A 144,179-nucleotide genomic window follows, 5' to 3' on the forward strand; every position below is an offset into this window, starting at 1 on the left:
TGGCATAGCTACCATCACCACCATCACCAGTAACATAGCTACCATCACCATCACCACAAACATAGCTGCTCTACCGCTCCCTACACACAATGGTACACACCCGCTGTGCACACACCAGCACACAGACAAAGGTCCCCCGTGTAGCCTCTACAGACTGCAGGGGCAAGTGCTGTTAGTAGCGAGTAGCAGCACCTATGAAGGTAGACACAGACAAAGATCCCCCGTGTAGCCTCTACAGACTGTAGGGGCAAGTGCTGTTAGTAGCGAGTAGCAGCAGCACCTGTGAAGGTAGACACAGACAAAGATCCCCCGTGTAGCCTCTACAGACCGCAGGGACAAGTGCTGTTAGTAGTGAGTAGCAGCACCTATGAAGTCTACCGGCGCTGTGGCACACGATGGGGTGGGTGGCCACCAGCACCACGCCCGGCCGCCTTTGTCTCCCCCAGTGGCGATGTTTACTGCACCGATACACCAGGTATTCATTTGAGGCTGAGTCGACCTAGGGGAGACCCAGGTCCATGTTCAAATAATGGTCATTGGGTGTTGGTGGCCGTGAGCGGGAAGCAATCTCGGGTTGCCGGGATCGTAGGGCAGCGTAGTGCGACGCAATACAAAATCAGTAACATAGCTACCATCACCAGTCACCACCACCATCACCACTAACATAGCTACCATCACCAGTCACCACCACCATCACCACTAACATAGCTACCATCACCACCAGTAACATAGCTACCATCACCAGTCACCACCACCATCACCATCAGTGACACAGCTACCATCACCACCACTAACACAGCTCCCATCACCACCATCACCACTAACATGGCTACCATCACCAGTCACCACCACCATCACCACTAACATAGCTACCATCACCACCACTAACACAGCTACCATCACCAGTCACCACCACCATCACCACTAACATAGCTACCATCACCACCAGTAACATAGCTACCATCACCACCAGTAACATAGCTACCATCACCAGTCACCACCACCATCACCACTAACATAGCTACCATCACCACCACTAACATAGCTACCATCACCAGTCACAACCACCATCACCACTAACATAGCTACCATCACCACCACTAACATAGCTACCATCACCAGTCACCACCACCATCACCACTAACATAGCTACCATCACCACCAGTAACATAGCTACCATCACCACCACTAACATAGCTACCATCACCACCACTAACACAGCTACCATCACCAGTCACCACCACCATCACCACTAACATAGCTACCATCACCACCACTAACACAGCTATTATCACCAGTCACCACCACCATCACCACTAACATAGCTACCATCACCAGTCACCACCACCATCACCACTAACATAGCTACCATCACCAGTCACCACCACCATCACCACTAACATAGCTACCATCACCACCACTAACACAGCTACCATCACCAGTCACCACCACCATCACCACTAACATAGCTACCATCACCACCAGTAACATAGCTACCATCACCACCAGTAACATAGCTACCATCACCAGTCACCACCACCATCACCACTAACAGAGCTACCATCACCACCACTAACATAGCTACCATCACCGGTCACAACCACCATCACCACTAACATAGCTACCATCACCACCACTAACATAGCTACCATCACCAGTCACCACCACCATCACCACTAACATAGCTACCATCACCACCAGTAACATAGCTACCATCACCACCACTAACATAGCTACCATCACCACCACTAACACAGCTACCATCACCAGTCACCACCACCATCACCATTAACATAGCTACCATCACCACCACTAACACAGCTACCATCACCAGTCACCACCACCATCACCATTAACATAGCTACCATCACCACCACTAACACAGCTATTATCACCAGTCACCACCACCATCACCACTAACATAGCTACCATCACCAGTCACCACCACCATCATCACTAACATAGCTACCATCACCACCACTAACATAGCTACCATCACCAGTCACCACCACCATCACCACTAACATAGCTACCATCACCACCAGTAACATAGCTACCATCACCACCACTAACATAGCTACCATCACCACCACTAACACAGCTACCATCACCAGTCACCACCACCATCACCATTAACATAGCTACCATCACCACCACTAACACAGCTACCATCACCAGTCACCACCACCATCACCATTAACATAGCTACCATCACCACCACTAACACAGCTATTATCACCAGTCACCACCACCATCACCACTAACATAGCTACCATCACCAGTCACCACCACCATCATCACTAACATAGCTACCATCACCACCACTAACATAGCTACCATCACCACCAGTAAATATAGCTACCATCACCAGTCACCACCACCATCACCACCAGTAACATAGCTACCATCACCAGTCACCACCACCATCACCACTAACATAGCTACCATCACCACCAATAACATAGCTACCATCACCACCAATAACATAGCTACCATCACCACCACTAACATAGCTACCATCACCAGTCACCACCACCATCATCACTAACATAGCTACCATCACCACCACTAACATAGCTACCACCATCACCACTAACACAGCTCCCATCACCACCATCACCACTAACATAGCAACCATCACCACCACTAACATAGCTACCATCACCACCATGACCACTAACACAGCTCCCATCACCACCATCACCACTAACATAGCTACCATCACCAACATCACCACTAGCATAGCTACCATCAACAACATCAACACTAACATAGGTACCATCACCAACATCACCACTAACATAGCTAACATCACCAACATCACCACTAACATAGCTACCATCACCAACATCACCACTAACATAGCTAACATCACCAACATCACTACTAACATAGGTACCATCACCACCATCACCACTAACATAGCTACCATCACCAACATCACCACTAGCATAGCTACCATCACCATCATCACCACTAACATAGCTACCATCACCACCATCACCACTAACATAGATACCATCACCACCATCACCACTAACAGAGCTACCATCACCGCAATCACCACTAACATAGCTACCATCACCACCATCACCACTAACATAGCTACCATCACCACTATCACCACTAACATAGCTACCATCACCACCATCAGCACTAACATAGCTACCATCATCACCATCACCATTAACATAGCTACCATCACCACCATCACCACTAAAATAGCTACCATCACCACCACCACCACCTCCACTCACATAGCTACCATCACCACCATCACCAGTAACTTAGCTACCATCACGACCATTACCACCAACATAGCTACCATCACCACCACCACAAGCATAGCTACCATCAGCATCATCACTATTAAAATAGCTAACACCACCACCATCACCACTAACATAGCTACCATCACCACCAACATAGCTACCATCACCAACATCACCACTAACATAGCTACCATCACCAACATCACCACCAACATAGCTATCATCACCACCATCACCACTAACATAGCTACCATCACAACCATCACCAGTAACATAGCTACCATCACCACAAACATAGCTACCATCACGCTCCCTACACACAATGGTACAGACCCGCTGGGCACACACCAGCACACAGACAAAGGTCCCCCGTGTAGCCTCTACAGACTGCTGGGGCAAGTGCTGTTAGTAACGAGTAGCAGCACCTATGAAGGTAGACACAGACAAAGATCCCCCGTGTAGCCTCTACAGACTGCTGGGGCAAGTGCTGTTAGTAGCGAGTAGCAGCAGCACCTATGAAGGCTACTGGCACTGTGGCACACGAGAGGGTGGGTGTCCAGCACCACGCCCGGCCGCCTTTGTCTCCCCAATGGCGATGTTTACTGCACCGCTACACCAGGTATTCATTTGAGGCTGAGTCGACCTAGGGGAGACCCAGGACCATGTTCAAATAATGGTCATTGGGTGTTGGTGGCCGTGAGCGGGAAGCAATCTCGGGTTGCCGGGATCGTAGGGCAGCGTAGTGCGAAGGACTACACCATCAGTAACATAGCTACCATCACCAGTCACCACCACCATCACCACTAACATAGCTACCATCACTACCACTAACATAGCTACCATCACCAGTCACCACCACCATCACCACTAACATAGCTACCATCACCACCACTAACACAGCTACCATCACCAGTCACCACCACCATCACCACTAACATAGCTACCATCACCACCAGTAACATAGCTACCATCAACAGTCACCACCACCATCACCAGTCACCACCACCATCACCACTAACATAGCTACCATCACCATCATTAACACAGCTACCATCACCAGTCACCACCACCAACACTACCATAGCTACCATCAGCACCACTAACATAGCTACCGTCACCACCACTAACATAGCTACCATCACCAGTCACCACCATTATCACCACTAACATAGCTACCATGACCAGTCACCACCACCATCACCAACACTACCATAGCTACCATCACCACCACTAACATAGCTACCATCACCACCACTAACATAGCTACCATCACCACCAGTAATATAGCTACCATCACCAGTCACCACCACCATCACCACCAGTAACATAGCTACCATCACCAGTCACCACCACCATCACCACTAACATAGCTACCATCACCACCAATAACATAGCTACCATCACCACCACTAACATAGCTACCATCACCACCACTAACATAGCTACCATCACCAGTCACCACCACCATCACCACTAACATAGCTACCATCACCACCACTAACATAGCTACCACCATCACCACTAACACAGCTCCCATCACCACCATCACCACTAACATAGCTACCATCACCAACATCACCACTAGCATAGCTACCATCAACAACATCACCACTAACATAGTTACCATCACCAACATCACCACTAACATAGCTAACATCACCAACATCACCGCTAACATAGCTACCATCACCAACATCACCACTAACATAGCTAACATCACCAACATCACTACTAACATAGGTACCATCACCACCATCACCACTAACATAGCTACCATCACCAACATCACCACTAGCATAGCTACCATCACCATCATCACCACTAACATAGCTACCATCACCACCATCACCACTAACATAGTTACCATCACCACTAACAGAGCTACCATCACCGCAATCACCACTAACATAGCTACCATCACCACCATCACCACTAACATAGCTACCATCACCACTATCACCACTAACATAGCTACCATCACCACCATCAGCACTAACATAGCTACCACCATCACCATTAACATAGCTACCATCACCACCATCACCACTAATATAGCTACCATCACCACCACCACCACCTCCACTCACATAGCTACCATCACCACCATCACCAGTAACTTAGCTACCATCACGACCATTACCACCAACATAGCTACCATCACCACCACCACAAGCATAGCTACCATCAGCATGATCACTATTAAAATAGCTAACACCACCACCATCACCACTAACATAGCTACCATCACCACCAACATAGCTACCATCACCAACATCACCACTAACATAGCTCCCATCACCAACATCACCACCAACATAGCTATCATCACCACCATCACCACTAACATAGCTACCATCACAACCATCACCAGTAACATAGCTACCATCTCCATCACCACAAACATAGCTACCATCACGCTCCCTACACACAATGGTACACCCCGCTGGGCACACACCAGCACACAGACAAAGGCCCCCCGTGTAGCCTCTACAGACTGCTGGGGCAAGTGCTGTTAGTAACGAGTAGCAGCACCTATGAAGGTAGACACAGACAAAGATCCCCCGTGTAGCCTCTACAGACTGCTGGGGCAAGTGCTGTTAGTAGCGAGTAGCAGCAGCACCTATGAAGGCTACTGGCACTGTGGCACACGAGGGGGTGGGTGTCCAGCACCACGCCCGGCCGCCTTTGTCTCCCCAATGGCGATGTTTACGGCACCGCTACACCAGGTATTCATTTGAGGCTGAGTCGACCTAGGGGAGACCCAGGACTATGTTCAAATAATGGTCATTGGGTGTTGGTGGCCGTGAGCGGGAAGCAATCTCGGGTTGCCGGGATCGTAGGGCAGCGTAGTGCGAAGCACTACACTTCAGTAACATAGCTACCATCACCAGTCACCACCACCATCACCACTAACATAGCTACCATCACTACCACTAACATAGCTACCATCACCAGTCACCACCACCATCACCACTAACATAGCTACCATCACCACCACTAACACAGCTACCATCACCAGTCACCACCACCATCACCACTAACATAGCTACCATCACCACCAGTAACATAGCTACCATCAACAGTCACGACCACCATCACCAGTCACCACCACCATCACCACTAACATAGCTACCATCACCATCATTAACACAGCTACCATCACCAGTCACCACCACCAACACTACCATAGCTACCATCAGCACCACTAACATAGCTACCGTCACCACCACTAACATAGCTACCATCACCAGTCACCACCATTATCACCACTAACATAGCTACCATCACCAGTCACCACCACCATCACCAACACTACCATAGCTACCATCACCACCACTAACATAGCTACCATCACCACCACTAACATAGCTACCATCACCACCATTAATATAGCTACCATCACCAGTCACCACCACCATCACCACCAGTAACATAGCTACCATCACCAGTCACCACCACCATCACCACTAACATAGCTACCATCACCACCAATAACATAGCTACCATCACCACCACTAACATAGCTACCATCACCACCACTAACATAGCTACCATCACCAGTCACCACCACCATCACCACTAACATAGCTACCATCACCACCACTAACATAGCTACCACCATCACCACTAACACAGCTCCCATCACCACCATCACCACTAACATAGCAACCATCACCACCACTAACATAGCTACCATCACCACCATGACCACTAACACAGCTCCCATCACCACCATCACCACTAACATAGCTACCATCACCAACATCACTACTAGCATAGCTACCATCAACAACATCACCACTAACATAGTTACCATCACCAACATCACCACTAACATAGCTAACATCACCAACATCACCGCTAACATAGCTACCATCACCAACATCACCACTAACATAGCTAACATCACCAACATCACTACTAACATAGGTACCATCACCACCATCACCACTAACATAGCTACCATCACCAACATCACCACTAGCATAGCTACCATCACCATCATCACCACTAACATAGCTACCATCACCACCAACATAGCTACCATCACCAACATCACCACTAACATAGCTACCATCACCAACATCACCACCAACATAGCTATCATCACCACCATCACCACTAACATAGCTACCATCACAACCATCACCAGTAACATAGCTACCATCACCACAAGCATAGCTACCATCACCATCATCACTATTAAAATAGCTAACACCACCACCATCACCACTAACATAGCTACCATCACCACCAACATAGCTACCATCACCAACATCACCACTAACATAGCTACCATCACCAACATCACCACCAACATAGCTATCATCACCACCATCACCACTAACATAGCTACCATCACAACCATCACCAGTAACATAGCTACCATCACCACAAACATAGCTACCATCACGCTCCCTACACACAATGGTACACACCCGCTGGGCACACACCAGCACACAGACAAAGGTCCCCCGTGCAGCCTCTACAGACTGCTGGGGCAAGTGCTGTTAGTAACGAGTAGCAGCACCTATGAAGGTAGACACAGACAAAGATCCCCCGTGTAGCCTCTACAGACTGCTGGGGCAAGTGCTGTTAGTAGCGAGTAGCAGCAGCACCTATGAAGGATACTGGCACTGTGGCACACGAGGGGGTGGGTGTCCAGCACCACGCCCGGCCACCTTTGTCTCCCCAATGGCGATGTTTACTGCACCGCTACACCAGGTATTCATTTGAGGCTGAGTCGACCTAGGGGAGACCCAGGACCATGTTCAAATAATGGTCATTGGGTGTTGGTGGCCGTGAGCGGGAAGCAATCTCGGGTTGCCGGGATCGTAGGGCAGCGTAGTGCGAAGCACTACACCATCAGTAACATAGCTACCATCACCAGTCACCACCACCATCACCACTAACATAGCTACCATCACTACCACTAACATAGCTACCATCACCAGTCACCACCACCATCACCACTAACATAGCTACCATCACCACCACTAACACAGCTACCATCACCAGTCACCACCACCATCACCACTAACATAGCTACCATCACCACCAGTAACATAGCTACCATCACCAGTCACCACCACCATCACCAGTCACCACCACCATCACCACTAACATAGCTACCATCACCATCATTAACACAGCTACCATCACCAGTCACCACCACCAACACTACCATAGCTACCATCAGCACCACTAACATAGCTACCGTCACCACCACTAACATAGCTACCATCACCAGTCACCACCATTATCACCACTAACATAGCTACCATCACCAGTCACCACCACCATCACCAACACTACCATAGCTACCATCACCACCACTAACATAGCTACCATCACCACCACTAACATAGCTACCATCACCACCAGTAATATAGCTACCATCACAAGTCACCACCACCATCACCACCAGTAACATAGCTACCATCACCAGTCACCACCACCATCACCACTAACATAGCTACCATCACCACCAATAACATAGCTACCATCACCACCACTAACATAGCTACCATCACCACCACTAACATAGCTACCATCACCAGTCACCACCACCATCACCACTAACATAGCTACCATCACCACCACTAACATAGCTACCACCATCACCACTAACACAGCTCCCATCACCACTATCACCACTAACATAGCAACCATCACCACGACTAACATAGCTACCATCACCACCATGACCACTAACACAGCTCCCATCACCACCATCACCACTAACATAGCTACCATCACCAACATCACCACTAGCATAGCTTCCATCACCACCATCACCACTAACATAGTTACCATCACCAACATCACCACTAACATAGCTAACATCACCAACATCACCGCTAACATAGCTACCATCACCAACATCACCACTAACATAGCTAACATCACCAACATCACTACTAACATAGGTACCATCACCACTAACATAGCTACCATCACCAACATCACCACTAGCATAGCTACCATCACCATCATCACCACTAACATAGCTACCATCACCACCATCACCACTAACATAGATACCATCACCACCATCACCACTAACAGAGCTACCATCACCGCAATCACCACTAACATAGCTACCATCACCACCATCACCACTAACATAGCTACCATCACCACTATCACCACTAACATAGCTACCATCACCACTATCACCACTAACATAGCTACCATCACCACCATCAGCACTAACATAGCTACCATCACCACCATCACCATTAACATAGCTACCATCACCACCATCACCACTAATATAGCTACCATCACCACCACCACCACCTCCACTCACATAGCTACCATCACCACCATCACCAGTAACTTAGCTACCATCACCACCATTACCACCAACATAGCTACCATCACCGCCACCACCAACAACATAGCTACCATCAGCATCATCACTATTAAAATAGCTAACACCACCACCATCACCACTAACATAGCTACCATCACCACCAACATAGCTACCATCACCAACATCACCACTAACATAGCTCCCATCACCAACATCACCACCAACATAGCTATCATCACCACCATCACCACTAACATAGCTACCATCACAACCATCACCAGTAACATAGCTACCATCACCATCACCACAAACATAGCTACCATCACGCTCCCTACACACAATGGTACACACCCGCTGGGCACACACCAGCACACAGACAAAGGCCCCCCGTGTAGCCTCTACAGACTGCTGGGGCAAGTGCTGTTAGTAACGAGTAGCAGCACCTATGAAGGTAGACACAGACAAAGATCCCCCGTGTAGCCTCTACAGACTGCTGGGGCAAGTGCTGTTAGTAGCGAGTAGCAGCAGCACCTATGAAGGCTACTGGCACTGTGGCACACGAGGGGGTGGGTGTCCAGCACCACGCCCGGCCGCCTTTGTCTCCCCAATGGCGATCTTTACTGCACCGCTACACCAGGTATTCATTTGAGGCTGAGTCGACCTAGGGGAGACCCAGGACCATGTTCAAATAATGGTCATTGGGTGTTGGTGGCCGTGAGCGGGAAGCAATCTCGGGTTGCCGGGATCGTAGGGCAGCGTAGTGCGAAGCACTACACTTCAGTAACATAGCTACCATCACCAGTCACCACCACCATCACCACTAACATAGCTACCATCACCACCACTAACATAGCTACCATCACCAGTCACCACCACCATCACCACTAACATAGCTACCATCACCACCACTAACATAGCTACCATCACCAGTCACCACCACCATCACTAACATAGCTACCATCACCACCACTAACACAGCTACCATCACCAGTCACCACCACCATCACCACTAACATAGCTACCATCACCACCAGTAACATAGCTACCATCACCAGTCACCACCACCATCACCAGTCACCACCACCATCACCACTAACATAGCTACCATCACCATCATTAACACAGCTACCATCACCAGTCACCACCACCAACACTACCATAGCTACCATCAGCACCACTAACATAGCTACCGTCACCACCACTAACATAGCTACCATCACCAGTCACCACCATTATCACCACTAACATAGCTACCATCACCAGTCACCACCACCATCACCAACACTACCATAGCTACCATCACCACCAATAACATAGCTACCATCACCACCACTAACATAGCTACCATCACCACCACTAACATAGCTACCATCACCAGTCACCACCACCATCACCACTAACATAGCTACCATCACCACCACTAACATAGCTACCACCATCACCACTAACACAGCTCCCATCACCACCATCACCACTAACATAGCAACCATCACCACCACTAACATAGCTACCATCACCACCATGACCACTAACACAGCTCCCATCACCACCATCACCACTAACATAGCTACCATCACCAACATCACCACTAGCATAGCTACCATCAACAACATCACCACTAACATAGGTACCATCACCAACATCACCACTAACATAGCTAACATCACCAACATCACCACTAACATAGCTACCATCACAACCATCACCACGAACATAGCTACCATCACCACCATCACCACTAGCATAGCTACCATCACCACCATCACCACTAACATAGCTACCATCACCACCATCACCACTAACATAGCTCCCATCACCAACATCACCACCAACATAGCTATCATCACCACCATCACCACTAACATAGCTACCATCACAACCATCACCAGTAACATAGCTACCATCACCACCATCACCACTAACATAACTACCATCACCAACATCACCACTAACATAGCTACCATCACCACCAACATAACTACCATCACCGCAATCACCACTAACATAGCTTCCATCACCACCATCACCACTAACATAGCTACCATCACCACTATCACCACTAACATAGCTACCATCACCACCATCGCCACTAACATAGCTTCCATCACCACCATCACCACTAACATAGCTACCATCACCACCATCACCACTAGCATAGCCACCATCATCACCATCATCACTAACATAGCTACCATCACCACCATCACCACCATCACTGCTAGCATAGCTACCATCACCACCATCACCACTAACATAGCTACCATCACCACCATCACCACCACCACTAACATAGCTACCATCACCACCATCACCACTCACATAGCTACCATCACCACCATCACCACCATCACCACTAGCATAGCTACCATCACCACCATCACCACTAACATAGCTACCATTACCACCACTAACATAGCTACCATCACCACCACTAACATAGCTACCATAACCACCATCACCACTAACATAGCTACCATCACCACCACTAACATAGCTACCATCACCACCACTAACATAGCTACCATCACCAGTCACCACCATCATCACCACCAGTAACACAGCTACCATCACCAGTCACCACCACCATCACCAGTAACATAGCTACCATCACCAGTCACCACCACCATCACCACCAGTAACATAGGTACCATCACCACCACTAACATAGCTACCATCACCACCATCACCACTTACATAGCTACCATCACCACCACTAACATAGCTACCATCACCACCACTAACATAGCTACCATCACCACCATCACCACTAACATAGGTACCATCACCACCACTAACATAGCTACCATCACCACCACTAACATAGCTACCATCACCACCATCACCACTAACATAGCTACCATCACCACCACTAACATAGCTACCATCACCACCACTAACATAGCTACCATCACCACCATCACCACTAACATAGCTACCATCACCACCACTAACGTAGCTACCATCACCACCACTAACATAGCTACCATCACCAGTCACCACCATCATCACCACCAGTAACACAGCTACCATCACCAGTCACCACCACCATCACCAGTAACATAGCTACCATCACCAGTCACCACCACCATAACCACCAGTAACATAGCTACCATCACCGCCACTAACATAGCTACCATCACCACCACTAACATAACAACCATCACCAGTCACCACCACCATCACCAGTAACATAGCTACCATCACCAGTCACCACCACCATAACCACCAGTAACATAGCTACCATCACCGCCACTAACATAGCTACCATCACCACCACTAACATAACAACCATCACCAGTCACCACCACCATCACCAGTAACATAGCTACCATCACCAGTCACCACCATCACCACCACTAACAAAGCTACCATCACCAACATCACTACTAACATAGCTACCATCACAACCATCACCACGAACATAGCTACCATCACCACTAGCATAGCTACCATCACCACCATCACCACTAACATAGCTACCATCACCACCATCACCACTAACATAGCTACCATCACCACCATCACCACTAACATAGCTACCATCACCACCATCACCACTAACATAGCTACCATCACCACCATCACCACTAACATAGCTACCATCACCACAAACACAGCTACCATCACCCCCATCACCTCAAACACAGCTACCAGCACCACCATCACCACTAACACAGCTACCATCACCACCATCACCACTAACATACCTACAATCACCACCATCACTACCATAGCTACCACCACCACTAACACAGCTCCCACAATCGAACACACGCACGCACGCACCTTGTCACATCGAGATTATTAACGACCCAGGCTGATAAGGGTTGTTGACATTTTAAATTCTGCGGCTGATTTCCTTTCGACACCGCGAGTAGGCGGTGACCAGGCAGCCCAGACAAGTCAGTCAGTGAACCCAGCCAGGCCAGACAAGTCAGTCAGTGAGCCCAGCCAGGCCAGACAAGTCAGTCAGTGAACCCAGCCTAGCCAGGCCCAACAAGTCAGTCAGTGAACCCAGCCTAGCCAGGCCAGACAAGTCAGTCAGTGAACTCAGCCACCCAGCCCAGACATGTCAGTCAGTGATCTCAGCCCAGCCAGGCCAGACAAGTCAGTCAGTGAATCCAGCCAGGCCAGACAAGTCAGTCAGTGATCTCAGCCCAGCCAGGCCAGACAAGTCAGTCAGTGAATCCAGCCAGGCCAGACAAGTCAGTCAGTGATCTCAGCCCAGCCAGGCCAGACAAGTCAGTCAGTGATCTCAGCCCAGCCAGGCCAGACAAGTCAGTCAGTGAATCCAGCCAGGCCAGACAAATCAGTCAGTGAACCCAGCCAGGCCAGACTAGTCAGTCAATGAACCCAGCCAGCCCAGACAAGTCAGTCAGTGAGCCCAGCCAGGCCAGACAAGTCAGTCAGTGAATTCAGCCAGGCCAGACAAGTCAGTCAGTGAACTCAGCCAGGCCAGACAAGTCAGTCAGTGAACTCAGCCAGGCCAGACAAGTCAGTCAGTGAACCCAGCCTAGCCAGGCCAGACAAGTCAGTCAGTGAACCCAGCCTAGCCAGGCCAGACAAGTCAGTCAGTGAATCCAGCCAGGCCAGACAAGTCAGTCAGTGATCTCAGCCCAGCCAGGCCAGACAAGTCAGTCAGTGAATCCAGCCAGGCCAGACATGTCAGTCAGTGAATCCAGCCAGGCCAGACAAGTCAGTCAGTGATCTCATCCCAGCCAGGCCAGACAAGTCAGTCAGTGATCTCAGCCCAGCCAGGCCAGACAAGTCAGTCAGTGAACCCAGCCAGGCCAGACATGTCAGTCAGTGAACCCAGCCAGGCCAGACAAGTCAGTCAGTGAACTCAGCCACCCAGCCCAGACATGTCAGTCAGTGATCTCAGCCCAGCCAGGCCAGACAAGTCAGTCAGTGAACTCAGCCACCCAGCCCAGACATGTCAGTCAGTAATCTCAGCCCAGCCAGGCCAGACAAGTCAGTCAGTGAACCCGGCCAGGCCAGACAAGTCAGTCAGTGAACTCAGCCAGGCCAGACAAGTCAGTCAGTGAACCCAGCCAGGCCAGACATGTCAGTCAGTGAACCCAGCCTAGCCAGGCCCAACAAGTCAGTCAGTGAACCCAGCCTAGCCAGGCCAGACAAGTCAGTCAGTGAACTCAGCCACCCAGCCCAGACATGTCAGTCAGTGATCTCAGCCCAGCCAGGCCAGACAAGTCAGTCAGTGAATCCAGCCAGGCCAGACAAGTCAGTCAGTGATCTCAGCCCAGCCAGGCCAGACAAGTCAGTCAGTGAATCCAGCCAGGCCAGACAAGTCAGTCAGTGATCTCAGCCCAGCCAGGCCAGACAAGTCAGTCAGTGATCTCAGCCCAGCCAGGCCAGACAAGTCAGTCAGTGAATCCAGCCAGGCCAGACAAATCAGTCAGTGAACCCAGCCAGGCCAGACTAGTCAGTCAATGAACCCAGCCAGCCCAGACAAGTCAGTCAGTGAGCCCAGCCAGGCCAGACAAGTCAGTCAGTGAATTCAGCCAGGCCAGACAAGTCAGTCAGTGAACTCAGCCAGGCCAGACAAGTCAGTCAGTGAACTCAGCCAGGCCAGACAAGTCAGTCAGTGAACCCAGCCTAGCCAGGCCAGACAAGTCAGTCAGTGAACCCAGCCTAGCCAGGCCAGACAAGTCAGTCAGTGAATCCAGCCAGGCCAGACAAGTCAGTCAGTGATCTCAGCCCAGCCAGGCCAGACAAGTCAGTCAGTGAATCCAGCCAGGCCAGACATGTCAGTCAGTGAATCCAGCCAGGCCAGACAAGTCAGTCAGTGATCTCAGCCCAGCCAGGCCAGACAAGTCAGTCAGTGATCTCAGCCCAGCCAGGCCAGACAAGTCAGTCAGTGAACCCAGCCAGGCCAGACATGTCAGTCAATGAACCCAGCCAGGCCAGACAAGTCAGTCAGTGAACTCAGCCACCCAGCCCAGACATGTCAGTCAGTGATCTCGGCCCAGCCAGGCCAGACAAGTCAGTCAGTGAACTCAGCCACCCAGCCCAGACATGTCAGTCAGTGATCTCAGCCCAGCCAGGCCAGACAAGTCAGTCAGTGAACCCGGCCAGGCCAGACAAGTCAGTCAGTGAACTCAGCCAGGCCAGACAAGTCAGTCAGTGAACCCAGCCAGGCCAGACAAGTCAGTCAGTGATCTCAGCCCAGCCAGGCCAGACAAGTCAGTCAGTAAACTCAGCCAGGCCAGACAAGTCAGTCAGTGAACTCAGCCACCCAGCCCAGACATGTCAGTCAGTGAACTCAGCCAGGCCAGACAAGTCAGTCAGTGAACTCAGTCCAGCCAGGCCAGACAAGTCAGTCAGTGATCTCAGCCCAGCCAGCCCAGACAAGTCAGTCAGTGATCTCAGCCCAGCCAGGCCAGACAAGTCAGTCAGTGAATCCAGCCAGGCCAGACAAGTCAGGCAGTGATCTCAGCCCAGCCAGGCCAGACAAGTCAGTCAGTGAACCCAGCCAGGCCAGACAAGTCAGTCAGTGAACTCAGCCCAGCCAGGCCAGAGAAGTCAGTCAGTGAACCCGGCCAGGCCAGACAAGTCAGTCAGTGAACTCAGCCCGGCCTGACAAGTCAGTCAGTGAACTCAGCCCAGCCAGGCCAGACAAGTCAGGCAGTGATCTCAGCCCAGCCAGGCCAGACAAGTCAGTCAGTGAACCCAGCCAGGCCAGACAAGTCAGTCAGTGAACTCAGCCCAGCCAGGCCAGAGAAGTCACATGTGTATGTATGTATGTGTAGTAGCTACTACATGTGTAGTAGCTACTACATGTGTACTACATGTGTACTACATGTGTAGTAGCTACTACATGTGTAGTAGCTACATGTGTAGCTACATGTGTAGTAGCTACATGTGTAGTAGCTACACGTGTAGTAGTAGCTACGTGTGTAGTAGCTACATGTGTAGTAGCTACATGTCTAGTAGCTACATGTGTAGTAGCTACTACATGTGTAGTAGTAGCTACATGTGTAGTAGTAGCTACATGTGTAGTAGCTACATGTGTAGTAGCTACTACATGTGTAGTAGCTACTACATGTGTAGTAGCTACATGTGTAGTAGTAGCTACATGTGCAGTAGCTACTACATGTGTAGTAGCTACATGTGTAGTAGCTACATGTGTAGTAGTAGCTGCATGTGTAGTAGTAGCTACATGTGTAGTAGCTACATGTGTAGTAGTAGCTACATGTGTAGTAGTAGCTACATGTATAGTAGCTACATGTGTAGTAGTAGCTACATGTGTAGTAGCTACATGTGTAGTAGCTACTACATGTGTAGTAGTAGCTACATGTGTAGTAGTAGCTACATGTGTAGTAGCTACTACATGTGTAGTAGCTACTACATGTGTAGTAGCTGCTACATGTGTAGTAGTAGCTACATGTGTAGTAGCAACATGTGTACTAGCTACATACGTAGTAGCTACATGTGTAGTAGTAGCTACATGTGTAGTAGCTACATGTGTAGTAGCTACATGTGTAGTAGCTACATGTGTACTACATGTGTAGTAGCTACATGTGTAGTAGTAGCTACATGTGTAGTAGCTACATCACATGTAGCTACATGTGTAGTAGCTACATGCGTAGTAGCTACCGCGTACAGTGAGGGAAAAAAGTATTTGATCCCCTGCTGATCCACGATGGGTATTTCAGCATGACAATGACCCAAACCACATGGTCAAGGCAACAAAGGAGTGGCTCAAGAAGAAGCACATTAAGGTCCTGGAGTGGCCTAGCCAGTCTCCAGACCTTAATCCCATAGAAAATCTGTGGAGGGAGCTGAAGGTTCGAGTTGCCAAACGTCAGCCACGAAACCTTAATGACTTGGAGAAGATCTGCAAAGAGGAGTGGGACAAAATCCCTCCTGAGATGTGTGCAAACCTGGTGGCCAGCTACAAGAAACGGCTGACCTCTGTGATTGCCAACAAGGGTTTTGCCACCAAGTACAAAGTCATGTTTTGTAGAGGGGTCAAATACCTATTTCCCTCATTAAAATGCAAATCAATTTATAACATTTTTGACATGCATTTTTCTGGATTTTTTGGTTGTTATTCTGTCTCTCACAAAATAAACCTACCATTAAAATTATAGACTGATAATTTCTTTGTCAGTGGGCAAACGTACAAAATCAGCAGGGGATCAAATACTTTTTTTCCCTCACTGTTTGTAGCTACTACACGTACGTTTGTGTGTACGTGGAACATCTTTGCCGGTTAAAAACATTTAGGCCAGCCTGCCTACGATCCATCCTGGATTTAACCAGGCTGGATTGTGTGAGGAGCTCACAAATCCTTGAAAGATCTGGGCAAGGTCCCATCGGTGAGCTCCTCCGGCGGGCAAGGCTGCGTTGGCTGGGTCATGTAGCCCGCATGCCCAGCCACCGCATGCCGAAACAGCTTTTGTTCGGCCGGATCGAGGGGGCTAAACGGGCGCGGCACGGGCTAGAGAAGAGATGGAGTGATGTGGTACAGGAGGACGTGGAGCTGAGTGGACTTGCCGATAACCGTTACCAGCGGTGTCAAGATCGGCCTCTGTGGAGGAGGCTCGTGAAGGACGCTGCTACTGGGCAGTTGGAGGCAGTCGCCCTCCAACAACAACGGAGGAGCGACGCTCACAACAACGAGCGGAGCGCCGGGTGGCTAAAGCACAGCAAGTTGGCACAGTAGGGGGCACAGGTGGTGAATCAGCACACTCATCTCAGTCAGTCGACCCGTGGCACCTGGGTCTGCCCTGTGACCTCCTGCCAGCGGGCGTTCGACACTCCACGTGGTAGCCTCAAGGTGCACGTGGCCTGGCACAAGCGTCGTGGTGACGTCACCGCCACTTAGTGGCGAATGGCGGCGGTTGTGGTTGTTGTTGCTACTGGGATCATCCGGCACCTCCCCCGGAATCCACCCCCACCCCCCTCAAGCGAGGGGGGCGGGGGGCGGATGGGGGACAGTCTTGGGCATCTTTTGAGGCCGAGTGGACCTAGAAGACGACTGGTGGGGAAGGGGCAGCCGCTACGGATCGCGGCGGCTGCGGCAGCAAACAGCAAAGGGATGGTTGGAGGTTAAATTTAGGTTGGAATGCGTGGGGGTGTGTACGTGTGTGGGGGTATGTACGTGTGTGTGTGTGTACACGTGTGTGTATGTGTCTGTGTGTGTACGTGTCTGTGTGTGTACGTGTGTGTGTGTGTACACGTGTGTGTGTGTCTGTGTGTGTACGTGTGTGTGTACGTGTGTGTGTGTACACGTGTGTGTGTACGTGTTTGTGTGAACACGTGTGTGTGTGTGTGTCTGTGTGTACACGTGTGTGTGTGTGTGTACACGTGTGTGTGTACACGTGTGTGTGTGTGTACACGTGTGTGTGTGTACGTGTGTGTGTACGTGTCTGTGTGTACACGTGTGTGTACACGTGTGTGTGTACGTGTGTGTACACGTGTTATTGTGTGTACGTGTGTGTGTACGTGTGTGTGTACGTGTGTGTGTGTACACGTGTGTGTACATGTCTGTGTGTGTCTGTGTGTACGCGTGTCTGTGTGTGTACGTGTGTGTACGTGTGTGTGTGTACGTGTCTGTGTGTACACGTGTGTGTACGTGTGTGTGTGTACACGTGTGTGTACATGTCTGTGTGTGTCTGTACGTTTGTACGTGTACGTGTGTGTGTTGGATGAGCGGTAGTGGTTAGCGCGCTGTGTGTAGTGGGTGGGGAGTGGTGGTGCAGCGGTTAGCGCGCTGTGTGTGTGTGGGGAGTGGTGGTGCAGTGGTTAGCACACTGTGTGTAGTGTGTGGGGAGTGGTGGTGCAGTGGTTAGCGCGCTGTGTGTGAGTGGGGAGTGGTGGTGTAGTGGTTAGCGCGCTGTGTGTGTGTGGGGAGTGGTGGTGTAGTGATTAGCGCAGTGTGTGTGTGGGGAGTGGTGGCGTAGTGGTTAGCGCGCTGTGTGTGTGTGTGAGTGGGGAGCGGTGGTGCAGTGGTTAGCGCGCTGTGTGTGAGTGGGGGAGTGGTGGCGCAGTGGTTAGCGCACTGTGTGTGTGTGGGGGGAGCGGTGGCGCAGTGGTTAGCGCGCTGTGTGTGTGAGTGGGGAGCGGTGGCGCAGTGGTTAACGCACTGTGTGTGTGTGTGGGGGAGTGGTGGCGCAGTGGTTAGCGCGCTGTGTGTGTGTATGTGTGAGTGGGGAGCGGTGGTGCAGTGGTTAGCGCGTTGTGTGTATGTGTGAGTGGGGAGCGGTGGCGCAGTGGTTAGCGCGCTGTGTGTGTGTGAGTGGGGAGCGGTGGTGCAGTGGTTAGCGCGCTGTGTGTGTGTTAGTGGGCCCCCACGTAACGGCCAGACGGAGGGAAACCGGTTCGAATCGGTTCTTTGTCTTTTTAAAATGAGAATTTCCCAGAGAGGGAGGGAGAGGGGGGATGGTTAGTTTAATGGCGAGTCGGATTCAGGAAACACGGAGTTTGGGGGGGGAATCTGTGGAATCCCCTCCTGCGGTTTTAATGACTTCGCCTAACCCTGCACCCATCCTGCATCCACGCCGCGACTCCCACAGCCATTCCCAGCAGCCATTCCCTGTACTCAAAGTAAAGTGGAGGGCGGAGGAGGAAGCGGAGAGAGAGAGAGAGAGGGGGGCAGGAGAGAGAGAGAGGGGGGGGGGAGGAGGAGAGAGAGGGGGGCAGGAGAGAGAGGGGGGCAGGAGAGAGAGGGGGGCAGGAGGAGAGAGAGGGGGGCAGGAGAGAGAGAGGGGGGCAGGAGAGAGAGAGAGGGGGGGCAGGAGAGAGAGAGGGGGGCAGGAGAGAGAGAGAGGGGGCAGGAGAGAGAGGGGGGCAGGAGAGAGAGAGAGGGAGGCAGGAGAGAGTGGGGGGCAGGAGAGAGAGTGGGGGGCAGGAGAGAGAGAGGCAGGCAGGAGAGAGAGAGGCAGGAGAGAGAGTGGGGGGCAGGAGAGAGAGTGGGGAGCAGTAGAGAGAGTGGGGGCAGGAGAGAGAGTGGGGGGCAGGAGAGAGAGTGGGGGGCAGGAGAGAGAGTGGGGGCAGGAGAGAGAGTGGGGGGCAGGAGAGAGAGTGGGGGGCAGGAGAGAGAGGGGGGCAGGAGAGAGAGAGGGGGGCAGGAGAGTGGGGGGCACCAGGAGAGAGAGTGGGGGGGGGCAGGAGAGAGAGATAGAGAGGGGGCAGGAGAGAGAGGGGGGGCAGGAGAGAGAGGGGGCAGGAGAGAGAGGTGGGGGGCGCAGGAGAGAGAGGGGGGCAGGAGAGAGAGGGGGGCAGGAGAGAGTGAGGTGGGGGGAGCAGGAGAGAGAGAGGGGGGCAGGAGAGAGTGAGGTGGGGGGGGCAGGAGAGGGGGGGAGCAGGAGAGAGAGGGGGGCAGGAGAGAGGGAGGGGGCAGAGAGGGGGGCAGAGGGAGAGGGGGGAGGGGAGAGAGTTGGGGGAGAGAGAGAGGGGGGCAGGAGAGAGAGTGGGGGGAGAGAGAGTGGAGAGAGAGAGAGAGTGGGGGGAGAGAGAGAGTGGGGGGGAGAGAGAGTGGGGGGAGAGAGAGAGTGGGGGGAGAGTGGGGGGAGAGAGAGTGGGGGGAGAGAGAGTGGGGGGAGAGAGAGTGGGGGGAGAGAGAGTGGGGGGAGAGAGAGAGTGGGGGGCAGGAGAGAGAGAGTGGGGGGAGAGAGAGAGTGGGGGGAGAGAGAGTGGGGAGAGAGAGAGAGTGGGGGGAGAGAGAGAGAGAGTGGGGGGAGAGAGAGTGGGGGGAGAGAGAGTGGGGGGAGAGAGAGTGGCGGGAGAGTGGGGGGAGAGAGAGTGGGGGGAGAGTGGGGGGAGAGAGAGTGGGGGGAGAGAGAGTGGGGGGAGAGAGAGTGGGGGGAGAGAGAGTGGGGGGAGAGAGAGTGGGGGGAGAGAGAGTGGGGGGAGAGAGAGTGGGGGGAGAGAGAGTGGGGGGAGAGAGAGTGGGGGGAGAGAGCGTGCGGGGAGAGAGAGAGTGGGGGAGGGAGAGTGGGGGGAGAGTGGGGGGAGAGAGAGTGGGGGGAGAGAGAGTGGGGGGAAAGAGAGTGGGGGGAGAGAGAGAGAGAGTGGGGGGAGAGAGTGGAGAGAGAGAGTGGGGGGAGAGAGCGTGGGGAGAGAAGTGGGAGAGAGAGAGAGAGTGGGGGAAAAGAGAGTGGGGGGAAAGAGAGTGGGGGAGAGAGAGTGGGGGGAGAGAGTGGGGAGAGTGGGGGGAGAGAGAGTGGGGGGAGAGTGGGGGGGAGAGAGAGTGGGGGGAGAGAGATGGGGGGAGAGAGAGGGGGGGAGAGAGAGTGGGGGGAGAGAGAGGGGGAGAGAGTGGTGGGGAGAGAGTGGGGAGAGAGTGGGGGGAGAGAGAGTGGGGGGGAGAGAGAGTGGGGGGAGAGGAGAGAGTGGGGGGAGAGAGAGTGGGGGGAGAGTGGGGGGAGGTGGGGGGAGAGAGGTGCGGGGAGAGAGAGAGTGGGGGGAGAGAGAGTGGGGGAGAGAGAGTGGGGGGAGAGAGAGTGGGGGAAAAGAGAGTGGGGAAAGAGAGTGGGGGGAGAGAGAGAGAGAGAGGGGGAGAGAGAGTGGGGAGAGAGAGTGGGGAGAGAGAGAGTGGGGAGAGAGAGAGAGAGAGTGGGGGGAAAGAGAGTTGGAGGGAAAGAGAGTGGGGGGAGAGAGAGTGGGGGGAGAGAGAGAGAGAGAGAGTGGGGGAGAGAGAGAGAGAGTGGGGAGAGAGTGGGGGGAGAGTGGGGGGAAAGAGAGTGGGGGGAGAGAGAGAGTGGGAGAGAGAGAGAGAGTGGGGAGAGAGAGAGAGAGAGTGGGGGGAGAGAGAGAGAGTGGGGGGGAGAGAGAGAGTGGGAGAGAGAGAGTGGGGGGAGAGAGAGTGGCGGGAGAGTGGGGGGAGAGAGAGTGGGGGAGAGAGAGTGGGGGGAGAGAGAGGGGGGAGAGAGAGTGGGGGGAGAGTGGGGGGAGAGAGAGAGTGGGGGGAGAGAGTGGGGGGAGAGGAGTGGGGGGAGAGTGGGGGGAGAGAGAGTGGGGGAGAGTGGGGGAGAGAGAGTGGGGGGAGAGAGAGTGGGGGGAGAGAGAGTGGGGGGAGAGAGTGGGGGGAGAGAGTGGGGGAGAGAGAGTCGGGGGAGAGGTCGCGGGAGAGAGAGTGGGGGGAGAGAGAGTGGGGGGAGAGAGAGTGGGGGGAGAGAGAGTGGGGGGAGAGAGGGGGGAGAGAGCGTTCGGGGAGAGAGAGAGTGGGGGGGAGAGAGAGTGGGGGGAGAGAGAGTGGGGGGAGAGAGAGTGGGGGGAGAGAGAGTGGGGGGAGAGAGAGTGGGGGGAAAGAGAGTGGGGGGAGAGAGAGTGGGGGGAGAGTGAGTGGAAGAGAGAGAGTGGGGGGAGAGAGTGTGTGGAGAGAGAGTGGGGAGAGAGAGAGAGAGAGAGTGGGGGAGAGAGAGAGAGAGAGAGGGGGGAAAGAGAGATGGGGGGAAAGGAGGTGGGGGGAGAGAGAGTGGGGGAGAGGAGAGTGGGAGAGAGAGAGAGAAAGTGGGGGGAGCGAGAGAGAGAGTGGGGGGAGAGAGAGTGGGGGGAGAGTGGGGGGAAAGAGAGTGGGGGGAGAGGAGAGTGGGGAGAGAGAGTGGGGAGAGAGAGAGAGTGGGGGGAGAGAGAGTGGGGGGGAGAGTGGGGGGAGAGAGAGTGGGGGGGAGAGAGAGTGGAGAGAGAGAGAGTGGGGGGCAGGAGAGAGAGTGGGGGGAGAGAGAGTGGAGAGAGAGAGAGAGTGGGGGGCAGGAGAGAGAGTGGGGAGAGAGAGAGAGTGGGGGGAGAGAGTGGGGGAAGAGTGGGGGGAGAGAGAGTGGGGGGGAGAGAGAGTGGAGAGAGAGAGAGAGTGGGGGGCAGGAGAGAGAGTGGGGGGAGAGAGAGTGAAGAGAGAGAGAGTGGGGGGCAGGAGAGAGAGTGGGGGGAGAGTGGGGGGAGAGAGAGTGGGGGAGAGAGAGAGTGGAGAGAGAGAGAGAGAGTGGGGGGCAGGAGAGAGAGAGAGGTGGGGGAGAGAGAGTGGGGGAGAGAGGTGGGGAGAGAGAAGAGAGTGGGGGAGAGAGAGAGAGAGTGGGGGGAGAGAGAGAGAGAGTGGGGGGAGAGAGAGAGAGAGTGGGGGGAGAGAGAGAGAGAGTGGGGGAGAGAGAGTGGGGGGAGAGAGAGTGGGGGAGAGAGAGTGGGGGAGAGATAGTGGGGGGAGAGAGAGTGGGGGGAGAGAGAGTGGGGGGAGAGAGAGTGGGGGGAGAGAGTGGGGGGAGAGAGAGTGGGGGGAGAGAGAGTGGGGGAGAGAGAGTGGGGGGAGAGAGAGTGGGGGGAGAGAGAGTGGGGGAGAGAGAGTGGGGGGAGAGAGAGTGGGGGGAGAGAGTGGGGGGAGAGAGAGAGTGGGGGGAGAGAGAGTGGGGGGAGAGAGAGTGGGGGGAGAGAGAGTGGGGGGAGGAGAGAGTGGGGGAGAGAGATGGGGGGAGAGAGAGTGGGGGGAGAGAGAGTGGGGGGAGAGAGAGTGGGGGGAGAGAGAGTCGAGCATTAGCATCCATACGCAGCAGGGGCAGGAGCATCGCGAGACGCGAGCGAGTGAGGGAGTGAGGGCGTGAGGGACAAAGAGCGGAAACCCAGAGAGAGAGAGACGCACACGAGGGAGGGGAAGAGACACACACAGGAGTGGCAGAGACACACACAGAGACACCACACAGAGAGTGGCAGAGACACACACAGAGACACACACACACAGACACACACAGAGACACACACACACAGAGAGGCAGAGACACACACAGAGACACACAGAGAGACACACACAGACACACACACACAGAGAGACAGAGACACAGACACACACAGAGAGAGGCAGAGACACACAGAGAGACACACACAGACACACACACACAGAGACAGAGACACACAGAGAGACACACACAGAGAGAGGCAGAGACACACAGAGAGACACACACAGAGACACACAGGGACACACACAAAGGGACACACACAGGGACACACACACAGAGACACACACACAGAGACACACAGAGAGAGACACACAGAGACACACACACAGAGAGACACACAGAGACTTTAAAGTCAACGAGAGACACAGAGAGAGACAGACACACACACACAGAGAGACTTTAAAGTCAACGAGAGACACAGAGACACACAGAGAGACACACAGAGAGACACAGAGAGACACACAGAGACAACACAGAGACACACAGAGAGACACACACAGAGACACACACAGGGACACACACACAGAGACACACACACAGAGACACACACACAGAGACACACAGAGAGACACACACAGAGACACACAGAGACACACACACAGAGAGACACACAGAGACTTTAAAGTCAACGAGAGACACAGAGACACACAGAGAGACACACAGAGACAACACAGAGACACAGAGAGACACAGAGAGAGAGAGAGAGGAGGAGGAGGAGCGAGCAAGGGGAGGAGGGAGAAAATTACAAACCGGACTGCGGTCATTTTCAGTTTGGTTACCGAGGAGCGAGGTGAGTGACTGTGTGTGTGTAGGTGTGCGTGTGTAGGTGTGCGTGTGTAGGTGTGCGTGTGTAGTGACTGTGTGTGTAGGTGTGTGTGTCTGTGTGTAGGTGTGTGTGTCTGTGTAGGTGTGTGTGTCTGTGTGTAGGTGTGTGTGTCTGTGTGTAGGTGTGTGTGTCTGTGTGTGTGTAGTGACTGTGTGTGTGTCTGTGTGTGTGTCTGTGTGTGTGTAGTGACTGTGTGTGTGTAGGTGTGTGTGTGTAGTGACTGTGTGTGTAGGTGTGTGTGTCTGTGTGTAGGTGTGTGTGTCTGTGTGTCTGTGTGTAGGTGTGTGTGTCTGTGTGTGTGTCTGTGTGTGTGTAGTGACTGTGTGTGTGTAGGTGTGTGTGTCTGTGTGTGTGTAGGTGTGTGTGTGTCTGTGTGTAGGTGTGTGTGTCTGTGTGTAGGTGTGTGTGTCTGTGTGTGTGTAGTGACTGTGGACCCCCCTAATGGAACATCTTCGCAGGTTAGAAACATTTAGGCCGGCCTGCCTACGATCCATCCTGGGTTTAACCAGACTGGATTGTGTGAGGAGCTCACAAATCCTTGAAAGATCTGGGCAGGGTCCCATCGGTGAGCTCCTCCGGCAGGCAAGGCTGCGATGGCTGGGTCATGTAGCCCGCATGCCCAGCCACCGCATGCCGAAACAGCTTTTGTTTGGCCGGATTGAGGGGGCTAAGCGGGCGCGGCACGGGCTAGAGAAGAGATGGAGTGATGTGGTACAGGAGGACGTGGAGCTGAGTGGACTTGCCGATGACTGGTACCAGCGGTGTCAAGATCGGCCTCTGTGGAGGAGGCTCGTGAAGGATGCTACTGGGCAGTTGGAGGCAGTCGCCCTCCAACAACAACGGAGGGCGGAGGAGCGACGCTCACAACAACGAGCGGAGCGCCGGGTGGCTAAAGCACAGCAGGTTGGCACAGTAGGGGGCACAGGTGGTGCATCAGCCAGTCATCTCAGTCAGTCGACCCGTGGCACCTGGGTCTGCCCAGTGACCTCCTGCCAGCGGGCGTTCGACACTTCACGTGGCCTCACGGTGCACATAGCCTGGCACAACCGTCGTGGTGACGTCACCGCTACTTAGTGGCGAATGGCGGTTGTTGTTGTAGTGACTGTGTGTGTGTCTGTGTGTGTGTCTGTGTGTGTGTAGGTGTGGAGTGACTGTGTGTGTAGGTGTGGAGTGACTGTGTGTGTGTAGGTGTGTGTGTCTGTGTGTGTGTAGGTGTGGAGTGACTGTGTGTATGTAGGTGTGTGTGTCTGTGTGTGTAGGTGTGGAGTGACTGTGTGTGTGTAGGTGTGTGTGTCTGTGTGTGTAGGTGTGTGTGTCTGTGTGTGTAGGTGTGGAGTGACTGTGTGTGTGTAGGTGTGTGTGTCTGTGTGTGTGTAGTGACTGTGTGTGTGTCTGTGTGTGTGTCTGTGTGTGTGGAGTGACTGTGTGTGTGTAGGTGTGGAGTGACTGTGTGTGTGTAGGTGTGGAGTGACTGTGTGTGTGTAGGTGTGTGTGTCTGTGTGTGTGTAGTGTCTGTGTGTGTGTCTGTGTGTGTGTCTGTGTGTGTGGAGTGACTGTGTGTGTGTAGGTGTGGAGTGACTGTGTGTGTAGGTGTGGAGTGACTGTGTGTGTGTAGGTGTGCGGAGTGACTGTGTGTCTGTGTGTGTGTGTAGTGACTGTGTGTGTGTCTGTGTGTGTGTGTCTGTGTGTGTGGAGTGACTGTGTGTGTGTAGGTGTGGAGTGACTGTGTGTGTAGGTGTGCGGAGTGACTGTGTGTCTATGTGTGTGTAGTGACTGTGTGTAGAGTGACTTGTGTGTGTAGTGACTGTGTGTGTCTGTGTGTGTGGAGTGACTTGTGTGTGTAGTGACTGTGTGTGTCTGTGTGTGTGGAGTGACTGTGTGTGTGTAGTGAGTGTGTGTGTGTAGGTGTGCGGAGTGACTGTGTCTGTGTGTGAGTAGTGACTGTGTGTGTGTAGTGACTGTGTGTGTGTAGTGACTGTGTGTGTCTGTGTGTGTGTCTGTGTGTGTGGAGTGACTGTGTGTGTGTGTAGTGACTGTGTGTGTGTAGGTGTGCGGAGTGACTGTGTCTGTGTGTGTGAGTAGTGACTGTGTGTGTGGAGTGACTTGTGTGCGGAGTGACTGTGTGTGTGTGCGGAGTGACTGTGTTTGTGCGGAGTGACTGTGTGTGCGGAGTGACTGTGTGTCTGTGTGTGTGTGTAGTGACTGTGTTTGTGCGGAGTGACTGTGTGTGTGTGCGGAGTGACTGTGTGTGTGTGTGTGCGGAGTGACTGTGTGTGTGCGATGTGTGTGTGCGGAGTGACTGTGTGTGTGTGCGATGTGTGTGAATGCGGAGTGACTGTGTGTGTGCGATGTGTGTGAGTGCGGAGTGACTGTGTGTGCGATGTGTGTGTGTGTGCGGCGTGACTCTGTGTGTGTGATGTGTGTGTGCGGTGTGTGTGTGCGGAGTGACTGAGTGACTGTGTGTGTGTGTGCAGAGTGACTGAGTGTGTGTGCGGTGTGTGCGGGGTGTGTGCGGTGTGTGTGGGGTGTGTGTGTGCAGAGTGTGTGTGTTGAGTGACTGTGTGTGTGTGTGCGGAGTAACTGAGTGTGTGTGTGTGCAGAGTGTGTGTGTTGAGTGACTGTGTGTGTGTGTGTGCGGAGTGACTGAGTGTGTGTGTGTGTGCTGAGTGTGTGTGTGCGGTGTGTGTGTGTGTGTGCGGTGTGTGTGTGTGCGGTGTGTGTGCGGAGTGACTGTGTGTATGCGTGCTGATTGACTGTGTGAGTGTGTGTGTGCGGTGTGTGTGTCTGTGCGGAGTGACTGAGTGACTGTGTGTGTGTGTACGGAGTGACTGAGTGTGTGTGTACTGAGTGTGTGTGTGCGGTGTGTGTGTGTGTGCAGAGTGACTGTGTGTGTGTGTGCGGTATGTGCGGTGTGTGTGTGCGGTGTGTGTGTGCGGTGTGTGTGTGCGGTGTGTGTGTGCGGTGTGTGTGTATGTGTGCAGAGTGACTGTGTGCGTGTGTGCGGAGTGACTGTGTGTGCGGTGTGTGCGGAGTGACTGTGTGTGCTGAGTGAGTGTGTGTGTGCTGAGTGAGTGTGACTGTGTGTGTGTGACTGTGTGTGTGTGACTGTGTGTGTGTGTGACTGTGAGTGTGACTGTGTATGTGTGTGACTGTGAGTGTGACTGTGTGTGTGTGTGACTGTGTGTGTGTGTGACTGTCTGTGTGTGTGTCACTGTGTGTGAGTGTGTGTGAGTGTGTGTGAGAGTGTATGAGAGTGTGTGTGACTGTGTGTGACTGTGTGTGACTGTGTGTGTGTGACTGTGTGTGTGTGACTGTGACTGTGTGAGTGTGTGTGAGTGTGTGTGTGTCTGTGTGTGTGTGAGTGTGTGTGAGTGTGTGTGTGAGTGTGTGTGTGACTGTGTGTGTGACTGTGTGTGTGTGTGACTGTGTGTGTGTGACTGTGTGACTGTGTGAGTGTGACTGTGTGTGTGTGTGACTGTGTGTGTGTGACTGTGTATGTGTATGTGTGTGAGCTGCTGGGTTCGATTCCCGCTCACGGCCAACATCAGTGACGATTATCTGAACCGGTCCTGGGCCTCTCCTAGGTCGACTCAGCCTCAAATGAGTACCTGGTGCGGTGGATAAAAATATCGCCACTGGGGAGACAAAGGCGGTCGGGCGTGGTGCTGACCACCCACCCCCTCGTGTACCGTTCCGGCCTTCATAGGTGCTCGTTAACAGCACTTGCCCCTACAGTCTGTTAAGGCTACACGGGGGATCTTTGTCTTTGTGTGTGAGCTGCACGTGTCTCGCTGTGCAGTCGACGTCGCACTCAGGGGAGACAAAGGCGGCCGCGCTTGGCGCTGGTCACCCAATCACCCCCTGGTCGCCGTTCGACTTGCCGATCTTCGTAGGCGCTGCTGCTACTTGCAGGCTACACGGGGGATCTTTGTCACGTGACCGTACACAATGGGAATCGCGGATTCACTCCGTGACCTTAAACAATGGGAATCGCGGATTCACTCCGTGACCTTAAACAATGGGAATCGCGGATTCACTCCGTGACCTTAAACAATGGGAATTGCGGATTCACTCCGTGACCTTAAACAATGGGAATCGCGGATTCGCTCCGTGAACTTAAACAATGGGAATCGCGGATTCACTCCGTGACCTTAAACAATGGGAATCGCGGATTCACTCCGTGACCTTAAACAATGGGAATCGCGGATTCGCTCCGTGACCTTAAACAATGGGAATCGCGGATTCACTCCGTGACCTTAAACAATGGGAATTGCGGATTCACTCCGTGACCTTAAAAAATGGGAATCGCGGATTCGCTCCGTGAACTTAAACAATGGGAATCGCGGATTCACTCCGTGACCTTAAACAGTGGGAATCGCGGATTCACTCCGTGACCTTAAACAATGGGAATCGCGGATTCGCTCCGTGACCTTCAACAATGGGAATCGCGGATTCACTCCGTGACGTTAAACAATGGGAATCGCGGATTAACTCCGTGACCTTAAACAATGGGAATTGCGGATTCGCTCCGTGACCTTCAACAATGGGAATCGCGGATTCGCTCCGTGAACTTAAACAATGGGAATCGCGGATTCACTCCCTGACCTTAAACAATGGGAATCGCGGATTCACTCCCTGACCTTAAACAATGGGAATCGCGTTTACGATGTCGGTAAGGCGCACAGCCGTTTCAATGCGCGCACATTTAAAACAAATCTAAGTGTTTGTGTTTCTCCCTTGTGATGGGACTTTGTAGGATGAACTTTGAGAGATTTATAATTGGCACGGGGTAACCAATACGGTCTGAGTTGGTCTGTAACAATGTCGCAGTGTAGTGTATAGTAGTGGTGTATAATAGTGTAGTGTATAGTGTAGTGTATAGTAGTGTGGTGTCTAGTAGTGTAGTGTATAGTAGTGTATAGTGTAGTGTATAGTAGTGTAGTGTATAGGAGTGTAGTGTATAGTGTAGTGTATAGTAGTGTAGTGTATAGTGTAGTGTAGTGTATAGTAGTGTAGTGTATAGTAGTGCATAGTAACTTTGTAGGATGAACTTTGAGATGTATAAGGGGCACGGTGGTGACTAATAAGTTCTTAATTGGTCTGTAACAAGGTAGTAGTGTCGTGTATAGTAGTGTATAGTGTAGTGTTTAGTGGCTTTGTAGGATGAACTTTGAGATGTATAAGGGGCACGGTGGTGACTAATAAGTTCTTAATTGGTCTGTAACAAGGTAGTAGTGTCGTGTATAGTAGTGTATAGTGTAGTGTTTAGTGGCTTTGTAGGATGAACGTTGATGTTTATAATGGGCACGTGGTGTCCAGTAAGTTCTGAATTGGTCTGTAACACGGTAGTATTGAAGTGTATAGTGTTTAGTGGCTTTGTAGGATGAACGTTGAGGTCAATAATGGGCACGTGGTGACAATAAATTATGAATTGGTCTGTAACAAGGTAGTATTGAAGTGTATAGTGTTTAGTGGCTTTTTTAGGATGAACGTTGAGGTTTATAATGGGCACGTGGTGTATCAATAAGTGCTTAATTGGTCTGTAACAAGGCTGGGCACTGATGACGCCTCGTCAGGCCTTGCGAATGGGTAACCTCGTGCGGGCGAATGGTGATGAACGTCGCCACCTGCGGAGAGACAAAGGCGGCTGGGGGCGTGCGTGCGTGCTTGCCCGCCACCGCCATCACCAGCCACGTGTTTCGTTTCCGCTTAGCAACAAGCCTCCCCCGGCTGTCCGGATAGGGGCAACATGGAGCGGATGAAGGCACCCACTTCGTGAATGGGCGCGTGTTGTTATCGTGGCGCGCGCGGGCGCGCGCGTGCGTGTGGTGAGCTCAAGGTGGCTTTCGTGAGCTACCCAATCGATGATCGGGATGTGTGCTGGGTTGTGTCGCGTGAACGTCAACGCGTCGATGAGCCCGCCCGCCTGGTGATGCCGCTCGTTGCGACTGGCGAGACGTCGTGCTCAAATTGTCAATGTGGTGGTGGTGGTGGTGTTGGTGGGGTTTCTCTCGAACACACAACCGGTGTAGTGCTGTATTTGTGTGCTACACTATACACTACGCTATACACTACGCTATACACTACGCTATACACTACACTAAACACTACACTAAACACTATACACGATACACTATACACGATACACTACACTATACACTACACTATACACTGCACTATACACTACACTAAACAATAGTACACTACATTATACACTACACTATAGACTAGTACACTACACTATACTATACACTACACTATACACTATACTATGCGCTAAAACACTACACTATACACTACACTATGCACTACACTATACACTACACTACACACTGTAACTATACACTACACTATAGACTACACTATACACTATACTATACACTGTACACTACACTATGCACTAGTACACTACACTATACACTACACACAAAACTACACTATACGCTACACACGACACTACACTATACACTACACTATACACTGCACACTACACTATACACTGCACACTACACTATACACTGCACACTACAGTATACACTAGTACACTACACTATACACTACACTATACACTACACTATACACAATACTATACACTAGTACACTACACTATACACTAGTACACTACACTATACACTACACTATACACTACACTATACACTACACTATACACTACACTATACACAATACTATACACTAATACACTACACTATACACAACACTATGAACTATACTATATGCTACACTATGCTTTACACTAGTACACTAGACTATTCACTAGACTATACACTACACTATACACTAGTACACTACACTATACACTACACTATACACTAGTACACTAGACTATACACTACACTATACACTAGTGCTGTACTAATATATTACACTAGTACACTACACTATACTCTACACTATACACTACACTATACACTATACTACACTACAATATACACTACACTATACACTAGTACACTACACTATACACTAGTACACTACACTATACACTACACTATACACTCGTGATGTACTAGTAACGAATTGGCCAAGGTTCTGTCTACGAGACGCAAAGCCTCTTACTGACTGGCTGGTGCAGGTGGTGGCGAGAATTCACCACTCAACATTTACACTTTCACGCTAACCTCCACATGGTGACCTTAGCCTCTCGGAGTTCACGACGCCACCGTCTTCCGTTGCTGAAGTGGTGCCGGCCACATCAACCCCAGTCAGCCACATCAACCCCAGCCACATCAACCACAGCCAGCCACATCAACCCCAGCCAGCCACATCAACCCCAGCCAGCCACATCAACCCCAGCCAGTCACATCAACCCCAGCCAGTCACATCAACCCCAGCCACATCAATCCCAGCCACATCAACCCCAGCCAGCCACATCAACCCCAGCCAGCCACATCAACCCCAGCCACATCAACCACAGCCACATCAACCACAGCCACATCAACCACAGCCACATCAACCACAGCCACATCAACCACAGCCACATCAACCACAGCCACATCAACCACAGCCACATCAACCACAGCCAGCCACATCAACCCCAGCCAGCCACATCAACCCCAGCCAGCCACATCAACCACAGCCAGCCACATCAACCCCAGCCAGTCACATCAACCCCAGCCAGCCACATCAACCCCAGCCAGTCACATCAACCCCAGCCAGTCACATCAACCCCAGCCAGTCACATCAACCCCAGCAAGTCACATCAACCCCAGCCACATCAACCCCAGCCAGTCACATCAACCCCAGCCAGACTGTAGGGGCAAGTGCTGTTAGCGAGCACCTATGAAGGCCGGAACGGTACACGAGGGGGTGGGTGGCCAGCACCACGCCCGACCGCCTTTGTCTCCGTAGTGGCAATGTTTACACACCGCACCGGGTACTCATTTGAGGCTGAATCGACCTAGGGGAGGCCCGGGACCGGTTCAGATAATCGTCACTGGTGTTGGTGGCCGTGAGCGGGAATCGAACCATGGTCGCCAGGTTCATAGCGCAGCGCGCTAACCGCTACACTATCGCTCCCTTGAAATGAGTTACCTGGGTGAGGCGCGTAAACATCGTCACTGGGGAGACAAAGGCGGCCGGGCGTGGTGCTGGTAGCCACCCACCCCCTCGTGTGCCACAGCGCCGGTAGCCCTCATAGGTGCTGCCCGCTAACAGCACTTGCCCCTGCAGTCTATTAGAGGCTACACGGGGGATCTTTGTCTGTGTCTACCTTCATAGGTTGCTGCTACTCGCTACTAACAGCACTTGCCCCAGCAGTCTGTAGAGGCTACACGGGGGACCTTTGTCTGTGTCTGCCTTCATTAGATAGTCGCTACGAACAGCACTTGCCCCAGCAGTCTGTAGAGGCTATCACGGGGGACCTTTGTCTGTGTCTACCTTCATAGCTGCTGCTGCTACTGGCTACTAACAGCACTTGCCCCAGCAGTCTGTAGAGGCTATCACGGGGGACCTTTGTCTGTGTCTACCTTCATAGCTGCTGCTGCTGCTGCTACTGGCTACTAACAGCACTTGCCCCTACAACCTGTAGAGGCTACACGGGGGGTCTTTGTGTCTCTCGATGCTGGTGTTGGAGGCGAGGGCGTGGCTCCGTTCCTGTGACGTCAGCACTCTCTTCAGTGAGTGTGGGTGATGGGCAAGTCGGGGTGGAGGTGTTGTGTGTGGAGTGTGTTGTGTGTGGGGTGTTCTTCGACTGTGTGTGTGTGTATCTTGGGGAGCGGTGGTGCAGCGGTTAGCGCTACGCTTGCGCTATGAACCTGGCGACCACACCCGGGTTCGATTCCCGCTCACGGCCAATACCGCCAGTGACGATTATCTGAACCGGTCCCGGGCCTCCCCTAGGTCGACTCAGCCTCAAATGAGTAGTACCTGGTGTAGCGGTGTGTAGTAAGCATCGTCACTAGGGAGACAAAGGCGGCCGGGCGTGGTGTTGGCACGCCCCTCGTGTGCATTGCCGGCCTTAATAGGTGCTCGCTAACAGCACTTGCCCCTACAGTCTGTTAAGGCTACACGGGGGGTCTTTGTCTTTGTGTCTTGGGTATGCGTGCACCAACTCACTTGGGTGGTTTTCACTGTGGTGCCTGGTCGAATATTTTTCATTTATTTTATTTATTTTCACCAGCAGGCCGGGTTGAAGGATCTGGACACAGTCCCATCGGTGAGCTCCTCCGGCTGACCGAGGCTGCGTTGATCGCAGAGGACTCACTCCGAATCAGTCGAGCGGCATTATATTTTCATCGGCTGCGTAACGCTGTGTTGAAGCTACCCGGTTTGTCGCTCCGCACGAAGCTTCGGGTCTTCTCGGCCACGGTCATTCCATCCCCTCTCTACGCTTGCGAAACGTGGACCCCCCCCCCCCTAATGGAACATCGTCGCCGGTTAGAAACATTTAGGCTAGCCTGCCTACGATCCATCCTGGGTTTAACCTGCAGGCTGGATTGTGTGAGGAGCTCACAAATCCTTGAAAGATCTGGGCAAGGTCCCATCGGTGAGCTACTCCGGCGGGCAAGGCTGCGATGGCTGGGTCATGTAGCCCGCGTGCCCAGCCACCGCATGCCGAAACAGCTTTTGTTCGGCCGGATCGAGGGGGCTAAACGGGCGCGTCACGGGCTAGAGAAGAGATGGAGTGACGTGGTACAGGAGGACGTGGAGCTGAGTGGACTTGCCGATGACTGGTACCAGCGGTCTCAAGATCGGCCTCTGTGGAGGAGGAGGCTCGTGAAGGATATTACTGGGCAGTTGGAGGCAGTCGCCCTCCAACAACAACGGAGGGCGGAGGAGCGACGCTCACAACAACGAGCGGAGCGCCAGGCGTCTAAAGCGCAGCATGTTGGCACAGTAGGGGGCACAGGTGGTGGTGCAGTGTTGAGTTTACGGGCAGTGTTGAGTCTATGGGGCAGTGTTGAGTCTATGGGGCAGTGTTGAGTCGATTGTGCAGTGTTGAGTCTACGGTGCAGTGTTGAGTCTATGGTGCAGTGTTGAGTCTATGGTGCAGTGTTGAGTCTATGGGCATTGTTGAGTCTATGGTGCAGTGTTGAGTCTATGGGGCAGTGCTGAGTCTATGGGCAGTGTTGAGTCTATGGGCAGTGTTGAGTCTATGGTGCAGTGTTGAGTCTATGGGGCAGTGTTGAGTCTATGGTGCAGTGTTGAGTCTATGGTGCAGTGTTGAGTCTATGGTACAGTGTTGAGTCTATGGGCAGTGTTGAGTCTATGGGCAGTGCTGAGTCTATGGGCAGTGTTGAGTCTAAGGGTAGTGTTGAGTCAATGGTGCAGTGTTGAGTCTATGGTGCAGTGTTGAGTCTATGGTGCAGTGTTGAGTCTATGGTGCAGTGTTGAGTCTATGGTGCAGTGTTGAGTCTATGGGCAGTGTTGAGTCTATGGTGCAGTGTTGAGTCTATGGGCAGTGCTGAGTCTATGGTGCAGTGTTGAGTCTATGGGCAGTGTTGAGTCTATTGTGCAGTGCTGAGTCTATGGTGCAGTGTTGAGTCTATGGTGCAGTGCTGAGTCTATGGTGCAGTGCTGAGTCTATGGTGCAGTGTTGAGTCTATGGGGCAGTGCTGAGTCTATGGGCAGTGTTGAGTCTATGGGCAGTGTTGAGTCTATGGTACAGTGTTGAGTCTATGGTGCAGTGTTGAGTCTATGGTGCAGTGCTGAGTCTATGGTGCAGTGTTGAGTCTATGGTGCAGTGTTGAGTCTATGGGCAGTGCTGAGTCTATTGTGCAGTGTTGAGTCTATGGGGCAGTGCTGAGTCTATGGTGCAGTGCTGAGTCTATGGTGCAGTGTTGAGTCTATGGTGCAGTGTTGAGTCTATGGTGCAGTGTTGAGTCTATGGTGCAGTGCTGAGTCTATGGGCAGTGCTGAGTCTGTACGTTGAACTTCCTTCACGCCGTACGTAGCCAACCGCGCCAATCTGCGGGCGCGCGTGGTCGTGGATGGGTGTAAAGACAATGGGGGGAGGGGAGGGTGGGAGGGTGGCTGATCGATAACCGGGTGCGGTCGAGAGAGTGTGGGTGGCAGGGGGCGATGGTCCTCCACCTATCGATCAGCGGCGTTCGGCATCACAGCAGTGTTGATGGTCAGCGGCAGTGACCCTTCCCTAGCGCAGCGAGCTGACCCTTTCCCGGTGATCGCCGCTCGCTCCCGACCATAAATGACGTCACGCGATTTTGGACGATTTTTGACCCCCCCCTCAAATATGACGTCACAAAGCTCTGCCCCCTCCGCCCCCCCCACACACAAAATAAAACCTGCTTCAAATCGCTTTAAACTATTGTTGTCATTCATATTCTTAGTTTTTTTCGGTAAAGTCACGTTGAAGGGAAACAACAAAATAATAAAAAATATATATAAAACAATAAAAAATTCTCACGACGTTTCGACCATAACACAAACGGTCATCTTCAGGTGTGTCGACCGTTTGAGTTATGGTCGAAACGTCGTGAGAATTTTTTTATTGTTTTATATATATTTTATTATTTTGTTGTTTCCCTTCAACGTGGTGACTTTACCGAAAAAACTAGGAAATATGAATTGCTGCAGTCACGAAAGCTTTAAATCAAAATTTATTGTTGTCATTGTTAGCGCGTATTTATTTGTGATGTTGCAGGAGAAAACATTTATTTTAAAAAAAAGTCTGTTTAATTAAGTAGGCTGTAGGTATTTGTTTATAAAGTTGCGCATTTTGACGTGACGTCACATTTCTCAAATTCCGCCCCGCCTCGCCCTCGTCACGTGACGTCACGCATCGTCACAAATGTCTGACCCCCAGGTGCGTGACGTCATTTACGGAAGACCCCCCCCCTTAGCCGGAGGCTTGCGAAAGGATTTTTGCCTGCCTGGGTTAGGCGGTGGAATGTTGAATGGGGAATGGGGGTGGGTCGTGGTTGGGGTTACGTTTTTGTGGTTGTTGGTAGTAGGAGTCGCTTCGAAGCCGCTTAGCAGCGGCTTCCGTCATCCGACAGGCCCGGAGGGAGTCGAGCGGAAGTCTTTGTTGTTGGTGAATGTTTATGTTGCATCATCATCATCATCACGGTGGCTAGGAGATGTTGACTACCTCGCCAGGCACGCAGGAGGTTCGTGGGTTCAATCCCGACCCCAAAGCCTGAATATTTGGAGTTTGCGCGTCTCTCTCATCATCATCATCATCACGGTGGCTAGGAGATGTTGACTACCTCGCCTCGTTTACAGGAGGCCGTGGGTTCAATCCGACCCCAACGCCTGACTATTTGGAGTCTGTGTGTCTCTCTCTCATCATCATCACGGTGGCTAGGAGATGTTGACTACCTCGCCTGGCACGCAGGAGGTTCGTAGGTTCAATCCCGACCGCAAAGCCTGAATATTTGGAGTCTGCGCGTCTCTCATCATCATCATCATCACGGTGGCTAGGAGATGTTGACTACCTCGCCTGGCACGCAGGAGGTTCGTGGGTTCAATCCCGATCCCAAAGCCTGAATATTTGGAGTCTGCACGTCTCTCATCATCATCATCACGGTGGCTAGGAAATGTTGACTACCTCGCCTCGTTTACAGGAGGCCGTGGGTTCAATCCGACCCCAACGGCTGACTATTTGGAGTCTGTGTGTCTCTCTCTGATCATCATCATCACGGTAGCTAGGAGATGTTGACTACCTCGCCTGGTATACAGGAGGCCGTGGGTTCAATCCCGACCCCAAAGCCTGAATATTTGGAGTCTGCACGTCTCTCATCATCATCATCACGGTGGCTAGGAGATGTTGACTACCTCGCCTCGTTTACAGGAGGCCGTGGGTTCAATCCTGACCCCAACGTCTGAATATTTGGAGTCTGCGTCTCTCTCTCATCATCATCACGGTGGCTAGGAGAATGTTGACTACCTCGCCTGGTCTACAGGAGGCCGTGGGTTCAATCCCGAGGTCAAAGCCTGAATATTTGGAGTCTGCGTGTCTCTCATCATCATCATCATCACAGTGGCTAGGAGATGTTGACTACCTCGCCTGGTCTACAGGAGGCCGTGGGTTCAATCCCGACCCCAGTGCCTGAATATTTGGAGTCTGCGCGTCTCTCATCATCATCATCACGGTGGCTAGGAGATGTTGACTACCTCGCCTGGTCTACAGGAGGCCGTGGGTTCAATCCCGACCCCAACGCCTGAATATTTGGAGTCTGCGTGTCTCTCATCATCATCACGGTGGCTAGGAGATGTTGACTGCCTCGCCTGGTCTACAGGAGGCCGTGGGTTCAATCCCGAGCCCAGTGCCTGAATATTTGGAGTCTGCGTGTCTCTATCTCCCCCCAGCCCATAGTCGTGTCTCGTTGCCTGCGAAAAAAAAACAAAAAAACGAACGAAAATCTGTTTGCCTATTAAGTTGTAAAGCCATACGCAATGTTGCCGTGCCACAAGCAACTCCTAGCCCCCCATTCCCCTTCCCCCCCCCCCGTCTCCTACCCCCCCATTCCCCTTCCCCCCCCCCCGTCTCCTACCCCCCCCCCATTCCCCTACCCCCCCCCCCGTCTCCTACCCCCCCCGTCTCCTGCCCCCCATTCCCCTACCTCCCTACCCCCCCCTCCATTCCCCTACCCCCCCCGGTCTCCCCCCCCCCCCCCCCGGTTCCCTACCCCCACCCCCTCTCTGTTAGGCCCCAACCTGTCGTGCCCAGTCACAGCGACGTCTCGTTCCCGTTCCTCCTCGTGCCGGTTCCCTACCACAACCCCTACCACTACCACAACCCCTACCACTACCACAACCCCTACCACTACCCCTACCACTGTCACTACCACTGTCACTACCCCTACCACTACCCCTACCACTGTCACTACCTTAACCCCTACCACTACCACTACCCCTATCACTGTCACTACCCCTACCACTGTCACTACCCCTACCACTGTCACTAACCCTACCACTACCCCTACCACTGTCACTACCCCTACCACTACTCCTACCACTACCACTGTCACTACCCCAACCCCTACCACTGTCACTACCCCTACCACTACCCCTACCACTACCACTGTCACTACCACAACCCCTACCACTACCCCTATCACTACCCCTATCACTACCCCTACCACTACCACTGTCACTACCCCAACCCCTACCACTGTCACTACCCCTACCACTACCCCTACCACTACCCCTATCACTACCCCTACCACTACCACTGTCACTACCCCAACCCCTACCACTGTCACTACCTCTACCACTGTCACTACCCCTACCACTGTCACTACCCCAACCCCTACCAAGGTCACTACCCCTACCACTACCCCTATCACTCACCCAACTCCTACCACTGTCACTACCACTGTCACTACCCCTACCACTACCGCTGTCACTACCCCTACCACTGTCACTACCCCTACCACTACCCCTACCACTGTCACTACCACTACCCCGATCACTCACCCAACTCCTACCACTACCCCAACCCCTACCACTGTCACTACCCCAACCCCTACCACTGTCACTACCCCTACCACTACCCCTATCACTCACCCAACTCCTACCACTGTCACTACCACTGTCACTACCCCTACCACTGTCACTACCACTACCCCTATCACTCACCCGACTCCTACCACTGTCACTACCCCTACCACTACCACTGTCACTACCCCAACCCCTACCACTGTCACTACCCCAACCCCTACCACTACCCCTACCATTACCACAACCACTACCCCAACCCCTACCACTACCACAACCCCTACCACTACCCTAACCCCTACCACTGTCACTACCCCTACCACTACCACTACCTCGACCCCTACCACTACCCCAACCCCTACCACTACCACAACCCCTACCACTACCACAACCCTTACCACTACCCCAACCCCTACCAATACTCCAACCCCTACCACTACCACAACCCCTACCACTTACCCAACTCCTAGCCATAACCCAACCACTACCACAACCTCTACCACTGTCACTACCCCAACCCCTACCACTACCCCTACCACTACCCCAACCCCTACCACTACCCCAACCCCTACCACTACCATTACCACAACCACTACCACAACCCCTACCACTACCACAACCCCTACCACTACCCCAACCCCTACCACTACCACAACCCCTACCACTACCACAACCCCTACCACTACCCCAACCCCTACTAATACCCCAACCCCTACCAATACCGCAACCGCTACTCCTACCACAACCGCCACCCCAACCCCTACCACTACCCCAACCCCTACCACTACCACAACCCCTACCACAACCCCTACCAATACCCCAACCCCTACCACTACCACAACTCCTACTACTACCCCAACCCCTACCAATACCCCAACCGTTACTCCTACCACTACCCCTACCACTACCACAACCCCTACCACTACCCCAACCGTTACTCCTACCACTACCCCTACCACTACCACAACCCCTACCACTACCCCAACCGTTACTCCTACCACTACCACTACGCCTATCGCAATCCCTACTCAACCACTCCGGCCAGCCATCCTGTCACCACAACTGCACCACCACCCCACTGCTCAGAGTTACCTTCATCCACATCACCTTCTGTGCAATTGTCTCATTGTTGCGTAACGCGCTTAGGGATTAAGGCGCTGTTAAAATACACACACAGACACACCCACACACGTCTATGGAAGATAACCTCCTGATCTTCTCGGCCACAGGTGTTTCCCTCCCTTCGCTACACTTGCGAAACGTGGACCCCTCCCCCCACCATTCCCCCTCCTCCCCTCCACTCCACCTCCTCCCCTCCACTCCCCCTTCCTGCCCCAAATCCCCTCTTCATAAAGAGGAACATCTGCACGGGTTCGAAATATCCGGGACTGCCCTGCCGACAAGATCCCCCACCCCCTGGGTTTAAACTGTGGGATGGGTCACAGTGCAAAGGGCACGAGGGTCGTTGAACGATCGAATGCGCGAGTTGGTGTGTCTGTGTGTGTGGCTGTGTGTGTGTGTCTGTGTGTGTGTATCTGTGTGTGTGTGTCTGTGTGTGTGTGTCTGTTTTGTGTGTCTGTGTGTGTGTGTCTGTGTGTGTGTCTGTGTGTGTGTGTCTGTGTGTGTGTCTGTGTGTGTGTGTCTGTGTGTGTGTATCTGTGTGTGTGTATCTGTGTGTGTGTCTGTGTGTGTGTGTTTGTGTGTATCTGTGTGTGTGTATCTGTGTGTGTGTCTGTGTGTGTGTGTCTGTGTGTGTGTCTGTGTGTGTGTATCTGTGTGTGTGTCTGTGTGTGTGTCTGAATCCCACATCAGAGAATGAGGAGGCTTACCGCAGCCTTCGCTCGGAGGTTCGGAGAGCCGTGAGGCGCTGCAAGGATGGGTGGTGGTCGCGGGTTGCTGAGGAGATGGAGTCTGCCTCATTGGCCCGCGATCACAAATCTCTATTTAACTCCATCAAAAAAGTAACCTGCAGCGCCACACCTATTACCATCATTAGGGGAAAAACGGTGATCCAATCTCCGACCCCCAGGAACAGGTTTGCAGATTTGCTGAGCATTTCTGTGAGGTTCTGGGGGAGGGAAAATCCCTCAGCCAGGAAAACATCGTGGCACAAAGTGAGGATGACCCTGCTGAGGCTGCGGTGCCTCAAATCTTGGAAGAAGTCACCCCCTGTGCGTGGCCGGCTGAGGTGCCATCTGTTGAGGAAGTACTGAAGGCGATCTGGAGTCTGAGACCAGGAAAGGCAGCGGGCAGAGATGATCTCCCAAGCGAATTGCTGAGGGAGGGTGGCGTTTGTGCACAGACTGCCCTATATGACATCATAACAACAGTCTGGACCACTGGACGGGTTCAGTATTGGAAGGATGCCCTGGTGGTCCCCCACTTTAAGAAGGGGGACCGCACAGACTGTTACAACTACAGGTGCATCTCACTCCTCAGTATGCCGGGAAAGGTCCTGGCAAGGATAATTCAACATCGCCTTGCCAGGCACGCTGAGGAGAGGCTTGCGGAGCCCCAATGCGGTTTCAGGAAAGGGCGATCCTGCACAGATGCCATATTTTCTGTCCGTCTGCTACAGCAGAGGTGTAGGGAATTCCAACAAGACCTACATCTCTGCTTTATTGACCTGGTCAAGACCTATGATATCATCAGTAGGCCTGGGCTCTGGGTTGTTCTTCGTGCTTTTGGAGTCCCTGATCCTCTGCTCATGATCATTAAGGACCTTCATGATGGTGAGCGGGCCCGGGTAAAACTACGTGGCTGGGAGTCAGAGCCATTCCCTGTACACCTTGGGGTGCGACAGGGATGTCCTCTGGCTCCCACATTATTTAACATCTATTTTGACCACGTAGTTCGTGAAGCCTTCAATAGCTGTACCGGGGGAATCTCCATTTGGTACAGATATAATGGGAGACTGATCGATGCCCGGGTGCGGTCAAGGGATGGCTCCCTATTACTCAACCACGTTATGTATGCCGATTATTTGGCAATAGCTGCTCATTCAGAGGAGTTGGAGACGCTGCTGCTGAGACTGGAGCACGCCACCAAGAGATGGGGCCTTACCATTAGCCCCACCAAAACTAAGCACCTGCCTGGGTATTTTGTACCATCGGACACTCAACCCCCACAACTCCCAATCGGTGATGGGGCAGTTGTGGAGAAAGTGGAGAGTTTCCCATACCTGGGCAGTGTGCTTATGACTGGCTCCAGTTTAACAGCAGAGGTCTCACTCCGAATCAGTCGAGCGGCAATATCTTTTCATCGGTTGCGTAACGCTGTGTGGAAGCTACCTGGTCTGTCGCTCCACACTAAGCTTCAGGTCTTCTCGGCCACGGTCATTCCCTCCCTTCTCTACGCTTGCGAAACGTGGACCCCCCTCTTCGCCGGTTAGAAACATTTAGGCTGGCCTGCCTACGATCCATCCTGGGTTTCACCAGGCTGGATTGTGTGAGGAGCTCACAAATCCTTGAAAGATCTGGGCAAGGTCCCATTGGTGAGCTCTTCCGGCAGGCAAGGCTGCGTTGGCTGGGTCATGTAGCCCGCATGCCCAGCCACCGCATGCCGAAACAGCTTTTGTTCGGCCGGATCGAGGGGGCTAAACGGGCGTGGCACTGGTTAGAGAAGAGATGGAGTGACGTGGTAAAGGAGGATGTGGAGCTGAGTTGACTTGCCGAAGACTGGTACCAGCGGTGTCAAGATCGGCCTCTGTGGAGGAGGCTCGTGAAGGACGCTACTGGGCAGTTGGAGGCAGTCGCCTTCCAACAACAACGGAGGGTGGAGGAGCGACGCTCACAACAACGAGCGGAGCACCGGGTGGCTAAAGCACAGCAAGTTGGCACTAGTAGGGGGCACAGATGGTGCATCAGCCAGTCATCTCAGTCAGTCGACCCGTGGCACCTGCTGGGTCTGCCCCGTGACCTCCTGCCAGCGAGCGTTCGACACGTCACGTGGCCTCAATGTGCACATGGCCTGGCACAAGCGTCGTGGTGACGTCACCGCCACTTAGTGGCGAATGGCGGTTGTTGTTGTTGTGTGTGTGTGTCTGTGATGTGAGTGGATATGAGTGTGTGATGCGAGTGAGTGGATGAGTGTGAGTGAGTGAATGAATCTTGATTTGAAGTTTCTGTGACTGCAGGGATCCCACATTCTTTGGTTCTTTCAGTAAAGTCATCACTTGGGCATAAAATGAAATAAATTAAATCACGACGTTTCGGGCGCAACACAAGCGTCCGTCATCAGGTGGGACAACCGCATCAAGAAACAATGGCTATTGTTTCTTGACGTGGTTGTGTTTTGCGCGAGCATGAGTGAATATATATTTGGAGTTTGCGTTTCTCTCTCTCTCTCTCCCTAACTTGACCACTGCGATACATTTCCACGTGACGATGATGAATCTGCCGCTTCGTGTTCGCCTCCGCGACAAAGAAACTAAAAGATTGCTGCGGAGCAGCTGAGTGGAATGTGTGTGTGTCTGTCTGTGTGTGTCTGTGTGTGTGTGTCTGTGTGTGTGTCTGTGTGTGAGGTGTGGTGGGGAGCGATAGTGTAGCGGTTAGCGCTACGCTGCGCTATGAACCTGGCGACCCGGGTTCGATTCCCGCTCACGGCCAACACCAGTGACGATTATCTCAACCGGTCCCGGGCCTCCCCTAGGTCGACTCAGCCTCAAATGAGTACCTGGTGCGGAGTGTAAACATCGCCACTGTGGAGACAAAGGCGGTCGGGCGTGGTGCTGGCCACCCACCCCCTCGTGTGCCATTCCAGCCTTCATAGGTGCTCGCTAACAGCACTTGCCCCGACAGTCTGTTAAGGCTATACGGGGGATCTTTGTATTTGTCTTTGTGTGTGTGTGTGAGTGGATATGAGTAATCCGGCAAAACAACTTCCTGCCTTCTCGGTGGTGCCGGATGGTAACGCTGTGTGGTGAGGAGTGCCATGGGGAGGGGGGGGGGAGAGGCCATTCCCTTCATGGCGTTTTTAGCCACCACAGCGGACAAAGAGGGCCCTTGATGGATGCGAGGGACTGGTCACCCATCAATCTACGTACCACTAAACCACGTGGAAAGGAAAATCAAACTAAGCTTGTGCGGGAGGCCCCAGGGGTACAGGCGTCCATGACGTCTCATGCCCAAACCCCATTTGGCGGAGCCAGGAGACTGAATCCAGAAACAACGAAAAGCCACTGCGGATGGCCACGTGGAATGTTCGAACGCTCACTGCGGAGGAGAGGCTGCCACTCCTCTGTCGGGAGCTGGACCGGTACCGCCTGGAACTCTGTGGTATTCAGGAAGTCCAGTGGACCGGCTCTGGCTCCTGCCACTCTGAGGGGTGGACAGTCCTCTGTTCGGGCCAGGAGACTGCCAAACAACAGGGAGTGGCTCTTCTTCTGAACAAAAGAATGAAGGGGGCGTGGGAGCGTGGCGGTGAGGTGTGGGAAGCTGTAAGCCCCAGGCTACTTTGGGCTCGCCTTCCCATCAACCGGAGGTGAGGAGTGGTGGTCGTGGTTACCTATGCCCCCACTAAAGATGAACATCAGTGGAGGGATGCAGGCAAAGCCAATGAGTCAGATACCTTCTATAAACCTCCTGTCACAGGTGCTGGCTAAAGTGGCCCCTCGGGATAGAGTCATCATGTTGGGTGACTTCAATGCCCGAGTTGGTCATGATGCTGGCACTTGGTCTGGAGTGATTGGAGGGCATGGGCCAGATCAGCTCAATAACAACGTTAGGAGGCTGCTAGATTTTTGTGCAACCCATGGGCTTGTAATTACCAACACGCTGTTCCGGTATCTGCGCATCCACACAACATCATGGATGCATGCCGGGTCCAAGCAAGAACATCTGCTGGACTACATAGTGACGGAACAGCGGATGCGGGCCCATATCCTTGACACCAGGACCTACCGTGGAGCTGATCTGCCCACTGACCATCGGCTTGTCATCAGTAAGATGCGCCTGCCATTCTTCCACTCCGATGGTGGGTGTGCACCCAGGACCCCATTCAGACTAACAGTGGCCTGGTTTCGGCTAGCTGATTAAATTTGCAAGCGAAAATTTAATCATCGCGTGCGGCTGAGGCTGGCATCATCCCCCCTCCTCCTGATGTCGAGGGGAAATGGACGAGGTTTAGGACTTTGGAACATGCAGCTGCAATGACTGCTTTGAGTACACGGTCCAAAGCTCACCAGAGACCTTGGCTGATGGAGGAGCTGTTCCAGCTGGCTGAGAAAAAGCGACAGGCCCACTCCCACCGTCTCCAGCATCCCATGTCGGAGAATGAGGAGGCTTACCGCAGCCTGTTCTCACAGAGGTTCGGAGAGCCGTGCAACGCTGCAAGGATAGGCGGTGGTCGCGGGTTACTGAGGAGATGGAGTCTGCCTCAGTAGCCCGCAATCACAAATCGCTCTTTAACTTCATTAAACACATTCCTGCGGAGGGAGCTGGTAGGAATGTTGGGTGGCTCGGTCAATGGCCAGGGTCAACGGGCGGCACCACGTGGTGTATTTAGCACAATATGCCCGACTGTGAGGGCGGGCACAAGCCGGCGTGAGTAGGTTAAACGTTGAGTTTTATAAGGGGGGCACCACGGGGTGAGCAGCCCCTCCCCACCCAGCCCCACCCCACCCCCCCACCCAGCCCCACCCTCCCCACCCCCCACCCAGCCCCTCCCCACCCTCCCCTCTCCACCCAGCCCCACCCCTCCCATTTTATCCGGGTGTCCGGATACACGTGGACAGACATCCACAGACATACACAATGAAACCCCTGCCTCCTGTGAATTAATCCCGGTTGGGCTTCCAGTCCCACTGCGTTTCCTACCAGTAAAAGTAACTTGCAGCGCCACACCTATCACCATCATTAGGGGAAAGAAAGGTGATCCCATCTCCGACCTCCAGAAACAGGTTTTGCAGATGTGTTGAGCATTCCTGTGAGGTCTTGGGATAAGGGAATTCCCTGATCCTGGGGAACATCGTGGGACAAAGTGGGGATGACCCTGCTGACGCTGCGTTGCCTCAAATATTGGAAGAAGCAGTCACCTCCTGTGAATGGCTGGCTGAGGTGCCATCTGTTGAAGAAGTACAGAAGGTGATAGAGACCAGGAAAAGCGCTAGGCAGAGATTATTTGCCAAGCAAAATGCTGAGGGGGAGTGGCGTTTGTGTGAGGGATGAGTGTGTGAGTGAGTTGATGAGTTGGTGAGTGAGTGGATGAATTGATGAGTGGGTGAGTGGATGAGTGAGTGTGTGAGTGGATGAGTGTGTGAGTGAGTGAGTTGGTGTATGAGTGGGTGAGTTGATGAGTGAGTGGATGAGTGAGTGTGTGAGTGAGTGTGTGTGTGAGTGAGTGGATGAGTGTGTGAGTGAGTGGATGAGTGTGTGAGTAAGTGGATGAGTGAGTGGGTGAGTTGGTGTATGAGTGAGTGAGTGGATGAGTGAGTGGATGAGTGATTGTGTGAGTGAGTGTGTGAGTGAGTGGATGAGTGTGTGAGTGAGTGGATGAGTGTGTGAGTGAGTGTATGAGTGAGTGGGTGAGTTGGTGTATGAGTGGGTGAGTGGATGAGTGAGTGTGTGAGTGGGTAAGTTGATGTGTGAGTGTGTGAGTGAGTGGATGAGTGAGTGAGTTGATGAGTGAGTGAGTGGATGAGTGAGAGAGTGGATGAGTGAGTGTGTGAGTGAGTGAGTGTGTGAGTGAGTGGATGAGTGAGTGGATGAGTGAGTGTGTGAGTGAGTGAGTGTGTGAGTGAGTGGATGAGTGAGTGGATGAGTGAGTGTGTGAGTGAGTGAGTTGATGAGTGAGTGTGTGAGTGAGTGTGAGTGGATGAGTGAGTGGATGAGTGAGTGTGTGAGTGAGTGGATGAGTGTATGAGTGTGTGAGTGAGTGGATGAGTGTGTGAGTGAGTGATTGGGTGAGTTGGTGTATGAGTGGGTGAGTTGGTGAGTGAGTGGATGAGTGCGTGGATGAGTGGGTGAGTGGATGAGTGAGTGAGTGGATGAGTGAGTGTGTGAGTGGGTGAGTTGATGAGTGAGTGTGTGAGTTGATGAGTGAGTGTGTGAGTGGATGAGTGGATGAGTGAGTGGGTGAGTTGATGAGTGAGTGTGTGAGTTGATGAGTGAGTGAGTTAATGAGTGGATGAGTGTGTGAGTGAGTGGATGGGTCACTGAGTGGCATGGGCTCGAGAAGAGGGAGAGAATCGGCAGTCTCTTGAAGAAGATGATGATGGGGGGTGGGAGGGTAGTAATTGTTTCCAGAACGGGGCCGGACTGGGTTGCACTTCCTCCCTGCGAATGCGAGAACCACTTGAGCCACTTTCTGGCATCATCTCTTGCTTGTGTGCACGCTGAACTCCATTGTCGCCGTATCTCTCACGCATCTCTCTGGCAGTACATGCATCTCTGAGCCTCTAATTTAGAATCAGCGCTATGCCGTGGCCTTTCTGGTTTTCGGTTTTCGGTTTTTGCCCGAGCCCGGTGAGGTTCACCCCCCACCCCCCACCCATCGGAAGACGCTCAGAGGCCTCCGATTCGCGTGTGGTTGGCTTCGTGCAGCGCAGTAGAAGCTAGACAAACAACGCCTGATGAAGGCCGCTTGCGTTGCGACCGAAACGTCGTGGGTTTTTCGCTTTTATTATTTTCAATTTAGTATTTGTATTTTATTATTTTTAATTTTATTTTCTTGTTATTTTTTTTATTTTATTTTATGTTCTACCCACGTGACTTTACCGAACGGATCAAGAATATGAATTCCTGCAGTCGCGAAAGCTTCAAGTCAACATTTAAGACAAAGATCCCCCGTATAGCCCACAACAGACCGTAGGGGCAAGTGCTGTTAGTAGCGAGTAGCAGCGCCTATGAAGGTAGACACAGATAAAGATCCCCCGTGTAGCCTACAACAGACCGTAGGGGCAAGTGCTGTTAGTAGCGAGTAGCAGCACCTATGAAGGTAGACACAGATAAAGATCCCCCATGTAGCCTCTACAGACTGCTGGGACAAGTGCTGTTAGTAGCGAGCAGCACCTATGAAGGTAGACACAGACAAAGGTCCCCGTACAGCCTACAACAGACCGTAGGGGCAAGTGCTGATAGTAGCAAGTAGCAGCACCTATGAAGGTAGACACAGACAAAGGTCCCCCGTACAGCCTACAACAGACCGTAGGGGCAAGTGCTGTTAGTAACGAGTAGCAGCACCTACGAAGGCTACCGGCACTGTGGCACACGAGGGGGTGGGGTGGCTACCAGCACCACGCCCGGCCGCCTTTGTCTCCCCCAGTGGCGACGTTTACGCATCGCACCGGGTACTCATTTGAGGCTGAGCCGACCTAGCGGAGGCCCAGAACCGGTGCAGACAATCGTCACCTCGTGTTGGTGGCCGCGAGCGGGAATCGAACCCGGGTCGCGAGGTTCGTAGCGCAGCGTAGCGCTAACCACCACACCCACCGCTCCCGATAGAAGCTCAACATACACACACAGGGACCCGTAGAGATTCATAGACTTCCGGAGACGCACAGAGATGCGTAGGATTGCCGTCGTTAAAAAGGGGAACTCTTTATTTATTTGTTTCAGGGGTATGCCATGATGGTGTGGTGTCGTATCCCTCGCCTGGTATGGAGGAGGTCGTGGGTTCGATCCCGACCCTGACCTCCTGCTCTTTATTTAGAGTCTGCGTCTCTCTCTCTCTCTCATCATCATCACGGTGGCGAGGAGATGTTGACTACCTCGCCTGGTATACAGGAGGTCGTAGGTTCTACCCCGACCCTGACGATGCTTGCTGCTGTATATTTGGAGTCTGCGTCTCTCTCTCTTTCATCATCATCATCATCACGGTGGCTAGGAGATGTTGACTACCTCGCCTGGTCTACAGGAGGTCGTGGGTTCGATGCCGACCCCTGACGATGCCTGCTGCTGTAGATTTGGAGTCTGCGTCTCTCTCCCATCATCATCATCACGGTGGTTATGAGATGTTAACTACCTCGCCTGGTCTACAGGAGGTAGTGGGTTCTACCCCGACCCTGACGATGCCTGCCGCTGCTGCTGTATTTTTGGAGTCTGCGTCTCTCTCTCTCTCTCATCATCATCATCACGGTGGCTAGGAGATGTTAACTACCTCGCCTGGTGTACAGGAGGAGGTCGTGAGTTCGATCTGCGTGTCTCTCTCTCTCTGTCTCTCTCCCCGTGGTGGTGGCGTGGATTTGTCTCCCCGGGTCCTCCCGCGTTTACCTCCCTCCACATTCAGAATCGACGTCACCCACGGCGTTTACTGAGTATTTTAGCTCCCGCTATACATTTCCACGTGAGGACGACGACGATGATGATGATGATGACGATGAAAATCCCTCGCTTGGTGTGATCTATCGTTTGCGGTGGCGAGCAGAGAGCTCCATCCCTGCTCAGGGCGGCCTTACCGGGCAAAACAAACAAAAAATAGTTTAGTTTTATATTCTTGGTTCTTTCGGTAAAGTCACGTTGAAGGGAAACAATAAAATAATAAAATAAAATAATGATAAAATAAAAATTTATTGCTTTATTATTAAAATAATAATAAAATATCTTGTTTTATATATGTTATTATTTTATTGTTTCCCTTCAACGTGGTGGTGACTTTACCGAAAGAACCAAGAATATGAATCACTGCAGTCACGAAAGCTTTAAATCACAAGTTTAGTTTCAGTGCAGGGCGAGAAGTGGGCCAACCCAGTCATCGCTTATTTTTAAAACGTAAGTAAATATCGCTCGCTATTATCACGTCTTTTTTGTTTTTATTATTTTCCCGGGTAAGGGCCACTTAGCTACGTAGCTAAAAACAAAAATTCAGATGCGACCCTGGAGATCACAAATCATCAAGTGGAAATGTAGAGCAGCAGCATCAGTCAAACACTCTAAACGCTGTGACGTTGATTCCTTCATGTGGAACGATTTGAAATCCGCGCGACCGTGGGGAGAGCACGAGAGAGAGACACACACAAACTCCAGACACACAGCAGCAGGCGACGTCAGGGGTCGTGATCGAACCCACGACCTCCTGTAGACCTTGCGAGGTAGTCAACATCTCCTAGCCACCTTGATGATGATGAGAGACACACACACAAACTCCAGACACACAGCAGCAGACGTCAGGGGTCGGGATCGAACCCACGACCTCCTGTAGACCTTGCGAGGTAGTTAACATCTCCTAGCCACCGTGATGATGATGATGAGAGACACAGACTCCAAATATACAGCAGCAGATGTCAGGGTCGGGATCGAACCCACGGCCTCCTGTAGGCCTTGCGAGGTAGTCAACATCTCCTAGCCACCCTGATGATGAAGATGATGAGAGAAAGACGCAGACTTCAAATATACAGCAGGCGTCAGGGGTCGGGATCGAACCCACGACCTCCTGTAGACGAGTAGAGGTAGTCAACATCTCCTAGCCACCGTGATGATGAGAGAGAGAGACGCAGACTCCAAATCAACAGCAGCAGGCATCAGGGTCGGGATCGAACCCACGGCCTCCTGTAGACCTTGCGAGGTAGTCAACATCTTATAGCCACCGTGATGATGATGATGAGAGACACAGACTCCAAATATACAGCAGCAGGCGTCAGGGTCGGGATCGAACCCACGACCTCCTGTATACCAGTAGAGGTAGTCAACATCTCCTAGCCACCGTGATGATGATGATGACACGCAGACTCCAAATATGCAGCAGCAGCAGGCATCATCAGGGTCGCGATCGAACCCACGACCTCCTATAGACCTGGCGAGGTAGTTAACATCTCCTACCCACGACGTCCTGCACACCAGGCGAGGGAGTCAACATCTCCTAGCCACCATGATGATGATGATGGGAGAGAGACACAGACTCCAAATATACAGCAGCAGCAGGCGTCGTCAGGGTCGGGATCGAACCCAGGACGTCCTGCACACCAGGCGAGGTAGTCAACATCTCCTACCCACGACGTCCTGCACACCAGGCGAGGTAGTCAACATTTCCTACCCACGACGTCCTGCACCCCAGGCGAGGCAGTCAACATCTTAGCGCCGTGAAGGTCCTCCTGTTTATATAAACAAAGAGGCCTGCACCACTATCGTGGCCATCGGTGACGAACGTGCACCACGTGCTCACTCTCGATGGGAGGTGCGGGGTGGTGGTGGTGATGATGTCGTAGCGTCTGTGTGTGTGTATGTCTGTGTGTGTGACTGTGTGTGTGTGTGACTGTGTGTGTGTGACTGTGTGAATGTGTGTGTGTGACTGTGTGTGTGTATGTCTGTCTGTGTGTGTATGTCTGTCTGTGTGTGTATGTCTGTGTGTGTGACTGTGTGTGTGTCTGTGTGTGACTGTGTGTGTGTGTATGTCTGTGTGTGTGTGACTGTGTGTATGTCTGTGTGTGTGTGACTGTGTGTGTGTATGTCTGTGTGTGTGTGACTGTGTGTGTATGTCTGTGTGTGTGTGACTGTGTGTGTGTATGTCTGTGTGTGTATGTCTGTGTGTGTGTATGTCTGTGTGTGCGATGGCTGGGTCATGTAGCCCGCATGCCCAGCCACCGCATGCCGAAACAGCTTTTGTTCGGCCGGATTGAGGGGGCAAAGCGGGCGCGGCACGGGCTAGAGAAGAGATGGAGTGATGTGGTACAGGAGGACGTGGAGCTTAGTGGACTTGCCGATGACTGGTACCAGCGGTGTCAAGATCGGCCTCTGTGGAGGAGGCTGGTGAAGGATGCTACTGGGCAGTTGGAGGTAGTCGCCCTCCAACAACAACGGAGGGCGGAGGAGCGACGCTCACAACAACGAGCGGAGCGCCGAGTGGCTAAAGCACAGCGGGTTGGCACAGTAGGGGGCACAGGTGGTGCATCAGCCAGTCATCTCAGTCAGTCGACCCGTGGCACCTGGGTCTGCCCCGTGACCTCCTGCCAGCGGGCGTTCGACACTTCACGTGGCCTCAGGGTGCACATAGCCTGGCACAAGCGTCGTGGTGACGTCACCGCCACTTAGTGGCGAATGGCGGTTGTTGTTGTTGTGTATGTCTGTGTGTGATTGTGTGTGTGAATGTGTGTGTGATTGTGTGTGTGACTGTGTGTGTGTGACTGTGTGTGCGTGACTGTGTGTGGGGAGCGGTGGTGTCGCGGTTAGCGCGCTGCGCTACGAACCTGGCGACCCGGGTTCGATTCCCACTCACGGCCAACACCCAGTGACGATTATCTGAACCGGTCCTGGGCCTCCCCTAGGTCGACTCGGCCTCAAATGAGTACCTGGTGCGGTGTGTAAACATTGCCACTAGGGAGACAAAGGCGGTCGGGCGTGGTGCTGGCCACCCACCCGCTCGTGTGCGGTGCCGGCCTTAATAGGTGCTCGCTAACAGCACTTGCCCCTACAGTCTGTTAAGGCTACACGGGGGGTCTTTGTATGTCTTTGTCTCCGTGTGTGTGTATGTCTCTGTGTGTGTGTGTGTCTCTGTGTGTCTGTGTGTGTGTCTGTGTGTGTGTCTGTGTGTTTGTCTGTATCGACCTGGGTTCGATTCCCGCTCACGGCCTCCCCTAGATTGACTCAGACTCAAATGAGTACCTGGTGCGGTGTGTAAACATCGCCACTGGGGAGTCACAAGCGGCTGGTGCTGGCCACCCACTTTCATCTTTGCTGCTACTCGTTAACAGCACTTGCCCCAACAATCTGTTAAGACTACGCAGGGGATCTTTGTCTTTGTGTTTTCAGACCGGATCGCATATCTCTGAGCAGCCTGTGAGTGAAGACTCTTAAGACATCATGGCGGGTGAGACATGATCACCATCACCAACATCACCACCAACACCACCAACACCACCATCATCACCGTCACTAACATCACCACCAACACCACCATCATCATCACCATCATCACCACCATCATCACCAACATCACCACCAATACCACCATCATCAACATCACCATCATCAACATCACCACCATCATCATCACCACCATCATCATCATCACCACCATCATGATCACCACCATCACCACCACCAACACCATCACCACCACCACCATCATCATCATCACCACCACCAACACAATCATCACCACCAACATCATCATCACCAACACCATCACCACCATCAACACCATCATCACCACAAACACAATCATCACCACCAACACCACCAATACCATCATCACCATCATCACCAACACCATCATCACCACCATCAACACCACCATCATCATCATCACCATCATCATCACCATCATCCCCACTACCGCCAAACACGATTATCATCACCACCAACACCACCAACATCACCAACATCATCCTTCTCAATATCAACCTGATGATGATGATGGTGGTGGCTATGATGGTGACGACGATTATGATGACTTGCTGGATTAACGTGAGATCTCCCCACCCTCTTCACCCCTCCCCCCACACCCCCCTCCCCCCTTCTCCAGCCATGCAGTGGATGAATGCCCCTGCCATGATTCCAAACTGCCCCCCAGGATTGGAATACCTCACCCAGGTGAGTTTGCCGTGTGGGGGTGCGGTGCATTGGCCGCTCACCTGCACCTAGCCTGGCACAGTGGAGGGCACAGGTGGTGTCATCTGCCAGTCATCTCAGTCAGTTGACCCATGGCACCTGCTGGGTCTGCCCCACGGCGTCCTCCTGCACCTAGCCTGGCACAGTAGGGGGCACGGCACAGTTGGTGTAATCTGCCAGTCATCTCAGTCGGGTCAACCCATGGCACCTGCTGGGTCTGTCCCACGGCCTCCTCCTGCACCTAGCCTGGCACAGTGAAGAGCGCAGCTGGTGGCTTCAGCCACTCATCTCAGTCAGTGGACCCCATGGCACCTGCTGGGTCTGTCCCACGGCCTCCTCCTGCACCTAGCCTGGCACAGTAGGGGGGCACAAGTGGTGGCTTCGGTCAGCCAGTCATCTCAGTCAGTCGACCCGTGGCACCTGCTGGGTCTGCCCCGTGACCTCCTGCCAGCGGGCGGATCGACACTTCACTACAAACTCGATTCCCGCTCTCGGCCGCCAACACCGGTGACGATTATCTTAACCGGTCCTGGGCCGCCCCTGGGTCGACTCAGCCTCAACTGAGTACCTGGTGCGGTGCGTGGTAAACATCGCCACCGGGGGAGACAAAGGCGGCCTGGCGTGGTTGTTGGCCACCCACCCCCTCGTGTGCCGTGCCGGCCTTCGTAGGTGCTGCTACTCGCTACTAACAGCACTTGCCCCAGCAGTCTGTTGAGGCTACACGGGGGATCTTTGTCTTTGTGCGCGTGAGCGGTGGCCCATGTGCATGTTTTAGCACACGCATGACGTGTGGTTAATGTAGACTGGATGGCGCCTTGCTGTAGGTGCTGCAGTGGTAAAATGTTAACTACCTCGCCTGGTATACAAGAGGCCGTGTGTTCAATCCCGACCCTGACGATGCCTGCTGCTGTATATTTGGAGTCTTCGTCTCCCTCTCTCATAATCACGGTGGCTAGGAGATGTTGACTACCTCGCCTGGTGTACAGGAGGTCGTGGGTTCGATCCCGGCCCTGACGCCTGCTGCTGCTGCTGTATATTTGGAGTCTGCGTGTCTCTCTCATCATCATCATCATCACGGTGGCTAGGAGATGTTGACTACCTCGCCTGGTCTACAGGAGGCCGTGTGTTCAATCCCGACCCTGACGATGCCTGCTGCTGTATATTTGGAATTTGCGTGTCTCTCCATCATCATCATCACGGTGGCCAGGAGATGTTAACTACCTCGCCTGGTCTACAAGAGAGGAGGTCGTGGGTTCGACCCCAGCCCTGATGCCTGCTGCTGCTGCTGTATATTCGGAGTTTGTGGGTCTCTCTCTCTCATCATCATCATCACGGTGGCTAGGAGATGTTGACTACCTCGCCTGGTCTACAGGAGTCCGTGTGTTCAATCCGGACCCTGACGATGCCTGCTGCTGTATATTTGGAATTTGCGTGTCTCTCCATCATCATCATCATCATCACGGTGACTAAGAGATGTTGACTACCTCGCCTGGTGTACAGGATGTCGTGGGTTCGATCCCGACCCCTGACGCCTGCTGCTGCTGCTGCTGTATATTTGGAGTCTGCGTGTCTCTCTCATCATCATCATGATCACGGTGGCTAGGAGATGTTGACTACCTCGCCTGGTCCACAGGAGGTCGTGGGTTCGATCCCGACCCCTGACGCCTGCTGCTGCTGCTGCTGTATATTTGGAGTCTGCGAGCTATTTGCGCCGCTCGTCAATTTCCACGCGAGAGTCTCCCACTCCGTATGAGCTACCATTCGTGATAGCCGGGGGTGGCTTCTGGAACAGGAGCTGCAATAGCTTCCACGAGGCCTTACGACTCGGTGCCACTAAAACAAACCCAGAGTTGTTAAGCCACCGCCTGTGTTTGTTTTTGACGAAATAGGGTTAATCCTTCTTTAAATTTCTATATTTGTACTTATCAACCTGATATCTGCCAACCCGTAACGGTCTATTCCGTATTCATGTACGGGGAAATTGGGTCTTGAGCTCCATACTGCGTACAGACGTTTCAATGCGGGCCTCACAAATGTGAGTGTCCATGGGTGTGTGTTGTCTCCCTTGTGATGATGGATGAGCGTTGAGGTTTATAGTCGGCACGGGGTGACCACGAAGGTCTGAATTGGTCTGTAACAAGGTAGGGCACTGATAAGGGGTAACAGGTATGTTGTAGTGTAGTGTATAGCAGTGTAGTGTGTAGTATAGTGTATAGTAGTGTAGTGTATAGTAGTGTAGTGTATAGTGTAGTGTATAGTAGTGTAGTGTGTATAGTAGTGTATAGTGTGAATAGTAGTGTGTAGTGTATTGTATAGTGTAGTGTATAGTAGTGTATAGTGTAGTGTATAGTGTAGTGTATAGTGTAGTGTATAGTAGTGTAGTGTGTAGTAGTGTAGTGTATAGTAGTGTATAGTGTAGTGTATAGTGTAGTGTATAGAGTAGTGTGTAGTAGTGTAGTGTATAGTAGTGTAGTGTATAGTAGTGTAGTGTATAGTGTAGTGTGTAGTGTAGTGTATAGTAGTGTAAGGTGTAACAGGTACAGTGATGGAAAAAAGTATTTGATCCCCTGCTGATTTTGTACGTTTGCCCACTAACAAAGAAATGATCAGTTTATAATTTTAATGGTAGGTTTATTTGAACAGTGAGAGACAGAATAACAACAACAAAATCCAGAAAAACGCATGTCAAAAATGTTATAAATTGATTTGCATTTTAATGAGGGCAATAAGTATTTGACCCCCTCTCAATCAGAAAGATTTCTGGCTCCCAGGTGTCTTTTATACAGGTAACGAGCTGAGATTAGGAGCACACTCTTAAAGGGAGTGCTCCTAATCTCAGCTTGTTACCTGTATAAAAGACACCTGTCCACAGAAGCAATCAATCAATCAGATTCCAAACTCTCTACCATGGCCAAGACCAAAGAGCTCTCCAATGATGTCAGGGACAAGATTGTAGACCTACACAATGCTGGAATGGCTACAAGACCATTGCCAAGCAGCTTGGTGAGAAGGTGACAACAGTTGGTGCGATTATTCGCAAATGGAAGAAACACAAAAGAATTGTAAATTTCCCTCGGCCTGGGGCTCCATGCAAGATCTCACTTCGTAGAATTGCAATGATCATGAGAACGGTGAGGAATCAGCCCAGAACTACACGGGAGTATCTTGTCAATGATCTCAAGGCAGCTGGGACCATAGTCACCAAGAAGACAATTGGTAACACACTACGCCGTGAAGGACTGAAATCCTGCAGCGCCCGCAAGGTCCACCTGCTCAAGAAAGCACATATACATGCCTGTCTGAAGTTTGCCAATAAACATCTGAATGATTCAGAGGACAACTGGGTGAAAGTGTTGTGGTCAGATGAGACCAAAATGGAGCTCTTTGGCATCAACTCAACTCGCCGTGTTTGGAGAAGGAGGAATGCTGCCTATGACCCCAAGAACACCATCCCCACCGTCAAACATGGAGGTGGAAACATTATGCTTTGGGGGTGTTTTTCTGCTAAGGGGACAGGACAACTTCACCGCATCAAAGGGACGATGGACGGGGCCATGTACCGTCAAATCTTGGGTGAGAACCTCCTTCCCTCAGCCAGGGCATTGAAAATGGGTCGTGTATGGGTATTCCAGCATGACAATGACCCAAAACGCACGGCCAAGGCAACAAAGGAGTGGCTCAAGAAGAAGCACATTAAGGTCCTGGAGTGGCCTAGCCAGTCTCCAGACCTTAATCCCATAAAAAAATATCTGTGGAGGGAGTTGAAGGTTCGAGTTGCCAAACGTCAGCCTCGAAACCTTAATGACTTGGAGAAGATCTGCAAAGAGGAGTGGGACAAAAAATCCCTCCTGAGATGTGTGCAAACCTGGTGGCCAACTACAAGAAACGTCTGACCTCTGTGATTGCCAACAAGGGTTTTGCCACCAAGTACTAAGTCATGTTATTCAGAGGGGTCAAATACTTATTTCCCTCATTAAAATGCAAATCAATTTATAAAAAAAATGTTACATGCCGTTTTTCTGGATTTTTGTTGTTGTTATTATTCTGCCTCTCACTGTTCAAATAAACCTACCATTAAAATTATAGACCGATCATTTTTTTTGTCGGTGGGCAAACGTACAAAAGCAGCAGGGGATCAAATACTGTTTTTTTTCCCCCCCTCGCTGTACGCATCCCGATACCTATAAACACGAGGTTTCGCGCAGACAATTTCCTCATGAATATTCATGAACCGGAAATCGTTTGACTCGTGAGGATTGGGCAATCCGACCCCACCCCCGATTGCGTAATCCTCCCCTCACCCTCCCCCGGATTGCGTAACCCCGCCCTCACCCTCCCCCGGATTGCGTAACCCCTCCCTCACCCTCCCCGGATTGCGTAACCCCTCCCCGCTTGAGTCACGGCCTAGCAACACCTCCCGCCGTGACATCGTCTACCGTAAATTTTGATTTAAAAAGCTTTCGTGACTGCAGTAAATTCATATTCTTAGCTCTTTGGGTAAAGTCACGTTGAAGGGAAACAATACAATAATAAAATATATCTATAAAACAATTAAACAAAAAAATTCTCACGACGTTTCGACCATAACACAAAGGGGTCGTCATCGTTTGTGTTATGGTCGAAACGTCGTGAGAATTTTTTTATTGTTTTATAGATATATATTTTTATTATTTTATTGTTTCCCTTCAACGTGACTTTGCCCAAAGAGCTAAGGATATCATATTCTTAGTTTTTTCGGTAAAGTCACGTTGAAGAGAAACAACAAAATAACAAAATATATATAAAACAATAAAAAATTCTCACGACGTTTCGACCATAACTCAAACGGTCATCATCAGGTGTGTCGGTTTGCATAAATTTATTTTGAAAACGGCATAAATTTATGCAAACCGACACACCTGATGATGACCGTTTGAGTTATGGTCGAAACGTCGTGATAATTTTTTATTGTTTTATATATATTTTGTTATTTTGTTGTTTCTCTTCAACGTGACTTTACCGAAAAAACTAAGAATATGAATTACTGCAGTCACGAAAGCTTTAAATCAAAAGCTAAGGATATCGTCTACATTGTCATCGTCACCGTTGACGACGTCATCGCTGTCGTCATCGTCGTCGATGACGTCATCGTAGTGATCATCGACATCGTCGTCATTGACGACGTCATCGTAGTGATCATCCATAATAAAGGTGTTTTTGGGTTGGATCGCGTTGTTTATAAATGTGTCGTAACCCTCCACCACCCGACACGGCCAATCAGCAAAAAAAAGTGTCACGTTGACAAAGGACAATTAGTTCACTACTTTAGCCCACCGGTGTGTTGAAGAGTGAATCCACAACATTTACAGTTTGAGTACGACGTTTCGCTGGTAAATACATCCCCAGCATCATCATCGGGCAATTCGCCAGAATGGTAAAGCCCTCGCTTGCTCCCGGTTTTATATAGAGCAGCAGCAGCAGGCTGACGTCATCACTTAACTCATATCAGTTGCAGTGATTAGAGGCGGAGGGGGGTATTGTAATTATATAATCCATTAGCAATCAGTCATTGGTTATGATTAGTAATGAGTTGTAGATTAGTAATTAGTTGTAATGCGTGTTATTGTGATTATATGCTATGTTAGTAATCCGTTAATTAGTATGTGTTTCCCCTATGAGGAATTGTAATGTGCATTCATATTCTTAGCTTCCTCGGCAAAGCCACGCCGAAGTGAAACAACGAAACAAACAAACATAGATATTCCATTATGGTATTGCTTCCCCCCCCAACGCGACTCCATCGAAAGAGCCAAGAACATGAATCACTGCAGCCACTAAAGCTTTAAATCAAAATGTAATGTGTACTATTTAACAATACGCTTCCAGGCCGCACTAAGCCCGTAGCTGTCAGAGCCATTAAAGTTATTCTTGTTCCTCTCAATTTCAACGGATTCTCTAATTAGTCTTTGCCGGTAATAATTAGTTTTACGCACCACTGCAACATTGTCAAAATCAACTGAGCGTCCTTGTTGACAGGCATGCTCTGCCACTGCCGACAGTTGTGTTTGAGATAATTTAATGTTTCTCTGATGTTCTTTTAGTCTTAGGCTGATGTTTTTACCACGGGGGGCCACTTTACCATGAGGGTTCAGTTTACCATGGGGGTCCACTTTACCATGAAGTTTGCGGTGGCGGTGGAGCAAAAAGTGGCTCGACTTGATGTTTGGGAGTCCAGTTTACCACTGGGGGCCAGTTTACCAGGGGAGTCCAGTTTACCGTTGGGATCCAGTTTACCACGGGGGTCCAGTTTACCACGGGGGTCCAGTTTACCATGGGGATCCAGTTTACCACGGGGGGTCCACTTTACCGTGGGAGTCCAGTTTACCGTTGGGATTCAGTTTACCGCTGGGATCCAGTTTACCATGGGGGTCCAGTTTACAACGGGAGTCCAGTTTACCATGGGGGTCCACTTTACCATGGAGCTCCAGTTTACCACGGGAGTCCAGTTTACCATGGTGATCCAATTTACCATGGGAGTCCAGTTTACCACGGCAGTCCAAGTTTACCATGGGAGTCCAGTTTACCAGGGGGGGTCCACTTTACCATGGGGATCCAATTTACCACGGCAGTCCAGTTTACCATGGGAATCCAGTTTACCAGGGGGGTCCAGTTTACCACGGGAGTCCAGTTTATTACGGAAGTCCAGTTTACCACTGGGGGTCCACTTTACCACGGGGGGTCCACTTTACCATGGAGCTCCAGTTTACCACGGGAGTCCAGTTTACCACGGGAGTCCAGTTTACCACACAGAGACCCACGGTTTGAGTGTCATTCCCCCGGCGGCACCGCTGATGGGCACTGCTGGGCTGAGCACGGCGCCAACGGAGTTCGGCACTGGCGCACCAGGCACGGTGCACGTGGCAGGTGACGCAGGTGGAGGATCCCACTGAGCTAAGCGTAGCTAGCGCTTCGCCTCCGAAGCGACCCTTTTGGCCACACGTGCTCGCTGCATCATCATCGTCATCATCATCATCAACTGAGCTGATGATGATGAGATGATGATGATGATGGTGACGAGAGAGAGAGAGAGAGACACACAGACTCCAAATGTTACAGCAGCAGCAGGCGTCGTCAGGGTCGGTTTGGAACCCACGACCTCCTGTGAACGAGGCGAGGTAGTCAACATCTCATAGCCACCGTGATGATGATGAGAGAGAGACGCAGACTCCAAATATACAGCAGCAGGCGTCGTCAGGGTCGGGATTGAACCCACGACCTCCTGCACACCAGGCGAGGTAGTCAACATCTCCTAGCCACCGTGACGATGATGATGATGATGAGAGACAGACACAGACTCCAAATCTACAGCAGCAGGCATCGTCAGGGCCGGGATTGAACCCACGACCTCCTGTAGACCAGGCGAGGTAGTCAACATCTCCTAGCCACCATGATGATGAAGATGATGAGAGAGAGACACAGACTCCAAACATGCAGCAGCAGGAGTCGTCAGGGTCGGGATGGAACCCACGACCTCCTGTACACCAGGCGAGGTAGTCAACATCTCATAGCCACCGTGATGATGATGATGAGAGAGAGAGACGCAGACTCCAAATATACAGCAGCAGGCGTCGTCAGGGTCGGGATCGAACCCACGACCTCCTGTGAACGAGGCGAGGTAGTCAACATCTCCTAGCCACCGTGATGATAATGAGAGAGAGAGAGACGCGCAGACTCCAAATCTACAGCAGCAGGCGTCGTCAGGGTCGGGATGGAACCCACGACCTCCTGTAAACCAGGCGAGGTAGTCAACATCTCCTAGCCACCGTGATGATGATGATGATGAGAGAGACAAGCAAACTCCACCTACACAGCAGGTGTCAGGGTCGGGATGGAACCCACGACCTCCTGCAGACCAGGCGAGGTAGTCAACATCTCCTAGCCACCGTGATGATGATGAGAGAGAGACGCAGACTCCAAACATGCAGCAGCAGGCGTCGTCAGGGTCGGGATGGAACCCTCACCCCGAGTGTAAACAGCCGTGCCCACGATGATTCAGGGCGGACTCCGTTTGCGCAATACGCAGCTGTCTGGCAACGCGCGTGGGCAATATTTGCATTGGCACGAGCGTGTGTGTCTGTAGGTGTGTGTCTGTAGGTGTGTGTGTGTAGGTGTAAGTGTGTGTAGGTGTGTGTCTGTAGGTGTGTGTGTGTAGGTGTGTGTGTGTAGGTGTAAGTGTGTGTAGGTGTGTGTCTGTAGGTGTGTGTGTGTCTGTAGGTGTGTGTGTGTCTGTAGGTGTGTCTGTAGGTGTGTGTGTGTCTGTAGGTGTGTCTGTAGGTGTGCGTGTCTGTAGGTGTGCGTGTCTGTAGGTGTGTCTGTAGGTGTGTGTGTGTAGGTGTGTGTCTGTAGGTGTGTGTGTGTAGGTGTGTGTGTGTCTGTAGGTGTGTGTGTGTCTGTAGGTGTGTGTCTGTAGGTGTGTGTTTGTAGGTGTGTGTGTGTAGGTGTGTGTGTGTAGGTGTGTGTCTGTAGGTGTGTGTGTCTGTAGGTGTGTGTCTGTAGGTGTGTGTGTGTAGGTGTAGGTGTGTGTAGGTGTAGGTGTGTGTAGGTGTATGTAGGTGTAGGTGTGTGTGTGTCTGTAGGTGTGTCTGTAGGTGTGTGTGTGTGTAGGTGTGTGTCTGTAGGTGTGTGTGTAGGTGTGTGTGTGTGTCTGTAGGTGTGTGTGTGTGTGTCTGTAGGTGTGTGTCTGTAGGTGTGTGTTTGTAGGTGTGTGTGTGTAGGTGTGTGTCTGTAGGTGTGTGTGTGTCTGTAGGTGTGTGTCTGTAGGTGTGTGTCTGTAGGTGTAGGTGTGTGTAGGTGTAGGTGTGTGTAGGTGTAGGTGTGTGTGTCTGTAGGTGTGTCTGTAGGTATGTCTGTAGGTGTGTGTTTGTAGGTTTGGGGGGAGCGGTAGTGTAGCGGTTAGCGCGCTGCGCTATGAACCTGGCGACCCGGGTTCGATTCCCGCTCACGGCCAACACCAGTGACGATTATCTGAACCGGTCCCGGGCCTCCCCTAGGTCGACTCAGCCTCAAATGAGTACCTGGTGCGGTGTGTAAACATTGCTACTTGGGAGACAAAGGCGGTCGGGCGTGGTGCTGGCCACCCACCCTTTCGTGTACCGTTCCGGCCTTCATAGTTGCTCGCTAACAGCACTTGCCCCTACAGTCTGTTAAGGCTATATGGGGGATCTTTGTCTTTTTGTCTGTAGGTGTGTGTGTGTCTGTAGGTGTGTGTGTAGGTGTGTGTGTGTGTCTGTAGGTGTGTGTGTCTGTAGGTGTGTGTCTGTAGGTGTGTGTGTGTGTGTCTGTAGGTGTGTGTCTGTAGGTGTGTGTGTGTGTCTGTAGGTGTGTGTGTCTGTAGATGTGTGTGTGTCTGTAGGTGTGTCTGTAGGTGCGTGTGTGTGTCTGTAGGGGTGTGTGTCTGTACTGTGTGTGTGTGGGGAGTGGTAGTGTAGTGGTTAGCGCTACGCTGCGCTACGACCCTAGCCACCCAAGTTCAATTCCCGCTCCCGGCCAACACTGGCGGTGACGATTATCTAAACGGGTTTTGGGCCTCCCCTAGGTCGACTCAGCCTCAAATTAGTACCTGGTGTAATGTGTAAACATCGCCACTTCGGGAGACAAAGGCGGCCGGGCGTGGTGCTGGTAGCCACCCACCCCCTCGTGTGCCACAGCGCTAACAGCACTTGCCCCCGACTGAATTGCCAAGGCTACACGGGGGACCTTTGTCTTTGTCACGCGTGCAGATCGACCAGGTGCTGGTCCACCAGCAGGTGGAGCTGCTGGAAGGTGAGCGGAGAGACCCCCCCCCACCTACCACCTCGCCACACCCCCCAACTGCCACACCCCCCCCAACTGCCACACCCCCCCCAACTGCCACACCCCCCCCAACTGCCACACCCCCCCCAACCGCCACACCCCCCCAACTGCCACACCCCCCCAACTGCCTGGCCACACCCCCCCAACTGCCACGGAATGCCGCCAACACAGCGACGGCAGCGCCTCTCGCTGAAGGCTGACGATGATGGCTGAAGGCTGAAGGCTGACGATGGCTGAAGGCTGATGACGATGGCTGAAGGCTGAAGGCTGACGATGGCTGAAGGCTGAATGACGATGGCTGAAGGCTGAAGGCTGACGATGGCTGAAGGCTGAAGGGTGACGATGGCTGAAGGCTGAAGGCTGACGATGGCTGAAGGCTGAATGATGATGGCTGAAGGCTGACGACGATGGCTGAAGGCTGAATGACGATGGCTGAAGGCTGATGACGATGGCTGAAGGCTGAATGATGAAGGCTGAAGGCTGACGATGATGGCTGAAGGCTGATGACGATGGCTGAAGGCTGAATGATGATGGCTGAAGGCTGACGACGATGGCTGAAGGCTGAATGACGATGGCTGAAGGCTGATGACGATGGCTGAAGGCTGAATGATGATGGCTGAAGGCTGAAGGCTGACGATGGCTGAAGGCTGAAGGCTGACGATGATGGCTGAAGGCTGAAGGCTGACGATGGCTGAAGGCTGATGACGATGGCTGAAGGCTGAAGGCTGACGATGGCTGAAGGCTGAATGACGATGGCTGAAGGCTGAAGGCTGACGATGGCTGAAGGCTGAAGGGTGACGATGGCTGAAGGCTGAAGGCTGACGATGGCTGAAGGCTGAATGATGATGGCTGAAGGCTGACGACGATGGCTGAAGGCTGAATGACGATGGCTGAAGGCTGATGACGATGGCTGAAGGCTGAATGATGAAGGCTGAAGGCTGACGATGATGGCTGAAGGCTGATGACGATGGCTGAAGGCTGAATGATGATGGCTGAAGGCTGACGACGATGGCTGAAGGCTGAATGACGATGGCTGAAGGCTGATGACGATGGCTGAAGGCTGAATGATGATGGCTGAAGGCTGAAGGCTGACGATGGCTGAAGGCTGAAGGCTGACGATGGCTGAAGGCTGAATGACGATGGCTGAAGGCTGAAGGCTGACGATGGCTGAAGGCTGAATGACGATGGCTGAAGGCTGAAGGCTGACGATGGCTGAAGGCTGAAGGGTGACGATGGCTGAAGGCTGAAGGCTGACGATGGCTGAAGGCTGAATGATGATGGCTGAAGGCTGACGACGATGGCTGAAGGCTGAATGACGATGGCTGAAGGCTGATGACGATGGCTGAAGGCTGAATGATGAAGGCTGAAGGCTGACGATGATGGCTGAAGGCTGATGACGATGGCTGAAGGCTGAATGATGATGGCTGAAGGCTGACGACGATGGCTGAAGGCTGAATGACGATGGCTGAAGGCTGATGACGATGGCTGAAGGCTGAATGATGATGGCTGAAGGCTGAATGATGATGGCTGAAGGCTGAATGATGATGGCTGAAGGCTGAATGACGATGGCTGAAGGCTGAATGATGAAGGCTGAAGGCTGACGATGATGGCTGAAGGCTGAATGACGATGGCTAAAGGCTGACGATGATGGCTGAAGGCTGAATGACGATGGCTGAAGGCTGAATGACGATGGCTGAAGGCTGACGACGATGGCTGAAGGCTGACGATGATGGCTGAAGGCTGACGATGATGGCTGAAGGCTGAATGACGATGGCTGAAGGCTGAATGACGATGGCTGAAGGCTGAATGACGATGGCTGAAGGCTGACGATGATGGCTGAAGGCTGAATGATGATGGCTGAAGGCTGAATGATGATGGCTGAAGGCTGAATGATGATGGCTGAAGGCTGAATGACGATGGCTGAAGGCTGAATGATGATGGCTGAAGGCTGAATGATGATGGCTGAAGGCTGAATGATGATGGCTGAAGGCTGAATGACGATGGCTGAAGGCTGAATGATGATGGCTGAAGGCTGACGATGATGGCTGAAGGCTGAATGATGATGGCTGAAGGCTGAATGACGATGGCTGAAGGCTGAATGACGATGGCTGAAGGCTGAATGACGATGGCTGAAGGCTGACGATGATGGCTGAAGGCTGAATGATGATGGCTGAAGGCTGAATGATGATGGCTGAAGGCTGAATGATGATGGCTGAAGGCTGAATGATGATGGCTGAAGGCTGAATGACGATGGCTGAAGGCTGAATGATGAAGGCTGAAGGCTGAATGATGATGGCTGAAGGCTGAATGACGATGGCTGAAGGCTGACGACGATGGCTGAAGGCTGAATGACGATGGCTGAAGGCTGAATGATGATGGCTGAAGGCTGAATGACGATGGCTGAAGGCTGAACGACGATGGCTGAAGGCTGATGACGATGGCTGAAGGCTGAATGACGATGGCTGAAGGCTGAATGACGATGGCTGAAGGCTGAATGACGATGGCTGAAGGCTGAATGATGATGGCTGAAGGCTGAATGACGATGGCTGAAGGCTGAATGACGATGGCTGAAGGCTGAATGATGATGGCTGAAGGCTGAATGACGATGGCTGACGGCTGAATGACGATGGCTGAAGGCTGAATGATGATGGCTGAAGGCTGACGATGATGGCTGAAGGCTGAATGATGATGGCTGAAGGCTGAATGATGATGGCTGAAGGCTGACGATGATGGCTGAAGGCTGAATGATGATGGCTGAAGGCTGACGATGATGGCTGAAGGCTGAATGATGATGGCTGAAGGCTGAATGATGATGGCTGAAGGCTGAATGATGATGGCTGAAGGCTGAATGATGATGGCTGAAGGCTGAATGATGATGGCTGAAGGCTGAATGACGATGGCTGAAGGCTGAATGACGATGGCTGACAGCTGAATGATGATGGCTGAAGGCTGAATGACGATGGCTGAAGGCTGAATGATGATGGCTGAAGGCTGAATGATGATGGCTGAAGGCTGAATGACGATGGCTGACAGCTGAATGACGATGGCTGAAGGCTGAATGACGATGGCTGAAGGCTGAATGACGATGGCTGAAGGCTGAATGACGATGGCTGAAGGCTGAATGATGATGGCTGAAGGCTGAATGATGATGGCTGAAGGCTGAATGATGATGGCTGAAGGCTGAATGACGATGGCTGAAGGCTGAATGACGATGGCTGACAGCTGAATGACGATGGCTGAAGGCTGAATGACGATGGCTGAAGGCTGAATGACGATGGCTGACGGCTGAATGACGATGGCTGAAGGCTGAATGATGATGGCTGAAGGCTGATGATGATGGCTGAAGGCTGACGATGATGGCTGAAGGCTGAATGATGATGGCTGAAGGCTGAATGACGATGGCTGAAGGCTGACGACGATGGCTGAAGGCTGAATGACGATGGCTGAAGGCTGACGATGATGGCTGAAGGCTGAATGACGATGGCTGAAGGCTGATGATGATGGCTGAAGGCTGACGACGATGGCTGAAGGCTGAATGACGATGGCTGAAGGCTGACGATGATGGCTGAAGGCTGAATGACGATGGCTGAAGGCTGAATGATGATGGCTGAAGGCTGAATGATGATGGCTGAAGGCTGATGACGATGGCTGAAGGCTGAATGATGATGGCTGAAGGCTGAATGACGATGGCTGAAGGCTGACGATGATGGCTGAAGGCTGAATGACGATGGCTGAAGGCTGAATGATGATGGCTGAAGGCTGAATGACGATGGCTGATGACGATGGCTGAAGGCTGACGACGATGGCTGAAGGCTGAATGACGATGGCTGAAGGCTGATGACGATGGCTGAAGGCTGAATGACGATGGCTGAAGGCTGAATGATGATGGCTGAAGGCTGACGATGATGGCTGAAGGCTGACGATGATGGCTGAAGGCTGAATGATGATGGCTGAAGGCTGAATGACGATGGCTGAAGGCTGAATGACGATGGCTGAAGGCTGACGATGATGGCTGAAGGCTGACGATGATGGCTGAAGGCTGAATGATGAAGGCTGAAGGCTGAATGATGATGGCTGAAGGCTGACGACGATGGCTGAAGGCTGACGACGATGGCTGAAGGCTGAATGATGAAGGCTGAAGGCTGAATGATGATGGTTGAAGGCTGAATGATGAAGGCTGAAGGCTGAATGACGATGGCTGAAGGCTGACGATGGCTGAAGGCTGAATGACGATGGCTGAAGGCTGAATGATGATGGCTGAAGGCTGAATGATGATGGCTGAAGGCTGAATGACGATGGCTGAAGGCTGAATGATGATGGCTGAAGGCTGATGACGATGGCTGAAGGCTGAATGATGATGGCTGAAGGCTGAATGATGATGGCTGAAGGCTGACGATGGCTGAAGGCTGAATGATGATGGCTGAAGGCTGATGACGATGGCTGAAGGCTGAATGACGATGGCTGAAGGCTGAATGATGATGGCTGAAGGCTGAATGATGATGGCTGAAGGCTGAATGACGATGGCTGAAGGCTGAATGATGATGGCTGAAGGCTGATGACGATGGCTGAAGGCTGAATGATGATGGCTGAAGGCTGAATGATGATGGCTGAAGGCTGAATGACGATGGCTGAAGGCTGAATGATGATGGCTGAAGGCTGACGATGATGGCTGAAGGCTGAATGACGATGGCTGAAGGCTGAATGATGATGGCTGAAGGCTGATGACGATGGCTGAAGGCTGAATGATGATGGCTGAAGGCTGATGACGATGGCTGAAGGCTGAATGATGATGGCTGAAGGCTGACGATGATGGCTGAAGGCTGATGATGATGGCTGAAGGCTGAATGACGATGGCTGAAGGCTGACGATGGCTGAAGGCTGAATGATGATGGCTGAAGGCTGATGACGATGGCTGAAGGCTGAATGATGATGGCTGAAGGCTGACGATGATGGCTGAAGGCTGATGATGATGGCTGAAGGCTGAATGACGATGGCTGAAGGCTGACGATGATGGCTGAAGGTTGAATGACGATGGCTGAAGGCTGATGACGATGGCTGAAGGCTGATGACGATGGCTGAAGGCTGAATGATGATGGCTGAAGGCTGAATGACGATGGCTGAAGGCTGACGACGATGGCTGAAGGCTGACGATGATGGCTGAAGGCTGAATGACGATGGCTGAAGGCTGATGACGATGGCTGAAGGCTGATGACGATGGCTGAAGGCTGAATGATGATGGCTGAAGGCTGAATGACGATGGCTGAAGGCTGACGATGGCTGAAGGTTGAATGATGATGGCTGAAGGCTGAATGACGATGGCTGAAGGCTGAATGACGATGGCTGAAGGCTGACGACGATGGCTGAAGGCTGAATGATGAAGGCTGAAGGCTGATGACGATGGCTGACGATGGCTGAAGGCTGAATGATGATGGCTGACGATGGCTGAAGGCTGAATGATGATGGCTGAAGGCTGAATGATGATGGCTGAAGGCTGAATGATGATGGCTGAAGGCTGTAGATGACTGACAGCTGATGAAGCCTGACGATGGCTCAACCTTCCCCCAAACCCCTCCCCCTTCCACAAACCCCACCCCAAAACCCCTCCACAAACCCCTCCCCCCTCCACAAACCCCACCCCAAACCCCTCCCCCCTCCACAAACTCCACCCCCAAATCTCTCCCCGAAACGCTGCCCCCTCCTCCCCCCTCCTCCTCCCCCCTCCCCTTCCTTCCTCCTCCTCACCCTCTCCTCCCCCCCTCCTCCTCCCCTCTTCCTCCTCCTCCTCCCTCTTCCTCTTCCACCCCTCCTCCTCCCCCCTCCTCCTCTCCCCCTCCTCCTCTCCTCCTCCTCCTCTCCTCCTCCCCTCTCCCCCTCTCCCCCTCCCCCTCTCCCCCCCCCTCCCCCCTCTCCCCCTCCCCCCCTCCTCCCCCCCCCCTCCCCTCCCCCTCCCCGCACGACAGCCATCCTGGGCTTCGAGACGAACAACCGCTACGTGGTGAAGAACAGTGTGGGCCAGCAGGTTTACTTTGCGGCAGAGCGCACTGACTGCTGTACCCGCCAGTGCTGCGGGCCCCTGCGTCCGTTCGAGATCCAGGTGACGGACAACGCCGGGCAGGAGGTGCTGCACCTGCACCGCCCGCTACGATGCGGCAGCTGCTGCTGCCCCTGTTGCCTGCAGGAGGTGAGATCGTGGAGGGGCGTGGTGGTGGTGGTGGGGTGAGAGGTGTTGATGGGAGGAGTGATGGGAGGGGGAGATGGGGGGTGAGGGATGGGAGAATGGAGGAATGGGCCAGCCAGCCTGGCCAGCCAGCCCAGCCAGCCCAGCCAGCCTAGTCATCCCAGCCAGCCTAGTCATCCCAGCCAGCCTAGTCATCCCAGCCAGCCTAGTCATCCCAGCCAGCCTAGTCATCCCAGCCAGCCTAGTCATCCCAGCCAGCCTAGTCATCCCAGCCAGCCTAGTCATCCCAGCCAGCCTAGTCATCCCAGCCAGCCCAGCCAGCCCAGCCAGCCTAGTCATCCCAGCCAGCCTAGTCATCCCAGCCAGCCTAGTCATCCCAGCTAGCCTAGTCATCCCAGCCAGCCTAGTCATCCCAGCCAGCCTAGTCATCCCAGCCAGCCTAGTCATCCCAGCTAGCCTAGTCATCCCAGCCAGCCTAGTCATCCCAGCCAGCCTAGTCACCCCAGCCAGCCTAGTCATCCCAGCCAGCCTAGTCATCCCAGCCAGCCTAGTCATCCCAGCCAGCCTAGTCATCCCAGCCAGCCTAGTCATCCCAACCAGCCTAGTCATCCCAGCCAGCCTAGTCATCCCAGCCAGCCTAGTCATCCCAGCCAGCCTAGTCATCCCAGCCAGCCCAGCCAGCCCAGCCAGCCTAGTCATCCCAGCCAGCCTAGTCATCCCAGCCAGCCTAGTCATCCCAGCCAGCCTAGTCATCCCAGTCAGCCTAGTCATCCCAGCCAGCCTAGTCATCCCAGCCAGCCTAGTCATCCCAGCCAGCCCAGCCAGCCCAGCCAGCCTAGTCATCCCAGCCAGCCTAGTCATCCCAGCCAGCCTAGTCATCCCAGCCAGCCTAGTCATCCCAGCCAGCCCAGCCAGCCCAGCCAGCCCAGCCAGCCTAGTCATCCCAGCCAGCCTAGTCATCCCAGCCAGCCTAGTCATCCCAGCCAGCCTAGTCATCCCAGCCAGCCTAGTCATCCCAGCCAGCCCAGCCAGCCCAGCCAGCCTAGTCATCCCAGCCAGCCTAGTCATCCCAGCCAGCCTAGTCATCCCAGCCAGCCTAGTCATCCCAGTCATCCCAGCCATAATAGCCATAATAGCCAGCCTAGCCATAATAGCCAGCCTAGCTATAATAGCCATCCTAGCCATCCTAGCCATCCCAGCCATCCTAGCCATAATAGCCAGCCTAGCCATAATAGCCAGCCTAGCCATAATAGCCATCCTAGCCATCCTAGCCATAATAGTCATTCTAGCCATTCTAGTTATCCCAGCCATCCTAGCCATAATAGCCATCCTAGCCATAATAGTCATTCTAGCCATTCTAGTCATCCCAGCCATCCTAGCCATAATAGCCATCCTAGCCATCCTAGCCATAATAGCCAGCCTAGCCATAATAGCCAGCCTAGCCATAATAGCCAGCCTAGCCATAATAGCCAGCCTAGCCATAAGAGCCATCCTAGCCATAATAGCCATCCTAGCCATAATAGCCATAATAGCCAGCCTAACCATAATAGCCATCCTAGCCGTAATAGCCATCCTAGCCATAATAGCCATAATAGCCAGCCTAGCCATAATAGCCATCCTAGCCATAATAGCCATCCTAGCCATAATAGCCATCTTAGCCATAATAGCCATCCTAGCCATAATAGCCAACCTAGCCATAATAGCCATCCTAGCCATAATAGCCATTCTAGCCATAATAGCCAGCCTAACCATAATAGCCATCCTAGCCATAATAGCCAGCCTAACCATAATAGCCATCCTAGCCATAATAGCCATCCTAGCCATAATAGCCAGCCTAACCATAATAGCCATCCTAGCCATAATAGCCATCCTAGCCATAATAGCCATAATAGCCAGCCTAACCATAATAGCCATCCTAGCCATAATAGCCACCCTAACCATAATAGCCATAATAGCCAGCCTAACCATAATAGCTATCCTAGCCATAATAGCCATCCTAGCCATAATAGCCATCCTAGCCATAATAGCCATAATAGCCAGCCTAACCATAATAGCCATCCTAGCCATAATAGCCATCCTAACCATAATAGCCATAATAGCCAGCCTAGCCATAATAGCCATCCTAGCCATAATAGCCATCCTAGCCATAATAGCCATAATAGCCAGCCTAACCATAATAGCCATCCTAGCCATAATAGCCATTCTAGCCATAATAGCCATAATAGCCAGCCTAACCATAATAGCCATCCTAGCCATAATAGCCATAATAGCCAGCCTAACCATAATAGCCATTCTTGCCATAATAGCCAGCCTAGCTATAATAGCCATCCTAGCCATAATAGCCATCCTAACCATAATAGCCATCTTAGCCATAATAGCCATCCTAACCATAATAGCCATAATAGCCATAATAGCCAGCCTAACCATAATAGCCATCCTAGCCATAATAGCCATTCTAGCCATAATAGCCATCCTAGCCATAATAGCCATCCTAGCCATAATAGCCATCCTAACCATAATAGCCAGCCTAACCATAATAGCCATCCTAGCCATTCTAGCCATAATAGCCATAATAGCCAGCCTAACCATAATAGCCATCTTAGCCATAATAGCCATCCTAACCATAATAGCCATAATAGCCAGCCTAACCATAATAGCTATCCTAGCCATAATAGCCATCCTAGCCATAATAGCCATCCTAGCCATAATAGCCATAATAGCCAGCCTAACCATAATAGCCATCCTAGCCATAATAGCCATCCTAGCCATAATAGCCATCCTAACCATAATAGCCATAATAGCCAGCCTAGCCATAATAGCCATCCTAGCCATAATAGCCATCCTAGCCATAATAGCCATAATAGCCAGCCTAACCATAATAGCCATCCTAGCCATAATAGCCATTCTAGCCATAATAGCCATAATAGCCAGCCTAACCATAATAGCCATCCTAGCCATAATAGCCATAATAGCCAGCCTAACCATAATAGCCATTCTAGCCATAATAGCCAGCCTAGCTATAATAGCCATCCTAGCCATAATAGCCATCCTAACCATAATAGCCATCCTAGCCATAATAGCCATCCTAACCATAATAGCCATAATAGCCATAATAGCCAGCCTAACCATAATAGCCATCCTAGCCATAATAGCCATTCTAGCCATAATAGCCAGCCTAGCTATAATAGCCATCCTAGCCATAATAGCCAGCCTAACCATAATAGCCAGCCTAACCATAATAGCCATCCTAGCCATTCTAGCCATAATAGCCATCCTAGCCATCCTAGCCATAATAGCCAGCCTAGCCATAATAGCCAGCCTAGCCATCCAGATTCCCACAGCGTACACGTTTCCCTTCGACGGCACTTGCCCCGGCATTCCACCGAAGGCTACACGGGGGGGGGGGCCTTTGCCTTTAACATCTCACCACCATGGGTGCCAAGGTGGCTAGGAGATGTCAACTCCCTCGCCTGGTGTGCAGGAGGTCGTGGGATCCATCCCGACCCTGACGATGTCTGCTGCTGCTGCTGCATATTTGGAGTTTGCCTGTGTGTCTCTCTTTCTCTCTCTCTCTCTCATCATCATCATCATCACGGTGGCTCTGAGATGTTAACTACCTCGATTTCCGGTGAGCCGGAGAGAGGGGGCTGGCTTATCAGCCAGGTAAAGAGAAGAGAGAGGGAGAGAGAGAGAGAGAAAGAGAGAGAGAGAGAAAGAGTCACTTCCTCTGCTGTCGCCGCCGCGTCAGATCGAGGTGCAGTCCCCGCCGGGCACTCCCATCGGCTACATCGTCCAGAAGTGGCACATTTGCCTGCCCATCTTCTCCGTGCTCAACGCGGAGCGCGAGGAGGTGCTCAAGATCAAAGGGCCCTGCATCCCCTGCCGCTGCTGCACCGACGTCAATTTCAAGGTGCTCGCTCGGCTTGGCTCGCTCCCCGATAACCGCGCGTTTCCCGACAACCACTTGCTCGCTCCCCGATAACCGCGCGTTTCCCGACAACCGCTCGCCCGGCTCGCTCCCCGATAACCGCGCGTTTCCCGACAACCGCTCGCACGGCTCGCTCCCCGATAACCGCGCGTTTCCCGACAACCGCTCGCCCGGCTCCGCTCGGGCTCTCCCCGATAACCGCGCGTTTCCCGACAACCGCTCGCCCGGCTCCGCTCGGCTCTCCCCGATAACCGCGCGTTTCCCGACAACCGCTCGCCCGGCTTGCTCCCCGATAACCGCACGTTTCCCGACAACCGCTCGCCCGGCTCGGCTTTCCCCGATAACCGCACGTTTTACTGTTTCTGGGGTGGGGGGGGGAGGGATGGATTCAGAGCAAAGCAGCGTGCGTCCCGCTACGCCGCTGAAAGTCCGGGTAGATTTTCAGATGCCGCTGTTCACCCGTCACTTGCAGGAACTAACACAGCCGTTGGGAAGGATGTTGTTGGCCAAGTAAAATGTAACTGTTTCACACCTGATGATGATTGCTTGCGTTGCAGTCGAAACGTCGCGAGATTTTTTTTATCATTTTGTGCTTTTATAATTTTCATTGTTTCCCCTTCTGCGTGGTGACTTTGCCGAAAGAACCAAGAATATGTTCACGGTTTTTCTTGGTTCTTTCGGTAAAGCCACGTAGAGGGGAAACAATAAAATAAGGCAAAATATATTTTTATATGTTTTAATAATAATATAATAAAAAATAATAAAAAATAATATTCTTATTTTTATTTTATTGTTTCCCCTTCTACGTGGTGACTTTGCCGAAAGAACCAAGAATATGTTCACAGTTATTCTTGGTTCTTTCGGTAATGTCACGTAGAAGGGAAACAATAAAATAAGCCAAAATAATTTTTTTATATGTTTTAATAATAATAAAAAATACAAAAAAATAATAATACAATTTTTATTTTTTATTTTATTGTTTCCCTTCTACATGGCGATTCACATTCTCGGTTCTTTCGGTAAAGTCGCCACCACGTAGAAGGGGAAACAATAAAATAAGAAAAATATGAAACGATAAAATTCTCACGGCGTTTCGACTGCAACACAAGCAATCATCATCGGGTGTGATAACCACAGCAAGAAAATTTGAAAAAAGTGGCGTTTTTTTTTACGTTAGCACCACGGAGAGCGTTAAAAAAATAACCGCCACTTTTTTCAAATTCTCTTGCCGTGGTTTTCACACCTGATGATGATTGCTCGTGTTGCAGTCGAAACGTCGTTGAGAATTTTATTGTTTTATATGTTTATTATTTTATTGTTTCCCTTCTAACGCGGTGGTGACTTTACCGAAAGAACCAAGAATAATAATTTTATTGTTTTATATTATTATTTTATTGTTCCCCTTCTAACGCGGCGGTGACTTTACCGAAAGAACCAAGAATAATAATTTATTGTTTTATATTTTTATTATTTTATTGTTCCCCTTCTAACGTGGTGGTGACAATAACCGAAAGAACCAAGAATAATAATTTTATTGTTTTATATTTTTATTATTTTATTGTTCCCCTTCTAACGTGGTGGTGACTTTACCGAAAGAACCAAGAATAATAATTTTATTGTTTTATATTTTTATTACTTTATTGTTTCCCTTCTAACGTGGTGGTGACTTTACCGAAAGAACCAAGAATAATAATTTTATTGTTTTATATTTTTATTACTTTATTGTTTCCCTTCTAACGTGGTGGTGACTTTACCGAAAGAACCAAGAATAATAATTTTATTGTTTTATATTTTTATTATTTTATTGTTCCCCTTCTAACGTGGTGGTGACTTTACCGAAAGAACCAAGAATAATAATTTTATTGTTTTATATTTTTATTATTTTATTGTTTCCCTTCTAACGTGGTGGTGACTTTACCGAAAGAACCAAGAATAATAATTTTATTTTTTTATATTTTTATTATTTTATTGTTTCCCTTCTAACGCGGTACCGAAAGAACCAAGAATAATAATTTTATTGTTTTATATTTTTATTATTTTATTGTTCCCCTTCTAACGCGGTGGTGACTTTACCGAAAGAACCAAGAATAATAATTTTATTGTTTTATATTTTTATTATTTTATTGTTCCCCTTCTAACGCGGTGGTGACTTTACCGAAAGAACCAAGAATAATAATTGTATTGTTTTATATTTTTTATTATTGTATTGTTCCCCTTCTAACGCGGTGGTGGTGACTTTACCGAAAGAACCAAGAATATGAATCCCTGCAGTCACGAAAGCTTTAAATCAAAATAAGATCTCACAACTGTTTAACGTGTTAGGATTTCCGCTTCCAGGAACAACACGCTTGCGTTAATGCGCATGGATATCGTCGTTTATATTGATCACCCCCACTTCACCTCACTCAAGAAGGATTCACACGTGATGCCATCACATCTAAACCCCTCTGTTCAAGGAGCTAAACGGGAGAACTCCTCCACTAATGTGGCTGTCACCTGATGAAGTTCGGTTGTAATTACTGGCGGTACTCTGATTGTAAGTCCTCACGATGGAATGCACGCACCGTGCATTTGAATTGTCGCCGGCACGTTCCCGATATCCGCGCGCCCTATCCCCCCGATATCCGCGCACTCGCTCTCCCCAATATCCGCGCATTCTCTCCCAAATATCCGCGTGTTCTGTGCCGCGGATATCTGCGCGTTGCCGATTTCCGAGCGTTCCCGATAACCGCGCGCTCTTTCTCCCCGATATCCGCGTACCCTCTCTCTCCCCAAATATCCACGCATTCTCTCCCCGATATCTGCGTGTTCCCGGTTTCCAAGGGTTCCCGATAACCGTGCGCTCTCTCTCTCTCTCTCTCTCCCCGATAACCGTGCATTCCCGACACCCGCGCGTTCTCTCTCCGGTCTCCCCCCCGTGCTCCGTCCCCGGATAAATCCGCACGTGGCGGTGTGGTGTGCCCCCCCGCCCCCCCCCCCGTGTTAATCTCGGTGTGGTGTGACCTCCCGCCCCCGCCCGTGTTAATCGCGGTGTGGTGTGACCCCCCTTCCGCCCCCGCCCGTGTTAATCGCGGTGTGGTGTGACCTCACCCCCGTGTTAATCGCGGTGTGGTGTGACCCGCCTTCCGCCCCCGCCCCCCGTGTTAATGGCGGTGTGGTGTGACCCCGGGCTGTGTCAGGTGCTGGCCAAGGACGGCGAGACGGAGGTGGGCAAGATCACGAAGCAGTGGACTGGCTTGGTGCGCGAGGCCTTCACCGACGCTGAGAACTTCGGGGTGCAGTTCCCCATGGACCTCGACGTCAAGGTGAAGGCCACGCTGCTCGGGGCCTGCTTCCTCATCGTACGTCCACGCACTGGCACGCTCGCACTGGCACGCACTGGCACGCACACGCACTGGCACCCTTGCACTGGCACGCACGCACATGCACTGGCACGCTCGCACACGCACACGCCCGCACGCACACGCACTGGCACGAACACGCATACACACTGGCACGCTCGCACACGCACTGGCACCCTTGCACTGGCACGCTCGCACACGCACTGGCACGCTCACACGCTCGCACATGCACTGGCACGCACTGGCACGCACTGGCACGCTCGCACATGCACTGGCACGCACTGGCACGCACACGCACGCACTGGCACGCACACGCACTGGCACGCTCGCACACGCACACTGGCACGCACACGCACTGGCACGAACACGCATACACACTGGCACGCTCGCACACGCACTGGCACGCACTGGCACGCTCGCACACGCACTGGCACGCACACGCACGCACTGGCACCCTTGCACTGGCACGCACACGCACTGGCACGCACGCTCGCACGCACTGGCACGAACACGCACGCTCGCACGCACTGGCACGCACACGCACACTGGCACGCACTGGCACACGCACGCACTGGCACGCACACGCACACACTCGCACGCACACGCACTGGCACGCACTGGCACGCACACGCACACGCTCGCACGTGCACGCACTGGCACGCACTGGCACGCACGCACGCACACACCTCTTGGTGTTTACTCTTGAATTGTTGTATCGGGTGGGGCATCGTCAACGGTTTAATTATGTTATTGTGTGTACCTGTGTGTGTGTACCTGTGTGTGTGTGTACCTGTGTGTGTGTACCTGTGTGTATGTACCTGTGTGTGTACCTGTGTGTGTGTACCTGCGTGTGTGTACCTGTGTGTGTGTACCTGTGTGTGTGTACCTGTGTGTGTGTACCTGCGTGTGTGTACCTGCGTGTGTACCTGCGTGTGTGTACCTGCGTGTGTGTACCTGCGTGTGTGTACCTGTGTGTGTGTACCTGCGTGTGTGTACCTGTGTGTGTACCTGTGTGTGTGTGTGTACCTGTGTGTGTGTACCTGTGTGTGCGTACCTGTGTGTGTGTACCTGTGTGTGCGTACCTGTGTGTGTGTGTACCTGTGTGTGCGTACCTGTGTGTGCGTACCTGTGTGTGTGTGTACCTGTGTGTGCGTACCTGTGTGTGTGTGCCTGTGTGTGTATGTGTGTGTGTGTACCTGTGTGTGTACCTGTGTGTGTGTACCTGTGTGTGTGTACCCTGTGTGTGTGTGTACCTGTGTGTGTGTGTACCCTGTGTGTGTACACTGTGTATGTACCTGTGTGTGTGTACCTGTGTGTGTGTACCCTGTGTGTGTACACTGTGTATGTACCTGTGTGTGTGTGTGTACCTGTGTGTGTACCTGTGTGTGTACCTGTGTGTGTGGGTGGGGAGCGGTAGTGTAGCGGTTAGCGCGCTGCGCTATGAACCTGGCGACCCGGGTTTGATTCCCGCTCACGGCCAACACCAGTGACGATTATCTGAACCGGTCCTGGGCCTCCCCTAGGTCGACTCAGCCTCAAATGAGTAGCTGGTGCGGTGGAAAAAAACATTGCCACTGGGGAGACAAAGGCGGTCGGGCGTGGTGCTGGCCACCCACCCCCTCGTGTACCGTTCCGGCCTTCATAGGTGCTCGCTAACAGCACTTGCCCCTACAGTCTGTTACAGGCTACATGGGGGATCTATGTGTACCTGTGTGTGTGTGTACACTGTGTGTGTACCTGTGTGTGTGTGTGCAGGATTTTATGTTCTTTGAGCATAACAAGTGAGAAAAAGGCTGGGCACCGCACGTACACACACACGCGCACACACGCACGCACACACGCACAACACACGCACACACACGCACAACACACGCACACGCACACACACACGCACGCACACGTACGCACGCACGCACACGCACGCACACACGCACACACACACACGCACACACGCACACACGCACACACACACACGCACACACGCACGCACACATACACACGCACACATGCACGCACACACGCACAACACACGCACACACACACGCACACACACGCACGCACACATGCACGCACACACGCACAACACACGCACATACACACACACACACAACACACGCACACACACACACACGCACACGCGCGCTCACGCACAACACACGCACAACGCACGCACACGCCCACACACGCAACAGCGCTGTTAGCGAGCACCTATTAAGGCTTCAACGACGCACCAACGGGAGTGGTGTTTGTCCACCACCGTGCCGGGGCCGCCTTTGCTCCCTCGTCGGCGAAGGAAGCCGCTCCGCATCAACCGCCACGCCGCCGGCGCTAACCGTGAGCGGGTCTCAAACTCGCGTCGTCGGGGGGTTTTGGCGCGGTGCGCTAACCGCTGCGCCACCGCTCCACCGCCGCTTCGAGCCAGGCGTCGCCACCTACGCCGGGGTTAACGGCGACCCGGGACACAAATCCGCACCCGGCACACGGAGCGCATCCACCCTAAAGCTATGGTGCAGCAGCAGCAGCAGCAGGTGCAGCAAGTGCAGCAGCAGGTGCAGCAGCAGCAGCAGGTGCAGCAGCAGCAGCAGGTGCAGCAGCAGCAGCAGCAGGTGCAGCATCCTGCGTAGCAGTAGCTGTGCTACGTAGCGCAGGGTTAATCCGTGATCCGGAATCCGGGTTGAACTCGGCAGCCGGGACCCCTCCACCGTGGCCTCTCCCCCGTGACCTCTCCCCTGTGACCTCTCCCCCGTGACCTGCCCTCCGTGACCTCTCCCCCGTGACCTCTCCCCCGCGACCTGCCCTCCGTGATCTCTCCCCCGTGACCTCTCCCCTGTGACCTCTCCCCCGTGACCTCTCCCCCGTGACCTGCCCCCATGACCTGCCCTCCGTGACCTCTCCCCCGTGACCTCTCCCCCGCGACCTGCCCTCCGTGATCTCTCCCCCGTGACCTCTCCCCTGTGACCTCTCCCCCGTGACCTCTCCCCCGTGACCTGCCCCCATGACCTGCCCTCCGTGACCTCTCCTCTGTGACCTCTCCTCCCCCGTGACCTCTCCTCCGTGACCTCCCCTCCTCCGTCGTAGTCCGTGGCCTTAACTCTCCGAGTACTTCACCGTTGCGTTCCTTCTTGCGGAGGTGGAGGGGGGCGGGAGGATCAGACTGCGTCTTCGGAGCCTCCGCACGCCTCTGCTTGTACCGGGCCGGGCCTTGTCACAGCTCGTCGGATTATCCACCACCGTCTCGTGGTGGATAATCCACTGAGCTGTGAAGCTCTTCGTCACGGACGTCCAGTGACGGAGAGCGGCAGGAACTGACCGCCGGGCGGCGCGGGTTTTCGCGCGAGAGGTTCGTAGTTACTCAAACATCGTTAACCCCTCCCCTCCTACACGCACGACGAGTTGACCTCCATCACCACCCCCCCCCCCCAAAAAAAAATTAAGACTATGCACCGAAGCGACGGTCGCGAATGCCTTCCGTACAACGACGACTCTTTTTAATACACGTCACGCAGTTTTTTGTTATTCCCTTCAAAGGAGATTTCGTGCGTGGTTTTTTTTCAGACAATTTTTCGTCGCCGTCATTTCCTCAAAACCGCCGCCGTAGTTTCCGCGTGACCTTTCTCTCTCGAGCGCGCTATCGCCGCCCGATCTCATACCCCCGTCGGGCGGTGTTTCACCGTCGATGAGCCCGGCGAGCGCCAGGGGGCTTTCTGTCGCTCGGTGGGGGCCGAGCGGCCCCCGGGGTGAAATGTTTTTTTTTGTTCGTCCCGCGGCCGATCGAACGACTGCCGTTGAGAGAGGCTCAGTCCTGGAGCACGTTGAGGGGGCGACCTCCATCTCGACCCCCAGCAGGAGCCGCCCGCCCGGTTCACCCACCGCTGACGGATTATAATCCACCGGTGAGCCGTCTACCTCAAAGCTTGAAGATGCCGTCGCCCGCTTGTTTAACCGCCGCACTGTGGGGGGTTTGTCCCGCGGGCGCCGCTGCAACAGGGCGAAATTAATCCGCGGCAGGACGAGTGGATGCATCGTCGTGGCGACGCTGAAGGGATGCCAATCATCGGGGGGGCGGGGGGGGGGGGCCTATTCCATCCACCAATCGTATCCTTTAGATGCAGAAATTGCGCGCCGAGGGATCGCTTGAAGGATTTCAGAAAAAAATGCGCGTTCAAAATATCGCAGCTGGATCCACGCTCAGTCCACGCTCGATCGCATAGACCAACTTGCTCAAAATATCGTAGCTCAATCGACGCTCAATCCACGCTCGATCACATAGACCAACGTGCTCAAAATATCGCAGCTGGATCCACGCTCGATCCACGTTCGATCACATAGACCAACGTGCTCAAAATATCACAGCTGGATCCACGCTTGATCCACGCTCAATCACATAGACCAACGTGCTCAAAATATCGCAGCTGGATCCACGCTCGATCCACGTTCGATCACATAGACCAACGTGCTCAAAATATCGCAGCTGCATCCACGCTCGATCACATAGACCAACGTGCTCAAAATATCGCAGCTGGATTCACGCTCGATCACATAGACCAACGTGCTCAAAATATCGCAGCTGGATTCACGCTCGATCACATAGACCAACGTGCTCAAAATATCGCAGCTGGATTCACGCTCGATCACATAGACCAACGTGCTCAAAATATCGCAGCTTGATCCACGCTCGATCCACGCTCGATCACGTAGACCAACGTGCTCAAAATATCGCAGCTCGATCCACACTCGATCACATAGACCAACGTGCTCAAAATATCACAGCTTGATCCACGCTCGATCCACGCTCGATCGCATAGACCAACGTGCTCAAAATATCGCAGCTGGATCCACGCTCGATCCACGCTCGATCGCATAGACCAACGTGCTCAAAATATCGCAGCTTGATCCACGCTCGATCCACGCTCGATCGCATAGACCAACGTGCTCAAAATATCGCAGCTGGATCCACGCTCGATCCACGCTCGATTGTCGTAAAAAAAAAAGAACATCGGTCGATTCCCGTTCCGAGTATTCCTTAAGTGGGCAAAACCGCGCCCAGCATCTCCACGTATGGGCCGAAAACACGAAACATAATTTGTCATTCATTCCTTCGCGGATTCATTTTCATCCCGTTGCAGCGCGAACGCCACGCGTAGCCGACGGGGTGGATACCGCGCAGCGCATCCGTACGTCCGTCTGACCGCCGCATTTTCTCCGCAAAGAAGAGGGGAAAATGGGAACGCATCTAGCGAGCGCTCGCTCGCTCTGTCCACCTTTCGGGGAACGCGTGGTGCCTTCTCCCCGCCCCCCCCCCCCCCCGTCACTTTGGGGGTGGCAGGGTTTGTGCCCACCGATGGTTAGGGAACGGACATCTCCTGCCGGTGCGAATTTTTTTAAACGCACGCGCGCGTGTGGTGTGTGTGTGTGTTAAGCGCAAGTTGGTTGAGCTGCTTCTCCTCCTCCTACTTTTCCTCCTCATTCTCCTACTCCATCTACTCTTCCTCCTCTTCCTTCTCCTCCTCCTCCACCCCATCCTCCCCCCCTTCCTCTTCCCCCTCCTCCTCCTCCTTCCAAAACGTGGAATTGCTGTCCACCGCTCGAACCTGTCAGTGGATAGAATCTTCCATAACAGAGGCTTTTTTTCGTTTTATTTTCCGAGGAGTTCCATCGCGTAAATGCGATTTATGCGATCTCAAGCCCCCCGACAAAATATCCTCTGTTCTGGACAACATTGGTCGCGAAAGCCTACGTGTTTTTAAACGGATGGAATCCTGTCACGAAACGATTTTCAATGATGATCAGTTGCCAATCCAAGCCTCAGAGCTCGGTTCATTGTGAAATTGACTTTTTAACTTGAGCGTCACCTTCAAATTGAAGTTCTTTTTTTCAAGCTCGCGCGTTGGCGGGATTGTCGCTTTTGCACGTCAGTAGGCTTTCGCAATCAATATAGCATCCATATAGGGGTTTTTTTTGGGGGGGTTGGATCGCGCAAATATAAATGATACGCACGATACAACAGCCAATTAGTAAGGTTTGTCAATTCGTTACGAGTACAGCATCAAACGGTGCGTTGGGAGAGTAAATCCACAAATCCATGAATCGAAATTTTAATCCACAACGTTTACTATCTGAGTACGACGTTTAAGAAACGAAAGGAGAGGACTTCTCCACTCATGTCATGGTACTCAGATTGTAAATGTTGTGGATTTACTCTCCAACACACCGGTGTAGTGCTGTACTAGTATACTACACACTACACTACACACTATATACTACACTATACACTCGTGCTGTACTAGTATACTACACTATACACTACACTATACACTACACTACACACTACACTGTACACTACTACACTATACACTGCATTATACACTAGTGCTGTACTAGTAACGAATTGGCACGTTCTGTTTACGTGACAAACCTTACTAATTGCCTGTGTCGGGTGGTGCCGGGTTTCACGACTCAACATTTATATATTTATATGCAATTTAACCCCCCAAAAAACCCCCCTTCTGTTATGGGTCTGTGTTTGTGTGTGTTTAAAACATAATCAATGCATTAACAAAATTCTATATGTGAAGCATGCAAGTCATACTATTAAACTGGTTAAGCAAGAGACGTGTGTGTGTGTCGTGACAATCTATTATCATATCTTTTACGAGCCAGCCAGCCTGTGGACGTCCATCAGAAAGTCTTCACAACACACCGACATCCCTACCCAAGATGGCCACCAGCACTGTGACCCCTTATCAACATGAGTGTCCCTATTCAAAATGGCCACCAGCAATGTAATCTCCATCAACACGAGTATCCCTACCCAAGATGGCCGCCAACACTAATATATTTATCAACACGAATATCCCTACCCAAGATGGCCACCAGCACTGTGACCCCCCTATCAACATGAGTGTCCCTATTCAAAATGGCCACCAGCAATGGAACCTCCATCAACACGAGTATCCCTGCCCAAGATGGCCACCAGCACTAATATTTATCAACACGAATATCCCTACCCAAGATGGCCACCAGCGCTGTGACCCCCTATCAACACGAGTGTCCTTACTCATTGGGTTTTTTCGGTAAAGTCACGTGTGTAGAAATACAATAAAATTATATTAAAACCAAAAACAATCACGACGTTTCGATCACAACGCAAGCGATCTTCATCAGGTGTCAAGAACAAATCACGGAGGTAAATACAACAAAAAGATGAGAGACGAAAATTCAACAAACCTAAGAAAAACATTATGTGAAGCCACATCCAGTCAGGCCAACAACACAGTTTAGACACTTCCTGGCGAAACCACGGATTTCAGAAGATTGTTAAATGTCGTGTTCAACCTTTGGATTGCACATACCAGCATAGATAGAATGAAAAAATACGAGGTACACGGTCAGTAGAAATACATATATACAAGTCCTACTGACCGTGTACCTCGTATTTTCATTCTATCTATGCTGGTATGTGCAATCCAAAGTTTGAACACGAAATTTAACACTCTTCTGAAATTCGTGGTTTCGCCAGGAAGTGTCTGTGTTGTTGGCCTACCCAAGATGGCCACCAACACTAATATTTATCAACACGAATATCCCTACCCAACATGGCCACCAGCGCTGTGACCCCCTAGCAACACGAGTGTCCTTACTCAAAATGGCCACCAGCACTGTAATCTCCATCAACACGAGTATCCCTATCCAAGATGGCCGCCAGCACTAATATTTATCAACACGAATATCCCTACCCAAGATGGCCACCAGCATTGTAATATCCATCAACCAATGACGTGCGATGAGGTCAATGGCTGGGGAGGCACTGGCTAGTGTCAAAGCCAGATTCACACACTGAGGGGGCGTGGCCTCACGGAGGGGGCGTGGCTTCACTGAGGGAGGCGTGGCCTCACTGAGGGGTGTGTCTGACACGCCCCCCTCAGTGAGGCAGATGTGATAGCTGCCTCCCCTGGTGCTTTTTCATTGCAGTTTCACGACGAGACCAGCGAGCCTAAATATCTTCATACACTTTCGATTTAAAGCTTTCGTGACTGCAAGGATTCATCTTCTTTGGTTCTTTCGGTAAAGTCACGTAGAATGAGAATAAAATAATCAATTGATAAAATAACACAATGATATTCTCACGACGTTTCGGCCACAACACAAGCGGCCGACTGTCTGGTTGGACAGCGCTGTCAGGTGAAGGGACGAGACTGTCTGGTAGGACAGCGCTGTCCTACCAGACAGTCTCGTCTCTTCACCTGATGAAGGCCGCTTGTGTTGTGGCCGCGCTGTCCTACCAGACAGTCTCGTCTCTTCACCTGATGAAGGCCGCTTGTGTTGTGGCCGAAACGTCATGAGAATATTATTGCGTTATTTTATTTTATCAATTTATTATTTTATTCTCATTCTACGTGACTTTACCGAAAGAACCAAAGAAGATGAATCTTTATACACATACGTGAAATAAGTTACCTGACGTATGGAAGGCGAGGAGGACATGAAATGAAGGGGTCTACAAACATTACATTGGTGACATACTGAGATAGTAACAGGCACACGTTTATTGCCCGCGCTCCATTCAGTTTCGGAGGGGTTGCGCAATCAGAGGGGAGGCTGGCCTCGTTGGTGCCTCACCTCTCGTCTCTTCCTGTATTTGCAACGGAGCTCCGCAAATTTGGCGATTTTGACTACAAAAATGACTGGAATCGTACAGAAATGAAATAACACAGATCAGTGGGGAAAATCTTAATATTTATATTATTTGATCATTCGATTTTTTTTCTTTTCGTAACAACTATTTTCATTGGAGTTATTCAGGAATATTTTGATGGTTATTTTTCTTCCCTGGATTTTCTGTTTTGCACAGTCACATAATAATCACTTTAAGATGTTTTCTTGTTCATGTTTTTGTTTGTTGCGGTTGCAACCGATTCAAGAGCCGAATGGCTCACAGGGCTATACCTAATAAATGGAACTATGAACTAGGTGAGCTCTGCCTCCCCAGCCTCCCGTGACCGCACGTCCCTGCTATCAACACGAATATCCCTTCCAAAGATGGCCCAGAACCGGCTGTAATCGCTATCAAACCAAATAAAAAATTTACATGGCCACCTTGCGTTGTGAACCCCTCCCCCCCCTCCAAATATACACCGTGGTGTCCCCTACCCAACATGGCCACCTTGCGTTGTGAACACCACCCCGTGATGTCCCCTACCCAACATGGCTACCTTGCGTTGTGACCCCCCCCTCCAAATATACCCCGTGGTGTCCCCTACCCAACATGGCCACCGTGCGTTATGAACACTACCCCGTGGTCTCCCCTACCCAATATGGCCACCTTGCATCGTGAACACCACCCCGTGATCTCCCCTACCCAACATGGCCACCTTGCGTTGTGAACACCACCCCGTGGTGTCCCCTACCCAACATGGCCACCTTGCGTCGTGAACGCCACCCCGTGATGTCCCCTACCCAACATGGCTACCTTGCGTTGTGACCCCCCCTCCAAATATACCCCGTGGTGTCTCCTACCCAACATGGCCACCGTGCGTTATGAACACTACCCCGTGGTCTCCCCTACCCAATATGGCCACCTTGCGTCGTGAACACCACCCCGTGATCTCCCCTACCCAACATGGCCACCTTGCGTTGTGAACACCACCCCGTGGTGTCCCCTACCCAACATGGCCACCTTGCGTCGTGAACGCCACCCCGTGATGTCCCCTACCCAACATGGCCACCTTGCGTCGTGAACGCCACCCCGTGATGTCCCCTACCCAACATGGCCACCTTGCGTTGTGAACACTACCCCGTGGTCTCCCCTACCCAACATGGCCACCTTGCGTTGTGAACACCACCCCGTGGTGTCCCCTACCCAACATGGCCACCTTGCGTCGTGAACGCCACCCCGTGATGTCCCCTACCCAACATGGCCACCTTGCGTCGTGAACGCCACCCCGTGATGTCCCCTACCCAACATGGCCACCTTGCGTTGTGAACACTACCCCGTGGTCTCCCCTACCCAACATGGCCACCTTGCGTCGTCAACACCACCCCGTGATGTCCCCTACCCAACATGGCCACCTTGCGTCGTGAACACCACCCCGTGGTGTCCCCTACCCAACATGGCCACCTTGCGTTGTGAACACCACCCCGTGGTGTCCCCCACCCAACATGGCCACCTTGTGTCGTGAACACCACCCCGTGGTGTCCCCTACCCAACATGGCCACCTTGTGTCGTGAACACCACCCCGTGGTGTCCCCTACCCAACATGGCCACCTTGCGTTGTGAACACCACCCCGGGATCTCCCCTACCCAAGATGGACTCACGGGAAACCTTCGCCGACGTCACTCAGCCGCCGACCAATGGCGAGGCGTGAAAGCGCGCGAAGGCGCGGGAGAAGTCTGCGACGTTTCCCGCCAAATCTGCGATGGCGCCGGTGGGTAGCGAAGGCGGTGAGGAGACTTTATATTTACAATTTTTATAATGTTTTATTTTATATACAAAATGCGTTTTTGTTATGCCGTGGACTGCTCGATACAAACTCGGCAGCCCCCCCCCACCTAAAGTCTATCGATTTCCTCAGCTTGCTCTTCACTTAAAGCCGACTCAAACCCATCAGGGTTTTTTGGTTTTGAGGCCGAGTCGACCTAGACGAGCGCCAGTCGCGTGCGTGCTGTGCCCTACGGGGCCCGGCGTAGACCGCTCACGGCCACCAAACACCCCGTGTGACGATTATCTGAAGCCTCGAACGCGTTAGCTGGCGTAGCGGTGGCGCGGTTAAGCTCGGCCGCTGGGAGAGAGACAAAGGCGGCCGGGCGTGGGAGCTGGTAGCCCCCCACCCCCTCGTGTGTGCCACAGTGCCGGTAGCCTTCAAAGGTGCTGCTCGCTAACAGTACTTGCCCCTGCAGTCTGTTAGAGGCTACACGGGGGATCTTTGTCTGTGTCTACCTTCACAGGTGCTGCTGCTACTCGCTACTAACAGCACTTGCCCCAGCAGTCTGTAGAGGCTACACGGGGATCTTTGTCTGTGTCTACCTTCATAGCTGCTGCTACTCGCTAACAGCACTTGCCCCAGCAGTCTGTAGAGGCTACACGGGGGACCTTTGTCTGTGTGTTGCGCGTGCTGGTGTAGCGGTTGATCGGGCTGAACGATTAATCGATTTCTAATCGATTTATCGCAATTTTAAACAATTTTTGTTTTGTTTTTCTCGCTGTGGTTTTCACACCCGATGACGATTGCTTGAGTTGCAGTCGAAACGTGAGAATTTCATTGTTTTATATATAGTGTAGTGTATAGTGTAGTGTATAGTAGTGTATAGTGTAGTGTAGTAGTGTATAGTGTAGTGGTGTATAGTGTTATAGTGTAGTGTATAGTGTAGTGTATAGTGGTGTAGTGTATAGTGTAGTGTATAGTAGTGTAGTGGTGTATAGTGTTGTAGTGTATAGTAGTGTAGTGTATAGTAGTGTAGTGTATAGTAGTGTTATAGTGTAGTGTATAGTGTTATAGTGTAGTGTATAGTAGTGTAGTGTATAGTGTTGTAGTGTATAGTGTAGTGTATAGTGTTGTAGTGCATAGTGTAGTATACTAGTGTAGTGTATAGGGTAGTGTATAGTGTTGTAGTGTATAGTGTAGTATACTAGTGTATAGTGTAGTAGTGTATAGTGTTGTAGTGTAGTGTAGTAGTGTATAGTGTTGTAGTGTAGTGTATAGTGTAGTATACTAGTGTATAGTGTTGTAGTGTATAGTGTTGTAGTATTGTGCAGTGTATAGTGTAGTATACTAGTGTATAGTGTAGTGTATAGTAGTGTATAGTGTAGTAGTGTATAGTGTAGTGTATAGTGTTATAGTGTAGTGTAAAGTGTAGTATATAGTGTAGTGTATAGTGTAGTGTAGTAGTGTATAGTGTTGTAGTGTATATTGTAGTAGTGTATAGTGTAGTATACTAGTGTATAGTGTAGTGTATAGTGTAGTGTGATTTTTGTTGTTTTATTTTTTACCTACGTGACTTTACCGAATAGAACCAAGGAATATGGATTATTGTGTCTGTCTGTCTGTCGTGCATCTAAAAATGGGAGGGGCTGGGTGGGGAGGGGCTGGGCTGGGTGGGGAGGGGCTGGGTGGGGTGGGGCTGGGTGGGGAGGGGCTGGGTGGGGAGGGGCTGGGTGGGGAGGGGCTGGGTGGGGAGGGGCTGGGTGGGGAGGGGCTGGGTGGGGAGGGGCTGGTCACCCCGTGGTGCCCCCCTTATAAAACTCAACGTTTCACCAACTCACGCCGGCTTGTGCCCGCCCTCACAGTCGGGCATATTGTTGCTGAACACACCACGTGGTGGTGCCGCCCGTTGTTGACCCTGGCCATTGACCGAGCAACCCAACGTTCCAACCAGCTCCCTCCCGCAGGAGAATGTGTTTGTTTTGCCGTTGATGTATCCTCAAATCTTGTGACTCAATTTTAACCCGCTTCCCAATGCGGTATCCACTGCAAACTTGCTATGCCTATGTCATACTGATGACAATACTATATTATATCATAAAAAAATCAATTTATATTTTTAAACGTTCTTTTTTTTACATGTTAATGTTTCGGCTTGGCTCTAATTGGCCACGGTCCCCTTACGTTTGTGGCAAGCTTTTGGGGAACCACTTCCTGGAGTCGTGGAGTTCTGCCATTACTAGCGCGGTACATTTTAAAAAAGCGTGGTTTTTAAATATTACCTTTTTTTTTCCATTCAACTGGTCAGTCACAATCTTGTAATCAAAAGTTAGTCTATTTCCTGTGGTCCAATCCATGCCTGTATCAGCATCGATTGATCAATTAATTCTCTACTTTAAAGCGATTTACATTTTCTATGGACGCCTTATTATTGATATACATATATCCGTGTAGGTCAAAAAACACGCGGAGATCCCTGAACTGTGGAATATTCAGGGAGCCGCCTCCACTTGTTTTACGTTTCAGTTACAAACGTTCCAAAAATATTCCCATCAGCCGGCGGCGGCCGAAAGAAAATCATCCGTTACATTTTAGCGCACTTTTAAAATAAAATCGGAATTTTTTTTTTATGAGTTTTTTTGCCCACCGTGAAGATTCCCTCGCCAGCTCCAGGAGTCGCCGAGACAAGAAGGACAAGGCGGGTCGCAGCGCCGCTTTGGAGAAACTCCGCAAGGCAAAGGCCGGGGAGAAGGTCTCCTACGAGGTGCAACACCCATCCCGTCACCACCACCGCCACCACCACCACCGCAAGTTGTGGCAACTCACAGCAAGAGGCTGTGTGACGAGTTCCATTCCTCTACTAGGGGGCGCGCGTTGTGCGCGTAGTTTAGTGGCGAAGGCCCCCCCCCCCCCCGCCACTCACTCACTTACTCACTTGCTCACCTACTCACCCACCCACTCACCCAGCCACTCACTCAGCCACTTACTCACTCACCCACTCACTTACTCACCCACCCGCTCACTTATTCACCCATCCACTCACTCACTTACTCACTTGCTCACCTACTCACCCGCTCATTCACCCACTCACTCAGCCACTTACTCACTCACCCACTCACTTACTCACCCACCCGCTCACTTATTCACCCATCCACTGGCTCACTTTCTCATTTATTCACCCACTCACTCACTCACTTACTCGCTCACCCATCCACTCACCCACCCACTCATTCACCCACTCACTCAGCCACTTACTCACTCACCCACTCACTTACTCACCCACCCGCTCACTTATTCACCCATCCACTCGCTCATTTACTCACCCACTCACTTACTCGCTCACCCATCCACTCACCCACCCACTCATTCACCCACTCACTCAGCCACTTACTCACTCACCCACTCACTTACTCACCCACCCGCTCACTTATTCACCCATCCACTCGCTCACTTTCTCATTTACTCACCCACTCACTCACCCACTCACTTACTCGCTCACCCATCCACTCACCCACCCACTCATTCACCCATTCATTTACTCACCCACTCACCCACCCAAGTAATGCGTTACTAGTACAGCACTAGTGTATAATGTAGTGTATAGTGTAGTATACTAGTACAGCACTTGTGTATAGTGTAGTCTATAGTGTAGTATACTCGTACAGCACTAGTGTATAGTGTAGTATACTCGTACAGCACTAGTGTATAGTGTTGTGTATAGTGTAGTATACTAGTACAGCACTAGTGTATAGTGTAGTGTATAGTGTAGTGTATAGTGTAGTATACTAGTACAGCTCTAGTGTGTAGTGTATAGTGTAGTATACTAGTACAGCACTAGTGTATAGTGTAATGTATAGTGTAGTATATGGTGTAGTATACTAGTACAGCACTAGTGTATAGTGTAGTGTATATAGTGTATAGTATAGTGTAGTGTATAGTGTGTAGTGTATAGTAGTGTAGTGTATAGTGTAGTATACTAGTACAGCTCTAGTGTGTAGTGTATAGTGTAGTATACTAGTACAGCACTAGTGTTTAGTGTAATGTATAGTGTAGTATATGGTGTAGTATACTAGTACAGCACTAGTGTATAGTGTAGTGTATATAGTGTATAGTATAGTGTAGTGTATAGTGTGTAGTGTATAGTAGTGTAGTGTATAGTGTAGTATACTAGTACAGCACTACACCGGTGTGTTGGATAGCAAAGCCACAACATTTGCAGTCTGAGTACTGTGACGTTTCTCCAGTAATTACAGCCGGCTTGATCAGGCGACAGCCAGATTAGTGGCCGAGCTGTACACGGAGCTGCATAGCCCCGTGGACTTCACCTGCTAAAAATAAAAACAAGTTTTAGTTCGGCTTACGCTTGCGCGTGTAGACTTAAGGGGAGGGGGGGAAAATCTTTGTCTTGTAGGTGGAGGACGTGACGCGTGTGTATGACGAGGTGACGGAGGAGGAGTACTCGAACCGCGTGCGGGATCGTCAGGACGACGACTGGATCGTGGACGATGGTAACGATGCCCCATGGGCACGACTCGTCCTGGTCTCTCGGTGCCTGCGTTGAGTTTCCTGGGAGCCTGCGGGTCTCTGTGCGAGTCTGTGGGCCTCTCTGTGTGAGTCTGTGGGTCTCTGTGCGAGTCTGTGGGCCTCTCTGTCTATGGGTCTCTGTGTGAGTCTGTGGGTCTCTGTGCGAGTCTGTGGGCCTTTCTGTCTATGGGTCTCTGTGTGAGCCTGTGGGCCTCTGTGCCAATCTATGGGTCTCTGTGTGAGTCTACCGGTCTCCGTGTGATTCTACGGGTCTCTGTGTGAGTCTGGATCTCTGCAAATCTACCGGTCTCCGTGTGATTCTACGGGTCTCTGTGTGAGTCTATGGGTCTCTGTGTGAGTCTACCGGTCTCCGTGTGAGTCTACGGGTCTCTGTGTGAGTCTATGGGTCTCTGTGTGAATCTACCGGTCTCCGTGTGATTCTACGGGTCTCTGTGAGTCTGTGGGCCTCTGTGCCAATCTATGGGTCTCTGTGTGAGTCTGTGGGCCTCTGCGTGAGCCTGTGGGCCTCTCTGTCCCAATCTGTGGGTCTCTGTGTGAGTCTACCGGTCTCCGTGTGATTCTACGGGTCTCTGTGTGAGTCTGTGGATCTCTTGTAAGTCTACCGGTCTCCGTGTGAGTCTACGGGTCTCCGTGTGAGTCTACCGGTCTCCGTGTGAGTCTACCGGTCTCCGTGTGAGTCAACGGGTCTCCGTGTGAGTCTATGGGTCTCTGTGTGAGTCTACCGGTCTCCGTGTGATTCTACGGGTCTCTGTGTGAGTCTGTGGGCCTCTGTGTGAGCCTGTGGGCGCCTGTGGGCCTCTGTGCCAATCTATGGGTCTCTGTGTGAGTCTGTGGGTCTCTGTGTGAGTCTGTGGGCCTCTGCGTGAGCCTGTGGGCCTCTCTGTCCCAATCTGTGGGTCTCTGTGTGAGTCTACCGGTCTCCGTGTGATTCTACGGGTCTCTGTGAGTCTGTGGGCCTCTGTGTGAGCCTGTGGGCCTCTGTGCCAATCTATGGGTCTCTGTGAGTCTGTGGGCCTCTGTGTGAGCCTGTGGGCCTCTGTGCCAATCTATGGGTCTCTGTGTGAGTCTGTGGGTCTCTGTGTGAGCCTGTGGGCCTCTGTGTGAGCCTGTGGGCCTCTCTGTCCCAATCTGTGGGTCTCCGTGTGATTCTACGGGTCTCTGTGTGAGTCTGTGGATCTCTTGTAAGTCTACGGGTCTCCGTGTGAGTCTACGGGTCTCCGTGTGAGTCTACGGGTCTCTGTGTGAGTCTATGGGTCTCTGTGTGAGTCTACCGGTCTCCGTGTGAGTCTACGGGTCTCTGTGTGAGTCTACCGGTCTCCGTGTGATTCTACGGGTCTCCGTGTGAGTCTATGGGTCTCTGTGTGAGTCTACCGGTCTCCGTGTGATTCTACGGGTCTTTGTGTGAGTCTGTGGGCCTCTGTGTGAGCCTGTGGGCCTCTGTGCCAATCTGTGGGTCTCCGTGTGATTCTATGGGTCTCTGTGTGAGTCTGTCGATCTCTTGTAAGTCTACCGGTCTCTGTGTGAGTCTACGGGTCTCCGTGTGAGTCTACGGGTCTCCGTGTGAGTCTACGGGTTCTCTCATGCACCCTTAACCTCTCACGGCTTGACTTGCTCTGTTGAATCCACGCCCGAGTTTCAACTCCCTCCGCTCCCGGCCCGCAGACGGCATCGGTTACGTCGAGGACGGCCGCGAGGTTTTTGACGATGAGCTGACCGAGGATGTCCTGGAGAGTCGCAACAGGGGTGAGGACGATCACCGCCCCGCTCCCCCCTCACACTTTTCGCCACCTCATCGTCACTCTACAGCACCGGCGTGTGGGCTGCCACTTTCGTGTGCCGCGTGAGACGGTGACGAATACCGTGGTGACGAATACCGTGGTGACGAATACCGTGGTGACGAATACCGTGGTGACGAATACCCTGGTGACGAATACCGTGGTGACGGATACCGTGGTGACGAATACCGTGGTGACGAATACCGTGGTGACGAATACCCTGGTGACGAATACCCTGGTGACGAATACCGTGGTGACGAATACCGTGGTGACGAATACCCTGGTGACGAATACCGTGGTGACGAATACCGTGGTGACGAATACCCTGGTGACGAATACCCTGGTGACGAATACCGTGGTGACGAATACCGTGGTGACGAATACCGTGGTGACGAATACCGTGGTGACGAATACCCTGGTGACGAATACCGTGGTGACGAATACCGTGGTGACGAATACCGTGGTGACGAATACCCTGGTGACGAATACCGTGGTGACGAATACCCTGGTGACGAATACCCTGGTGACGAATACCGTGGTGACGAATACCCTGGTGACGAATACCGTGGTGACGAATACCCTGGTGACGAATACCGTGGTGACGAATACCCTGGTGACGAATACCCTGGTGACGAATACCGTGGTGACGAATACCCTGGTGACGAATACCCTGGTGACGAATACCGTGGTGACGAATACCGTGGTGACGAATACCGTGGTGACGAATACCCTGGTGACGAATACCGTGGTGACGAATACCCTGGTGACGAATACCCTGGTGACGAATACCCTGGTGACGAATACCCTGGTGACGAATACCGTGGTGACGAATACCGTGGTGACGAATACCGTGGTGACGAATACCCTGGTGATGAATACCCTGGTGACGAATACCCTGGTGACGAATACCGTGGTGACGAATACCGTGGTGACGAATACCGTGGTGACGAATACCCTGGTGACGAATACCGTGGTGACGAATACCCTGGTGACGAATACCCTGGTGACGAATACCCTGGTGACGAATACCCTGGTGACGAATACCCTGGTGACGAATACCCTGGTGACGAATACCGTGGTGACGAATACCCTGGTGACGAATACCCTGGTGACGAATACCCTGGTGACGAATACCCTGGTGACGAATACCCTGGTGACGAATACCGTGGTGACGAATACCGTGGTGACGAATACCGTGGTGACGAATACCGTGGTGACGAATACCGTGGTGACGAATACCCTGGTGACGAATACCCTGGTGACGAATACCCTGGTGACGAATACCGTGGTGACGAATACCGTGGTGACGAATACCCTGGTGACGAATACCGTGGTGACGAATACCGTGGTGACGAATACCGTGGTGACGAATACCGTGGTGACGAATACCCTGGTGACGAATACCTTGGTGACGAATACCGTGGTGACGAATACCGTGGTGACGAATACCGTGGTGACGAATACCCTGGTGACGAATACCCTGGTGACGAATACCGTGGTGACGAATACCTTGGTGACGAATACCGTGGTGACGAATACCGTGGTGACGAATACCGTGGTGACGAATACCCTGGTGACGAATACCGTGGTGACGAATACCCTGGTGACGAATACCCTGGTGACGAATACCCTGGTGACGAATACCGTGGTGACGAATACCGTGGTGACGAATACCGTGGTGACGAATACCCTGGTGACGAATACCGTGGTGACGAATACCCTGGTGACGAATACCGTGGTGACGAATACCGTGGTGACGAATACCCTGGTGACGAATACCCTGGTGACGAATACCCTGGTGACGAATACCCTGGTGACGAATACCCTGGTGACGAATACCCTGGTGACGAATACCGTGGTGACGAATACCGTGGTGACGAATACCCTGGTGACGAATACCGTGGTGACGAATACCGTGGTGACGGATACCGTGGTGACGAATACCGTGGTGACGAATACCGTGGTGACGAATACCCTGGTGACGAATACCCTGGTGACGAATACCCTGGTGACGAATACCCTGGTGACGAATACCGTGGTGACGAATACCGTGGTGACGAATACCCTGGTGACGAATACCGTGGTGACGAATACCGTGGTGACGAATACCGTGGTGACGAATACCCTGGTGACGAATACCGTGGTGACGAATACCGTGGTGACGAATACCCTGGTGACGAATACCCTGGTGACGAATACCGTGGTGACGAATACCGTGGTGACGAATACCCTGGTGACGAATACCCTGGTGACGAATACCCTGGTGACGAATACCCTGGTGACGAATACCGTGGTGACGAATACCGTGGTGACGAATACCGTGGTGACGAATACCGTGGTGACGAATACCCTGGTGACGAATACCCTGGTGACGAATACCGTGGTGACGAATACCCTGGTGACGAATACCCTGGTGACGAATACCCTGGTGACGAATACCCTGGTGACGAATACCGTGGTGACGAATACCCTGGTGACGAATACCGTGGTGACGAATACCGTGGTGACGAATACCGTGGTGACGAATACCCTGGTGACGAATACCGTGGTGACGAATACCGTGGTGACGAATACCCTGGTGACGAATACCGTGGTGACGAATACCGTGGTGACGAATACCCTGGTGACGAATACCGTGGTGACGTGGTACGGGGGCGCTGCGTTGGCCGCCCCCACCGCCTCGGCGCGCTGTGCCGGGCCTCGTAGCGCTGCCGCTTCTCGCTAGCGGCGGAAACACTCGCCGTTGTGACGTGGAAACACTCGCCGTTGTGACGTGGAAACACTCGCCGTTGTAACATGAAACACTCGCCGTTGTGATGCGGAAACACTCACTGTTGTAACATGAAACACTCGCCGTTGTAACATGAAACACTCGCCGTTGTGACGCGGAAACACTCGCCGTTGTGACGCGGAAACACTCGCCGTTGTGACGCGGAAACACTCGCCGTTGTAACATGAAACACTCGCCGTTGTAACATGAAACACTCGCCGTTGTAACATGAAACACTCGCCGTTGTAACATGAAACACTCACCGTTGTAACATGAAACACTCGCCGTTGTGACGCGGAAACACTCGCCGTTGTAACATGAAACACTCGCCGTTGTAACATGAAACACTCGCCGTTGTAACATGAAACACTCGCCGTTGTAACATGAAACACTCACCGTTGTAACGCGGAAACACTCGCCGTTGTAACATGAAACACTCACCGTTGTAACATGAAACACTCACCGTTGCAACATGGACACACTCACTGTTGTAACATGAAACACTCACCGTTGTAACATGGAAACACTCACCGTTGCAACACGAAAACACTCACCGTTGTAACGCGAAAACACTCACCGTTCATGAATCATCCGCGATTGTGGATAAATCACGGTCGTGGATAAATCACGATCGTGGGTCATCCGCGATCGTGGATCATCCCCCCGGGCGTCCTCGCAGTCGTTAGCGCGGATAAGCGGGGAGCCCGCCGTGCCCTGCGCCAATTTAAAATTTATTTTTCTTTCGTGCAGACCGCAAGGGCGTTGGCGACTCCCGCAAGACCGCCGGTGGCGAGGCGAAAAAGCCGGTCACCAAGTCGAGCAACATCAAGAGCATGTTCATGGCGAGCGGCGGCAAGAAGACGGTGGAGGTGCCGTGCCTACCCCTCTCTCCCGGCCCCCCCCCCCCCCCTCCCCCCCCCCAAATTAACGAGCGTTTATACACGTGGGAGGAAACCCACGCATGCGAGGGGGCAACGCTGTATCCCATGCAGGCGAGCTGGCGTGGGGGGGGCTCCTCCCAGACACCCGCTCACGGGAAGTAAACGTGGAACGGACGGAGATCAGTCCACCCACGGCGTAGAAGGGAGTGGGAAATGGAACGGATGGAGATTAGTCCACCCACGGCGTAGAAGGGAGTGGGAAATGGAACGGATGGAGATTAGTCCACCCACGGCGTAGAAGGGAGTGGGAAATGGAACGGATGGAGATTAGTCCACCCACGGCGTGGAAGGGAGTGGGAAATGGAACAGATGGAGATTAGTCCACCCACGGCGTAGAAGGGAGTGGGAAATGGAACGGATGGAGATTAGCCCACCCACGGCGTAGAAGGGAGTGGGAAATGGAACAGATGAAGATTAGTCCACCCACGGCGTAGAAGGGAGTGGGAAATGGAACGGATGGAGATTAGTCCACCCACGGCGTAGAAGGGAGTCGGAAATGGAACGGATGGAGATTTGTCCACCCACGGCGTAGAAGAGAGTGGGAAATGGAACAGATGAAGATTAGTCCACCCACGGCGTAGAAGGGAGTGGGAAATGGAACAGATGGAGATTAGTCCACCCACGGCGTAGAAGGGAGTGGGAAATGGAACGGATGGAGATTAGTCCACCCACGGCGTAGAAGGGAGTGGGAAATGGAACAGATGAAGATTAGTCCACCCACGGCGTAGAAGGGAGTGGGAAATGGAACAGATGGAGATTAGTCCACCCACGGCGTAGAAGGGAGTGGGAAATGGAACAGATGGAGATTAGTCCACCCACGGCGTAGAAGGGAGTGGGAAATGGAACGGATGGAGATTAGTCCACCCACGGCGTAGAAGGGAGTGGGAAATGGAACAGATGGAGATTAGTCCACCCACGGCGTGGAAGGGAGTGGGAAATGGAACGGATGGAGATTAGTCCACCCACGGCGTAGAAGGGAGTGGGAAATGGAACAGATGGAGATTAGTCCACCCACGGCGTAGAAGGGAGTGGGAAATGGAACAGATGAAGATTAGTCCACCCACGGCGTAGAAGGGAGTGGGAAATGGAACAGATGAAGATTAGTTTACCCACGGCGTAGAAGGGAGTGGGAAATGGAACAGATGAAGATTAGTCCACCCACGGCGTAGAAGGGAGTGGGAAATGGAACAGATGGAGATTAGTCCACCCACGGCGTAGAAGGGAGTGGGAAATGGAACAGATGGAGATTGGCCCACCCACGGCGTAGAAGGGAGTGAGAAATGGAACAGATGGAGATTAGCCCACCCACGGCGTAGAAGGGAGTGGGAAATGGAACAGATGGAGATTAGTCCACCCACGGCGTAGAAGGGAGTGTGAAATGGAACAGATGGAGATTAGTCCACCCACGGCGTAGAAGGGAGTGGGAAATGGAACGGATGGAGATTAGTCCACCCACGGCGTAGAAGGGAGTGGGAAATGGAACGGATGGAGATTAGTCCACCCACGGCGTAGAAGGGAGTGGGAAATGGAACAGATGAAGATTAGTCCACCCACGGCGTAGAAGGGAGTGGGAAATGGAACAGATGAAGATTAGTCCACCCACGGCGTAGAAGGGAGTGGGAAATGGAACAGATGGAGATTAGTCCACCCACGGCGTAGAAGGGAGTGGGAAATGGAACAGATGAAGATTAGTCCACCCACGGCGTAGAAGGGAGTGGGAAATGGAACAGATGGAGATTAGTCCACCCACGGCGTAGAAGGGAGTGGGAAATGGAACAGATGAAGATTAGCCCACCCACGGCGTAGAAGGGAGTGGGAAATGGAACAGATGGAGATTAGTCCACCCACGGCGTAGAAGGGAGTGGGAAATGGAACAGATGGAGATTAGTCCACCCACGGCGTAGAAGGGAGTGGGAAATGGAACAGATGGAGATTAGTCCACCCACGGCGTAGAAGGGAGTGGGAAATGGAACGGATGAAGATTAGCCCACCCACGGCGTAGAAGGGAGTGGGAAATGGAACAGATGGAGATTAGTCCACCCACGGCGTAGAAGGGAGTGGGAAATGGAACAGATGGAGATTTGTCCACCCACGGCGTAGAAGGGAGTGGGAAATGGAACAGATGGAGATTAGTCCACTCACGGCGTAGAAGGGAGTGGGAAATGGAACAGATGGAGATTAGTCCACCCACGGCGTAGAAGGGAGTGGGAAATGGAACAGATGAAGATTAGCCCACCCACGGCGTCGAAGGGAGTGGGAAATGGAACAGATGGAGATTAGTCCACCCACGGCGTAGAAGGGAGTGGGAAATGGAACAGATGGAGATTAGTCCACCCACGGCGTAGAAGGGAGTGGGAAATGGAACAGATGGAGATTAGTCCACCCACGGCGTAGAAGGGAGTGGGAAATGGAACGGATGAAGATTAGCCCACCCACGGCGTAGAAGGGAGTGGGAAATGGAACAGATGGAGATTAGTCCACCCACGGCGTAGAAGGGAGTGGGAAATGGAACAGATGGAGATTTGTCCACCCACGGCGTAGAAGGGAGTGGGAAATGGAACAGATGGAGATTAGTCCACTCACGGCGTAGAAGGGAGTGGGAAATGGAACAGATGGAGATTAGTCCACCCACGGCGTAGAAGGGAGTGGGAAATGGAACAGATGAAGATTAGTCCACCCACGGCGTAGAAGGGAGTGGGAAATGGAAGAGATGGAGATTAGTCCACCCACGGCGTAGAAGGGAGTGGGAAATGGAACGGATGAAGATTAGTCCACACACTATCCTGCACCGCCTCCTACCTGGCAGATTGCACCTCCTGCACGCCCATGGGAACAAAAACGTTCACGCTTATTCGGTGCCCCTCCCCCCCCTCTTCTGCTCCCCGTGTGTTTTTTTTTTGCAGAAGGACGTGGATCTGTCCAAGGACGACCTGCTTGGGGACATCTTGCAGGACCTACAGTCTGAGGTGGGGTTGTTGTACGCGTTCGTCTGTGTGCGTGTGCGTGATCTGGACAAGGTCCCATCGGTGAGCTCCTCCGGCCGGCAAGGCTACGTTGGCTGGGTCGTGTAGCCCGCGTGCCCAGCCACCGCATGCCGAAACAGCTTTTGTTCGGCCGGATCGAGGGGGCTAAGCGGGCGCGGCACGGGCTAGAGAAGAGATGGAGTGATGTGGTACAGGAGGACGTGGAGCTGAGTGGACTTGCCGATGACTGGTACCAGCGGTGTCAAGGTCGGCCTTTGTGGAGGAGGCTCGTGAAGGACGCTACTGGGCAGTTGGAGGTAGTCGCCCTCCAACAACAACGGAGGGCGGAGGAGCGACGCTCACAACAACGAGCGAAGCGCCGGGTGGCTAAAGCACAGCAGGTTGGCACAGTAGGGGGCACAGGTGGTGGTGCATCAGCCAGTCATCTCACTCAGTCGACCTGTGGCACCTGGGTCTGCCCCGTGACCTCCTGCCAGTGGGCGTTCGACACTTCACGTGGCCTCAGGGTGCACATAGCCTGGCACAAGCGTCGTGGTGACGTCACCGCCACTTAGTGGCGAATGGCGGTTGTTGTTGTGCGCGCGTGTGGCGGTAGTGGTAGTAGCGGTGAGCCGTGCTGCGCTACGAACCCGGCATAGGCCCGAGTTCGATTCCCGCTCACGGCCACCCAACAGCACCACTGACGGATATCTGAACCGGCCCTGGGCCTCCCCTAGGTCGACTCAGCCTCAAACGAATAACCTGGTGAGGTTGTGTTTGCCTGGCTCTGTCACTCCGGAGGAAGCTCTGGGTCTTCTTGTCCACAGCGAAATATGAAACCCTCACCCCCCCCCTCCCCGCCTTTAAAGCAACGCCTGCCAACTTCTTGGGGCTGGCCTTCGCGAATTCCGACCCTGGGTTTAACAAATTCAGGATTACAGCACAGCTGTGCAGTGAGCGACTTCAGGCACAATGAACACACACGGCCACGCACAGCCGACCCATCTACGCGGCCCCATTGTCGGCGTCTAACTACACGGCTGGCGGACTAATGTAGCGATGACGACGATGGGAGCCGTGCAGGGGATCGGCCACGCGGCCGGACGACGAGGAGAGAGGCGATGACGGCGAAGACGGCGACGGCAACCAAAACCCCGGGACCCCCACGACAGCCCCGAACCTCCGCTCACGTCCCCCCTTTATATACTCACCGGCGTGGCCAGGCCCCGCCTCCGGCCACGCCCACCTTTATATACTCACCGGTGTGGCCAGGCCCCGCCTCTGGCCACGCCCCCCTTTATATACTCCCTGGCGTGGCCATGCCCCGCCTCTGGCCACGCCCCCCTTTATATACTCCCCGGCGTGGCCATGCCCCGCCTCTGGCCACGCCCCCCTTTATATACTCCCCGGCGTGTCCATGCCCCGCCTCCGGCCACGCCCTCCTTTATATACTCCCCGGCGTGGCCAGGCCCCGCCTCCGGCCACGCCCCCCTTTATATACTCAAAGGCGTGGCCATGCCCCACTTCCGGCCACTCCCCCCCTTGATATACTCCCCGGCGTGGCCAGGCCCCGCCTCCGGCCACGCCCCCCTTCTAGAACCTTCCAGCAGGTTCCCGGAGCTTCCCGACCCGTGTATAGGTGTGGAGTGACTGTGTGTGTGTAGGTGTGCGGAGTGACTGTGTGTCTGTGTGTGTGTGTAGTGACTGTGTGTGTGTCTGTGTGTGTGTGTCTGTGTGTGTGGAGTGACTGTGTGTGTGTAGGTGTGGAGTGACTGTGTGTGTAGGTGTGCGGAGTGACTGTGTGTCTATGTGTGTGTAGTGACTGTGTGTAGAGTGACTTGTGTGTGTAGTGACTGTGTGTGTCTGTGTGTGTGGAGTGACTGTGTGTGTGTGTCTGTGTGTGTGGAGTGACTGTGTGTGTGTAGTGAGTGTGTGTGTGTGTAGGTGTGCGGAGTGACTGTGTCTGTGTGTGAGTAGTGACTGTGTGTGTGTAGTGACTGTGTGTGTGTAGTGACTGTGTGTGTCTGTGTGTGTGTCTGTGTGTGTGGAGTGACTGTGTGTGTGTGTAGTGACTGTGTGTGTGTAGGTGTGCGGCGTGACTGTGTCTGTGTGTGTGAGTAGTGACTGTGTGTGTGGAGTGACTTGTGTGCGGAGTGACTGTGTGTGTGTGCGGAGTGACTGTGTTTGTGCGGAGTGACTGTGTGTGCGGAGTGACTGTGTGTCTGTGTGTGTGTGTAGTGACTGTGTTTGTGCGGAGTGACTGTGTGTGTGTGTGCGGAGTGACTGTGTGTGTGTGTGCGGAGTGACTGTGTGTGTGCGATGTGTGTGTGCGGAGTGACTGTGTGTGTGTGCGATGTGTGTGAATGCGGAGTGACTGTGTGTGTGCGATGTGTGTGAGTGCGGAGTGACTGTGTGTGCGATGTGTGTGTGTGTGCGGCGTGACTCTGTGTGTGTGATGTGTGTGTGCGGTGTGTGTGTGCGGAGTGACTGAGTGACTGTGTGTGTGTGTGCAGAGTGACTGAGTGTGTGTGCGGTGTGTGCGGGGTGTGTGCGGTGTGTGTGGGGTGTGGGTGTGCAGAGTGTGTGTGTTGAGTGACTGTGTGTGTGTGTGCGGAGTAACTGAGTGTGTGTGTGTGCAGAGTGTGTGTGTTGAGTGACTGTGTGTGTGTGTGTGCGGAGTGACTGAGTGTGTGTGTGTGTGCTGAGTGTGTGTGTGCGGTGTGTGTGTGTGTGTGCGGTGTGTGTGTGTGCGGTGTGTGTGCGGAGTGACTGTGTGTATGCGTGCTGATTGACTGTGTGAGTGTGTGTGTGCGGTGTGTGTGTCTGTGCGGAGTGACTGAGTGACTGTGTGTGTGTGTGTGTACGGAGTGACTGAGTGTGTGTGTACTGAGTGTGTGTGTGCGGTGTGTGTGTGTGCAGAGTGACTGTGTGTGTGTGTGCGGTATGTGCGGTGTGTGTGTGCGGTGTGTGTGTGCGGTGTGTGTGTGCGGTGTGTGTGTGCGGTGTGTGTGTATGTGTGCAGAGTGACTGTGTGCGTGTGTGCGGAGTGACTGTGTGTGCGGTGTGTGCGGAGTGACTGTGTGTGCTGAGTGAGTGTGTGTGTGCTGAGTGAGTGTGACTGTGTGTGTGTGACTGTGTGTGTGTGACTGTGTGTGTGTGACTGTGAGTGTGACTGTGTATGTGTGTGACTGTGAGTGTGACTGTGTGTGTGTGTGACTGTCTGTGTGTGTGTCACTGTGTGTGAGTGTGTGTGAGTGTGTGTGAGAGTGTATGAGAGTGTGTGTGACTGTGTGTGACTGTGTGTGACTGTGTGTGTGTGACTGTGTGTGTGTGACTGTGACTGTGTGAGTGTGTGTGAGTGTGTGTGTGTCTGTGTGTGTGTGAGTGTGTGTGAGTGTGTGTGTGACTGTGTGTGTGACTGTGTGTGTGACTGTGTGTGTGACTGTGTGTGTGTGACTGTGTGTGTGTGACTGTGTGACTGTGTGAGTGTGACTGTGTGTGTGTGTGACTGTGTGTGTGTGTGACTGTGTATGTGTGTGAGCTGCTGGGTTCGATTCCCGCTCACGGCCAACACCAGTGACGATTATCTGAACCGGTCCTGGGCCTCTCCTAGGTCGACTCAGCCTCAAATGAGTACCTGGTGCGGTGGATAAAAATATCGCCACTGGGGAGACAAAGGCGGTCGGGCGTGGTGCTGACCACCCACCCCCTCGTGTACCGTTCCGGCCTTCATAGGTGCTCGTTAACAGCACTTGCCCCTACAGTCTGTTAAGGCTACACGGGGGATCTTTGTCTTTGTGTGTGAGCTGCACGTGTCTCGCTGTGCAGTCGACGTCGCACTCAGGGGAGACAAAGGCGGCCGCGCTTGGCGCTGGTCACCCAATCACCCCCTGGTCGCCGTTCGACTTGCCGATCTTCGTAGGCGCTGCTGCTACTTGCAGGCTACACGGGGGATCTTTGTCACGTGACCGTACACAATGGGAATCGCGGATTCACTCCGTGACCTTAAACAATGGGAATCGCGGATTCACTCCGTGACCTTAAACAATGGGAATCGCGGATTCACTCCGTGACCTTAAACAATGGGAATTGCGGATTCACTCCGTGACCTTAAACAATGGGAATCGCGGATTCGCTCCGTGAACTTAAACAATGGGAATCGCGGATTCACTCCGTGACCTTAAACAATGGGAATCGCGGATTCACTCCGTGACCTTAAACAATGGGAATCGCGGATTCGCTCCGTGACCTTAAACAATGGGAATCGCGGATTCACTCCGTGACCTTAAACAATGGGAATTGCGGATTCACTCCGTGACCTTAAAAAATGTGAATCGCGGATTCGCTCCGTGAACTTAAACAATGGGAATCGCGGATTCACTCCGTGACCTTAAACAGTGGGAATCGCGGATTCACTCCGTGACCTTAAACAATGGGAATCGCGGATTCGCTCCGTGACCTTCAACAATGGGAATCGCGGATTCACTCCGTGACGTTAAACAATGGGAATCGCGGATTAACTCCGTGACCTTAAACAATGGGAATTGCGGATTCGCTCCGTGACCTTCAACAATGGGAATCGCGGATTCGCTCCGTGAACTTAAACAATGGGAATCGCGGATTCACTCCCTGACCTTAAACAATGGGAATCGCGGATTCACTCCCTGACCTTAAACAATGGGAATCGCGTTTGCGATGTCGGTAAGGCGCACAGCCGTTTCAATGCGCGCACATTTAAAACAAATCTAAGTGTTTGTGTTTCTCCCTTGTGATGGGACTTTGTAGGATGAACTTTGAGAGATTTATAATTGGCACGGGGTAACCAATACGGTCTGAGTTGGTCTGTAACAAGGTCGCAGTGTAGTGTATAGTAGTGGTGTATAATAGTGTAGTGTATAGTAGTGTAGTGTATAGTGTAGTGTATAGTAGTGTGGTGTCTAGTAGTGTAGTGTATAGTAGTGTATAGTGTAGTGTATAGTAGTGTAGTGTATAGGAGTGTAGTGTATAGTAGTGTAGTGTATACTAGTGTATAGTGTAGTGTATAGTAGTGTAGTGTATAGTAGTGTAGTGTATAGTGTAATGTATAGTGTAGTGTATAGTAGTGTAGTGTATAGTAGTGTAGTGTATAGTAGTGTAGTGTATAGTGTAGTGTATAGTAGTGTAGTGTATAGTAGTGCATAGTAACTTTGTAGGATGAACTTTGAGATGTATATGGGGCACGGTGGTGACTAATAAGTTCTTAATTGGTCTGTAACAAGGTAGTAGTGTCGTGTATAGTAGTGTATAGTGTAGTGTTTAGTGGCTTTGTAGGATGAACGTTGATGTTTATAATGGGCACGTGGTGTCCAGTAAGTTCTTAATTGGTCTGTAACAAGGTAGTAGTGTCGTGTATAGTAGTGTATAGTGTAGTGTTTAGTGGCTTTGTAGGATGAACGTTGATGTTTATAATGGGCACGTGGTGTCCAGTAAGTTCTGAATTGGTCTGTAACACGGTAGTATTGAAGTGTATAGTGTTTAGTGGCTTTGTAGGATGAACGTTGAGGTCAATAATGGGCACGTGGTGACAATAAATTATGAATTGGTCTGTAACAAGGTAGTATTGAAGTGTATAGTGTTTAGTGGCTTTTTAGGATGAACGTTGAGGTTTATAATGGGCACGTGGTGTATCAATAAGTGCTTAATTGGTCTGTAACAAGGCTGGCCACTGATGACGCCTCGTCAGGCCTTGCGAATGGGTAACCTCGTGCGGGCGAATGGTGATGAACGTCGCCACCTGCGGAGAGACAAAGGCGGCTGGGGGCGTGCGTGCGTGCTTGCCCGCCACCGCCATCACCAGCCACGTGTTTCATTTCCGCTTAGCAACAAGCCTCCCCCGGCTGTCCGGATAGGGGCAACATGGAGCGGATGAAGGCACCCACTTCGTGAATGGGCGCGTGCGTGCGTGTGGTGAGCTCAAGGTGGCTTTCGTGAGCTACCCAATCGATGATCGGGATGTGTGCTGGGTTGGGTCGCGTGAACGTCAACGCGTCGATGAGCCCGCCCGCCTGGTGATGCCGCTCGTTGCGACTGGCGAGACGTCGTGCTCAAATTGTCAATGTGGTGGTTGTGGTGGTGGTGTTGGTGGGGTTTCTCTCGAACACACAACCGGTGTAGTGCTGTATTTGTGTGCTACACTATACACTACACTATACACTACACTATACACTACGCTATACACTACGCTATACACTATACACGATACACTACACTATACACTACACACTACACTATACACTACACTATACACTACACTATACACTGCACTATACACTACACTAAACAATAGTACACTACATTATACACTACACTATAGACTAGTACACTACACTATACACTACACTATAGACTAGTACACTACACTATACACTACACTATACACTACACTATACACTATACTATGCGCTAAAACACTACACTATACACTACACTATGCACTACACTATACACTACACACTATAACTATACACTATAACTATACACTACACTATAGACTACACTATACACTATACTATACACTGTACACTACACTATACACTAGTACACTACACTATACACTATACTATACACTACACACAAAACTACACTATACGCTACACACGACACTACACTATACACTACACTATACACTGCACACTACACTATACACTGCACACTACACTATACACTGCACACTACAGTATACACTAGTACACTACAGTATACACTACACTATACACTACACTATACACTACACTATACACAATACTATACACTAGTACACTACACTATACACTACACTATGAACTATACTATATGCTACACTATGCTTTACACTAGTACACTAGACTATTCACTAGACTATACACTACACTATACACTAGTACACTACACTATACACTACACACAACACTAAACACTACACTATGCACTACACTATCCACTCGTACACTACACTATACACTACACTAAACACTACACTATACACTACACTATACACTGGTACACTACACTATATACTACACTATGCACTACACTATACACTACACTATACACTAGGACACTACACTCTACACTACACTCTACACTACACTCTACACTACACTATCCACTACACTATACACTACACTATACACTACACTATACACTACACTATACACTAGTACACTAGACTATACACTACACTGTACACTACACACTACACTATACACTGCACTATACACTATACTATACACTAGTACACTACACTATACACTCCACTATACACTGCACTATACACTATAGTGCACTACAATATACACTACAATATACACTACACTCTACACTAGTACACTACACTACACAGTACACTAGTACACTACACTATACACTACACACTCGTGATGTACTAGTAACGAATTGGCCAAGGTTCTGTCTACGAGACGCAAAGCCTCTTACTGACTGGCTGGTGCAGGTGGTGGCGAGAGTTCACCACTCAACATTTACACTTTCACGCTAACCTCCACATGGCGATCTTAGCCTCTCGGAGTTCACGACACTACCGTCTTCCGTTGCTGAAGTGGGTCCGGCCACATCAACCCCAGCCAGCCACATCAACCCCAGTCACATCAACCACAGCCAGCCACATCAACCCCAGCCAGTCACATCAACCCCAGCCAGTCACATCAACCCCAGCCAGCCACATCAACCACAGCCAGCCACATCAACCCCAGCCAGTCACATCAACCCCAGCCAGTCACATCAACCCCAGCCAGTCACATCAACCCCAGCCAGTCACATCAACCCCAGCCACATCAACCCCAGCCAGTCACATCAACCCCAGTCAAAGACTGGGGTCCCCCGTATAGCCTTAACAGACTGTAGGGGCAAGTGCTGTTAGCGAGCACCTATGAAGGCCGGAACGGTACACGAGGGGGTGGGTGGCCAGCACCAAGCCCGACCGCCTTTGTCTCCCTAGTGGCAATGTTTACACACCGCACCGGGTACTCATTTGAGGCTGAGTCGACCTAGGGGAGGCCCGGGACCGTTCAGATAATCGTCACTGGTGTTGGTGGCCGTGAGCGGGAATCGAACCCGGGTCGCCAGGTTCATAGCGCAGCGCGCTAACCGCTACACTACCGCTCCCCTGAAATGAGTTGCCTGGGTGAGGCGCGTTAACATCGCCACTGGGGGGACAAAGGCGGCCGGGCGTGGTGCTGGTAGCCACCCACCCCCTCGTGTGCCACAGCGCCGGTAGCCCTCATAGGTGCTGCCCGCTAACAGCACTTGCCCCTGCAGTCTATTAGAGGCTACACGGGAGATCTTTGTCTGTGTCTACCTTCATAGGTTGCTGCTACCCGCTACTAACAGCACTTGCCCCAGCAGTCTGTAGAGGCTACACGGGGGACCTTTGTCTGTATCTACCTTCATAGGTGCTGCTGCTACTCGCTACTAACAGCACTTGCCCCTACAGTCTGTAGAGGCTACACGGGGGACCTTTGTCTGTGTCTGCCTTCATTAGATAGTCGCTACGAACAGCACTTGCCCCAGCAGTCTGTAGAGGCTCCACGGGGGATCTTTGTCTGTGTCTACCTTCATAGGCGCTGCTGCTACTCGCTACTAACAGCACTTGCCCCAGCAGTCTGTAGAGGCTACACGGGGGACCTTTGTCTGTGTCTACCTTCATAGCTGCTGCTGCTGCTGCTACTGGCTACTAACAGCACTTGCCCCTACAACCTGTAGAGGCTACACGGGGGGTCTTTGTGTCTCTCGATGCTGGTGTTGGAGGCGAGGGCGTGGCTCCGTTCCTGTGACGTCAGCACTCTCTTCAGTGAGTGTGGGTGATGGGCAAGTCGGGGTGGAGGTGTTGTGTGTGGAGTGTGTTGTGTGTGGGGTGTTCTTCGACTGTGTGTGTGTGTATCTTGGGGAGCGGTGGTGCAGCGGTTAGCGCTACGCTTGCGCTATGAACCTGGCGACCACACCCGGGTTCGATTCCCGCTCACGGCCAATACCGCCAGTGACGATTATCTGAACCGGTCCCGGGCCTCCCCTAGGTCGACTCAGCCTCAAATGAGTAGTACCTGGTGTAGCGGTGTGTAGTAAGCATCGTCACTAGGGAGACAAAGGCGGCCGGGCGTGGTGTTGGCACGCCCCTCGTGTGCATTGCCGGCCTTAATAGGTGCTCGCTAACAGCACTTGCCCCTACAGTCTGTTAAGGCTACACGGGGGGTCTTTGTCTTTGTGTCTTGGGTATGCGTGCACCAACTCACTTGGGTGGTTTTCACTGTGGTGCCTGGTCGAATATTTTTCATTTATTTTATTTATTTTCACCAGCAGGCCGGGTTGAAGGATCTGGACACAGTCCCATCGGTGAGCTCCTCCGGCTGACCGAGGCTGCGTTGATCGCAGAGGACTCACTCCGAATCAGTCGAGCGGCATTATATTTTCATCGGCTGCGTAACGCTGTGTTGAAGCTACCCGGTTTGTCGCTCCGCACGAAGCTTCGGGTCTTCTCGGCCACGGTCATTCCATCCCCTCTCTACGCTTGCGAAACGTGGACCCCCCCCCCCCCCCCCCAATGGAACATCGTCGCCGGTTAGAAACATTTAGGCTAGCCTGCCTACGATCCATCCTGGGTTTAACCTGCAGGCTGGATTGTGTGAGGAGCTCACAAATCCTTGAAAGATCTGGGCAAGGTCCCATCGGTGAGCTACTCCGGCGGGCAAGGCTGCGATGGCTGGGTCATGTAGCCCGCATGCCCAGCCACCGAATGCCGAAACAGCTTTTGTTCGGCCGGATCGAGGGGGCTAAGCAGGCGCGGCACGGGCTAGAGAAGATATGGAGTGACGTGGTACAGGAGGACGTGGAGCTGAGTGGACTTGCCGATGACCGGTGCCAGCGGTGTCAAGATCGGCCTCTGTGGAGGAGGAGGCTCGTGAAGGATATTACTGGGCAGTTGGAGGCAGTCGCCCTCCAACAACAACGGAGGGCGGAGGAGCGACGCTCACAACAACGAGCGGAACGTCAGGCGGCTAAAGCGCAGCATGTTGGCACAGTAGGGGGCACAGGTGGTGGTGCAGTGTTGAGTTTACGGGCAGTGTTGAGCCTATGGGCAGTGTTGAGTCTATGGGCATTGTTGAGTCGATTGTGCAGTGTTGAGTCTACGGTGCAGTGTTGAGTCTATGGTGCAGTGTTGAGTCTATGGTGCAGTGTTGAGTCTATGGGCATTGTTGAGTCTATGGTGCAGTGTTGAGTCTATGGGGCAGTGCTGAGTCTATGGGCAGTGTTGAGTCTATGGGCAGTGTTGAGTCTATGGTGCAGTGTTGAGTCTATGGGGCAGTGTTGAGTCTATTGTGCAGTGTTGAGTCTATGGTGCAGTGTTGAGTCTATGGTACAGTGTTGAGTCTATGGGCAGTGTTGAGTCTATGGGCAGTGCTGAGTCTATGGGCAGTGTTGAGTCTATGGGCAGTGCTGAGTCTATGGTGCAGTGTTGAGTCTATGGTGCAGTGTTGAGTCTATGGTGCAGTGTTGAGTCTATGGTGCAGTGTTGAGTCTATGGTGCAGTGCTGAGTCTATGGTGCAGTGCTGAGTCTATGGTGCAGTGTTGAGTCTATGGTGCAGTGCTGAGTCTATGGTGCAGTGCTGAGTCTATGGTGCAGTGTTGAGTCTATGGTGCAGTGTTGAGTCTATGGTGCAGTGTTGAGTCTATGGTGCAGTGCTGAGTCTATGGGCAGTGCTGAGTCTGTACGTTGAACTTCCTTCACGCCGTACGTAGCCAACCGCGCCAATCTGCGGGCGCGCGTGGTCGTGGATGGGTGTAAAGACAATGGGGGGAGGGGAGGGTGGGAGGGTGGCTGATCGATAACCGGGTGCGGTCGAGAGAGTGTGGGTGGCAGGGGGCGATGGTCCTCCACCTATCGATCAGCGGCGTTCGGCATCACAGCAGTGTTGATGGTCAGCGGCAGTGACGCTTCCCTAGCGCAGCGAGCTGACCCTTTCCCGGTGATCGCCGCTCGCTCCCGACCATAAATGACGTCACGCGATTTTGGACGATTTTTGACCCCCCCCCCTCAAATATGACGTCACAAAGCTCTGCCCCCTCCGCCCCCCCCCCCCCCCCCCACACACACAAAATAAAACCTGCTTCAAATCGCTTTAAACTATTGTTGTCATTCATATTCTTAGTTTTTTCGGTAAAGTCACGTTGAAGGGAAACAACAAAATAATAAAAAAATATATATAAAACAATAAAAAATTCTCACGACGTTTCGACCATAACACAAACGGTCATCTTCAGGTGTGTCGACCGTTTGAGTTATGGTCGAAACGTCGTGAGAATTTTTTTATTGTTATATACATATTATTATTTTGTTGTTTCCCTTCAACGTGGTGACTTTACCGAAAAAACTAGGAAATATGAATTGCTGCAGTCACGAAAGCTTTAAATCAAAATTTATTGTTGTCATTGTTAGCGCGTATTTATTTGTGATGTTGCAGGAGAAAACATTTATTTTAAAAAAAAGTCTGTTTAATTAAGTAGGCTGTCCGTATTTGTTTATAAAGTTGCGCATTTTGACGTGACGTCACATTTCTCAAATTCCGCCCCGCCTCGCCCTCGTCACGTGACGTCACGCATCGTCACAAATGTCTGACCCCCAGGTGCGTGACGTCATTTACGGAAGACCCCCCCCTTGGCCGGAGGCTTGCGAAAGGATTTTTGCCTGCCTGGGTTAGGCGGTGGAATGTTGAATGGGGAATGGGGGTGGGTCGTGGTTGGGGTTACGTTTTTGTGGTTGTTGGTAGTAGGAGTCGCTTCGAAGCCGCTTGGCAGCGGCTTCCGTCATCCGACAGGCCCGGAGGGAGTCGAGCGGAAGTCTTTGTTGTTGGTGAATGTTTATGTTGCATCATCATCATCATCACGGTGGCTAGGAGATGTTGACTACCTCGCCAGGCACGCAGGAGGTTCGTGGGTTCAATCCCGATCCCAAAGCCTGAATATTTGGAGTCTGCGCGTCTCTCATCATCATCATTACGGTGGCTAGGAGATGTTGACTACCTCGCCTCGTTTACAGGAGGCCGTGGGTTCAATCCGACCCCAACGCCTGACTATTTGGAGTCTGTGTGTCTCTCTCTCATCATCATCACGGTGGCTAGGAGATGTTGACTACCTCGCCTCGTTTACAGGAGGCCGTGGGTTCAATCCCGACCCCAACGCCTGAATATTTGGAGTCTGCGCGTCTCTCTCTCATCATCATCACGGTGGCTAGGAGATGTTGACTACCTCGCCTGGCACGCAGGAGGTCGTGGGTTCAATCCCGACCCCAGTGCCTGAATATTTGGAGTTTGCGCGTCTCTCTCTCATCACCATCACGGTGGCTAGGAGATGTTGACTACCTCGCCAGGCACGCAGGAGGTTCGTGGGTTCAATCCCGACCCCAAAGCCTGAATATTTGGAGTTTGCGCGTCTCTCTCATCATCATCATCATGGTGGCTAGGAGATGTTGACTACCTCGTCTGGCACGCAGGAGGTCGTGGGTTCAATCCCGACCCCAGTGCCTGAATATTTGGAGTTTGCGCGTCTCTCTCTCATCACCATCACGGTGGCTAGGAGATGTTGACTACCTCGCCTGGCACGCAGGAGGTTCGTAGGTTCAATCCCGACCGCAAAGCCTGAATATTTGGAGTCTGCGCGTCTCTCATCATCATCATCATCACGGTGGCTAGGAGATGTTGACTACCTCGCCTGGCACGCAGGAGGTTCGTGGGTTCAATCCCGATCCCAAAGCCTGAATATTTGGAGTCTGCACGTCTCTCATCATCATCATCACGGTGGCTAGGAAATGTTGACTACCTCGCCTCGTTTACAGGAGGCCGTGGGTTCAATCCGACCCCAACGGCTGACTATTTGGAGTCTGTGTGTCTCTCTCTGATCATCATCATCACGGTAGCTAGGAGATGTTGACTACCTCGCCTGGTATACAGGAGGCCGTGGGTTCAATCCCGACCCCAAAGCCTGAATATTTGGAGTCTGCACGTCTCTCATCATCATCATCACGGTGGCTAGGAGATGTTGACTACCTCGCCTCGTTTACAGGAGGCCGTGGGTTCAATCCTGACCCCAACGTCTGAATATTTGGAGTCTGCGTCTCTCTCTCATCATCATCACGGTGGCTAGGAGAATGTTGACTACCTCGCCTGGTCTACAGGAGGCCGTGGGTTCAATCCCGAGGTCAAAGCCTGAATATTTGGAGTCTGCGTGTCTCTCATCATCATCATCATCACAGTGGCTAGGAGATGTTGACTACCTCGCCTGGTCTACAGGAGGCCGTGGGTTCAATCCCGACCCCAGTGCCTGAATATTTGGAGTCTGCGCGTCTCTCATCATCATCATCACGGTGGCTAGGAGATGTTGACTACCTCGCCTGGTCTACAGGAGGCCGTGGGTTCAATCCCGACCCCAACGCCTGAATATTTGGAGTCTGCGTGTCTCTCATCATCATCACGGTGGCTAGGAGATGTTGACTGCCTCGCCTGGTCTACAGGAGGCCGTGGGTTCAATCCCGAGCCCAGTGCCTGAATATTTGGAGTCTGCGTGTCTCTATCTCCCCCCAGCCCATAGTCGTGTCTCGTTGCCTGCGAAAAAAAAACAAAAAAACGAACGAAAATCTGTTTGCCTATTAAGTTGTAAAGCCATACGCAATGTTGCCGTGCCACAAGCAACTCCTAGCCCCCCATTCCCCTTCCCCCCCCCCCGTCTCCTACCCCCCCATTCCCCTTCCCCCCCCCCCGTCTCCTACCCCCCCCCCCATTCCCCTACCCCCCCCCCCCCGTCTCCTACCCCCCCCGTCTCCTGCCCCCCATTCCCCTACCTCCCTACCCCCCCCTCCATTCCCCTACCCCCCCCGGTCTCCCCCCCCCCCCCCCCCGGTTCCCTACCCCCACCCCCTCTCTGTTAGGCCCCAACCTGTCGTGCCCAGTCACAGCGACGTCTCGTTCCCGTTCCTCCTCGTGCCGGTTCCCTACCACAACCCCTACCACTACCACAACCCCTACCACTACCACAACCCCTACCACTACCCCTACCACTGTCACTACCACTGTCACTACCCCTACCACTACCCCTACCACTGTCACTACCTTAACCCCTACCACTACCACTACCCCTATCACTGTCACTACCCCTACCACTGTCACTACCCCTACCACTGTCACTAACCCTACCACTACCCCTACCACTGTCACTACCCCTACCACTACTCCTACCACTACCACTGTCACTACCCCAACCCCTACCACTGTCACTACCCCTACCACTACCCCTACCACTACCACTGTCACTACCACAACCCCTACCACTACCCCTATCACTACCCCTATCACTACCCCTACCACTACCACTGTCACTACCCCAACCCCTACCACTGTCACTACCCCTACCACTACCCCTACCACTACCCCTATCACTACCCCTACCACTACCACTGTCACTACCCCAACCCCTACCACTGTCACTACCTCTACCACTGTCACTACCCCTACCACTGTCACTACCCCAACCCCTACCAAGGTCACTACCCCTACCACTACCCCTATCACTCACCCAACTCCTACCACTGTCACTACCACTGTCACTACCCCTACCACTACCGCTGTCACTACCCCTACCACTGTCACTACCCCTACCACTACCCCTACCACTGTCACTACCACTACCCCGATCACTCACCCAACTCCTACCACTACCCCAACCCCTACCACTGTCACTACCCCAACCCCTACCACTGTCACTACCCCTACCACTACCCCTATCACTCACCCAACTCCTACCACTGTCACTACCACTGTCACTACCCCTACCACTGTCACTACCACTACCCCTATCACTCACCCGACTCCTACCACTGTCACTACCCCTACCACTACCACTGTCACTACCCCAACCCCTACCACTGTCACTACCCCAACCCCTACCACTACCCCTACCATTACCACAACCACTACCCCAACCCCTACCACTACCACAACCCCTACCACTACCCTAACCCCTACCACTGTCACTACCCCTACCACTACCACTACCTCGACCCCTACCACTACCCCAACCCCTACCACTACCACAACCCCTACCACTACCACAACCCTTACCACTACCCCAACCCCTACCAATACTCCAACCCCTACCACTACCACAACCCCTACCACTTACCCAACTCCTAGCCATAACCCAACCACTACCACAACCTCTACCACTGTCACTACCCCAACCCCTACCACTACCCCTACCACTACCCCAACCCCTACCACTACCCCAACCCCTACCACTACCATTACCACAACCACTACCACAACCCCTACCACTACCACAACCCCTACCACTACCCCAACCCCTACCACTACCACAACCCCTACCACTACCACAACCCCTACCACTACCCCAACCCCTACTAATACCCCAACCCCTACCAATACCGCAACCGCTACTCCTACCACAACCGCCACCCCAACCCCTACCACTACCCCAACCCCTACCACTACCACAACCCCTACCACAACCCCTACCAATACCCCAACCCCTACCACTACCACAACTCCTACTACTACCCCAACCCCTACCAATACCCCAACCGTTACTCCTACCACTACCCCTACCACTACCACAACCCCTACCACTACCCCAACCGTTACTCCTACCACTACCCCTACCACTACCACAACCCCTACCACTACCCCAACCGTTACTCCTACCACTACCACTACGCCTATCGCAATCCCTACTCAACCACTCCGGCCAGCCATCCTGTCACCACAACTGCACCACCACCCCACTGCTCAGAGTTACCTTCATCCACATCACCTTCTGTGCAATTGTCTCATTGTTGCGTAACGCGCTTAGGGATTAAGGCGCTGTTAAAATACACACACAGACACACCCACACACGTCTATGGAAGATAACCTCCTGATCTTCTCGGCCACAGGTGTTTCCCTCCCTTCGCTACACTTGCGAAACGTGGACCCCTCCCCCCACCATTCCCCCTCCTCCCCTCCACTCCACCTCCTCCCCTCCACTCCCCCTTCCTGCCCCAAATCCCCTCTTCATAAAGAGGAACATCTGCACGGGTTCGAAATATCCGGGACTGCCCTGCCGACAAGATCCCCCACCCCCTGGGTTTAAACTGTGGGATGGGTCACAGTGCAAAGGGCACGAGGGTCGTTGAACGATCGAATGCGCGAGTTGGTGTGTCTGTGTGTGTGGCTGTGTGTGTGTGTCTGTGTGTGTGTATCTGTGTGTGTGTGTCTGTGTGTGTGTGTCTGTTTTGTGTGTCTGTGTGTGTGTGTCTGTGTGTGTGTCTGTGTGTGTGTGTCTGTGTGTGTGTCTGTGTGTGTGTGTCTGTGTGTGTGTATCTGTGTGTGTGTATCTGTGTGTGTGTCTGTGTGTGTGTGTTTGTGTGTATCTGTGTGTGTGTATCTGTGTGTGTGTCTGTGTGTGTGTGTCTGTGTGTGTGTCTGTGTGTGTGTATCTGTGTGTGTGTCTGTGTGTGTGTCTGAATCCCACATCAGAGAATGAGGAGGCTTACCGCAGCCTTCGCTCGGAGGTTCGGAGAGCCGTGAGGCGCTGCAAGGATGGGTGGTGGTCGCGGGTTGCTGAGGAGATGGAGTCTGCCTCATTGGCCCGCGATCACAAATCTCTATTTAACTCCATCAAAAAAGTAACCTGCAGCGCCACACCTATTACCATCATTAGGGGAAAAACGGTGATCCAATCTCCGACCCCCAGGAACAGGTTTGCAGATTTGCTGAGCATTTCTGTGAGGTTCTGGGGGAGGGAAAATCCCTCAGCCAGGAAAACATCGTGGCACAAAGTGAGGATGACCCTGCTGAGGCTGCGGTGCCTCAAATCTTGGAAGAAGTCACCCCCTGTGCGTGGCCGGCTGAGGTGCCATCTGTTGAGGAAGTACTGAAGGCGATCTGGAGTCTGAGACCAGGAAAGGCAGCGGGCAGAGATGATCTCCCAAGCGAATTGCTGAGGGAGGGTGGCGTTTGTGCACAGACTGCCCTATATGACATCATAACAACAGTCTGGACCACTGGACGGGTTCAGTATTGGAAGGATGCCCTGGTGGTCCCCCACTTTAAGAAGGGGGACCGCACAGACTGTTACAACTACAGGTGCATCTCACTCCTCAGTATGCCGGGAAAGGTCCTGGCAAGGATAATTCAACATCGCCTTGCCAGGCACGCTGAGGAGAGGCTTGCGGAGCCCCAATGCGGTTTCAGGAAAGGGCGATCCTGCACAGATGCCATATTTTCTGTCCGTCTGCTACAGCAGAGGTGTAGGGAATTCCAACAAGACCTACATCTCTGCTTTATTGACCTGGTCAAGACCTATGATATCATCAGTAGGCCTGGGCTCTGGGTTGTTCTTCGTGCTTTTGGAGTCCCTGATCCTCTGCTCATGATCATTAAGGACCTTCATGATGGTGAGCGGGCCCGGGTAAAACTACGTGGCTGGGAGTCAGAGCCATTCCCTGTACACCTTGGGGTGCGACAGGGATGTCCTCTGGCTCCCACATTATTTAACATCTATTTTGACCACGTAGTTCGTGAAGCCTTCAATAGCTGTACCGGGGGAATCTCCATTTGGTACAGATATAATGGGAGACTGATCGATGCCCGGGTGCGGTCAAGGGATGGCTCCCTATTACTCAACCACGTTATGTATGCCGATTATTTGGCAATAGCTGCTCATTCAGAGGAGTTGGAGACGCTGCTGCTGAGACTGGAGCACGCCACCAAGAGATGGGGCCTTACCATTAGCCCCACCAAAACTAAGCACCTGCCTGGGTATTTTGTACCATCGGACACTCAACCCCCACAACTCCCAATCGGTGATGGGGCAGTTGTGGAGAAAGTGGAGAGTTTCCCATACCTGGGCAGTGTGCTTATGACTGGCTCCAGTTTAACAGCAGAGGTCTCACTCCGAATCAGTCGAGCGGCAATATCTTTTCATCGGTTGCGTAACGCTGTGTGGAAGCTACCTGGTCTGTCGCTCCACACTAAGCTTCAGGTCTTCTCGGCCACGGTCATTCCCTCCCTTCTCTACGCTTGCGAAACGTGGACCCCCCTCTTCGCCGGTTAGAAACATTTAGGCTGGCCTGCCTACGATCCATCCTGGGTTTCACCAGGCTGGATTGTGTGAGGAGCTCACAAATCCTTGAAAGATCTGGGCAAGGTCCCATTGGTGAGCTCTTCCGGCAGGCAAGGCTGCGTTGGCTGGGTCATGTAGCCCGCATGCCCAGCCACCGCATGCCGAAACAGCTTTTGTTCGGCCGGATCGAGGGGGCTAAACGGGCGTGGCACTGGTTAGAGAAGAGATGGAGTGACGTGGTAAAGGAGGATGTGGAGCTGAGTTGACTTGCCGAAGACTGGTACCAGCGGTGTCAAGATCGGCCTCTGTGGAGGAGGCTCGTGAAGGACGCTACTGGGCAGTTGGAGGCAGTCGCCTTCCAACAACAACGGAGGGTGGAGGAGCGACGCTCACAACAACGAGCGGAGCACCGGGTGGCTAAAGCACAGCAAGTTGGCACTAGTAGGGGGCACAGATGGTGCATCAGCCAGTCATCTCAGTCAGTCGACCCGTGGCACCTGCTGGGTCTGCCCCGTGACCTCCTGCCAGCGAGCGTTCGACACGTCACGTGGCCTCAATGTGCACATGGCCTGGCACAAGCGTCGTGGTGACGTCACCGCCACTTAGTGGCGAATGGCGGTTGTTGTTGTTGTGTGTGTGTGTCTGTGATGTGAGTGGATATGAGTGTGTGATGCGAGTGAGTGGATGAGTGTGAGTGAGTGAATGAATCTTGATTTGAAGTTTCTGTGACTGCAGGGATCCCACATTCTTTGGTTCTTTCAGTAAAGTCATCACTTGGGCATAAAATGAAATAAATTAAATCACGACGTTTCGGGCGCAACACAAGCGTCCGTCATCAGGTGGGACAACCGCATCAAGAAACAATGGCTATTGTTTCTTGACGTGGTTGTGTTTTGCGCGAGCATGAGTGAATATATATTTGGAGTTTGCGTTTCTCTCTCTCTCTCTCCCTAACTTGACCACTGCGATACATTTCCACGTGACGATGATGAATCTGCCGCTTCGTGTTCGCCTCCGCGACAAAGAAACTAAAAGATTGCTGCGGAGCAGCTGAGTGGAATGTGTGTGTGTCTGTCTGTGTGTGTCTGTGTGTGTGTGTCTGTGTGTGTGTCTGTGTGTGAGGTGTGGTGGGGAGCGATAGTGTAGCGGTTAGCGCTACGCTGCGCTATGAACCTGGCGACCCGGGTTCGATTCCCGCTCACGGCCAACACCAGTGACGATTATCTCAACCGGTCCCGGGCCTCCCCTAGGTCGACTCAGCCTCAAATGAGTACCTGGTGCGGAGTGTAAACATCGCCACTGTGGAGACAAAGGCGGTCGGGCGTGGTGCTGGCCACCCACCCCCTCGTGTGCCATTCCAGCCTTCATAGGTGCTCGCTAACAGCACTTGCCCCTACAGTCTGTAAAGGCTATATGGGGGACCTTTGTCTTTGTGTGAGGAGTGGTAGTGTAGCGGTTAGCGCTACGCTGCGCTACAAACCCGCCAACCAGAGTTCGATTCCCGCTCACGGGCCAACATTAGTGACGATTATCTGAACTGGTCCTGGGCCTCCCCTAGATTGACTCAGCCTCAAGTGAGCACCTAGTGCGGTGTGTAAAAAACATCGCCACTAGGGAGACAAAGGCGGTCGGGCGTGGTGCTGGCTACCCACCCCCTCGTGTACCGTTCCGGCCTTCATAGGTGCTCGCTAACAGCACTTGCCCCTACAGTCTGTTAAGGCTATACGGGGGATCTTTGTATTTGTCTTTGTGTGTGTGTGTGAGTGGATATGAGTAGTCCGGCAAAACAACTTCCTGCCTTCTCGGTGGTGCCGGATGGTAACGCTGTGTGGTGAGCAGTGCCATGGGGGGGGGGGAGGGGGGGAGAGGTCATTCCCTTCATGGCGTTTTTAGCCACCACAGCAGACAAAGAGGGCCCTTGATGGATGCGAGGGACTGGTCACCCATCAATCTACGTACCACTAAACCACGTGGAAAGGAAAATCAAACTAAGCTTGTGCGGGAGGCCCCAGGGGTACAGGCGTCCATGACGTCTCATGGCCAAACCCCATTTGGCGGAGCCAGGAGACTGAATCTTTACCCTCGGGGCTCCTCCAGAAACAGCGAAAAGCCACTGCGGATGGCCACGTGGAATGTTCGAACGCTCACTGCGGAGGAGAGGCTGCCACTCCTCTGTCGGGAGCTGGACCGGTACCGCCTGGAACTCTGTGGCATTCAGGAGGTCCGGTGGACCGGCTCTGGCTCCTGCCACCATGAGGGGTGGACAGTCCTCTGCTCAGGGCAGGAGACTGCCAAACAACAGGGAGTGGCTCTTCTTCTGAACAAAAGAATGAAGGGGGCGTGGGAGCGTGGCTGTGAGGTGTGGGAAGCTGTAAGCCCCAGGCTACTTTGGGCTCGCCTTCCCATCAACCGGAGGCGAGGAGTGGTGGTCGTGGTTACCTATGCCCCCACTAAAGATGAACATCAGTGGAGAGATGCAGGCAAAGCCAATTAGTCAGATGCCTTCTATGACCTCCTGTCACAGGTGCTGGCTAAAGTGGCCCCTCGGGATAGAGTCTTCCTGGTGGGTGACTTCAATGCCCGAGTTGGTCATGATGCTGGCACTTGGTCTGGAGTGATTGGAGGGCATGGGCCAGATCAGCTCAATAACAACTGTAGGAGGCTGCGAGACCTCTGTGCAGCCCATGGGCTTGTAATTACCAACACGCCGTTCCGGTATCTGCGCATCCACACAACATCATGGATGCATGCCGGGTCCAAGCAACAACATCTGCTGGACTACATAGTGACGGATCAGCGGATGCGGGCCCATATCCTTGACACCAGGACCTACCGTGGAGCTGATCTGCCCAATGACCATCGGCTTGTCATCAGTAAGATGCGCCTGCCATTCTTCCACTCCGGTGGTGGGTGTGCACCCAGGACCCCATTCAGACCAACAGTGGCCTGGTTTCAGCTAGCTGATTAAATTTGCAAGCGAAAATTTAATCATCGCGTGCGGCTGAGGCTGGCATCATCCCCCCTCCTCCTGATGTCGAGGGGAAATGGACGAGGTTTAGGACTTTGGAACATGCAGCTGCAATGACTGCTTTGAGTACACGGTCCAAAGCTCACCAGAGACCTTGGCTGATGGAGGAGCTGTTCCAGCTGGCTGAGAAAAAGTGACAGGCCCACTCCCACCGTCTCCAGCATCCCATGTCGGAGAATGAGGAGGCTTACCGCAGCCTGTTCTCACAGAGGTTCGGAGAGCCGTGCAACGCTGCAAGGATGGGCGGTGGTCGCGGGTTGCTGAGGAGATGGAGTCTGCCTCAGTAGCCCGCAATCACAAATCGCTCTTTAACTTCATTAAACACATTCCTGCGGAGGGAGCTGGTAGGAATGTTGGGTGGCTCGGTCAATGGCCAGGGTCAACGGGCGGCACCACGTGGTGTATTCAGCCCAATATGCCCGACTGTGAGGGCGGGCACGCACAAGCCGGCGTGAGTAGGTTAAACGTTGAGTTTTATAAGGGCACCACGGGGTGAGCAGCCCCTCCCCACCCAGCCCCACCCTCCCCACCCCCCACCCAGCCCCTCCCCACCCTCCCCTCCCCACCCAGCCCCTCCCCACCCTCCCCTCTCCACCCAGCCCCACCCCTCCCATTTTATCCGGGTGTCCGGATACACGTGGACAGACATCCACAGACATACACAATGAATCCCCTGCCTCCTGTGAATTAATCCCGGTTGGGCTTCCAGTCCCACTGCGTTTCCTACCAGTAAAAGTAACTTGCAGCGCCACACCTATCACCATCATTAGGGGAAAGAAAGGTGATCCCATCTCCGACCTCCAGAAACAGGTTTTGCAGATGTGTTGAGCATTCCTGTGAGGTCTTGGGATAAGGGAATTCCCTGATCCTGGGGAACATCGTGGGACAAAGTGGGGATGACCCTGCTGACGCTGCGTTGCCTCAAATATTGGAAGAAGCAGTCACCTCCTGTGAATGGCTGGCTGAGGTGCCATCTGTTGAAGAAGTACAGAAGGTGATAGAGACCAGGAAAAGCGCTAGGCAGAGATTATTTGCCAAGCAAAATGCTGAGGGGGAGTGGCGTTTGTGTGAGGGATGAGTGTGTGAGTGAGTTGATGAGTTGGTGAGTGAGTGAGTGGATGAGTTGATGAGTGGGTGAGTGGATGAGTGAGTGTGTGAGTGGATGAGTGTGTGAGTGAGTGAGTTGGTGTATGAGTGGGTGAGTTGATGAGTGAGTGGATGAGTGAGTGTGTGAGTGAGTGTGTGAGTGAGTGTGTGAGTGGATGAGTGTGTGAGTGAGTGGATGAGTGTGTGAGTGAGTGGATGAGTGAGTGGGTGAGTTGGTGTATGAGTGAGTGAGTGGATGAGTGATTGTGTGAGTGAGTGTGTGAGTGAGTGGATGAGTGTGTGAGTGAGTGGATGAGTGTGTGAGTGAGTGTATGAGTGAGTGGGTGGGTGAGTTGGTGTATGAGTGGGTGAGTGGATGAGTGAGTGTGTGAGTGGGTAAGTTGACGTGTGAGTGTGTGAGTGAGTGGATGAGTGAGTGGATGAGTGAGTGAGTTGATGAGTGAGTGAGTGGATGAGTGAGAGAGTGGATGAGTGAGTGTGTGAGTGAGTGAGCTGATGAGTGAGTGTGTGAGTGAGTGGATGAGTGAGTGAGTGAGTTGATGAGTGAGTGTGTGAGTGAGTGGATAAGTGAGTGTGTGAGTGAGTGTGAGTGAGTGGATGAGTGAGTGGATGAGTGAGTGTGTGAGTGAGTGGATGAGTGTGTGAGTGAGTGTATGAGTGAGTGATTGGGTGAGTTGGTATATGAGTGGGTGAGTTGATAAGTGAGTGTGTGAGTGAGTGGATGAGTGCGTGGATGAGTGGGTGAGTGGATGAGTGAGTGAGTGAGTGGATGAGTGAGTGTGTGAGTGGGTGATTTGATGAGTGAGTGTGTGAGTTGATGAGTGAGTGTGTGAGTGGATGAGTGGATGAGTGAGTAGGTGAGTTGATGAGTGAGTGTGTGAGTTGATGAGTGAGTGAGTTGATGAGTGGATGAGTGTGTGAGTGAGTGGATGGGTCACTGAGTGGCATGGGCTCGAGAAGAGGGAGAGAATCGGCAGTCTCTTGAAGAAGATGATGATGGGGGGTGGGAGGGTAGTAATTGTTTCCAGAACGGGGCCGGACTGGGTTGCACTTCCTCCCTGCGAATGCGAGAATCACTTGAGCCACTTTCTGGCATCATCTCTTGCTTGTGTGCACGCTGAACTCCATTGTCGCCGTATCTCTCACGCGTCTCTCTGGCAGTACATGCATCTCTGAGCCTCTAATTTAGAATCAGCGCTATGCCATGGGCTTTCTGGTTTTCGGTTTTCGGTTTTTGCCCGAGCCCGGTGAGGTTCACCCCCCACCCATCGGAAGACGCTCAGAGGCCTCCGATTCGCGTGTGGTTGGCTTCGTGCAGCGCAGTCGAAGCTAGACAAAGAACGCCTGATGAAGGCCGCTTGCGTTGCGACCGAAACGTCGTGGGTTTTTCGCTTTTATTATTTTCAATTTAATATTTGTATTTTATTATTTTTAATTTTATTTTCTTGTTATTTTTTTATTATATTTTTATTTTCTACCCACGTGACTTTACCGAACGGATCAAGAATATGAATTCCTGCAGTCGCGAAAGATTCAAGTCAACATTTAAGACAAAGATCACCCGTATAGCCTACAACAGACCGTAGGGGCAAGTGCTGTTAGTAGCGAGTAGCAGCACCTATGAAGGTAGACACAGACAAAGATCCCCCGTGTAGCCTCTAACAGATCGTAGGGGCAAGTGCTGTTAGTAGCGAGTAGCAGCACCTATGAAGGTAGACACAGACAAAGATCCCCCGTATAGCCTACAACAGACCGTAGGGGCAAGTGCTGTTAGTAGCGAGTAGCAGCACCTATGAAGGTAGATACAGACAAAGATCCCCCGTATAGCCTACAACAGACCGTAGGGGCAAGTGCTGTTAGTAGCGAGTAGCAGCACCTATGAAGGTAGACACAGACAAAGGTCCCCCGTGTAGCCTACAACAGACCGTAGGGGCAAGTGCTGTTAGTAGCGAGTAGCAGCACCTATGAAGGTAGACACAGACAAAGATCCCCCGTGTAGCCTCTAACAGACCGTAGGGGCAAGTGCTGTTAGTAGCGAGTAGCAGCACCTATGAAGGTAGACACAGACAAAGATCCCCCGTATAGCCTACAACAGACCGTAGGGGCAAGTGCTGTTAGTAGCGAGTAGCAGCACCTATGAAGGTAGATACAGACAAAGATCCCCCGTATAGCCTACAACAGACCGTAGGAGCAAGTGCTGTTAGTAGCGAGTAGCAACACCTATGAAGGTAGACACAGATAAAGATCCCCCGTGTAGCCTACAACAGACCGTAGGGGCAAGTGCTGTTAGTAGCGAGTAGCAGCACCTATGAAGGTAGACACAGACAAAGGTCCCCGTACAGCCTACAACAGACTGTAGGGGCAAGTGCTGTTAGTAGCGAGTAGCAGCACCTACGAAGGCTACCGGCACTGTGGCACACGAGGGGGTGGGGTGGCTACCAGCACCACGCCCGGCCGCCTTTGCCTCCCCCAGTGGCGACGTTTACGCATCGCACCGGGTACTCATTTGAGGCTGAGCCGACCTAGCGGAGGCCCAGAACCGGTGCAGACAATCGTCACCTCGTGTTGGTGGCCGCGAGCGGGAATCGAACCCGGGTCGCGAGGTTCGTAGCGCAGCGTAGCGCTAACCACCACACCCACCGCTCCCGATAGAAGCTCAACATACACACACAGGGACCCGTAGAGATTCATAGACTTCCGGAGACGCACAGAGATGCGTAGGATTGCCGTCGTTAAAAAGGGGAACTCTTTATTTATTTGTTTCAGGGGTATGCCATGATGGTGTGGTGTCGTATCCCTCGCCTGGTATGGAGGAGGTCGTGGGTTCGATCCCGACCCTGACCTCCTGCTCTTTATTTAGAGTCTGCGTGTCTCTCTCTCTCTCATCATCATCATCACGGTGGCTAGGAGATGTTGACTACCTCGCCTGGTCTACAGGAGGTCGTGGGTTCAATCCCGACCGTGACGCCTGCTGTATATTTGGAGTCTGCGTCTCTCTCTCATCGTCATCACGGTGGCTAGGAGATGTTGACTACCTCGCCTGGTCTACAGGAGGTCGTGGGTTCGATCCCAACTCTGACCCCCTGCTCTTTATTTAGAGTCTGCGTGTCTCTCTCTCTCATCATCATCACGGTGGCTATGAGATGTTGACTACCTCGCCTGGTATACAGGAGGTCGTAGGTTCTACCCCGACCCTGACGATGCTTGCTGCTGTATATTTGGAATCTGCGTATCTTTCTCTTTCATCATCATCATCACGGTGGCTAGGAGATGTTGACTACCTCGCCTGGTCTACAGGAGGTCGTGGGTTCGATGCCGACCCCTGACGATGCCTGCTGCTGTAGATTTGGAGTCTGCGTCTCTCTCTCATCATCATCATCACGGTGGTTATGAGATGTTAACTACCTCGCCTGGTCTACAGGAGGTAGTGGGTTCTACCCCGACCCTGACGATGTCTGCCGCTGCTGCTGTATATTTGGAGTCTGCGTCTCTCTCTCTCTCTCATCATCATCATCATCACGGTGGCTAGAAGATGTTTACTACCTCGCCTGGTGTACAGGAGGAGGTCGTGAGTTCGATCTGCGCGTCTCTCTCTCTGTCTCTCTCCCCGTGGTGGTGGCGTGGATTTGTCTCCCCGGGTCCTCCCGCGTTTACCTCCCTCCACATTCAGAATCGACGTCACCCACGGCGTTTACTGAGTATTTTAGCTCCCGCTATACATTTCCACGTGAGGACGACGACGATGATGATGACGATGAAAATCCCTCGCTTGGTGTGATCTATCGTTTGCGGTGGCGAGCAGAGAGCTCCATCCCTGCTCAGGGCGGCCTTACCGGGCAAAACAAAAAATAGTTTAGTTTTATATTCTTGGTTCTTTCGGTAAAGTCACGTTGAAGGGAAACAATAAAATAATAAAATATAATAAAATAATGCTAAATAAAAATTATTGCTTTATTATTAAAATAATAATAATAAAATATCTTGTTTTATATATGTTATTATTTTATTGTTTCCCTTCTACGTGGTGACTTTACCGAAAGAACCAAGAATATGAATCACTGCAGTCACGAAAGCTTTAAATCACAAGTTTAGTTTCAGTGCAGGGCGAGAAGTGGGCCAACCCAGTCATCGCTTATTTTTAAAACGTAAGTAAATATCGCTCGCTATTATCACGTCTTTTTGTTTTTATTATTTTACCGGGTAAGGCCCACTTAGCTACGTAGCTAAAAACAAAAATTCAGATGCGACCCTGGAGATCACAAATCATCAAGTGGAAATGTAGAGCTGCAGCAGCATCAAACACTCTAAACGCTGTGACGTTGAATCCTTCATGTGGAACGATTTGAAATCCGCGCGACCGTGGGGAGAGCACGAGAGAGAGACACACAAACTCCAGACACACAGCAGCAGGGGTCAGGGGTCGGGATCGAACCCACGACCTCCTGTATACCTGGCGAGGAAGTTAACATCTCCTAGCCACCGTGATGATGATGATGAGAGACACAGACTCCAAATATACAGCAGCAGGCATCGTCAGGGTCGGGATCGAACCCACGACCTCCTGTATACCAGGCGAGGTAGTCAACATCTCCTAGCCACCGTGATGATGAGAGAGAGAGACGCAGACTCCAAATCAACAGCAGCAGGCATCAGGGTCGGGATCGAACCCACGACCTCCTGTAGACCTGGCGAGGTAGTCAACATCTCCTAGCCACCCTGATGATGATGAGAGACACACACACACAAACTCCAGACACACAGCAGCAGACGTCAGGGGTCGGGATCGAACCCACGACCTCCTGTAGACCTTGCGAGGTAGTTAACATCTCCTAGCCACCGTGATGATGATGATGAGAGACACAGACTCCAAATATACAGCAGCAGATGTCAGGGTCGGGATCGAACCCACGGCCTCCTGTAGACCAGGCGAGGTAGTCAACATCTCCTAGCCACTGTGATGATGATGATGATGAGAGAGAGACGCAGATTCCAAATATACAGCAGGCGTCAGGGTCGGGATCGAACCCACGACCTCCTGTAGACCAGAAGAGGTAGTCAACATCCCCTAGCCACCGTGATGATGATGATGAGAGACACGCAGACTCCAAATATGCAGCAGCAGCAGGCATCATCAGGGTCGCGATCGAACCCACGACTTCCTATAGACCTGGCGAGGTAGTTAACATCTCCTAGCCACCGTGATGATGATGATGAGAGAGAGACGCAGACTCCAAATATACAGCAGCAGGCATCGTCAGGGTCGCGATCGAACCCAGGACGTCCTGTAGACCAGGCGAGGTAGTCAACATCTCCTACCCACGACGTCCTGCACACCAGGCGAGGTAGTCAACATCTCCTACCCACGACGTCCTGTACACCAGGCGAGGTAGTCAACATCTCCTACCCACGACGTCCTGCACACCGGGCGAGGCAGTCAACATCTTAGCGCCGTGAAGGTCCTCCTGTTTATATAAACAAAGAGGCCTGCACCACTATCGTGGCCATCGGTGACGAACGTGCACCACGTGCTCACTCTCGATGGGAGGTGCGGGGTGGTGGTGGTGATGATGTCGTAGCGTCTCTGTGTGTGTGTATGTCTGTGTGTGTGACTGTGTGTGTGTGTGACTGTGTGTGTGTGTGACTGTGTGAATGTGTGTGTGTGACTGTGTGTGTGTATGTCTGTCTGTGTGTGCATGTCTGTCTGTGTGTGTATGTCTGTGTGTGTGACTGTGTGTGTCTGTGTGTGACTGTGTGTGTGTGTGTATGTCTGTGTGTGTGTGACTGTGTGTATGTCTGTGTGTGTGTGACTGTGTGTATGTCTGTGTGTGTGTGACTGTGTGTGTATGTCTGTGTGTGTGTGACTGTGTGTGTGTATGTCTGTGTGTGTATGTCTGTGTGTGTGTGTATGTCTGTGTGTGCGATGGCTGGGTCATGTAGCCCGCATGCCCAGCCACCGCATGCCGAAACAGCTTTTGTTCGGCCGGATTGAGGGGGCAAAGCGGGCGCGGCACGGGCTAGAGAAGAGATGGAGTGATGTGGTACAGGAGGACGTGGAGCTTAGTGGACTTGCCGATGACTGGTACCAGCGGTGTCAAGATCGGCCTCTGTGGAGGAGGCTGGTGAAGGATGCTACTGGGCAGTTGGAGGTAGTCGCCCTCCAACAACAACGGAGGGCGGAGGAGCGACGCTCACAACAACGAGCAGAGCGCCGGGTGGCTAAAGCACAGCGGATTGGCACAGTAGGGGGCACAGGTGGTGCATCAGCCACTCATCTCAGTCAGTCGACCCGTGGCACCTGGGTCTGCCCCGTGACCTCCTGCCAGCGGGCGTTCGACACTTCACGTGGCCTCAGGGTGCACATAGCCTGGCACAAGCGTCGTGGTGACGTCACCGCCACTTAGTGGCGAATGGCGGTTGTTGTTGTTGTGTATGTCTGTGTGTGACTGTGTGTGTGTGATTGTGTGTGTGAATGTGTGTGATTGTGTGTGTGACTGTGTGTGTGACTGTGTGTGTGTGACTGTGTGTGGGGAGCGGTGGTGTAGCGGTTAGCGCGCTGCACTACGAACCTGGCGACCCGGGTTCGATTCCCACTCACGGCCAACACCCAGTGACGATTATCTGAACCGGTCCCGGGCCTCCCCTAGGTCGACTCGGCCTCAAATGAGTACCTGGTGCGGTGTGTAAACATTGCCACTAGGGAGACAAAGGCGGCCGGGCGTGGTGCTGGCCACCCACCCGCTCGTGTGCGGTGCCGGCCTTAATAGGTGCTCGCTAACAGCACTTGCCCCTACAGTCTGTTAAGGCTACACGGGGGGTCTTTGTATGTCTTTGTCTCCGTGTGTGTGTATGTCTGTGTGTGTGTGTGTGTCTCTGTGTGTCTGTGTGTGTGTCTGTGTGTGTGTCTGTGTGTGTGTCTGTGTGTTTGTCTGTATCGACCTGGGTTCGATTCCCGCTCACGGCCTCCCCTAGATCGACTCAGACTCAAATGAGTACCTGGTGCGGTGTGTAAACATCGCCACTGGGGAGTCAAAGGCGGCTGGTACTGGCCACCACCCACCTTCATCTTTGCTGCTACTCGCTAACAGCACTTGCCCCAACAATCTGTTAAGGCTACACAGGGATCTTTGTCTTTGTGTTTTCAGACCGGATCGCATATCTCTGAGCAGCCTGTGAGTGAAGACTCTTAAGACATCATGGCGGGTGAGACATGATCACCATCACCAACATCACCACCAACACCACCATCATCATCACCAGCATCATCACCAATACCACCATCATCAACATCAACATCACCACCAACACCACCATCATCATCACCACCATCATCACCAACATCACCATCATCACCATCATCACCACCAATACCACCACCAATACCACCACCACCATAATCACCACCATCATCACCATCATCACCACCAACAACACCATCACCACCAACAACACCATCACCACCATCACCACCACCAACACCATCACCACCACCACCAACACCATCACCACCACCACCAACACCATCATCATCACCACCAACACAATCATCACACCAACATCATCATCATCACCAACACCATCACCACCACCAACACCATCATCACCACAAACACAATCATCACCACCAACACCACCAATACCATCATCACCACCACCAACACCATCATCACCACCATCAACACCACCATCATCATCATCACCATCATACCCACCATCAACCTGATGATGATGATGGTGGTGGCTATGATGGTGACGATGATTATGATGACTTGCTGGATTAACGTGACATCTCCCCACCCTCTTCACCCCTCCCCCCCACCACCCCCCCCCCCACCCTCTTCACCCCTCCCCCCACACCCCCCCCCTTCTCCAGCCATGCAGTGGATGAATGCCCCTGCCATGATTCCAAACTGCCCCCCAGGATTGGAATACCTCACCCAGGTGAGTTTGCCGTGTGGGGGTGCGGTGCATTGGCCGCTCACCTGCACCTAGCCTGGCACAGTGGAGGGCACAGGTGGTGTCATCTGCCAGTCATCTCAGTCAGTTGACCCATGGCACCTGCTGGGTCTGCCCCACGGCGTCCTCCTGCACCTAGCCTGGCACAGTAGGGGGCACGGCACAGTTGGTGTAATCTGCCAGTCATCTCAGTCGGGTCAACCCATGGCACCTGCTGGGTCTGTCCTGTGACCTCCTGCACCTAGCCTGGCACAGTAGGGGGCACGGCACAGTTGGTGTCATCTGCCAGTCATCTCAGTCGGTAAACCCATGGCACCTGCTGGGTCTGTCCTGTGACCTCCTGCACCTAGCCTGGCACAGTGGAGAGCGCAGCTGGTGGCTTCAGCCACTCATCTCAGTCAGTGGACCCCATGGCACCTGCTGGGTCTGTCCCACGGCCTCCTCCTGCACCTAGCCTGGCACAGTAGGGGGGCACAAGTGGTGGCTTCGGTCAGCCAGTCATCTCAGTCAGTCGACCCGTGGCACCTGCTGGGTCTGCCCCGTGACCTCCTTGCCAGCGGGCGTTCGACACTTCACGTGGTAGCCTCAACGTGCACCTAGCCTGGCACAAGCGCCGTGGTGACGTCACCGCCACTGAGTGGCGAATGGCGGTTGTTGTTGTTGTTGTTGTTGATGTTGTTGCGTGTTCATGTGAGGAGCGGTAGCGTAGCGGTTAGCGCTACAAACTCGATTCCCGCTCTCGGCCGCCAACACCGGTGACGATTATCTTAACCGGTCCTGGGCCTCCCCTGAGTACCTGGTGCGGTGCGTGGTAAACATCGCCACCGGGGGAGACAAAGGCGGCCGGGCGTGGTTGTTGGCCACCCACCCCCTCGTGTGCCGTGCCGGCCTTCGTAGGTGCTGCTACTCGCTACTAACAGCACTTGCCCCAGCAGTCTGTTGAGGCTACACGGGGGATCTTTGTCTTTGTGCGCGTGAGCGGTGGCCCATGTGTATGTTGTAGCACACGCATGACGCGTGGTTAATGTAGACTGGATGGCGCCTTGCTGTAGGTGCTGCAGTGGTAAAATGTTAACAACCTCGCCTGGTATACAGGAGGCCGTGTGTTCAATCCCGACTGCTGCTGTATATTTGGAGTTTGTGTGTCTCTCTCTCTCTCATCATCATCATTATCACGGTGGCTAGGAGATGTTGACTACCTCGCGTGGTATACATGAGGCCGTGTGTTCAATCCCGACCCTGACGATGCCTGCTGCTGTATATTTGGCGTTTGCGATGTCTCCCTCTCTGATAATCACGGTGGCTAGGAGATGTTAACTACCTCGCTTGGTATACAGGAGGTCGTGGGTTCGACCCCAGCCCTGATGCCTGCTGCTGCTGCTGTATATTTGGAGTCTGCGTCTCTCTCATCATCATCATCACGGCGGCTAGGAGATGTTGACTACCTCGCCTGGTCTACAGGAGGTCGTGGGTTCGATCCCGACCCCTGACGCCTGCTGCTGCTGCTGCTGTATATTTGGAGTCTGCGTGTCTCTCTCATCATCATCATCAGGGTGGCTAGGAGATGTTGACTACCTCGCCTGGTATACAGGAGGTCGTGGGTTTGATCCCGACCCCTGACGCCTGCTGCTGCTGCTGTATATTTGGAGTCTGCGAGCTATTTGGGCCGCTCGTCAATTTCCACGCGAGAGTCTTCCACTCCGTGTGAGCTACCATTCGTGATAGCCGGGGGTGGCTTCTGGAACAGGAGCTGCAATAGCTTCCACGAGGCCTTACGACTCGGTGCCACTAAAACAAACCCAGAGTTGTTAAGCCACCGCCTGTGTTTGTTTTTGACGAAATAGGGTTAATCCTTCTTTAAATTTCTATATTTGTACTTATCAACCTGATATCCGCCAACCCGTAACGGTCTACCCCGTATTCATGTACGGGGAAATTGGGTCTTGAGGTCCATACTGCTTACAGACGTTTCAATGCGGGCCTCACAAATGTGAGTGTCCATGGGTGTGTGTTGTCTCCCTTGTGATGATGGATGAGCGTTGAGGTTTATAGTCGGCACGGGGTGACCATGAAGGTCTGAATTGGTCTGTAACAAGGTAGGGCACTGATAAGGGGTAACAGGTATGTTGTAGTGTAGTGTATAGCAGTGTAGTGTGTAGTATAGTGTAGTGTATAGTAGTGTAGTGTATAGTAGTGCAGTGTATAGTGTAGTGTATAGTAGTGTAGTGTATAGTAGTGTAGTGTATAGTAGTGTAGTGTGTATAGTAGTGTATAGTGTGAATAGTAGTGTGTAGTGTATTGTATAGTGTAGTGTATAGTAGTGTATAGTGTAGTGTATAGTGTAGTGTATAGTGTAGTGTATAGTAGTGTAGTGTGTAGTAGTGTAGTGTATAGTAGTGTATAGTGTAGTGTATAGTGTAGTGTGTAGTGTAGTGTATAGAGTAGTGTGTAGTAGTGTAGTGTATAGTAGTGTAGTGTATAGTAGTGTAGTGTATAGTGTAGTGTAGTGTATAGTAGTGTAAGGTGTAACAGGTACAGTGATGGAAAAAAGTATTTGATCCCCTGCTGATTTTGTACGTTTGCCCACTAACAAAGAAATGATCAGTTTATAATTTTAATGGTAGGTTTATTTGAACAGTGAGAGACAGAATAACAACAACAAAATCCAGAAAAACGCATGTCAAAAATGTTATAAATTGATTTGCATTTTAATTAGGGCAATAAGTTTTTGACCCCCTCTCAATCAGAAAGATTTCTGGCTCCCAGGTGTCTTTTATACAGGTAACGAGCTGAGATTAGGAGCACACTCTTAAAGGGAGTGCTCCTAATCTCAGCTTGTTACCTGTATAAAAGACACCTGTCCACAGAAGCAATCAATCAATCAGATTCCAAACTCTCCACCATGGCCAAGACCAAAGAGCTCTCCAATGATGTCAGGGACAAGATTGTAGACCTACACAATGCTGGAATGGCTACAAGACCATTGCCAAGCAGCTTGGTGAGAAGGTGACAACAGTTGGTGCGATTATTCGCAAATGGAAGAAACACAAAAGAATTGTCAATCTCCCTCGGCCTGGGGCTCCATGCAAGATCTCACTTCGTAGAATTGCAATGATCATGAGAACGGTGAGGAATCAGCCCAGAACTACACGGGAGTATCTTGTCAATGATCTCAAGGCAGCTGGGACCATAGTCACCAAGAAGACAATTGGTAACACACTACGCCGTGAAGGACTGAAATCCTGCAGCGCCCGCAAGGTCCCCCTGCTCAAGAAAGCACATATACATGCCTGTCTGAAGTTTGCCAATAAACATCTGAATGATTCAGAGGACAACTGGGTGAAAGTGTTGTGGTCAGATGAGACCAAAATGGAGCTCTTTGGTATCAACTCAACTCGCCGTGTTTGGAGAAGGAGGAATGCTGCCTATGACCCCAAGAACACCATCCCCACCGTCAAACATGGAGGTGGAAACATTATGCTTTGGGGGTCTTTTTCTGCTAAGGGGACAGGACAACTTCACCGCATCAAAGGGACGATGGACGGGGCCATGGACCGTCAAATCTTGGGTGAGAACCTCCTTCCCTCAGCCAGGGCATTGAAAATGGGTCGTGGATGGGTATTCCAGCATGACAATGACCCAAAACGCACGGGCAAGGCAACAAAGGAGTGGCTCAAGAAGAAGCACATTAAGGTCCTGGAGTGGCCTAGCCAGTCTCCAGACCTTAATCCCATAAAAAAAATATCTGTGGAGGGAGTTGAAGGTTCGAGTTGCCAAACGTCAGCCTCGAAACTTTAATGACTTGGAGAAGATCTGCAAAGAGGAGTGGGACAAAAAATCCCTCCTGAGATGTGTGCAAACCTGGTGGCCAACTACAAGAAACGTCTGACCTCTGTGATTGCCAACAAGGGTTTTGCCACCAAGTACTAAGTCATGTTATTCAGAGGGGTCAAATACTTATTTCCCTCATTAAAATGCAAATCAATTTATAAAAAAAATGTACATGCCGTTTTTCTGGATTTTTTTGTTGTTATTATTCTGCCTCTCACTGTTCAAATAAACCTACCATTAAAATTATAGACCGATCATTTTTTTTGTCGGTGGGCAAACGTACAAAAGCAGCAGGGGATCAAATACTGTTTTTTTTCCCCCCCTCGCTGTACGCATCCCGATACCTATAAACACGAGGTTTCGCGCAGACAATTTCCTCATGAATATTCATGAACCGGAAATCGTTTGACTCGTGAGGATTGGGCAATCCGACCCCACCCCCGATTGCGTAATCCTCCCCTCACCCTCCCCCGGATTGCGTAACCCCGCCCTCACCCTCCCCCGGATTGCGTAACCCCTCCCTCACCCTCCCCGGATTGCGTAACCCCTCCCCGCTTGAGTCACGGCCTAGCAACACCTCCCGCCGTGACATCGTCTACCGTAAATTTTGATTTAAAAAGCTTTCGTGACTGCAGTAAATTCATATTCTTAGCTCTTTGGGTAAAGTCACGTTGAAGGGAAACAATACAATAATAAAATATATCTATAAAACAATTAAACAAAAAAATTCTCACGACGTTTCGACCATAACACAAAGGGGTCGTCATCGTTTGTGTTATGGTCGAAACGTCGTGAGAATTTTTTTATTGTTTTATAGATATATATTTTTATTATTTTATTGTTTCCCTTCAACGTGACTTTGCCCAAAGAGCTAAGGATATCATATTCTTAGTTTTTTCGGTAAAGTCACGTTGAAGAGAAACAACAAAATAACAAAATATATATAAAACAATAAAAAATTCTCACGACGTTTCGACCATAACTCAAACGGTCATCACACCTGATGATGACCGTTTGAGTTATGGTCGAAACGTCGTGAGAATTTTTTATTGTTTTATATATATTTTGTTATTTTGTTGTTTCTCTTCAACGTGACTTTACCGAAAAAACTAAGAATATGAATTACTGCAGTCACGAAAGCTTTAAATCAAAATTTAATTGTCCTTTGTCAACGTGACACTTTTTTTTGCTGATTGGCCGTGTCGGGTGGTGGAGGGTTACGACACATTTATAAACAACGCGATCCAACCCAAAAACACCTTTATTATGGATGATCACTACGATGACGTCGTCGATGACGACGATGTCGATGATCACTACGATGACGTCATCGACGACGATGACGACAGCGATGACGTCGTCAACGGTGACGATGACAATGTAGCCGATATCCTTAGCTTTTGATTTAAAGCTTTCGTGACTGCAGTAATTCATATTCTTAGTTTTTTCGGTAAAGTCACGTTGAAGAGAAACAACAAAATAACAAAATATATATAAAACAATAAAAAATTCTCACGACGTTTCGACCATAACTCAAACGGTCATCATCAGGTGTGTCGGTTTGCATAAATTTATTTTGAAAACGGCATAAATTTATGCAAACCGACACACCTGATGATGACCGTTTGAGTTATGGTCGAAACGTCGTGATAATTTTTTATTGTTTTATATATATTTTGTTATTTTGTTGTTTCTCTTCAACGTGACTTTACCGAAAAAACTAAGAATATGAATTACTGCAGTCACGAAAGCTTTAAATCAAAAGCTAAGGATATCGTCTACATTGTCATCGTCACCGTTGACGACGTCATCGCTGTCGTCATCGTCGTCGATGACGTCATCGTAGTGATCATCGACATCGTCGTCATTGACGACGTCATCGTAGTGATCATCCATAATAAAGGTGTTTTTGGGTTGGATCGCGTTGTTTATAAATGTGTCGTAACCCTCCACCACCCGACACGGCCAATCAGCAAAAAAAAGTGTCACGTTGACAAAGGACAATTAGTTCACTACTTTAGCCCACCGGTGTGTTGAAGAGTGAATCCACAACATTTACAGTTTGAGTACGACGTTTCGCTGGTAAATACATCCCCAGCATCATCATCGGGCAATTCGCCAGAATGGTAAAGCCCTCGCTTGCTCCCGGTTTTATATAGAGCAGCAGCAGCAGGCTGACGTCATCACTTAACTCATATCAGTTGCAGTGATTAGAGGCGGAGGGGGGTATTGTAATTATATAATCCATTAGCAATCAGTCATTGGTTATGATTAGTAATGAGTTGTAGATTAGTAATTAGTTGTAATGCGTGTTATTGTGATTATATGCTATGTTAGTAATCCGTTAATTAGTATGTGTTTCCCCTATGAGGAATTGTAATGTGCATTCATATTCTTAGCTTCCTCGGCAAAGCCACGCCGAAGTGAAACAACGAAACAAACAAACATAGATATTCCATTATGGTATTGCTTCCCCCCCCAACGCGACTCCATCGAAAGAGCCAAGAACATGAATCACTGCAGCCACTAAAGCTTTAAATCAAAATGTAATGTGTACTATTTAACAATACGCTTCCAGGCCGCACTAAGCCCGTAGCTGTCAGAGCCATTAAAGTTATTCTTGTTCCTCTCAATTTCAACGGATTCTCTAATTAGTCTTTGCCGGTAATAATTAGTTTTACGCACCACTGCAACATTGTCAAAATCAACTGAGCGTCCTTGTTGACAGGCATGCTCTGCCACTGCCGACAGTTGTGTTTGAGATAATTTAATGTTTCTCTGATGTTCTTTTAGTCTTAGGCTGATGTTTTTACCACGGGGGGCCACTTTACCATGAGGGTTCAGTTTACCATGGGGGTCCACTTTACCATGAAGTTTGCGGTGGCGGTGGAGCAAAAAGTGGCTCGACTTGATGTTTGGGAGTCCAGTTTACCACTGGGGGCCAGTTTACCAGGGGAGTCCAGTTTACCGTTGGGATCCAGTTTACCACGGGGGTCCAGTTTACCACGGGGGTCCAGTTTACCATGGGGATCCAGTTTACCACGGGGGGTCCACTTTACCGTGGGAGTCCAGTTTACCGTTGGGATTCAGTTTACCGCTGGGATCCAGTTTACCATGGGGGTCCAGTTTACAACGGGAGTCCAGTTTACCATGGGGGTCCACTTTACCATGGAGCTCCAGTTTACCACGGGAGTCCAGTTTACCATGGTGATCCAATTTACCATGGGAGTCCAGTTTACCACGGCAGTCCAAGTTTACCATGGGAGTCCAGTTTACCAGGGGGGGTCCACTTTACCATGGGGATCCAATTTACCACGGCAGTCCAGTTTACCATGGGAATCCAGTTTACCAGGGGGGTCCAGTTTACCACGGGAGTCCAGTTTATTACGGAAGTCCAGTTTACCACTGGGGGTCCACTTTACCACGGGGGGTCCACTTTACCATGGAGCTCCAGTTTACCACGGGAGTCAAGTTTACCACACAGAGACCCACGGTTTGAGTGTCATTCCCCCGGCGGCACCGCTGATGGGCACTGCTGGGCTGAGCACGGCGCCAACGGAGTTCGGCACCGGCGCACCAGGCACGGTGCACGTGGCAGGTGACGCAGGTGGAGGATCCCACTGAGCTAAGCGTAGCTAGCGCTTCGCCTCCGAAGCGACCCTTTTGGCCACACGTGCTCGCTGCATCATCATCGTCATCATCATCATCATCAACTGAGCTGATGATGATGAGATGATGATGATGGTGACGAGAGAGAGAGAGAGACGCAGACTCCAAATGTTACAGCAGCAGCAGGCGTCGTCAGGGTCGGGATGGAACCCACGACCTCCTGTGAACGAGGCGAGGTAGTCAACATCTCATAGCCACCGTGATGATGATGAGAGAGAGACGCAGACTCCAAATATACAGCAGCAGGCGTCGTCAGGGTCGGGATTGAACCCACGACCTCCTGCACACCAGGCGAGGTAGTCAACATCTCCTAGCCACCGTGACAATGATGATGATGATGAGAGACAGACACAGACTCCAAATCTACAGCAGCAGGCATCGTCAGGGCCGGGATTGAACCCACGACCTCCTGTAGACCAGGCGAGGTAGTCAACATCTCCTAGCCACCATGATGATGAAGATGATGAGAGAGAGACACAGACTCCAAACATGCAGCAGCAGGAGTCGTCAGGGTCGGGATGGAACCCACGACCTCCTGTACACCAGGCGAGGTAGTCAACATCTCATAGCCACCGTGATGATGATGATGAGAGAGAGAGACGCAGACTCCAAATATACAGCAGCAGGCGTCGTCAGGGTCGGGATCGAACCCACGACCTCCTGTGAACGAGGCGAGGTAGTCAACATCTCCTAGCCACCGTGATGATAATGAGAGAGAGAGAGAGACGCGCAGACTCCAAATCTACAGCAGCAGGCGTCGTCAGGGTCGGGATGGAACCCACGACCTCCTGTAAACCAGGCGAGGTAGTCAACATCTCCTAGCCACCGTGATGATGATGATGATGAGAGAGACAAGCAAACTCCACCTACACAGCAGGTGTCAGGGTCGGGATGGAACCCACGACCTCCTGCAGACCAGGCGAGGTAGTCAACATCTCCTAGCCACCGTGATGATGATGAGAGAGAGACGCAGACTCCAAACATGCAGCAGCAGGCGTCGTCAGGGTCGGGATGGAACCCTCACCCCGAGTGTAAACAGCCGTGCCCACGATGATTCAGGGCGGACTCCGTTTGCGCAATACGCAGCTGTCTGGCAACGCGCGTGGGCAATATTTGCATTGGCACGAGCGTGTGTGTCTGTAGGTGTGTGTCTGTAGGTGTGTGTGTGTAGGTGTGTAGGTGTGTGTCTGTAGGTGTGTGTCTGTAGGTGTGTGTGTGTAGGTGTAAGTGTGTGTAGGTGTGTGTCTGTAGGTGTGTGTGTGTCTGTAGGTGTGTCTGTAGGTGTGTGTAGGTGTAGGTGTGTGTGTGTCTGTAGGTGTGTGTGTGTGTAGGTGTGTGTGTGTGTAGGTGTGTGTGTGTGTGTCTGTAGGTGTGTGTGTGTGTCTGTAGGTGTGTGTGTGTGTAGGTGTGTGTCTGTAGGTGTGTGTCTGTAGGTGTGTGTGTCTGTAGGTGTGTGTCTGTAGGTATGTGTGTAGGTGTGTGTGTCTGTAGGTGTGTGTGTAGGTGTGTGTGTCTGTAGGTGTGTGTGTAGGTGTGTGCGTGTCTGTAGGTGTGTCTGTAGGTGTGCGTGTCTGTAGGTGTGTCTGTAGGTGTGTGTGTGTAGGTGTGTGTCTGTAGGTGTGTGTGTGTCTGTAGGTGTGTGTCTGTAGGTGTGTGTCTGTAGGTGTAGGTGTGTGTAGGTGTAGGTGTGTGTAGGTGTAGGTGTGTGTAGGTGTAGGTGTGTGTGTCTGTAGGTGTGTCTGTAGGTGTGTCTGTAGGTGTGTGTTTGTAGGTTTGGGGGGAGCGGTAGTGTAGCGGTTAGCGCGCTGCGCTATAAACCTGGCGACCCGGGTTCGATTCCCGCTCACGGCCAACACCAGTGACGATTATCTGAACCGGTCCCGGGCCTCCCCTAGGTCGACTCAGCCTCAAATTAGTACCTGGTGCGGTGTGTAAACATTGCCACTTGGGAGACAAAGGCGGTCGGGCGTGGTCCTGACCACCCCCTCGTGTACCGTTCCGGCCTTCATAGGTGCTCGCTAACAGCACTTGCCCCTACAGTCTGTTAAGGCTATATGGGGGATCTTTGTCTTTTTGTCTGTAGGTGTGTGTGTCTGTAGGTGTGTGTGTGTCTGTAGGTGTGTGTGTCTGTAGGTGTGTGTCTGTAGGTGTGTGTGTGTCTGTAGGTGTGTGTGTGTCTGTAGGTGTGTGTGTCTGTATGTGTGTGTGTGTGTGTCTGTAGGTGTGTGTGTGTCTGTAGATGTGTGTGTGTGTCTGTAGGTGTGTGTGTGTCTGTAGATGTGTGTGTCTGTAGGTGTGTCTGTAGGTGCGTGTGTGTGTCTCTAGGTATGTGTGTGTGTCTGTAGATGTGTGTGTCTGTACTGTGTGTGTGTGGGGAGTGGTGGTGTAGTGGTTAGCGCTACGCTGCGCTACGACCCTAGCCACCCAAGTTCAATTCCCGCTCCCCGGCCAACGCTGGCGGTGACGATTATCTAAACGGGTTTTGGGCCTCCCCTAGGTCGACTCAGCCTCAAATTAGTACCTGGTGTAATGTGTAAACATCGACACTTCGGGAGACAAAGGCGGCCGGGCGTGGTGCTGGTAGCCACCCACCCCCTCGTGTGCCACAGCGCTAACAGCACTTGCCCCCGACTGAATTGCCAAGGCTACACGGGGGACCTTTGTCTTTGTGACGCGTGCAGATCGACCAGGTGCTGGTCCACCAGCAGGTGGAGCTGCTGGAAGGTGAGCGGAGAGACCCCCCCAACTGTCTCGCCACACCCCAACTGCCTGGCCACACCCCCCCAACTGCCACACCCCCCCCAACTGCCTGGCCACACCCCCCCCCCCCCAACTACCTCGCCACACCCCCACAACCACCACACCCCCCCCAAACGCGTCGCCACACCCCCCCCCAACTGCCTGGCCACACCCCCCCCCAACTGCCACACCCCCCCCAACTGCCTGGCCACACCCCCCCAACTGCCTCGTCACACCCCCCCAACTGCCACGGAATGCCGCCAACACAGCGATGGCAGCGCCTCTCGCTGAAGGCTGACGATGATGGCTGAAGGCTGACGATGGCTGACGATGGCTGAAGGCTGAAGGCTGACGATGGCTGAAGGCTGAAGGCTGACGATGGCTGAAGGCTGAATGACGATGGCTGAAGGCTGAAGGCTGAATGACGATGGCTGAAGGCTGAAGGCTGACGATGGCTGAAGGCTGAAGGCTGAATGACGATGGCTGAAGGCTGAAGGCTGACGATGGCTGAAGGCTGAAGGCTGAATGACGATGGCTGAAGGCTGAAGGCTGACGATGGCTGAAGGCTGAAGGCTGACGATGGCTGAAGGCTGAAGGCTGAATGACGATGGCTGAAGGCTGAAGGCTGACGATGGCTGAAGGCTGAAGGCTGAATGACGATGGCTGAAGGCTGAAGGCTGACGATGGCTGAAGGCTGAAGGCTGACGATGGCTGAAGGCTGAAGGCTGAATGACGATGGCTGAAGGCTGAAGGCTGACGATGGCTGAAGGCTGAAGGCTGAATGACGATGGCTGAAGGCTGAAGGCTGACGATGGCTGAAGGCTGAAGGCTGACGATGGCTGAAGGCTGAAGGCTGAATGACGATGGCTGAAGGCTGAAGGCTGACGATGGCTGAAGGCTGAAGGCTGAATGACGATGGCTGAAGGCTGAAGGCTGACGATGGCTGAAGGCTGAAGGCTGACGATGGCTGAAGGCTGAAGGCTGAATGACGATGGCTGAAGGCTGAAGGCTGACGATGGCTGAAGGCTGAAGGCTGAATGACGATGGCTGAAGGCTGAAGGCTGACGATGGCTGAAGGCTGAAGGCTGAATGACGATGGCTGAAGGCTGAAGGCTGACAATGGCTGAAGGCTGAAGGCTGACGATGGCTGAAGGCTGAAGGCTGACGATGGCTGAAGGCTGAAGGCTGAATGACGATGGCTGAAGGCTGAATGATGATGGCTGAAGGCTGATGACGATGGCTGAAGGCTGAATGATGATGGCTGAAGGCTGAATGACGATGGCTGAAGGCTGAAGGCTGACGATGGCTGAAGGCTGAAGGCTGACGATGGCTGAAGGCTGAAGGCTGAATGACGATGGCTGAAGGCTGAAGGCTGACAATGGCTGAAGGCTGAAGGCTGACGATGGCTGAAGGCTGAAGGCTGAATGACGATGGCTGAAGGCTGAATGACGATGGCTGAAGGCTGAATGATGATGGCTGAAGGCTGATGACGATGGCTGAAGGCTGAATGATGATGGCTGAAGGCTGAATGACGATGGCTGAAGGCTGAAGGCTGACGATGGCTGAAGGCTGAAGGCTGACGATGGCTGAAGGCTGAAGGCTGAATGACGATGGCTGAAGGCTGAAGGCTGACAATGGCTGAAGGCTGAAGGCTGACGATGGCTGAAGGCTGAAGGCTGAATGACGATGGCTGAAGGCTGAATGACGATGGCTGAAGGCTGAATGATGATGGCTGAAGGCTGACGATGGCTGAAGGCTGAAGGCTGATGACGATGGCTGAAGGCTGAATGATGATGGCTGAAGGCTGACGATGGCTGAAGGCTGAATGATGATGGCTGAAGGCTGAATGACGATGGCTGAAGGCTGAATGACGATGGCTGAAGGCTGAATGACGATGGCTGAAGGCTGACGATGGCTGAAGGCTGAAGGCTGATGACGATGGCTGAAGGCTGATGATGATGGCTGAAGGCTGACGATGATGGCTGAAGGCTGACGATGATGGCTGAAGGCTGAATGATGATGGCTGAAGGCTGACGATGATGGCTGAAGGCTGATGATGATGGCTGAAGGCTGACGATGATGGCTGAAGGCTGACGATGATGGCTGAAGGCTGATGATGATGGCTGAAGGCTGACGATGGCTGAAGGCTGACGATGAAGGCTGAAGGCTGACGATGATGGCTGAAGGCTGAATGACGATGGCTGAAGGCTGACGATGGCTGAAGGCTGACGATGAAGGCTGAAGGCTGCTGATGGCTGAAAGCGGTAGATGCCTGACAGCTGATGAAGCCTGACGATGGCTCAACCTTCCCCCAAACCCCTCCCCCCTCCACAAACCCCACCCCCAAACCCCTCCCCCCTCCACAAACCCCACCCCCAAACCCCTCCCCCCTCCACAAACCCCACCCCCAAACCCCTCCCCCCTCCACAAACCCCACCCCCAAACCCCTCCCCCCTCCACAAACTCCACCCCCAAACCCCTCCCCCCTCCACAAACCCCACCCCCAAACCCCTCCCCCCTCCACAAACTCCACCCCCAAATCTCTCCCCGAAACGCTGCCGCAAACCACGCCTCCTCCCCCTTCTCCTCCTCCCCCCTCCTCCTCCCCCCTCCCCTTCCTTCCTCCTCCTCACCCTCTCCTCCCCCCCTCCTCCTCCCCTCTTCCTCCCCCTCTCCTCCCCCCCTCCTCCTCCCCTCTTCCTCCCCCTCTCCTCCCCCCCTCCTCCTCCCTCTTCCACCTCCCCCCTCCTCCCCCCTCCTCCTACCCCCTCCCCTTCCTTCCTCCTCACCCTCTCCTCCCCCCCTCCTCCTCCCCTCCTCCCTCCTCCTCCCCCCTCCCCTTCCTTCCTCCTCCTCACCCTCTCCTCCCTCCTCCTCCTCCCCCCTCCTCCTCTCGCCCTCCTCCTCTCCCCCTCCTCCTCTCCTCCTCCCCTCTCCCCCTCTCCCCCTCCTCTCCCCCTCCTCCTCCTCCCCCCTCCTCCTCCTCCCCCCTCCTCCTCCCCCCTCCCCTTCCTTC

At 52.2% G+C, this 144,179-nt stretch overlaps 2 protein-coding genes across 6 annotated transcripts in view; both read left to right on the forward strand.

Annotated features, from left to right (window-relative positions):
• Positions 1–24,926: 24,926 nt before the first annotated feature.
• LOC116956797 (phospholipid scramblase 1-like) lies at positions 24,927–83,893 on the forward strand. 4 transcript variants are annotated; one of them, XM_076063715.1, is made up of 9 exons: positions 24,954–25,068; positions 34,244–34,279; positions 53,205–53,262; positions 53,920–53,987; positions 63,764–63,806; positions 69,797–70,017; positions 73,763–73,924; positions 77,122–77,283; positions 79,039–83,893. In XM_076063715.1, exons 3-9 carry the CDS (start codon positions 53,256–53,258, stop codon positions 79,066–79,068), a joined length of 693 nt encoding a protein of 230 aa, XP_075919830.1. In that variant the 5' UTR covers positions 24,954–25,068; positions 34,244–34,279; positions 53,205–53,255; the 3' UTR covers positions 79,069–83,893. The 4 variants fall into 4 exon arrangements, with proteins under 4 accessions (XP_075919828.1, XP_075919829.1, XP_075919830.1 ...); XM_076063713.1 differs by lacking the exon at positions 34,244–34,279 and having other exon boundaries at positions 24,927–25,068; XM_076063714.1 differs by lacking the exon at positions 34,244–34,279 and having other exon boundaries at positions 24,947–25,068; positions 53,180–53,262.
• Positions 83,894–100,653: 16,760 nt separating this feature from the next.
• LOC116956798 (phospholipid scramblase 1-like) overlaps positions 100,654–144,179 on the forward strand; it is a 58,243-nt gene continuing 14,717 nt past the window's right edge. The window contains exons 1-4 of one of the 2 annotated variants that reach the window (XM_076063643.1): positions 100,654–100,699; positions 130,114–130,171; positions 130,842–130,909; positions 141,106–141,148. In XM_076063643.1, coding sequence (XP_075919758.1) covers positions 130,165–130,171; positions 130,842–130,909; positions 141,106–141,148 — 118 coding nt within the window. In that variant the 5' untranslated portion in view covers positions 100,654–100,699; positions 130,114–130,164. Of the gene's footprint in view, positions 100,700–109,785; positions 110,060–130,113; positions 130,172–130,841; positions 130,910–141,105; positions 141,149–144,179 lie in introns of those variants that run through there. The other variant, XM_076063644.1, reaches the window with a different exon arrangement.

The sequence above is a fragment of the Petromyzon marinus genome, unplaced genomic scaffold (genome assembly GCF_048934315.1).
Source record: "Petromyzon marinus isolate PM22_M1 ecotype Great Lakes invasive population unplaced genomic scaffold, UKy_Petmar_22M1.pri1.0 PM_Scaffold_17, whole genome shotgun sequence".
NCBI lineage: Eukaryota > Metazoa > Chordata > Hyperoartia > Petromyzontiformes > Petromyzontidae > Petromyzon > Petromyzon marinus.

What these genes read in the sequence shown, in the direction of transcription:
- LOC116956797 (XM_076063713.1), top strand. An exon ending in GCCCCTGTTGCCTGCAGGAG is followed by an intron (nt 70,018 to 73,762) that starts GTGAGATCGTGG and finishes CCGCCGCGTCAG; the next exon opens with ATCGAGGTGCAGTCCCCGCC. An exon ending in TCGGGGCCTGCTTCCTCATC is followed by an intron (nt 77,284 to 79,038) that starts GTACGTCCACGC and finishes GTGTGTGTGCAG; the next exon opens with GATTTTATGTTCTTTGAGCA.